Below are 140,450 nucleotides of genomic sequence, written 5' to 3'. Positions count from 1 at the left end.
GGCCAGGATGCCATTGGCCTTCTTGCCCACCTGTGCACAGTGCTGGCTCATGTTCTGCCAGTACTCCCAGGTCCCTTTCTGCCTGGCTGCTCTCCAGCCACTCTGACCCCAGCCTGTAGCACTTCATGGGGTTCTTGTGGCCAATGTGTAGAACCTGGCACTTCAATGTGTTAAATCTCATGCCATTGGACTGTGCCCATCTGTCCAGCCTGTCAAGGTCCTTCTGCAGAGCTCTCCTACCCTCTAACAGATCAGCACCTGCCCCCAGCTTGGTTCAGCCCTGCTCCAGGATGTGGTTTGTATGTGTGATATGCCCATATTGTCTTTAATAAATATCTTGGATGAGAATGTGCCACAGTTTATCTTACTCTCTCTTTCAAATGCAGAAGCTAAATTGTGTTTGCAGAAATGCCCTTATTTATTTATTCACTGGTATTCTAGCTACATGGACTTGGCCCATGAGCTTCTTCTAGTTACTGACAAGCACCATGTCTCAGAATGCTAAACCAAATTCTGAAAGTTGTGAGGTACAGATATAAATCACTGTAGAAGCGGATCCATTTCTTGTCTGTAATAATTTTTTGGCTTTTATTGCAATCAGAAAGGAAGAAAATATTTAGAAGGGATGCTGAAGCAGTTTTTGCCTCTAGTTAATGGATGTATCTTGAGAGAACATTGGGCATTTTGTGCTGGGTCCATGTGCAAAATCGCTCACCCAGAATCATTGTGCCTGGAACAAGCAGTCCTTGTCTCAGGATTTCTGATCTGATATTTTATGTGAGAGATAAACACCAATCAATAGAGTCTGATTATGTATGATTTTAGTGTTTCTAACTCACACTGACTTAGCTAGAAACTGTTCCTGAACTGGGCCCTAAGTTTTATCATTGGTATCTTTCATTTCAGTACCAGCAGTCTGGCATTCAGAACATCCCAGTTTATCTACTCAAGGTTCATGCCTAGAGATTGAGATTTATCTTTATTTCTGTGGGGCTGAATTGAAGCACATTTTCATTTCTAGCCTTCACTGATGCATTAAAATGCTTTTCAAATAGCATTTGACCCTTAAAGGACAAGAAATATCCTTTAAGAAAAGTCTGGTAGAACTGGTAGTTGCATTCCCAGAATGCCAGATAAGAGCATTGAAAAACCTATTTTGAGCCTAAGGCTTCCTTATTCACACAGATCATAGCATTAGTTCATGCCCAAAATGACTCTAATTTTAAATCTTGGGGTGTGTGTCTGGGCTTACAAAGCTGATATGAAATGTTGAAAGCAGAGGATAATTCAGAAATACTAAATACTAAAGTCTGTTTTCTCCTGTTAAGTCACACATGAGCTCCATGCCAAGCCAAAGGTAAGCTGAAAGCGTCATTCAAGTCCCTGGTTTTCAGCAGTGCCAAACCTGTCCAATCTCTCTTCCCTGTTGGCTACTTCTGTGGGATCTCAAGGGGAAAATGAAGCTTGTTCATCCTGGAAATCAGTTGTAGATAAGGCCCATTCACTCATCTGCCCTTCTTCCTATGGCTTAATTGGTAAATGCTGATCGATCATTTGAGCTGATAAGCACAATGTCTAGTACAGTAACTGCTGAATATTGCTTCTGTTACATCCTGAAATAATGCAATTGCAGGCAGTCATTATGTCTTAATTGCACATTCTAATTGCAGGTTAGATGCAATCAAAGCAGCGCTGCCTGGCAAATGCACTGCACAAACCACGAGAAGCCCTGATGGAGGGGTTTTCTTTCTTTAAATTGAATCTGGTCTCCCACAATTACATGGTTTTGCTTCAGATGTACAATTAGATGCTATTAATCTAATTCTGTAACTACATAATAATCAACAAAAAAATTACTTTGAGAGGCAAAACAAAACAAGGAAATTTGCGCGGCAAGAGGTACAATAAAGAGAACGTCAAAGGTTTTGAGGCAAACCCACAGAAGGAAACAATGGTTGTGGGAACAATTAACTGCTGCTGAATCTGATGCATGTGGACGTGCCACATGGGTGTGCTGCAGGAGTGGAGCACTGAAGCAGTACAAATGGTGGAGTCCCCAAAGAACCTGCAGATACGCTGACACTGCAGCAATCTGCCCCAACGTAGCTGGTGAGGGGTTTGGAACACAAGCCCTATGAGGAAAGACTGAGGGAGCTGGGGTTGCTCAGCCTGGAGAAGAGGAGACTCAGGGGTGACCTTATCACTCTCTACAACTACCTGAAGGGAGGTTGTAGACAGGTGGATGTGGGTCTCTTCTCCCAGGCAGCCAGTACCAGAACAAGAGGACACAGTCTCAGGCTGCGCCAGGGGAGGCTTAGGCTGGATATTAGGAAGAAGTTCTATACAGAAAGAGTGATTGTGCTATGGAATGGGCTGCCCGGGGAGGTGGTGGAGTCACCATCACTGGAGGTGTTCAGAGAGGAGACAGTCTAGAAGGTTTTTAGAATGCATGGAGGACAGCTTCTTATCTCAGGTGCTGCGAGAGCCTACCAGGGGCAAGGCTATGCTTGACCTCCTCTTCACCAACAGGGAAGGACTGGTGGGCGATGTGGTGGTTGGAGGGTGTTTGGGGTCCAGTGACCACGAGACAATTGAATTCTCGGTTTTTGGTCAAGCCAAGAGGGGCGGCAAGAAGACCTCCACTCTGGACTTCCGGAGGGCAGACTTTGGGTTACTCAAGGAACTAATTCAGAGGGTTCCTTGGGATAAAGCCCTTAAAAACAAAGGGGTCCAGGAGAGCTGGACCTACTTCAAAGAAGAATTGTTGAAGGCTCAGGGACAGGCTGTGCCAATGTGCCAGAAGATGAGCCACCGGGGCAGACGGCCAGCCTGGATGGTTCATGAACTTTTAATGGAACTGAGGGAAAAAAAGAGGGTGTATCACCTTTGGAAGCGAGGGGAGGCAACCCACAGAATGTTTAAGGATGTTGCTAGGTCTTGTAGGAAGAGAATTAGGGAGGCAAAAGCACACTTGGAGCTTAAACTGGCCTCTACTGTGAAGGACAACAAAAGTCCTTCTATAAATACATTAATAGTAAGAGGAAGGGCAAGGAAAACCTCCACTCCTTGGTGGATACGGAGGGGAACATTGTAACCAAGGATAAGGAAAAGGCAGAGATACTTAACACCTTCTTTGCCTCAATTTTTACTAGAAGGGCAGAACATCTTCCTGTCAGCTGGTCTGCAGAGCTAGCAGAAGGAGCCAGGGAGCTGCACAGTTTCCCTATGTTCCATGAGGCGGTGGTTGGAACTCTCCTTAGCAGCTTGGATCCTCACAAGTCCATGGGACCAGATGGGATTCATCCTAGGGTGCTGAGAGGGCTGGCAGATGAGCTGGCCAAGCCACTCTCCATAATTTTCCAGCAGTCCTGGCTCACTGGCGAGGTCCCAGAGGACTGGAAGCTGGCCAACGTGGTGCCCATCCATAAGAAGGGCCAGTTGGATGAGCCAGGGAATTACAGGCCTGTCAGCCTGACCTCAGTGCCAGGCAAGATCATGGAACAGGTCATCCTGAGTTCAATAACACAACACTTACAGGATGGCCAAGGGATCAGGCCTAGTCAGCATGGATTTAGGAAGGGCAGGTCCTGCCTGACCAACCTGATCTCCTTCTATGATCAGGTGACCCGCCTGGTGGATGTGGGGAGGCCTGTTGATGTAATCTACCTGGACCTCAGCAAGGCCTTTGACACTGTCCCGCATAGCAAACTGCTGGCCAAGCTGTCAGCCCATGGCTTAGACGGGAGCACACTGCGATGGGTTAGGAACTGGCTGGAGGGCCGAGCCCAGAGAGTGGTGGTGAATGGTGCCACATCCAGCTGGCAGCCAGTCACTAGTGGTGTGCCCCAAGGATCAGTGCTGGGCCCTGTGCTCTTTAACATCTTTATTGATGATCTGGATGAGGGCATTGAGTCCATCATCAGTAAATTTGCTGACGACACCAAGCTGGGGGCAAGAGTTGATCTCCTGGAGGGTAGAGAGGCTTTGCAGAGGGACCTCGATAGGCTGGACAGATGGGCAGAATCCAAAGGCATGAGATTTAACACATCCAAATGTCGGGTTCTGCACATTGGCCACAACAACCCCATGCAGTGCTACAGGCTGGGGTCAGAGTGGCTGGAGAGCAGCCAGGCAGAGAGGGACCTGGGGGTGCTGGTTGATGGTAGGCTTAACATGAGCCTGCAGTGTGCCCAGGCAGCCAAGAGGGCCAATGGCATCCTGGCCTGCATCAAGAACAGTGTGGCCAGCAGGAGCAGGGAGGTCATTCTGCCCCTGTACACTGCACTGGTTAGGCCACACCTTGAGTCCTGTGTCCAGTTCTGGGCCCCTCAGTTTAGGAAGGATGTTGACTTGCTGGAACGAGTCCAGAGAAGAGCAACAAAGCTGGTGAGGGGCTTAGAACACAAGCCCTATGAGGAGAGGCTGAGGGAGCTGGGGCTGCTTAGCCTGGAGAAGAGGAGACTCAGGGGTGACCTTATCACTCTCTACAACTACCTGAATGGAGGTTGTAGACAGGCTGATGATGGTCTCTTCTCCCAGGCACCCAGTACCAGAACAAGAGGACACAGTCTCAGGCTGCGCCAGGGGAGGTTCAGGTTGGATGTTAGGAAGAAGTTCTATACAGAGAGAGTGATTGCGCTATGGAATGGGTTGCCCGGGGAGGTGGTGGAGTCGCCGTCATTGAAGGTGTTCAGGAGGAGACTTGATGGGGTGCTTGGTGCCATGGGTTAGCTGTTTGGGTGGTGTTGGATTGGTTGATGGGTTGGACACGATGATCTTGAAGGTCTGTTCCAACCTGGTTTGGTTTATTATAAATAAGCATGGTCCATCCACTGGTCTTAGTGATGGCTCTTTCAGAAGGTGGAGGACTTTGTAGTACAGTAATATTTGTAGTACAGTAATATTATTTTTTTTTTAATAGAATTGACCAGGTTGGAAAAGATCTTAGAGATCATCAAGTCCAACCTATCACCCAACACCATCTAACCAATTAAACCATGGCACAAAGTGCCTCATCCAGGCCCCTCTTAAACACCTCCAGTGATGGTGACTCCACCACCTCCTGGGGCAGCCCTTTACAATGGCCAATCATATTTACATATGTGTGTGTATAAATATATATATATATATATATCGGGTTAAAGTTTGTTTTAAAGCAGTCTCAATAATAGAAGTGATACTGAGAGTACTGAGAGGAGGCTCAGGGGAGACCTTATTGCTCTCTACAACCACCCGAAGGGAGGTTGTAGCCAGGTAGGTGTTGGTCTCTTCTCCCAGGCAACCAGCACCAGAACAAGAAGACACAGTCTCAAGCTGTGCCAGGGGAAGTTTAGGCTCAAGGTGAGGAGAAAGTTCTTCACAGAGAACTTCACAGAGTTGTTAGCCATTGGAATGGGCTGCCCAGGGAGGTGGTGGAGACATCATCACTGGAGGTGTTCAAAAAAGGATTGGATGTGGCACTTGAAGCCATGGTTTAGTAGTCATGAGGTCTTGGGTGACAGGTTGGACTTGATGATCTCTGAGGTCTTTTCCAACCTTATTGATTCTATGATTCTATGATCGTGAAAAAAAAACTCCGGCTGGGATGACCACTTTAAGCCTTAGTAGCTCACATACAATAGAAGTACAATTGATAATTTCTTTTAAAATTAATTAAAAACCAGGCAAATCATTGAAAACGAAGGCCATAGAGCCTTAATAGGGCTGTCAAGCACAGATGTTCTGTTTTGATGAAGTCATTTCATTCTTGTAAGCAACTTAGCATTCATTTCTTCAGAACTATTTAAAAATGGGAAGTATGATGAAAGTGCTTGCCATGAAATAGCAGAGGCCCATGGCAAATAGCATCTGCTTTTGGGACTGTGCAGTCTGCATTGTTTGCTGCACAACACTCTTCCAAGAAACTTTCACCCCACTTGTCATTCTGGGAAATGACTCCTTGAATCAGGCAGGCATTGACACTGGCAGCTTTCTACATTCTTCCCCTTTTGTGGCAGGGTGTTTCCACTGTTTCTCCTTTTCTGTGCTCTCTCTCTCTCTCTCATGGCTGGACATATTTTCAGAGAGACGTTTTAAGCATTTGTCACCATAGGAGAAATGACAATAGCAGAAGAGGGGAGATTGAAAGCTGAAGCTAAAGCAGTGCTCAGGTTGATACCTTGAAGTGACAATTTCCCTTCTCTTTGTCAGCAGTGGATTTGTCTGGCTGCTCAGATGATGATCACTTGCTGTTCTGTCAGAACTATGATAACACCAAAATTAGGACTTCACTGTGCTCTGTTAAAACATGGGAGACTAGCTTGGCCTTGGGAAACTAAAGAAGAGAAAGGGTGGAAGAAAAAAAAGTCAGTTGAAATGTTTTATAGAAGAGGGATGCACAAGGAACATAAAACTCTGGATTCTGTGAAAACTTGCTCTGTGGCTTTAGAAAAATTGTTGGAGTCCATACTGGGAAACATTAATGAGTGACAATAGGACATAATGTAATACAGGCTAACTACAGAACTGTCTTTAGGGAAAAAATAGAATAGAATAGAATAGAATAGAATAGAATAGAATAGAATAGAATAGAATAGACCAGACCAGACCAGACCAGACCAGACCAGGTCGGAAAATACCTTTGAGATCATCAAGTCCAATCTCTCACCCAACACTATCTAATCAACTAAACCACGGCACCAAGAACCCCATCCAGTCTCTTCCTAAACACCTCCAGTGATGGTGACTCCACCACTTCCCTGGGCAGCCCATTCCAATGGCAAATCTCTCTTTCTGGGAAGAGCTTCTTCCTAACATCCAGCCTAAACCTCCCCTGGTGCAGCTTGAGACTGTGTCCTCTTGTTCTGTCACAGGTTGCCTGGGAGAAGAGACCAACCCCCACCTGGCTACAACCTCCCTTCAGGTAGTTGTAGACAGCAATAAGATCTCCTCTGAGCCTCCTCTTCTCCAGGCTAAGCAATGCCAGCTCCCTTAGCCCTCTCCTCACAGGGATTGTGCTCCAGCCCCCTCACCAGCTTTGTTGCCCATCTCTGGACACGCTCCAACAAGTCAAGTATTTCTCACATTGGACTCTTACAGTATTTGATGTAGAATCAGTTGGCAAAACCTACATAAGGGGTGAGGCAGGAGGGCAAATGGAAGGTGAGTAGCAGTATCTAGTGAAAGATGAAGTGATGGAGAAAGGCAGATAACCACTTAAGTCCTGGTATTGATTCAGGGCTAATGGAGCTTCCTACTATCATTATTAACCCTTTCAGAAAGATCAGATATGAAATTTGCTGATGAAACTAATTTGCTGTCTACAACTACCTGAAGGGAGGCTGTTGCCAGGAGGGGTTGGTCTCATCTCCCAGGGAACCAGCACCAGAACAAGAGGACACAGTATGAAACTGTGCCAGGGGAAGTTTAGGCTGGAGGTGAGGAGAAAGTTCTTCACAGAGAAAGTTCTTCACAGAGAACGTTGTTAGCCATTGGAATGTGCTGCCCAGGGAGGTGATGGAGTCACCATCCCTGGAGGTGTTCAAGAGGGGATTGGACATGACACTTGGTGCCATGGTTTAGTAGTCATGAGGTGTTGGGTGACAGGTTGGACTTGATGATCCTTATGGTCTTTTCCAACCTTATTGATTCTATGATTCTGTGATTCTATGAACTATGCTGGAAGTTTGAGAGTTTCACATGCTGGAAGAAGCAGGTGACTTTAAGAGCCTTGTAGCAGGGGAGATTGTTAAACTGTGCAAAATCCTTGGGGACCTGCAAAAAGCAGCAAGAACTTTTTGATTAAATGTAGGATGCACTAAACACTGGAAAACAGAAAATGGTGGGGATGATTGTAATGATGATGTAAGTATAAATGTATGAGCTAAGCCTAGATGCCATATAAATAAAAGTTAGCCAGCCATGAAATTTGGTGATAAACATGAAAGCAGATCTAGCCTCTCATCTGGGCATAGCATCAAGGAAACCCCATCTGGACTGGAGACCTGCTGGCTGTTCCAGACCTCTCTCCCCCACCTCTATTGTCTCAAGGCATGAACAGTAAGAATTGGTGTTGTAGAGACAAAAAGCAGCACTGCCTACTTGTGTGCTACATCTACTGGTGTGCCCTCTGGTTTCAGCCTCTGGGCTCAGAAGAATAGTAAAGAGGTGATTGGGAACAGTCAGCATGGCTTTGCCAAGGGCAAATCCTGCCTGACCAACCTGGTGGCCTTCTATGAGCAGGTGACAAAATTAATAGATGAGGGGCGAGCAACTGATGTCATTTACCTGGACCTGAGCAAAGCCTTCGACACTGTCCCGCACCACATCCTGGTCTCCAGGCTGGTGACACATGGGTTTGATGGGTGGACCACTAGATGGATAAGGAACTGGCTTGATGGCCGCACCCAAAGAGTGGCTGTCAAGGGCTCCATGTCCCAGTGGAGGCCAGGGACAAGCAGAGTCCCTCAGGGATCAGTCCTGGGACCTGTCTTGTTCAACATCTTTGTGGGGGACATGGACAGTGGCATTGAGTGCACCCTCAGCAAGTTTGCTGATGACACCAAGCTGTGTGGTGCAGCAGACACGCTGGAGGGAAGGGAGGCCATCCAGAGGGACCTTGACAGGCTGGAGAGGTGGGCACAAGCCAACCTCATGAAGTTCAATAAGAGCAAGGGCAGGGTCCTGCATCTGGGTCGAGGCAATCCCAGGCACAAATCCAGGCTGGGCAGTGACTGGCTGGAAAGTAGCCCTGAAGAGAGAGACTTGGGGGTGCTGGTGGACAAGAAGCTCAACATGAGCTCTCAGTGTGCACTTGCAGCCCGCAAAGCCAATCAGATCCTGGGCTGCATCAGGAGAAGTGTGGCTAGCAGGTCGAGGGAGGTGATCCTCCCCCTCTACTCAGCCCTGCTGAGACCCCACCTGGAGTACTGTGTCCAGTTCTGGAGCCCCTATTACAAGAGGGATGTGGAGGTGCTGGAACGTGTCCAGAGAAGGGCCACAAGGATGATCAGAGGGCTGGAGCACCTCTCCTATGAGGACAGACTGAAGGAGTTGGGGCTGTTCAGTCTGGAGAAGAGAAGGCTCCCAGGTGACCTCATTGTGGCCTTCCAGTATCTGAAGGGGGCTACAGGAAGGCTGGGGAAGGACTTCTCAGGATCTCAGGTAGTGATAGGACTAGGGGGAATGGAATGAAGCTGGAGGTGGGGAGATTCAGGCTAGATGTGAGGAGGAGGTTCTTCACCATGAGAGTGGTGAGACCCTGGAATGGGTTGTCCAGGGAGGTGGTCGAGGCCCCGTCCCTGGGGGTGTTTAAGAGCAGGCTGGATGAGGCTCTGTCCAGCCTGATCTAGTGTGGGGTGTCCCTGCCCATGGCAGGGGGGTTGGAACTAGATGATCCTTGTGGTCCCTTCCAACCCTGAATGAAACTATGAAACTATGAAACTATGGTAACCAGCTTGTGTTACATACAGGATGTCTCTTCCAAAGACAACTCCTGGATGTCTCACATGTGACAGAGGAGGGAACTGGAACTAATGCTTGAGACTTTCAGACAGAAAGGATACCTCAGAGAATGTTGCTTTGTTTTAGGCAGTTTCCTGTGAAAGCACAGGATTTAGGGGAGTACCTGCAGACTTGTGAGGTTCTGTCTAAACAGTGATGGGAATGTGTTTCTGTGCTGTGTAGCCCAGGAAAACAGTGGTGTGTTTGGGGCATCCAAGCTGAGTGATGGACAGCTCAGGGTGCCATGAAAAATGTACTTCCCTGATTCTGAGCCTCTCAGCTGAGCAGTGATTCCTTAACCTTGCTCTTTATCAAGGTTAAAAATGGATTCAGGAGCATGCAAAGTGCTTTTAAACTGTATGGCCTCAGAGCACTGAGTTTCCAGGCTTCATTTTATTCTGAAGCAATTTACGTGCCTGGAGTTTTCTTATCTTTTCCTTTCCATGAGCAATCTCAATGTTCTGTGGTGAATTACAAAAAAAGGACATCTTCCCTCAGTGCTCTAGCACGGTTTTGAATTTCCCATGGAACAAAATGCCCAACTCCTTGACCATTCTTAATTCACACTGTCAGAGACACAGATCAAAAGCAGAACTGCAACCTCTGTGGCAGAAAAGAATCCAAAGATGTCATTGAGATTGTATAACCTCTATCCTGAGAGATGATCAGTGATACTAGGGAACCAGTGTCTAAAGTTTGCCTGGTCTATCATTTAAATCAAAAATGCTAGGCATCCTGCAGCCTTCCCATGATGCTTCCTTGATGGATAATCTAGATTTTCCCTGCCAGGCTTGATCTGTCCACCATAATGTGTGCCAATACATTTATTATTTGTCTTTGCAATTTCTATAGGTTGAAAAGCTATCTTACTGCCCCTCAATTATCTTCTTTTCTGGTTCTGTGCTACAGTCATTCCTCAGAGGCCATGTTTGGAAGCCTTCTGCTTGTTCCACTGCCCCAAACAAGAGAGAGTTCTCTGAAACAGGGAGGTCATTGTGCCCCTGTACTCTGCTTTGGTTAGGCCGCACCTTGAGTACTGTGTCCAGTTCTGGGCCCCTCAGTTTAAGAAGGACATCGAAACACTTGAGCGTGTCCAGAGAAGGGCAACAAGGCTGGGGAGAGGCCTTGAACACAAGCCCTATGAGGAGAGGCTGAGGGAGCTGGGAATGTTTAGCCTGGAGAAGAGGAGGCTCAGGGGTGACCTCATTGCCCTCTACAACTACCTGAAGGGTGGTTACAGCCAGGAAGGGGTTGGCCTCTTCTCCCAGGCAACCAGCACCAGAACAAGAGGACACAGTCTCAAGCTGTGCCAGGGGAGGTTTAGACTCGAGGTGAGGAGGAAGTTCTTCACCAAGCGAGTCATTCCTCATTGGAACGGGTTGCCCAGGGAGGTGGTGGAGTCATCGACCCTGGAGGCGTTCAAGGGGAGATTGGACATGGACTTGGTGCCGTGGTCTAGTCATGGGGTCTGTGTTGATAGGTTGGACTCTATGATCCTCGAGGTCCTTTCCAACCTAAGTGATACTGTGATACTGTGATACTGTGAAACCTTACCAGGTTTTAAAAGGGAGTCAGGATCACTTTGGACATCTCCCAGCTACCACTGCCTTTTATACCTCACAATGTGATGGTCACTTTCTTTTGTAATGGCAAGATACTGTTGCCTCTTGTCAAGTTTGTGATCCACTTGATGTGCACTAGAGCTTCTTTGGCCAACTGCTCTTCATGGCTTTTCCCCATTAGACACCTGGACTTTGAATTGCTCCTTTGTAAGTGTTCCCATTAAAGAGGATCACGGTTTTTGAAATGTTTATTCAGTCTGTCAAGAACAATTTCAATTGTCAGACCACCCTGCAGCACACTTGCAGCCTTTCACAGCATGATACAGTTTGCAGATTTAAAAAGCACATATTGTTGTCCATTGCTAAGGCCATTATTTAAACCACTGAATAGGAGTTATTTATAGGAACTAGACTATGGTTGCTGTGGAGTTGTTCTTGGCACCTGCTAGGGATCTCTATATTACCTGTTACAGATTTCAAGTCAGCTGTGCATCCACACCATACTAGAGTTTAGAGAACACTTACCTAGTTGACCAAGAAGAGTATCACTTGAGGTGATGTCTTTCCAAGCTCCAGATGTCTGACATTTACTGTAGCTTCTCCATTTTACAAGAGCTACAGTTTTGTAGGAATAAAACCCAACCATGACATTGATGCTGACCCTTACCTTATTCTCATTATTGCCTTCAAGCAGTTTGATTCTTCCCAGCTCTTCTAATTTCCTAAGATGCAGGGAACTGAATGGGTTCCCCAATTCCTCTTGCTCCCTCTCAAATGGTAAGTACAACCTTTGTCCCTTTGGCACCAAGGGAGCAAAATCTGTGATTGCAGAAATCCTTGCTGGGGCACATTGCAGTTCTGGTCCTCATGAACTGGGTCATCTGTGGGTCTGGAGGGCACTGAAAGGTCTATTGGGGCCATATCCCAGGATACTGACACTGTGGGAAAGCAGGGTTCTGGGAAGAAGAGGGTGTGTGTGTGTTGGGGGACATGGTTTAGTTGATTAGATGGTGTTGGATAATGGGTTGGATGCGATGATCTTGAAGGTCCTTTCCAACCTGGTCTACTCTATTCTACCTCTATTATACTTCTCCTCTCTCCTCTCCTCTCCTCTCCTCTCCTCTCCTCTCCTCTCCTCTCCTCTCCTCTCCTCTCCTCTCCTCTCCTCTCCTCTCCTCTCCTCTCCTCTCCTCTCCTCTCCTCTCCTCTCCTCTCCTCTCCTCTCCTCTCCTCTCCTCTCCTCTCCTCTCCTCTCCTCTCCTCTCCTCTCCTCTCCTCTCCTCTCCTCTCCTCTCCTCTCCTCTCCTCTCCTCTCCTCTCCTCTCCTCTCCTCTCCTCTCCTCTCCTCTCCTCTCCTCTCCTCTCCTCTCCTCTCCTCTCCTCTCCTCTCCTCTCCTCTCCTCTCCTCTCCTCTCCTCTCCTCTCCTCTCCTCTCCTCTCCTCTCCTCTCCTCTCCTCTCCTCTCCTCTCCTCTCCTCTCCTCTCCTCTCCTCTCCTCTCCTCTCCTCTCCTCTCCTCTCCTCTCCTCTCCTCTCCTCTCCTCTCCTCTCCTCTCCTCTCCTCTCCCTCCCCTCCCCTCCCCTCCCCTCCCCTCCCCTCCCCTCCCCTCCCCTCCCCTCCCCTTCCCTTCCCTTCCCTTCCCTTCCCTTCCCTTCCCTTCCCTTCCCTTCCCTTCCCTTCCCTTCCCTTCCCTTCCCTTCCCTTCCCTTCCCTTCCCTTCCCTTCCATCAGTGTCTTGCCAGCCAACAATACCTTGTTCATCCCTGCTCCCACTGAGGAAGGGTCTCCCTGGCCACAGGAGTCAATTTGACGCCAAGCTGCTCATGTGGTGAAGATGGTAAGACTCTGCTGCATCACTCACTTGCTCTCAGGAGAGATTTCTTGAGGATGTTTTACACTAAGAAGTGAACCTTCTGCCAGATTTTTTTTCCTCTACAGCTAATAAAACCAAATTAGACTCTTCCCCAGATCAGGAATGAATTTTGTTTGATTGTGTGTCACGGATATAATAAACAGTTTATGCTTGGGCAAAAGCTGTGTTTAAGTATGGCTGAATCCTGTTTGGTTTACTGTGATTAACCCAAACAATTTATAACTGGATGAAGTAAGATAATTTAAATTCTTTCTTCCATTTCCTATGGCTTTGTTAAGATTAGGTTCTTAAGGATCCATTCCAGAAATTATTTCAAGACAAGCAAATTAATGTTAACACTCCAACATTAAAATGAAATTGCCTTATTTTGTTCCACTGATTTAATAAGGCTTACATGTCCATTCCAGAATTACTCAGCCTAAACAACCTGCTGTTTAATAGGAGATATCCTTCATGCCTTAAAACACAGGAGCATTTTGTTACGCCATGCAAAGCATTACAAGGGGAAATTTCAGTGTAATCCCCTGCAAGCTGCCTCTGCGAATTCTCTGTGGCGAGGCTGGAGTGTCGGTTGTGTTACCATGTTACAGAAATGTTGCTTCTGCTTCTCACCCAGGGATTAGGTGGGTAAGAGGGGGTGCAGCCAAAGCACGTAAGCAAGTCTGAGAAATTGTGCAAGGCTTAACGACTGGAAAATTAGAAGTCTTGCTATGTAATTTATGTCCAGTTCAAAACCTTTTTTAGCTAATTAAATGTCTGGCCTGCTTTCTTCTTCCTCCAGGAGCATGGGATGGCTTATGGAAAGTGAGTATCTCTGTTGAAGAGAATTGGTACCCTGGCTTTAATTTCACCAGAGAAGGAAAGCTCACCTTTGCAGAAGTAAGGCTGGATTCGAGTAGCAGCCGTTGTCGTTTTTCACTCCTTAAGTGCCACACTTATGGATGGGTTGCTCCTGGCTATGCCATCTGTTAACCCAGGTCCTGCAAGTTATACTTCTCCTTGATGGCAGCACCATGTAGCTGCTTTTTCTTGGTGGTGTGAGCAGACGGGCTTTGTGGTTTCTTTTACTGGATACCTTTAGTTCAGTTTTGTTGGGTCAAAGATGAAACACCAGTTGTGTCACTCAAGGCATTCATATACCCTGTAGAAAAGAAAGAAAAAAAAAGACAGACTTTGTTTTGCTCTTCCAAAAAATAGTGAGAAAATGACTCTCACTCTTTGCAATGATGTACTGAAAGAGACACCAATAGGCCTTGCATTTTAATCTCTGAAGCAGCAACCCTTGGCGTTTTTTCATGTGGGGAGGCATTTCTTATACCTTGCCAAATGAGGTATTCTCAACTTAATACCAGTATTTTTATACATTTCCCCCCCCTTTCCTTCCCACCCTCTCCCCCCCTTCTTTTTGCTGGGTAGTTATGGCACAGCTAGATGTGTGCAGAGATCCTCTCAGCATTCACACACATGTGCAAGGAAGTCAGTAGATAAAGACCAACTTTTAAGAGCTAAATATTTGCAGCCACAGACAGATGTTTATCTGAGGAAAAGTTCATCCTGTCTTCTCTCTGAGAACCAGAAAGGCAGTTTTTGCCCTCAGGCAAAAGCAGGAATTGGAAGCAATCAGTGTCTTCTGTAAAACATTTTCTAACCTTAAATAGTGTCCAAGCAATGCTGAAGTAGGAAGACTCTGGTATATTCTTAATAAAAGGAACTCTATCTGGACCTTTTTGTGTGATATGGGAAGTGCTGGATCTGGGCTTTGTCAAGACATGGGGTGGGAGTTGAAGAGCTCCACTTCTGTAGCTCACCATACAGCTGTAATAACTTATCCTACATCCATGTGGATTTAGCTCATCCTGAGAAAAGCACTCTCCCACCCCCCCCACCCCTCCCCCGCCCCAGCCAGCCAGTGGCTGAGGTGCTCTGCAAACCCTGCCACATTTGAAGGACCTTGTGTTACACTGGCAGGCAACTGGGGTGTGGGAGGGGTTAGTAATGTGAATGTCTCATGTGGACGACAAACCTTGTGGAAGCTTCACCCCAAAGGTGCCAGGTGGAGACTGTGTCTTGTCCTTGCCTTCAGAAAATGAAGGAGACAGCCCTGCACCAGCAAGCCCCACACAACCACTGGTGCTGGAGCTGAAAGCTGACAAGCCTGGCTAGAGACCTGTCCATCATCACCATGAAAGCTATTTTGAGACATGCTTAATGTGTATTTCTTTTGGGCTTTGCTTTCTCTGTATTGGTTCTTCCTTAAATAAGCAAAGCAGAGGAATTCTATGAATCTATGTATTAGAGAGGGGTATGTAGTGGGTTTACTCAGGTGCTGTCTCTGGTGGAGGACAGACCCTGGCAGTCAGGATGGTCCCCACTGGGGACAGGAAGAGGCTCAGGGAGGGCAGAGGGCTGTTGGGGGAAGGGCACAGCTCGGGCCTGAGCTGAAGGGATGTTGAGGTGCCCTTCAGAAAGTCATACAGGACTGACCTCAATGCATCAACCCCAGTATCTGATACAGGTGCTGTTCTGAAACATAAACACAAAACATTATTTTAATGAGAGAAAGCCTGTAGAGGCAGGAGGGAGGACAATGTGTAGCCTCTGCTCAGGTACCTGAAGGTGCCTGGAAGAAGGAGAGAGGTGGCAGTATATGGATAGTGCCTGTCTGACCTTGAAGCCATGAAAGGATGAAAAAAGGAGGGCAAGATAAATTCCTTTTTGTTTCTTCTTTCCAGGAAAGTCCTGCTGCAAGGGGAGGAAGAGGTTTCAGCTGTGAGCAGTCCCTCCTGTAATAAACACACAAGGTAGCTAACCAGGGAAGAAATGCCAGGGAGCTTTGCTCTACCTGCTTTCACACAGAGGCATGCTTGCCAAACACATTTCAGTAGTTCAAGCAGGCTGACTTTCTGCACTAAGAATTTAGCTATGTAACTGTGACTGTCTGAAGAGACTGGTTTATCACCATTAGAACTGAGCAAATAATTCACAGCAGATAATTTATGAGCTGCCTTTTGCTTTTGCCTCTTCATGAAGTGATTAGATGGTGTTCAAAGTATTCATTAGTCAAGAGTTTTAAATTATTTCCTAGGCTTGGTCCTCCCAGAAGCCTCACAATTTGGCAGTATTTCAACAAACCACTGACTTTCTCCTTAGCTTTCTGCCCATTAGCAACGCCTTGCGGCCAGAGGTCAGCAATAGGTGACAGCTGCCAATAAGTGAAGGCAGGGTGAGGAAATAGGGTCTAGACAGCTGGGCTGGGTCACCATGGACTCAAGCCAGCTGGGTCTTGTAGGGGATGCTGGGAAACCTAATCCAATAGGACACAGGTGCCTGAAAAAAGCCCACAACTAAAATCCTGTTGTGAGGCGCTTCACTTACACTGACCCAGGGTGCGAGTGGCATTTTTGGTAGCCACCCCCCAGCAGGAGTGTTCTGGACACACATGTGGTGGGCAGCCACTTGCATGAATGTTTGCCAAGTACCAAACAGCATGAATGCAGGCAACCTGTACCCAGGAGCAACAAGCAGACAGAATGCACTTCACCTCTATGGTCAGAGGGAAAAATTGCCATAGGCAGTGTTTTATTAAAAACATTGACCTCCCCCTGCCCCAAAATAATAAAGACTAAACAAACAAACAAGAGGCAAACAAGAAGAGAGAAAGAATGAGCTAAGGATCAAGAAATAATGCTCCTCTAGAAGGAAAGGAAGCCCTTGGGTCCTAGCACAGCTGGTTTGACAAAAGGACAAGATTTCAGGTGTTCTACATGTGGCCCCGTTTGTTTCCAGGAGCCTTCAGAATGACAATGTCTTAATGTCTATGTTGGTTTTTTTCCTTCCTCCCCTCAGGAACTGGGTCATTTTTTCTTCTGTAATCCATGTCTATTGCAGTAGCAGCTGGGGTATCGTAGAAGGAAGTGAAATCCCCATTTTGCTGATAATTACATGATCTGGCAACAGAGAAGCAGGCTGCACCAGCTAACACTGCCATCCAGTTTAGATAGACCCTTGCATGGTTCAGTAGTAAACCCAAAACTGCCTTCTGCCTTGCACAGCTGGAGCCTCCTTGTTATGTGCTTTGTCACAGTCACAGAATCACAGAATATAGCTGGCTGCAGTAGAATAGAATAGAATAGAACAGAACAGAACAGAATAGAATAGAATAGAATAGAATAGATCAGACCAGGTTGGAAGAGACCTTTGAGATCATGAGTCCACCCTATCACCCAACACCATCTAATCAACTAAACCATGGCTCCAAGCACCCCATCCAGTCTCTTCCTAAACACCTCCAGTCCAGTCCAACCAGTCCATCCACCTCCATCCAGTCCATCCACCTCCATCCAGTCCAACCCTTGACTCAGCACTGAAGGGTTGACACTAAACCATGTACCCCGCTGCCAGCTCCACGTGCTGCTTGAACACCCCCAGGGATGGTGACCCTACCATTGCCCTGGAATAAAATAAACAATAAATAAAATGCTGCTTGACATGAAGAGCTTCTTGTAGAAGGGTTTGAATACTGTATTTAGGATAAGAAAGTTGGGCAAAATCCTTAATTGAAGAAAACAGGTAAAGGATATCATGTACTTTATTTCAAGGGTAGTGTGTTCTTCAAAACTGAAAGGTCTGTGGAGTTTGCCTGCTACATTTTCTTAGTACACTTTATATCTGATTTTTTGCAACTGAATCACAGAATGTTATGGGCTGGAAAGGAGCTGGAGAGATCATCCAGTTCACACCCCCCTCCCCCCCCCACCCCGGCCAGAGTAGGATCACCTGTACCACCACATCACACAGGAACTCATCCAGGCAGGTCTTGAATATCTCCAGAGAGGGAGACTCCACAACCCCACTGGGCAGCCCATTCCCGTGCTCTGTCACCCTCACAGTGAAATAATTCTTCCTCCACTTGTTTGCCTTACACTAAAAGCACTTAAGAGTTTGCTCCAGTTCAGCATTTGAAGATCTTTGCCAATAGGCAGCCAGTGCTAGGAGTGGAGACTAGTGAAGGTGATGCACTGCCACCAGTGCACCAAGAAATGCAGCAGGGCCAGACTTGCCTAGGGCTCGGCAGGGCACTGCTGGGAACCACAGATGTGGGCAGCGAGGCTTTGCATGCTTGTAGGGAAGCTGATAGCTGTTTTGTACCAGGCTGTTGCTGAAGGAACAAGAGAAGGCTGAAGTGTTAATACCTGCTGGGGAGGTGGAGGATAGCCTCCTCTGTTCCTCTGTTTGGAGCAACAGGTGCCCAGAAAAGCTGTGAAATTGTTAGTGTTGAATGTACTCAAATGCAACAAGATCTAAGCTGCCTGTTTTAAACAGAAGCCTGGACTGGATGACCAGCAAGCACAGGGCTGACCAGAGGTCCCTGCCAGCCTTGGTTATCCTCCAGTTCTGTTCAGCTGATGAATGGGTGCCTGTTTAACAAATCTTCTCTTGACTGTTCAAAAGAAGACATTCGCTATAGCCAGGTAGAAGTTTTGAAACCAAAAGACAATCCCTGAAATAAACATGCATGCCATGGATTCCTACATCAGGCAGTGGTGGACCATAGCCCGTGTAAAAGCTTAGACTGAATCTAAGTAAGTCACGCTTGAGACAACTGGGGGAGACGTGGGGGTGAGGGAGGGGCAGGAGAGGGAAGTGATGTGGTGCCTATGTTCTGCATGTTATCCATGGGCAGGGTATCAACTTCAAAATATGAAAGCATTGAAATAACTGATGTTTAACTAAGGCCTTATCTGCAGTGAGAACTCAGCAACCCTGAGGCCAGTGAAGGTTTCACAGCGCAGGGGCAGCAGGTTTGGGTATCTGCTAGTGCTGTTCTGCTGCTAGGCAGGATGAAGACCATGGGAAGAAGTAATTAGAAAACCCTGCAGGACGCACACAAAAGGCATGGCCACACAGAGCATGACGTTCAGGCTGAATCACTTTAGGGTGGGGTTCATTTTAGGAAGAGCCCTCTCCCTATTCTGGATGCTCCAGAGATGAAAGACAAACTTGAGTCACTGTTATTTTATTTGCTCCAATAAACATTTGATTTATACAAAACAAAACAGACCAAGAAACAAAAACAAACCCAAAAACGAACCCCAAAACTGTTTACAAAGCAAGTTAAGTGCTTGAAACTTTTGATATACAAGAGGATATATTGTTCACATTCCTATTTCATACATGATGTACAGGTGAAATATTCCTTAAGAGAATAACTTCTGTTTTCCTTTACATGTAGCAGTAGAAAAACAACATTAAAATGTCAGTATTGTCAGGAACTACCAGACGCAATTCCTTGACTTCCAACGTTGTTGGAGGAAGAGAAACAGGCTGCAACATTCCCTCAGCCAAGGAGGCAGCGACAGGGAGAGGGTCCCACCACTGCTGCCCTTGCTCTGCAGTCCTGCACCTCTGCCCATCACCCTTGGAGTCAGATAAAACCCCACACACACAGACACCTCCCCTATACAATTTGACATAGCATCCTCTGAATTCCACTGCGGCTGTAGAGGTTTAACTCTGCTCTCTTAAGTATTTCTGAGCAGTTTGGTTAAAAATGAGATGGGGAAAAAAAAAAGGGGGGGGGGGAAGGCAAATACAAAACCAATTCAAATAAAATATTTGCCATCATAAACTCTTATTGAATCAGCATGATCTCTATCGACTTCAGTGGCAACACAAAAAGGGATTGGACGTGGCACTTGTAGCCATGGTTTAGAACTCATGAGGTTGTGGGTGACAGGTTGGGCTTGATGATCTTTGAGGTCTTTTCCAACCTTATTGATTCCATGATTCTGTGAACATCTAGAGAAATGTGGACAATTATCAGTCAAAGGGATTCAATAGCTTGCACCAGATACATCTGTACAGGCCTGTTTTGTGCTGGCTGAATTGGTAATCGGCAAAGCCTGCTCACATGCCACAGGGAAGGGAAAAAGTGGACAAATAACTGCATAACTCCAGGAGACAAAACTCTTAGCAACGATTAAACACATCATTATAATTTCTATAGGCCCAATGTGATAACTCAGTTCTCCAAGATATTTAAGACAAAGACTGTAAGCAACATCTGAGGGAACCTTTTGGAATAAATAGGGTTTTTTTGGGGGTTGGTTTTCTTTCTGTCAATTGCTGACTTGCTGAGGGCAGCCCTATACACAAGCAGTGCTGAGAGCAGGATGTGTCCTCAGTATCACAGTATCACCAAGGTTGGAAGAGACCTCAAAGATCATCAAGTCCAACCTGTCACCACAGACCTCATGACCAGACCATGGCACCTCAACCTAATGCTACAGAGCTTTCCCTTGCTTCAAAGTCCATTTGCAAAAATAAAGGCATCAGCTCTTGTCTTCTCTAGCAAGTGTGGAACAGAGTCAGACTGTGGTGTGTCAAGCAATTAGATGTGCTGTACATGGATAAAAAAGTTTGTTCTTGCAACACAAGGTAAAAGGAAGGAAACACTCCCCCCAGTCCTGCCTGCACTCAGAATGCACAGCAAATATAAAACATCTGCTCGGATTATTGCTGGCCCTGCCTTATTTTGTATGGTTTGGGGGTGGGGCTGGGAGGAGGAGAGAATGCATCCTGCTGATATTCTGCAATCTGCTTGCAAGCAGCATGAATTCCAAGCAATAAACATATAATCTTAATGACCTCTGCATAGAAACACATGTAGGAGGGACCAAACCTCCTTGCCTTCCCTTTCTGGGAGACCGTGACGATGCTGGGACTAAGGTGAGAGGGAAAAGGCATCCCTGAACCTTCCAAAATGTGCTGCAGATGGCACTGTGTAGGTACAACTGCAAAGCCAAACTGGCCTGCCTGCTGTGACACTGCTCCTGCCACTGTGAACTGCAGAGACACAGACAGGTGGCTGCAGCACATGCATTGGAACCATCTTTTTATTGCATTATTCCTATCTTTTTTGGCAGAATGCTTAGTGCACAACTGCTGGTGTCGTGCTATGCCAGTTTTCCCAGGCTCCTTCCCTCTGGGGGAGGGTCCTCTAGTGCACTGGTAATTTCCTGGAAGCACATTTTGTTTGTTTGTTTGTTTGTTTTTTTATTCTCTTTTTTTCAGAGCATGGCTGTATATAGATATATATACACACATTTTATATATACATATATATGTGTTTGTGTGTATATATATATATATATTTAAAATAGCAGTTTCATAGTTACACACAGGTATTAATAAAGTGCATACTGTTATTGGCTATTTTCAAATCTCAGTTCCTGAAGAAGTGCTAACATAACACAGCTCCTCCTAAGACACGACGCTGGCAGCCAGTATTAGGGTATGACACCTACTCCCTGGCTTTTAACTCCCATGAATACACCTCCCTGTTCAGAGGCAGAGCCTAAAGGGAGCAGTGAGAGCCTCAGTCCTCCAGGAAGCAAGTCAAGGCACTGATTAAAGACTTCTTCCTATGCTAAGGTGAACGCATCCAGGAGCCACTTCCCCGTGTTCTGGAGCCCTCAGATGCAGGCTACTTGGCGGCAGTGACAGAGCTGTCTTCGGGGATCTTCTCCTCGGAGCAGCTCCTCCCGGAGAGCTTGTCGTGGTGCTTGAGCTCGCTGAAGCGCTCTGCCACGCACTGCGCCGTGAGCCGGGCCTCGGGGTCGTGATCCCAGCACTCAATGAGAGTTTCACACACCATCTGGATGCCCTGCAGGAAGCACAGGGAAAGCAGCTGTCAGAGGTGTGGTGCCTTGAAAATTCCACCCCCCTTCTTCCCCACCCATTAAATTGCCAGACCAGCTCGGATTGGAAGCAAATGAAAGCTGTATTTACAAGCAAAACTACAGTCTACAATGAAATGCAATGAATATATACAAAATATACAATATTTACAGGTATTTACAATTTACAAACAGCACAAGAACCCCCCTGGCCAAAACCCAGGGGAGCTGTTAATAGCTCACCAGCTTTGCTCACCAGCTCACCAGGTTTGTTGCCCTCTGTTGCCCTTCCCTTAGGTTGGACTCGATGATCTTGAAGGTCTTTTCCAACCTGGTTAATTCCAATTCCCACTCCCTGCCCCCCTGCTTTACCCCCTTGGACACAAAAGGACAAGAGAAAAGAGCAGGAAGTTATTTTGTTAGAATACTCATGCAAAACAAAGACCACAACCAAGGTCAAGCAGAAGCAAGTTAGTGCCTCCCAGAGTGAGGAAACCAAAAGAGAGAGAGAGTTTTCATTACTAGCTTATGTTTGTTATACATTAGAGGATGGAAGGGACCTCCAGAGATCATCAAGTCCAACCGCCCTGCCAAAGGCAGGATAACTTAGGGTAGTCTGCACAGGAATGCATCCAGGTGGAGACTGAAAGTCCCCAGAAAAGGAGACTCCACAACCTCTCTGGGCAGCCTGTTCCAGTGCTCCATCAGCCTCACTGTAAAGAAGCTTCTCCTCATGTTGAGGTGAAATCATCCATGTTCAAGCTTGAACCTGTTGCTTCTTGTCTTATTAGTGTGCACCACTGAAAAGAGACTGGCCTCCTCCACTTGACACCTACCCCTCAGATGTTCTGGTACTTTATAACAAGACAAATCAGGTTGGAAAATACCTCAGAGATCATCAAGTCCACCCTATCACCCAACACCTCATGACTAACTAAATCATGGCTTCAAGTGCCATGTCCAATCCCTGAACACCTCCAGGGATGGTGACTCCACCACCTCCCTGGGCAGCACATTCCAATGGGCAAATGATGCTTTACTGGTGCTAATGGCCAAAATGACACTTTGGACTAGTGATATAAAATTGAGCAGGGCTTTTTGAAATAAAACCAACCAGAATTCTTGGACAAAATGACCTCCTGCTCAACCCATGCCTTTGGGTGCCTCAGTTCTGTTTGTTTTGGGTTTTCTTTTTAACAAAACTCTGATTGCCATCAATATATCACCCTACAACCAAGCCTTTATTAGAATAAACATCCTTTTATTAGAATAAACAAAACCAGGTTGGAAGAGACCTTCAAGATCATCATGTCCAACCCATCAACCAATCCAACCCACCCAAACAGCTCACCCATGGCACCAAGCACCCCATCAAGTCTCCTCCTGAACACCTTCAATGACGGCGACTCCACCACCTCCCTGGGCAGCCCATTCCAATGGGCAATCACTCTTTCTGTATAGAACTTCTTCCTAACATCCAACCTGAACCTCCCCTGGCGCAGCCTGAGACTGTGTCCTCTTGTTCTGGTACTGGGTGCCTGGGAGAAGAGACCATCATCCGCCTGTCTACAACCTCCCTTCAGGTAGTTGTAGAGAGCAATAAGGTCACCCCTGAGTCTCCTCTTCTCCAGGCTGAGCAACCCCAGCTCCCTCAGCCTCTCCTCATAGGGCTTGTGTTCCAAACCCCTCACCAGCTTTGTTGCTCTTCTCTGGACTCGTTCCAGCAAGTCAACCTCCTTCCTAAACTGAGGGGCCCAGAACTGGACACAGTAGTCGAGGTGTGGCCTAACCAGTGCAGTATACAGGGGCAGAATGACCTCCCTGCTCCTGCTGGCCACACTGCTCTTGATGCAGGCCAGGATGCCATTGGCCCTCTTGGCTGCCTGGGCACACTGCAGGCTCATGTTCAGCCTCCCATCAACCAGCACCCCCAGGTCCCTTTCTGCCTGGCTGCTCTCCAGCCACTCTGACCCCAGCCTGTAGCACTGCATGGGGTTGTTGTGGCCAATGTGTAGAACCTGGCACTTGGATGTGTTAAATGTCATGCCATTGCACTGTGCCCATCTGTCCAGCCTGTCAAGGTCCCTCTGCAGAGCCTCTCTACCCTCCAGCAGATCAACTCTTGCCCCCAGCTTGGTGCCTTTTATGAATTCCTTGCAGACTGCCTATGTGCAGTCCCACAGACACTCAAACACATCGCTCTCAGATGTAACTACTTAACCTTCATTTCAAAGCTGAGGCACATGTTTACAGGAGCAAAGACCAGATGCATCTCTGTAACACATTTGATAAACATGAAGCATGTGTCAGGAAATGGTGTGCTTTGCTTGGGGAGACTGAAAGTCCATTAAGCAGGATTTATCTTAAACTTCTTATTAGAAAAAAAACACCCCACCAAAACACTGCATTAATTGCATAATTCACCTAATTGCTGATGTTGACTGATGTCAATGTTAATAGCAGATTGTTATTGCCTATATACAAATAACATTAGTTTTCTGCTGGCATGGAAATTACAAGCAATAAATTAAATATTAAACATTAACTTGAAATCATTAGTGCCACAAATCTCATTAAGGGGGGAGGGGGGGGACACTGCAATATGTAAATCCATTCCAGAATTTTATCACAATGAATAATGAGTTCATTACAAAAACACGACTGCAGAGGAAGGAAATTAATATGGAAGAGCCATTACAGTAAGTGCAGCATCTATGGAGTTCAAAGCAGATCCTCAGCTGCTGCAAATTGTCACAGCCCCGCAGAAGCTAATGTGTCACTGCATTTTAGATAGTGCAGGGTGAAATGCTGAGGGGATTCAGATGAAGGGAATTAAATCCACCTTCATTAAATGTCCTGTGAATATGTTATGAGGCATCCATTTCCTGCCTTAGACTCCTAGCTGAACCCTGCTGGAGCTGGCTGTGCCCATCCTGGTGACACAAGTGTAGATGGCATGGTCCTGGGGTGCCCTGTACTGAGGGCAAACTGAGATCTGAGTTTGACACAGGGTAAAAGTCTCTGAAGTCAAGTGCAGGACCCCTAGGTCCAAATCTGTGATCATTTTACTTGCTACCTAAATCCAGACATCTTTTCTCTGTAAAGGTCACTTCACATATTTCATTGATAAGTGGAATGACCAAACCTCACTTCTTCTCTGGTACAATTCTCATTTTATCTCTCCTGATAAAAACACTCAGGGCATAGGTGAAGAAATGCAAGCCTTTGGCTTGTTTTTGTTCAGTTTCATCTACTGAGAAATCTAGGAAGAGTAGAATAGAATAGAATAGAATAGAATAGAATAGAATAGAATAGAATAGAATAGACCAGACCAGACCAGACCAGACCAGACGGGAAGAGACCTTCAAGATCATCGCGTCCAACCCACCACCTAAAACCATCTAATCAACTAAACCATGGCACCAAGCACCCCATCCGGTCTCTTTTCAAACACTTCCAGTGATGGTGACTCCACCACCTCCCTGGGCAGCACATTCCAATGGCCAATCACTCTTTCTATAAAGAACTTCTTCCTAACATCCAGCCTAAATGTCCCCTGGCACAGCTTGAGACTGTGTCCTCTTGTTCTGGTGCTGGTTGCCTGGAAGAAGAAACCAACCCCTACTTGGCTACAACCTCCCTTCAGGTAGTTGTAGAGAGCAATAAGGTCTCCTCTGAGCCTCCTCTTCTCCAGGCTAAGCAACCCCAGCTCCCTCAGCCTCTCCTCATAGGGCTTGTGCTCCAAACCCCTCCCCAGCTTTGTTGCCCTTCTCTGGACATGTTCCAGCAAGTCAACCTCCTTCCTAAACTGAGGGGCCCAGAACTGGACACAGGACTCAAGGTGCGGCTTAACCAATGCAGAGTACAGGGGCACAATGACTTCCCTGCTCCTGCTGGCCACACTGTTCCTGATACAGGCCAGGATGCCCTTGGCCTTCTTGGCGACCTGGGCACACTGCTGACTCATGCTCAGCCTACCATCAACCAGCACCCCCAGGTCCCTCTCTGCCTGGCTGCTCTCCAGCCACTCTGACCCCAGCCTGTAGCACTGCATGGGGTTCTTGTGGCCAATGCGTAGAACCTGGCACTTAGATGTGTTAAATCTCATGCCATTGGACTGTGCCTATCTGTCCAGCCTGTCAAGGTCCCTCTGCAGAGCTCTCCTACCCTCTACCATGATGTCCATCAGGGGGAAAGTTGACAGAGTGCCTTGCAACATGCAAGGGAAATGGTCTATTCAACCTGAATAAAACCAGTCTGGCTTGCTGAAGATTTGTTTCCTGTTTTCTTAGACCTGTCAACAGCTGGGATATAACTATGACTGTGCTCTGTGATAGTGAGATTTGTTTTCTCTGCTGAAGAGGCCCATGTGCAAAGTTGCTCCCTTTGACCTTTCAGAGCCTGCACACAGTGTGCTTTGAGGCCCTAATTATTCTGTGTCTGTCTGGATAATTGTTGGGTCTCAGGTTTCCAATATTTTTATTTTGATTGCTTTTAGATTACACTAATGGGCAGCAGAAATCCCAGGGCTTTGGGGTAAGCACGGTGCAGAGCACTACGGTGTCTGAACCACAGGTGGCACCAGTGTCTCTGCCTGACAAGAGCTCTAATCCAAAGAGTGAGGTCCAACCTCTCGGGCAGGGCACGGAGCTAAGACTCGGGTTTGGGCAGCTGCTAAATGTGCCGGAGCTAAGACTCGGGTTCGGGCAGCAGCTAAATGTGCCGGAGCTAAGACTCGGGTTTGGGCAGCAGCTAAATGTGCCGGAGCTAAGACTCGGGTTTGGGCAGCAGCTAAATGTGCCGGAGCTAAGACTCGGGTTCGGGCAGCAGCTAAATGTGCCGTTCGGCGCCCAGTTGCTCACACGTGGTGCTCTTACCTGATGGTTAAGCCACGAGCTGGGGATCTCGGGTCGCCCTCTGTCTCTCAGGACGTTGTCCTTCATGCTTTCCACACAGGGATGTTCTCGTACTTTAGAGCCAAATGGGGGCTCATAGTCTTTCACTTCTGCCAAGAGAATAAGCAAACACAAGGGTATTCAGCTGTGTTGTGCTGGTGCCAAGTGCGAAGGGAGCTGGCTGTTCTCTGGAGGAGTAGGAGCTACTGATTAGCTGCTCAGTGCCACTGTTCTGCTTGACCAGCTCCAAACAAAGCAAAGCCAGTTGACATTTTCAAAAACATTTCAAATGTGTATCTCCCACATACCCAATCCCTCTCTTTTACTTTCCTAGCCAACTACACAATTTTCATTTAAATCCTTTAATACATAATCAAATTAGCAACAGTCAGAGCAGCAGAGTAAGTGTAATGGTTTGTGAGCCTTTCAATCTGTGCTGAGGAAAAACACAGGAGCTTAAAGGTAAGTTTTGCCTGAGTCAGGCTTTCAACAACTAGTTACTTTGGCCCCCTTCAGATGACCTGAAGTTTACACATGCCTACCACCTGAACTATGAACTGAAATCTATCTAAGTCATGATAGATGTTAATGTATCAGACTGCTAGGAGTAATCGGTTGCTTGAAAAGAATAAAGATACAGTAAGGAGCAGTGCTGGAAGCTGCTATGCCACCCTTGTTTATGATTGAGCCATGCTCCCTTGTAGAATGCAATAGCCTGTTCCTTTTTTAGGCCTCTTTCCCAAAATGGGTCAGTTTTGGCTCATGACCCAGGGGGCACTGTGTCCTGAAAGGTTTGCTGTCATTCTAGTTTTTGTTTGCATGTTGCATATTTTCTTTGCTTTGGAGAGAGAAAGGAAGAGGCAGACATATGGGACCCTTGGAGAAAACTCAAGAAATCTTGGAGAGCGGAAATAGTATAGTAGATGCTGACACAGTGTAGAAAATGCTGTGGTTTCTTTGGGAACAGATGGAGACTTTACTCACAGGGCTAATGACTTGCTAGTATTAGATAAAGATTTATGAAGCTGGCTTGTTCTGCTGCCTCTTACTTATTTCTAGGAATTAATGGAAGGCAAGAAAAACTGAAGTGCAATCTACAAAGCAGTCTGAAGGATGCATGTGAGTGCCCAGAAGATGTGTAAAGAGTGGTGAACAAAGACAGGAGGCACAGTACTGTTCTGTAATGGTACAACCAAAGTTCAAATGCAGTGTCCAGTGCTGCTCACTCCTCTCAAAGGGTAAAAGGAAGCTTTGAGAAGGGTGATAACAAAGATTAAATTCTCAGAAAATATGGGAAGAACTTCTAAAGCTTGGCTTTGTTTTCTTTGGAGAGAAAGGTAAGAAGTCATATGGTAAAATACCGAGAATGAGTCATGATCAAGATAATGCAGGTTGAATCCTGATTGTCTCATGATAAAAACAAGGTAATATTCAACATAAGCAAAAGATGGACTTTCCCCCAAAATCTCAGACTGTAGATCTCAATTCTATGTGAATAGAACAGAATTAACCAGGTTGGAAAAGACCTTTGAGATCATCGAGTCCAATCTATCATCCAACACTATCTAATCAACTAAACCATGGCACCAAGCGCCCCATCCAGTCTCTTCCTAAACGCCTCCAGTGATGGTGACTCCACCACCTCCCTGGGCAGCACATTCCAATGGCCAATCACTCTTTCTGTGAAGAACTTCTTCCTAACATCCAGCCCAAACCTCCCCTGGCACAGCTTGAGACTGTGTCCTCTTGTTCTGGTGCTGATTGCCTGGGAGAAGAGACCAACCCCTACCTGGCTACAACCTCCTTTCAGGTAGCTGTAGACAGCAATAAGGTCTCCCCTGAGCCTGCTTTTCTGCAGGCTAAGCAAACCCAGCTCCCTCAGCCTCTCCTCATAGGGCTTGTGATGGCCAGGAGATGAATACTGTAGGCTACAGCAAAAGAGAGGACATTTCCAATGCTGAGAAGGAATAGCCAAGACACAATAAAGATTTTGGAAGGCATATTAAAGTTTGTGCTGCAACATTCAGAGAACTGGCTGCAAACAACTCTGTGGGCAGTGTGGCAGACCACTTCACAGATGCCCCCTGCAAAGTGCTCTCTCCTCCTCCTGAACTGTCTGGTACTGTATGTTGTCCAGACAATACTGTGGAAAGTGGTTATAGTCCCAAAACACAAATCCTAGTTTCTCATAGATAAATTACTTTCTTTAAGACTCAAGTCTGCTTTGCATTCCTTCCTCTACAAGAAGTCATACCAGTTTCACCCACATCAATCTGAATTAGAGATTACTCAGCCAAAGCAAATTTACAAGATGTCAGTTCTATAACTTAATTGGGAAGCTGCCATCTTGCTGGTCAACTTTGGACTCCTGTTCAGTGTGTGCATAATGACTACAAAGCAAGTATGTCCATCTGTCAAAGCTTACAAAGATATTGAAGTTTGCTGAGAAAATGTAAATAGCATGACCTAGATGGGTACTCCCTGCACCATCTTCCTCAGTCACAATTTGATTATGGTAGTTGTCATGAACACCAGCCAAAGCTTCAAGACTTTGCAGTATGAGGAGTCAGAGGGGTTTGAATGTCCAACAGAGGGAATCTGGTATTGTGGTGCTGACTGGTTCTGTCTCACTGAGCTTAATCCAAAGGCCATTCAAGTTCATGAAATGGTTCAAGTGGGAGAAGGGAAATCCCTCCAGAGAATCAAGGGGTTTGTAATACTTTTTTCCTGTTTGAGCAGGCTGGATGAGGCTCTGTCCAGCCTGATCTAGTGTGGGGTGTCCCTGCCCATGGCAGGGGGGTTGGAACTAGATGATCCTTGTGGTCCCTTCCAACCCTGAATGAAACTATGAAACTATGATAAATTCTTTCCATGCTATGAATACTCTTCTTCTAAATGTAAAGAAGGTTTTGATGGTTTTGGTTGGTTTTGTTTTGTTTGTTGGTTTGTTTGGGTTTTTTAATGGTAAAGAAAGAGAAATTGAAGCCAGATGCCAATTCACTGTAAGAATTTTATAGTCATATATTGGGTTTGAAAAGCATGCAACATCTTCTTCCTATTTATTATCTGCTTTTTCTTTCCCTTAGAAAGCAAAGCCTACCGAATCGAATCCTCTCACCGTAAATCATCCTCATGCTGTGGAATCTCAGGCGTCAGGCATTTTGCAGTAATAGTTGGAGTTACTCATGGATCATCTTGATGTACTACAGTAGATTTAAGATGCCATTTTAAGGCAGGTTTGTGCCTAGCTGCTTGGGCATGGCAGCATACAGATGCTGATCTTTTATGTTTCGTTTGATTGCATCCAGGCACCAAGAAATGACAAGAGGTACCATAAAATACCTCATGTACCATGAGGTACGCTACCTTTAGCATTCAGTAATGGCAGGATTCCTTCAATTTTAACCTCCAGGATTTAACCTTTATGATTGTGTGCTACCTTGCACTAGTAATTGCTGTACCTCTGGCTCCCTTTGCCAGTGGCCTGACCATAACTTTCAGAAAGGCTAGGACTGTGTTTTTAGCCCTGAACAGAGACATTATGGAAAACCTATTTGCTGTTCCTGATGAATGCTTTGGAAAATCTGGTCATGAGTTCCTCATGAAAAATATGCCTTACTTGTAATTTTTTTTTTTTTCTGCTCTAAGTTCTTTCTTTGCAGTGAAATTCTCTTCCTTTGGGTCAGAAAAGCACACCCACAAACCCTGCTGACACTCCCTCTTGTGATCCGTCTTGCTCATTTCTGAGACAACTCATGCTGGAAGGGTCATTTCCTTCTACAAAGCAGGAGTGAGGTGGAAGGAGACCACCAAAAATCAACTATGAAGTACAGTCTACAGCAGTGGGCTTGTGCTCAAGAACTTTATAGTAATTTGAAACATCTCTCCATTTAGAATTTATACATGGGGAGAGCCACAAAAGAGATAAATTGGTGGTGGCACTACTGTGACAGCCCATGCACATACGCTCACCTGTGTGCATGCATGCAGACTGTATCTGTGGAATTTGTATGGTGGATCTACTTATCCATTGCACAAAGGGATCATGCAGGGACTCAAGAGCCATTTTATCACTGAGTTTAAGGAGCTATCAAATGTTTACTTTACATTTATCCTAGGTTTCACCATTCTGCTCCTTCAGAAAACAGCTGCTAGCTGGAAAGGGTGAGGTTGTGTTGGGATGAATGAACTCACTGTGCAGCTTCCCTTGCACAGACATGCTTTAAGTGACTTCACATTTGATGATCAAAGACACAGCCAGTCCTCCAAAGGTTTGGGAGTGCTTGAGCTCTGTTATCAGTGTACAGTTACAGTCTGCTTACTCACTGTGTGCTGCATCCTGAAGTGGGAAAGTAGAGGAACAGAACGCACCAGCACTCAACACAGGAGTGTAGTGCACACAGGAGTGTAGTGCAGTGATCTTACCTACTGCTCCCATGGGCACACTTGCTGCCTTACACATACTACTGTGGTGACATACAGAATTTTTAGGACATGAGTTACTGTCATGGGGTGATGTTGTACCATGTGGATATACCAGCTCACGGTTATATGCCACCACAAGCCAGAACAGTGCAGACATGCCCAAACTGGGCTCCGCTCCACAGAGGCAGAGGCACCAGCTGCAGACACCAAAGGGCCCAATTCACAGGCACAGACCCACTAGGCTATCAAAATGATCCCTGCCACCAGGAACTGTTAACTCTTCACAACAACATGGTGAAAGCTGAGCATTTCACAAGGTACAGGATGCTCAAATGTTTAGCTACCAAAGCGTGGCTCTTTCCAAGTAAGCCTAAGATTAATCAGTATTTTTATTTACATTCAACACAGCTCTGGTAAACCAAGGCAGCCATTTCAAACAAAGCCCTGCTGCTACACCAAAGCCAGATACCACTCCAGGCAGTAAAATACTCTACGAGCATCATCACTGTTTTCTGAGGGGTTTGTGTTTTCTTCACCCTCTTCACCACCTCCATGTATCCAGAAGTTCCCTTTCCTCTCTTTCTCCCCTGCCACCCTCTACAGCTCCCCACCCGTAGCAACTCCGATACAAACCAGATGGTTTTCTTTTCTTTCTAGGAGGCTGTCAGGGAAACTACACTTGCTTCAGTCACCAAAGCTGTGTCACTGAAGGCAAGTGGTTGAGATGAAAACGGTATTTTTTGCAACGTGCAGCATCTGGTGCACAGCTGTTGCGCTGAAAGAAATACCAAGTTAATGGCAGAGTGGAGCAGTCGAAGTTGTCCCCAAAGTGGCATTGCTGAGTTTCTAAATATGCCTCTTAAATTATACTCTAGTGAAAAATCAGTCAAACTCGATCTTTACCTCTGTCTCCCTTTCCCTCGTGCCCCATTTCTGCTTCTCCATATTTAGCACAGCGCAGTAACAATGAACAGCAACGGCCTTCCTTGAAAGCCGATCTCCACCTGCTTATTTATTACGGCAGCCTCGCAGAAGGGATTTGCTGCTGGCTATTTTTGTTTAAATGTCTGCTGACTGAAAAGGCCTGGCATAGCCTGGAGACTGTGTTTCACAAAGCTCCTGTAGTGAAAGGACCTGCCACCACTGCCTCCCGCACTTAGTGAACACCTGCACACTCACAAATAAATCCTAAAAACTCCCTTTTTAAAGGAACTAAGTCACTGTACCTTTATGGGGCTGAACGGCAATTAGCCTCCCCCCCCCGCCCCCGCCATGCTCCACTCCCTAATTAAAATTGCTAATGCTGCTGCTTCAGCTTTAGACTGCCACTCCTGTCCCCTAAGCTGCTACAAGTTTCTCTAGTGACAGGAAGCTGACACCACAACCAAGCCTGCCCTGCAGATACAGTGTCTGTATCTTTCAGGCTCCTCTACAAAGGCTGGTTGCAATCAGGTCAGCTTACCCTGGCTTATACAGGGGTCATTTCCCTCAGTGCCTAACAGCTTAGGAAGAAAAGAAGGGTTTGCGTGAGTAGAGGCAGCTCCTGAGAAAGGTGGGGAGGAGACGAGGGAGTCTTACGAGTGACAGATGGAGAGAGAAAGTGGAGGGGAGCTGTAATAATGAGTCACTGTAAGGGTATTTCACCAGCTGGTTGCAAAAATAGGCAGACAACAGGAACCAGGGGAAAAATCTGCAGTTCAGTACCAATGAACAGTTAAAGGAGCTACATCCTTAGAGTTGTATTTAACTGCTCTGGATGAAGACATTCAGCCCAAGTTTCACTTCTCACAGATCTACCCAAGTACTGCTTTGATTTTGCTGGAGACTTTAGCCCCTGGAAAGATAACAGAAAGAGCAAAATGAAATTCAAGAAATGTGTTTCTGGAGGATGACTAAGGGATGAAATGAATAGGGGAAACTAGGATGTGGGTGGGAGCTAAGCTCCACCTCAGAAACAAAGGCGATGCTGGGCCAGAGAAATCTTTCCTTTTCCTGAAATGACTTCAGCTCATCTCAAGGTTATAATGGGTCAGACCCTTTTAGCTAAACACGCTGGTGATTTTCCTTCCTTATGAAACTCCCTTTACATCCTCTTTTAGGCAGCTGCCTTCTGAGAACAGCAGCCATAAGGTTTGCTCTTCCCACAATCGCCGTTTCACTGTACTCAGCAAATATGAACAGGAAGGGGCTCAGGCATCAGCAAAGATAAAAGACTCCACAGTGAGCAGCTCATATTTATATTAATAAGGTGAGTTCCTAAATGCAAGAAACAGAGAGAGCTGAAGAGAGAGGGCAAAGATCCTTTTTCTTGGGCTCTAAATCTCCTCAGCCACATTTACAAAGTGCTAATGAAAGGCTGAGGGTGTGCCAATGCGTTTAGAAACAGGCATGACCACGACAGTTGAAAGTAGATAGGTTTGCCTTGGAATATCACAGAACTGTCAGGGTTGGAAGAGAATATGCTAGACTGAGGTTCAGTTCCTGAAGCCCCAGATGCTTTTTCCATGAAATGTTTGACTAGAAAAGAAAAATGTTTCATGCCTTTATGCTAACACTAGCTATTTGCACGTACACACACTTTGTAGCTCTTTTGGCAGGGCAGAAACAGGGGCAAATCTGTGGCTCACAGACCAACCCACACAGTAAGACTAAATGCTGGTCTGACATAGGAGGAGACTGAGGTGGAGGCATTTCTCCTGCCTGCATGTGGACACTGAGATGCAGCCATGCAGATAGCGTGCAGAGTGGACACCCTTGTGGTATCCCCATGGGTGTCAGTAGAGAAACATGAAATAGCCATGCACATCTTCCCATGGGAGTCTGCTTTCCCACTATCTTTTCCATAATGTACTGCTTTAGCCAGCAAGACTCTTGTCTCTGTGCCAGCTTTTCAAAGTGCAACTGTGCCAAGTCTAATGAAAAGGAATCCTCTGTGGTTTTGGAAGAAGAGTAATAAATCAAACCATAGTAGCATACCTACTATAATATCCACATTAGTGTTACCTTTTACAGCCCTGCTCCTTCAGCTGCCTGTGGGAGCCCTGAACTGTGCAGCAGTTTTTGTTAGAATGAATGTTAGACAATACCAGCAGACTGGAGAATTTTATATGTAACTTAGTTTCACTTTAGTCCCTTAAGTAAGGTGAAAATCTTTAGACATGGCAATATGTAATGCAGACATCCCAACAGCAACTTCTGATTTCTAGCACATAACAGAGCCACATAGTAGGAATTCTGGGGAAGCTTTAGGCAAAGCCAAAATGGAGATTTTGTTTCAGTGAAATAACTGAATATGAACAAGCAGAGTGGCTCTTCCTGGAGCTGTTCTGACGGTCAGTTCCAATTATTTTTCTTCACACAACAAGCATCCCTTGATTTTTCATAGGGATGAAAAATGATGAGCAGCAGCTGGGGGCTTTTGGGAAAGCAGGAGGGTTTCTGTACCATCACCCTTACTGATTATGGCCAGTAAACACAACACTTAACTGGCCCTCAGGTGGGTTCATAATTAACATTCCATGAAAAGTAAATGGGAGGCAGTTATCACTTCTTGGTCTTAATATTTCAAAATACGTTATGTTTCCATCATTCTAAGTGAGGTTAACCAGACTGAGTAAATCCATGGCTGCTCAAGGTGTTACAAGAAAAAACAGACATTGATTATCCTTGAAAGTGGTCTACCTAACAGCATATTCACCCTCACAGCAATCAAGAACAAATTTTCTTATGCCCCCAGGTGCTCACTCATCAAGCCTGCTCATGCACATGTGCCTCTCATACTACTAAAGTTCTGATAACTTACAGCATCCAGGTGTACTAGAACGAGTGACAAGAGTTAAGAAGAATCACACCCTCTCCAGACAATCACAAGAGCATGTCTGTCCAAACATACTTTTAGAGAGAAGGTGGCACCTACCTCCAACAGCATTACAGCGAGATGTCATTTCCCAGAGGACCAAAGCCATGGAGTACACATCTGTTTGTTTGAAAGACTCCACGTTCTCCAGGTTCATCCTGGACTCCAGAACCTCAGGAGCCATGTACCTTGCTGTGCCAACCTACAGAAGAGCAGGAGAGGAGATTGGAGAGAGCTCACGAGTGGCAATTGTAATTCATGGTTTGGATTCTGCTGTGATTTAGCCTCAGCTTTCACAGAAATGGTGCCATTTGACATCTATCCAAAAATACAGGCCATACTTGGCACAAGTCATAATTTCTGCTGCCAGGAGAATCTGGCATGGTCCTGGCAACTAACTTACTTGCACCTCCCTTGGTAAATGAGGGGAAAAGAAAATAAAAAAAGGCCAAAGGAAAAAAAAAAGAGGCCTTTTTTTTAGTTCCTCAAGCAAATAATTTTGACACTAACAAGCTTTCTCACTCTTTGGCTGTTCAAAGATAAACTCTGCCCTTTGGGCCCGAAGCAATTGCTGTTCACTGACTGTCTTTCAGATAAGCAAAAACCCACATTGTATTCTTTTGCACTGCATATTACAGTGTTAGCTGTTTCTTTTCATGGTAGCCTTAGAAAAGAAAGTGGCAAATGCAGGCCTGGCAGAAGAAAGCAAATACACAAATACTGAATGGGGAAGCACACATTTGAAACAAACCACCACCCCCCACCCCCCCCCCCCCCCCCAGCCCCTTTGTTTGAAAAGCTCTCCACATAAACTTTATTCATGCTGAGCAATTTTTAGCAATGATTTTAGCAGTTTTGCTGAAATCCAGACGATGGCCTTGTGTTACAGAAGGAAATGTTTAAGTGTCTATCAGAAGGATTTAAGGAAGAATTTTTGGATCACTCAGAATTTGCTCTCAAATGACAAACTCACACAGAGTAGGTGTAAAAAACACACGTATCCCCCTTGAAAAACTGCAAATATAAGAAGTCTTTGATCAGGCAAAGACAGTTTCAAACTGGAGACCGGTTAATCACTGAGACAAACAAGGACAAATACAGTAGGACCTGCAATTCAAATGAGCTATTTGTAGACTTCACTACCACAACCACTCCAGAGCCCAGTGGTAAGCAGAACTGCAAAAGATCATTTTGGTTACTGAGTCTGCAATTGCAGGCAGCCACAGAGTAAATGTACAGTCCCTGAGAGAGCCCCATGACATCCATTTCACAAACAACACAAAGGCTCCTGTGAGCTCAGCAGAGCACTGCTAACTGACAAACTGTCCCTGAAAACGTTCTAAACCAAAATATTAGTTCTGTGTGAAGTAAAAGTCAGTGTAAACAGACAGAGCTTGGTGGCACCTACATATAAATATATAAATATTAATACACATATAAATACAGAGCTAATTAAATTATTATGAATTAATTAACAACACATGTTTTGAATTCATACCACAGTTTTCATTAGAAGAGCAAATATTTAGAGATTGACTTGAAAAAAAAACCTGATCTTCAAAGCATTCATAAACATCTCCTTGGCATCCTTGTGCAGCAGTTGGGTGTCTTCTGTGTTAGTTAGTTGAAAAAGCAACCACAGGGCAATTATATTTGTTTGAGATTTCTTGGACTTGTTTGCATTTGGAGAAAGTGCCATAATCATATGGGTTGTTTTTTTTTTTAGCCTTTTAAAGGTATTATCTATCATTCTAGCTATCTGCTCATGCCTCCAAAGGATAGAAGGCTGACTTCACATGTGCTGGGTTTCACTAGGAGCAGGTCTACTCAGACAAAACTATAATGCCATCAGTGCCAGCTGTGGCATAACATCACAGTGTGAAGCATCTCCTTGTCAAACATGTCTATGTGCCTTGCAGCAGCACCAACAAGCTCATACACACTTGCATAGTGCATAAAGAGGACCATAGGCGTATGCAGCTCTCTGATCATAACAAAGCTTCCATTGCGCGTTTCTCACTGTTGCCAAGCTGTTAAGTTTTAAGGCTTTTTTTAAGCCTCTTTGTTTATAAATACTGGGTGATAGGTTGGATGTGATGATCTTGAGGGTCTCTTCCAACCTGGTTTATTCTATAACAGTTCTATTCTATAACTCCCTGAAGAGAGGTTGCAGCCAGGTGGGGGTTGGTCTCTTCTCCCAGGCAACCAGTACCAGAACAAGAGGACACAGTCTGAAGCTGTGCCAGGGGAGGTTTAGGCTGGAGGTGAGGAAGAAAGTCTTCCCAGAGAGAGTAATTGGCCATTGGAATGTACTACCCAGGGAGGTGGTGGAGTCACCATCATTGGAGTTGTTTAGGAGACTTGATAGGGTGCTTGTTTGCATGGTTTAGTTGATTAGGTGGTGTTGGGTGATAGGTTGGACTTGATGATCTTGAAGGTCTCTTCCAACCTGGTCTATTCTATTCTATATATATAAAAGACATACTTTATATATATATATATATATATATATATATATATGGTTTATTTTTAAAAAATATATAAAAATACTGGCAACATAGAATTCTTCTTTTCATCCCAGGAACTGACACATCAATGAGTACCACACACATATGCATCCCACCTTCAAACTTTCAACTTACCTGTCCACTGTTAGCCAAGTCATCCACAGACAGAGAAGGGTCCAGCCTGAGGGACAACCCAAAGTCACAAAGACAGCAAGTTAAATCATTTTTCACCAGGATGTTGGAACTCTTTAGGTCTCTATGCACGATAGGCGTTTTGGGACGCCCACAGGGTGTGTGATCGCTGTGAAGATGGGCAATCCCTCGGGCCAATGACCCACCCAGTTTCCAGAGGTCCTCCCAGCTGATAATGTGCCTTGTGAGGTATTCCTGCAAGTTTCCTCTAGCGTGGAAGGCAGTGATCAACCAATATTGTTTCCCAAGATCGGTCTTGCGCTCCTCAGCTGTCAAGAATTGGAGGATGCTCTCATGCTTGAGGTTGACATCTGAAAAAATGTCTTTTTCAGTTTTCCAAGAGGCATATTCTTCATAGGGGAAGATCTTGACTGCCACAGTTTCATACTGCTCTGATGTGTTTTGCTTCAATTTGGCTTTATATACTTCAGCAAACCTTCCTTTGCCAACAACAATGTCCAACTCGATGGGCAGCAGTTCTGTGTTGTGGTTAATGTTGTTGGCGCAGGTAGAGCTGATGTCTGAGCGGTCATCATCCAACATAATGGCACAGACATCACTGCAGTCATTATGTTTCCTAGGCTTAACATTTTTCTCCCATGCCTTGTTGAGCTTCCTCTTCTTATGAGTGCGGTAGGCATAAAAGATAACAATCACAGCAACAGAAATCACCAGTAATGGGACAAGGCTTATGATTGTTACTTTGGAAATTTCATCTTTCTCCTCTGGCTTATGGGGGTCATCTGGAAAGAAGAACAGAAGGAGGGTATACATTAAATGATACAGGAGGCTGTCAAAACCTGTAATTTTTATCCAGCATGTGATACATAATTTCTTCCAATGACAGTCAGTAATAAAAATTAGCACAGCTATCCTGCCTCCACTTACCAAGACTTCCCTGTCTGCTTATTTCTTAAGAAGCTGGACCTGAATGAGCAAGAACCAAATGTAATTCAATAGCTTTGTTATTCTCTCAAGCTCTTATTGTATTATGGATGAAAGTTTACTTTCCTGAAGACAATAACCAGTCTCCTGCCCTTACTCTGTCAATGTATTCTTGACAGATCTGCCTATTTGACCACTAAGTACATTAGTTTTTCTAAGAACTGGATTGATAAATAAGTAGCATGCAAATTCCTACTTGCTCAGTTATCATTCCAGATCCAGTATATTTCAGTCAGATCCACGTGAACACATCCTCAGGAAGCCTGCAGGCTAATAATATTCAGGCACAGTATGTATGCCTGCATATACATCTTGAAAACCAAAACTCATTCTCATACTTCAATGGACATGAATGAGTGCTGCTAGAACAAATTCAAACACCTGCATGCACACAGGTGTTTGAATCCTGCAGGCACAATAAGGTATATATGACACATATGAGAACTGTCACCCACTTGTGCACCACTTACATGGCTTTGTGTAAATGAAAACATCCTCTGTATGTCACATGCTGGCTGTGCACTGGCTGCCCTATTGAAAAGCAGTGGATGGTTTGCTCCCAACTCCTCAGCTAGTGCAATCCACACACTGTCATATTCTTAGGTGGAACACAGAGGGGTAGGGAATAGAAGAATAGGGACATACTCTAGAATAGGGGTGTGATCTGGGAACAGTATAGAATATTATTCTAGAGGTGAGCACTGACCTGTCACATACAGAATTGACCTAGTTTGGTATATTTTAGGGAAGATAAACAGTGTCAAAGGAAGTTTAGTTCTGAAGGTAATGACAGAGGGTCAGAGTTTATCTGAACCCAATTTCATTTGGCACACAGAAATGTACTCTTCCAGCTTATTTGTTTGAGTCTGAGCAAATGTACTGTATTATTTTTCCAAGAGAGAGGGAATTCATGGAAGAAGGCCTGAATGGACTATGATACTTGAAAGCTGCAACCATAGTTAAGCAAGAGTCTTGTGTTAGTAGCATGACATACTGATGGATGCTTACAGCAACGTCGTGGACTCAGGGTCTGTGTACCAGGCCAAATGAGTCAGTATGAAAAGCAAAAGTTTAATAAAGCCCTGAAGGGAAGTTGACACTAAATACATTAGCCACAAGCCTCTGTTTCCCATGCTCTGTGCCTCTCAAAATGAAGGTGCTGAAAGCGCTGGGGGAAAAGAATTTACAGTTAGAACAAGCAATACCTCTGACCCTCCAATTTCACTCATAATCACTTTTCCATTTGAAACACAGTTAGCTGGCAAACAGCAGGAAACATCAGCTATTCAAAGGCAGGTGACAGGACAACTGAAGAGTATATTCTTCTATATTTGGAAGAAGGCCTGAGTCTTGAACCAGGATGTGCTTCCTCTGGAAGGTTTATCAATCAGAGGTAGAGCAAGTTCAATTCTGGCCTCTCTCACAGGGTTTCAAGGAAGAGGAAGTGCCTTTCTAGCACTGATGCTTTTGGCAACCACAGAACAGCAGCAACCACCAGCAGCACCTACAAAGAATTAATTTCTTTCATTTATGAAAAAGAAGATTTTTAAACCAATCCTTTCTTTGACATCTATACAAACCACAAATCCTTATTTTCAAGTGATTTCCCTTAGGGGGAAAAAAAAAAAGTAAATCTTAAACTTTTAACATTTTTAAATTGAAAAAACAAAACTTGAAAGTTCATCACAGATTACAGACACCCTTACTGCTTCTCCACGTGTTGAAGAGAGGAAAACCCACAATTTTTTAAAGGCTCTTACTGGAGGAATATATCTGAACATGAGCCTGCAGTGTGCCCAGGCAGCCAAGAAGGCCAATGGCATCCTGGCCTGCATCAGGAATAGTGTGGCCAGCAGGAGCAGGGAGGTCATTCTGCCCCTGTACACTGCACTGGTTAGGACACACCTTGAGTCCTGTGTCCAGTTCTGGGTCCCTCAGCTTAGGAAGGAGGTTGACTTGCTGGAGCGTGTCCACAGAAGGGCAACAAAGTTGGTGAGGGGTTTGAAACACAGCCCTGTGAGGAGAGACTGAGGGAGCTGGGGTTGCTTAGCCTGGAGAGGAAGAGACTCAGGGGTGACCTTCTTGCTGTCTACAACTACCTAAAGGGACATTGTAGCCAGGTGGGGGTTGGTCTCTTCTCTCAGGCAGACAGCGCCAGAACAAGAGGACACAGTCTCAGGCTGCGCCAGGGGAGGTTTAGGCTGGATGTTAGGAAGAAGTTCTACACAGAGAGAGTGATTGCCCATTGGAATGGGCTGCCCAGGGAGGTGGTGGAGTCACCATCATTGGAGGTGTTCAGGAGGAGACTTGATGGGGTGCTTGGTGCCATGGTTTAGTTGATTAGGTGGGTTGGATTGGTTGATGGGTTGGACATGATGATCTTGAAGGTCTCTTCCAACCTGGTTTATTCTATTCTATTCTAGAAGGTCCAATGTCCCTGCTTGGAAAAAAAAAATTACATTGCTTGTTCCTATGCACATTTCCTTCTCTCAGATCTGCTTTGTAAGGAACTTGGGAAACACTCCAGCAGATGAGAACTGACTATGTTGTGGGATGGCTGTTTTGAAGTTTCAGCTACAGGCTGGCCACAATGGCATGAATGCAAGGTGAAGTGTAACAATCACATAACACAGTTTTGATCAACATTTGGGGTTCTCTTGTGTTGTTTCCTTTTTTTTTTCTTGCCTACAGAAAAGCCTGCTTGAAGTTGGACTCTGCTCTTGGAACTGAGTAATATCTCATCTATATCATGTGGTATATTGTTAAACAAAGATGAACATGCCCTTTTAGGGCTCTCTGAGCCCTTTTTCTTTGCCACAGAGCTGCAATATGTAGCCTATGTAGCATATTTCAAATATGAAATACAAATGTCTTTCTAACAGAGGGAGAAAAAGTCCAAGATGTATTAGCTCTCTTTCAAATTCCTCCCCATGAATCCAGGCATTTGGAGGTAGTTGGCTGTATGTTCAGCTCTAACTGAAAAGAAACTCCCTCAAAGCCATCACTCCTTGACTGTTATGGCTATCTGTCTGAGGGCCTTCAATCATTCCTATAATGCCCTAGAGCAGGCTGTGCTATTTTGGCCTACAGCTGAGAAGCCTCCAGTAGACTTCACAGCCCTTTTGGCTCTTCCTCTTTCTGCACAGGAGAAAGCTCTGCTTGGGGTGCAGGGGGATTTCTGTGTGGAAGAGAGAAACTGTTGATGCTGCAAATGTCACTTGAAAAAGAATTTAGAAGATGTTTTAATCAAAGCAGAAGCTGAGCAGTTTGGCCACTTCCCCTGAGCACTGTATCGTTCTGCACCACTGCTGCAAAGTGACACATCCACTTTGGCACCCTCACTTGGAGGAAGTACGAAGGCAGGGGACGAAAAACATAGCTACACATCCCCACCTGAAGCAGCAGGGATGAAGGGTGTGCCCATTTTCAGGTTTTAGGATAGTAGACAAATCCCACTCAAGTCTTGGGAAATGCAAGAACAAGCACCCAACAGGGAGGAGACTGAGCTGCCTGCCAGCAGAACTAAAGGGGACAGTAGCAGCAAAGAGCTGGTGGCACTGAGGGCTGGTCTGAGCAAGGAACATCTGGAACTGCCTTGGATTTTGACTGCTGATATGAGCAGGACAAAATCAGCCCTTCCAGCACAAGTTAAGGTTGGGCTGCTACTACTCTGTTGAATCTGTGTGCAAAGTCAGGACAGCTGTAGAGCACAGCTGTAGGTTTGCATACCCAACATTTTTTGGCATGACTACAGGAATTTAAGAATAAATACATTCATTTGCTTACAAATAAGTACCTAGGACTCATACTCCATAATTTCAAAAATGGGAGTGCAGCTTCCTTTCTGAGCACTGGAAAGTGCAGAGCCTGGCCGCAGAGGCAGGCAAGGCACTGGTTAAAAGAACAGCCTTTCTGGTTTTGCAAACAGGCTCCTAAATAACTTTCCCCACTCAGAACTATTTAGGTGGATCCATCATTTCTTAAGCTTCAAAAGAGCCTATTAATATAGCACAACAATAGAGAAGTTGAGCTAAAAGAAAGCTTCCTGTATGTGGTTTAAACTTCACACAAGCCATCTGCACAACCCTTAACACTACTTAAAGCTTTAGGGAATAGGGTTCAGGTGTCAAAGAAAATGGAAACATTGTACAGTCCCTGTTCAGTCAGGAAGTTTCAACACTGCTTTGCCTGGAAATTCTTTAGGTTGGATTAGGTGCCTTTGAACTTCAATGTCATTAAACTTTGGAAACATAAATAAAACAATGGCAATAAAATTATGACCCACACTTTAATGCACAGGGCAGCACTAATGCAGCAGCTAGTGTGGACAGAACTACTTCAGCACTGCTTGCTGCTGCTGCTACAAGTTCTAAAGTTGCTGCCTTACTCAACTGCTAGTCAAAGCCACACAGCAGGGCAAAAACAGCAGGGCAGAACTCAGGCTAAACTTACTGACACTGAGGCACTGTAAGCTTCTCTAGTGGCCTTAAAACCCACAGAAACACATGGCCACAAAGTATGGGCACAGACCTGGGACTGAGATCTAGGTGTTTTGCAAGCTCCTGAGTCACAAAGCAGCCTTCTGAGCTAACTGGAGGATAATTCCATTTTGCAGCAATTCTGAGGTTTCAAAGTTTGATTTCAATTCCGCACTGGAATGAAAACTAACAGTGAAAACTAACACTTTTTGAATGCTTTTGCATAAACAGAATTCTGTTCAAATACTGCAATTTGGCAAGAGATGTGAGCGCTGAATCCTCCCCAGTGAGGGGACTAGTCTGGGGTATGTGAGTTCCAAGTTCAAATCCGGCTCTGTTTCATTCAGTGAAGAGCTTTTCATCTCTGCTTATCCTGAACTGGGCAAAAAGTGAGCTTAAATGTGACGTGAGTGCCAGTTTATGGGCAAGACTTTAGGCAATACGATATGGAAAAGTCTGCCCATCTCCTTAGCACTACTTTCTGGATGAAAATAAAATGCTTCATTTTTAGTGAAATGAAGTTTGGGACAATTTAGTTTATCCCTGCTGAAGAATCCTCAGGTGACAATGCAATTCTGTAGTTCAGAGTCTCATGTATCTTATGTATGATTTTGGTATTTTCAGAACTAAAATGGCTTGGAAATCTTGAGTAAAACATTTGTAGATGGGAAATGCTGATTTTCAAGACAGAAAGTCTGCTTCTGACATTTCCTTTCATTTTCTCTGAAATCCTTATCTTGAGGACAACAGTAGTCTGAAAGTTAACCCAACTTATATGTTTAAAAACTTCTGATAGTTTTGGCTTCATGGATGGAGGTGGAAAGCTTTTCTGCTTGGGATGGGTGTGGGGGGGGTGGGGAGGCTTTTTTCTTCGGAAGATGGTTGATCCTGACACAAAACACTTGCAAATAATCACTCTAGAATGGTGCACATCACACCAACTGGCAGTTTTTTATCCTGACAAGTTCTTGAAGATATTTTACTTTTCCACCCTCACTGGAGATGAAGATTTTTTATTTTTTTTTTAAACTCAATTTGGTTTTTTTTTGAGCAGGAAATCAGTTGTCCCCCTCCCTCAGCTCTATGCTGAACCATTTGATGGCAGAAGAAAGAAATTACTAGATTTTAAAACCACAGTGGACTCGTGTCTTGCTGGCATTCCTTGTAGATTTTCCTGGAAGTTAAACTAACTGCAGCCAATTCCTGAATTTGATAAGCATTTCTTTGGACTAGGTAATCCAAGTCTGCCAAGGCCAGTAACTTGTGTTTGATCTGCATGTCTTTATCTTTTAGTCTAAAGAGGATATTGCCAAGGTATCCAAAACATAGTATCTCCTTAAGCAGCCTCCTGGAGACACACTAGCTGTGGTAGTTGACAGGTCTGCCTGGCCTGCTATAGGGTCTCAAACAGTAGAAGTGACAAGGCAAAGTCATCCCCAAAGCCTATTTCTAAAGCTATCTTTCTAACGAACTGCCATCCACATAGCTCAGAATTTGGGCCCTAAAGGATAGTTGCTTATGCATGTGGGAACTTGAGCTTTTGGTTATTTGCCAACCTGAACGTAGCTCTCCAGTCCACATATAGCTGGCAAACCAGAACCAGCCCTCAGAGCACTTAGTGCAGGGCATTGTGCAGTGTCACCATTTTTCCTAAGCTAGTACAGCAAAGGTATGAGCAGTTTTGGAGAGCTGTGGCACACTCATTGCTGCTCTCCCTTTTGGGCCAGTGGCTTTACCCTTGCCACATGATTACCCATGACTGATCTGGTGATCAAGGCATCTCTCTTATGCCCAGGGAAAATCCCCAGTTATATGTGTTGCATGTTAGAAGAGCCATGCATATGCATCCATCAGCCGGTGGGAATGGCTGCATCTTAGACATGGGGGTGGGAGGCAGGCCTCCTTTTGGCTTACTTCAGTGAAAGGCTGGGCCAGCAATGACAGAATAGATATTTTATCTATTGTAAGCAGAATTTACTTTTCCCACTGATTGCCAAGTATGCTATTCAGCACCCAGGTGGTTTAAGACACTCTTAAGCTCTAAGACAGAACAAACATTTTGTTGCCGCTTTATTCCCTCACCATTGGCCAGAAGCCCTAATTCCCTGGTTTGCTGGCACAGCACTCGTTTGTTTAAAACCTCCCACCCTTGGATGCATTCCCTTCTTATCTCTCACATTCTAACAGGTTAATTCACTGTGTGTGCATGACATCTTTCACACATTTTGACCTTGCAGCTGAGGTTTCCTCGTTGGTGATATGAAAGCCGACATATTCTAACTTCACATGATGTGACCACGTTTCCGTAGTACATGCCTCAGCTACGCAGCACAGCGTCTGCTGCTGCTGTTTGCCGGGGGTTTTCTGGAACAAATCAATCTCTCCAGTTTCAATATGTTCCAACAGATGCCACACATTAACCACTATTTTTACTCTCAGCCCGAGTTTCACCCCTTCAACCTTTCCCAAAATATTATGTTGCCAGTGTTAGTTACAGTTTGTTTCTGTCTGTAATTATTAAAGTCTCTTTCATGACAACCTGATAAAAGGTTGGCCACATTCCCACACTTATTAAGCTCTCAAGTGATGCAAATTGTAACAAATATGCCAACCAGGATGGAAGAACACTGCCTAGTTTGTTTTTACATAAATCTGTAACTGAGCTCTGCATGGTTATTTTCCTAGGAAGTAAACAATATAAATAACACAGTGCAAAACAAAATTTTGGCTTCTTTTGCCTCTTTCCATTCTATTTCCTTTCTTTCCCACTAAGTGAATCAGATGTTCAGTATTAGACAGCCTCTCCTTTGGTTACATACAGCTGCAGGCATTGGGTGGGACTCTGTGGCTGCAAATACCTAAGAGGAAACAGAGAACAATGCCAATATACACCCGGAGAGAGGCTCTGCACAACGTTATAAAATACTACTGACCTCTTTTATGGGGCAGCTGCAAGACAGTTACCTTCTGAACATATTAGTTGGATAACAGAAAAACAAATTAATGAAAGCCTTTGTTAAAATCCACTTGGAAGCAGTCCAGCTGCAATCATCTCTTCCTGCTGTTCCTTGAGCTCTGGACAACTCATCACATGAGTATTTATGGCCTGGCAGCTGTTTGTGCACAGATCTTAAGTATGCTCTTAAGTCTCAGATCCACTTATGTAATCACTAATGATTTGACTCTAGTACAGAGAGGAAGAGGAGAGAAAGACAGGAAAAGACAAGGGCAACATGTTAGAGAGAACTGAGAGATACCAAGTTAAGGAAAGAAAAACATTATCCATATCTCCTGTGTATCTGGGTACAGAACAAGGCATCATGCAGGCATGCTTGTGGTGGTTTAGGCAGCAGAACAATACCAGGTCTCCCAGGTAACAACCACAAAGAGTGAGCAATCACAGTACTTGACACACTGCAAATCCACAGGCTGTAATTTGTTTGGGCAAATGACTCAGTCACAATTGATTAATCAAATACTCGCGTTTCTTGCACTCTCAATTAGCAAACTCAGTAAGATCATGATCAATGTGAAGATTGTTAGCAGCACAACACTCTCCCCACCTCTGACACACTAGCTTCATTATTTTCATAAGTTCTTGTTGACCCATCACTCATATCTATCACTGTAGTTTTGATATTTCAAGGGAACTGTTTGGATGATTCAGATAATCACTATAGCTTCCATTGTTAGTGCCAAAGGTTTGTCCCATGTTCTGACAGGGTGGGGTGGGAATGGAACACGAGGAATAAACAGTCTACCTGAACAATCCCACAGACATCTCAGCTGCAAGCTGCATGGAGATCTGCATAGCATGGCAAGAGAGGTGAGGATGAAACACAATCATCATGTAAGTTATCAGCGTAAAACAACTCTGAATCAATCAGAGATGTACTGCAGGTCTGAAAATCCTGTTTCCAAGTTTTGATAACTGCATTTTCGCTTGATTTGAATTTGATGCCCAAGAGAACAGCTACATACATAACACCAGTACCCTTTTGTACCGTGCTGAATGTGCCTGAATGAGCTCGCACAACAGGGAAAAGCTGGACTGCATAGCAGGTAGGGTCATGTCTCAAATAACACACAAATATCCCACAGCTTTAGCTACAGTGAGTGACTAGCCACCTCTGGTCATGGAGAATACGTCAGATGTGAGGCTAGTAAAAGCAGAGTCCTACTTGGTCGCTTTGGATAAACAAGCCTTGACCTCAGCCAAATAGCTGAGGATTGTTAATAAAGAAGAACTTTGTTAGGCATTTGTCATGCTTGCATTGGCTGATGAATAGAGGCTGGTAGATGGTCTGGGGAAGGGAAGGCTGAAGAACAAAGCTACCCAAACACCAAGGAACTGTGCAAACGGCTACAGACAGACCTAGTTCATCATAACAAGTCAAAATATAAGAAGGCAAAGCAAGATGCAGAAGATCTACCAGACACAACCAGACATTAGGGAGGATGGTAGTCCAATCTTGCACTCATCTTTTCCATGACTGGCCTCCTATCTGCTACCTAGCCAAGTTGTAGCCAGCCAGGGGCTTTTTCCCCTCGATTTTGGCTAACCTTTGCCAGTGGTTTTGCTCCCTGGCTTTGCCTTCTGGCAACACTGACGTTAGGCATTTGAATAAATAATAATTAAAAGACGTTGGCATTGAGGTTTGCTGTAAGAAGCATTTTTCCAGCACAGGGTGGTGCTTGCCAGTCACACACAGCTGCCTGCCAGTTACCCACAAGTTTGGCAAAAAATAAAGGTATTAAAAAATAAACACAGTCAGATTTGCAATGGCTACCTGTGTCCTCTGTGTTATTTCTCCTAGCACTATGGAACATTGTGTGGAGTGATTCTGCACACAGTTATTTTCCACCAGCTGCCAGTGGCCTGAAATGCCAGGGATCTGAATCAGGCTCAGAATCCCCCTGACACAGCAGAATGACAGGCATGTTTAGGCACATATCTGAATGTGTCTTGCTTATTCTGCAGATTGGCAATTTAAACATAAGTCAATACCAGAAACAGGTGTTTGATTTGGAGGTGACTAGGTGAGTCCCAACACCTTCTACTACCCAAAACCTTTAGGTATTGTGTCTAAAAATGGAGGCAGATTTATTGTTCACCATCAAGATTGATACAAACCAACAGTAATATAAACCAATTCTGTAAGCAGTTACAGCTCAGCTGTGAGTCATCTGAACAGAGTGACTAACCTCTGGTGGAAATTAGAACTTGTTGCCTTACTCACAATTTTCTTTTTTACATCAGAAAGCCCAAGAACAATCTAAATCTGGTCTGTCTTAAGTGTGCACCCCGGAGGAAGAAGAGCCAGAAGACTGATCATTTATAGCAAAAGCTTGAAAGGAAAGAATTAACAGGTGAAAAATTACTTATTTACTAGCAGAAACTGTAATGATAAAAGAGTACCATCACTTTTTTTGAGCAGGCTTTTTTAGACTAGCTTTTGTCTACCCTCTCTAAACCATAGGATGTGCAAAAAAAAAACATTGCAAAAATGCTTGCTCTGGTTTACAAGAAACCTAAAGACAAGAAAAAAGGCAAGAACAATGTACAGAACTGATCTGGATGACAGTCATTCCAAAGGCAAAATTATTACAGGCTATTATCTAGTTGTCTGGAGGAGTCGTGGACCAGCTGGCTGTGATGTTCTGCTCAAAGTTAAACACAGACAGGAAACCGCATGTCTGATACTGTAAAAATCGTTTGTCTTCCTGCCATGGCTAACCAGGCCAGCAACCCAAAGGGGCTGTTTTCATTTAAAAGAAACACTCATCCACAACAATAAAAAGAGAATGGTAAAGCCTCAATTCTGCCTCTTTCCAACTGCAGTTAATACCTGCATTTGTGAATGTGCTGGAAGTGTTACAAACTCAAGTTTTACTTTACTCCAGTTTTTATGTGTATGTATGTTCTTAATGCATGTGAATGTAGAACACTTGCTTTCATAAGTCAGGTAGACTGCTTACAGCATATGACTTACAAGGGAAAGCTCCACTCTGTAGAAGTGAATGGAATTAGGGTAAAAATGCTACTACTATAATTCCTTTTAGCCTGCCCTGGAGGTGAGAGGACTGCAGAGTTGACCAGAAGGAAGGCACTTGATGTTGAATTTATAGTACAACTTTCATAAACATACACACAGAAGATACACATTTGTCAGAGCAACTGTATTCAGCTACATGGCTCCAGGAGAAACAGCTATAAGGTGACTCACTTATAACAAATTAGCCAGAATCCACAAGGGTGTGGTTCACTTTGAACAAAAACTCTATGGACAGTAAGAATGATCAGAGAACTGGAAGATCTGTCATATGAAGGCTGACACAACTGGGTTTGTACAGCCTTGAGAAGAGCAGGGAGACCTCACAACCACGTACAAGTACATAAAGAGTGGCTATCATGAGGAGGGAGATTTTGTTTCTACAAAGAGTTACATGGTAAAGACAAAGGATAAAGGGCACAAGTTGCTACTGGAAAGATTTGGACCGGATGCCAGTAAAACATTTTTCACCATTCAAACTATTAGACATTAGAATAAACTCCTTCCAAGGGAGGTGTAGGATTCCCCTACATCAGACAGTTTAAAGGCTGTAATGGTTTAGTGCAAGGGCTAACCTGATTGCTCCCCCAACACAAAAGGGAGGGGAAGAGTAACACACAACTCAGGGTTGAGATAAAGAGATAAGATCTTAACATATCATAATCACAATGCATAATTACCTTAGCTAATAATCTAATTAATATAATCCAGTAATACAATGCATGATTATCTTATGTTAGCCTATTTGCAGAAGCAGCACAGTGAAATATAGCAAAAAAACCCAAAAGGAACCAGCACCTACCCAACTCCCACCCCTCTCAATGCCATCCCTGAAGAAAAAGCAACACCCCAAAATCTGGAAACCAGAAGCAGCAACTGGAACAGGAAGCCTCTCATATTACAATCTGAACTTCATGCCCCACAATACTTTGCTCCAGTCAGTACTTTCATTTTTGATGCTGACATGACTGCAGCATGGTAAGAACAGTAGCAGATTCAACTCAATCCATGACAAAGGCCCAACTTGACAGGATGCTGGGTCATCTCATTTAAATTATATTCTCACCCTGAAAGATTGGACTAAATAATCCTTGAGGTCCCTTCCAACCTGGTGTTTTATGAATCTTTTCACCAGGAACATGCTCACATGCAAAATCAAGGCAAACTTAGATTTAGGTCCTGGGTCTACCACCTGAACTCCCATTAGCACCAGTATTTCCTCCAACTCCTTTAAAGGCCACTCAAGTAATGGTTGATCATATAACTGTGAATCAGCAGTCAGACTGGTTTCAAATCAGCCACGGGGAGGGTATGAGAAAGAAGCATCTGATGCAGATAGTCTGGGCAAAAGAGAGGCAAAGACTTTCTAGCTTGCTTTTGGCTAATCTCGTGTGTTTAAGACCAGGCTGGATGAGGCTCTGGCCAGCCTGATCTAGTGTTGGGTGTCCCTGCCCATGGCAGGGGGGTTGGAACTAGATGATCCTTGTGGTCCCTTCCAACCCTGAATGATACAATGATACTAAACTAGTTAGCCCTCTTGGATGGCTGGGAAGCCACTCACATAGTTTATTTCCTCTGTGCACTCATGCACTGTGTTTCCTAGTAGTGGAAACAGTATTCCAACCCTTTGTTATCTCAGATAATGAGGATTTCACAATATGCCTGTCTGAGGAGCTTGGAAGTGATTAAGGATAGGTTCTGTGTGCTGTACTCATTTAGAAGTGTGTGCACACAAAGCTCCCCACAGAGGCCTCACACTTGCCTGTTACAGACCTGACTTAATAAGGGAATCACTGTGGGATCCAGCAGATAGAACACAATAAAGTGAGGTGTGTACATTGTATATGCACATGCGCACATCTGTTTGTGCAGCATGAAGTCCACTGTACACACCTGTACTGACTGCATTTACTCTATTTGCAGTAGAATATACAAGCATTTATGAAGCAGAACAGGGACAGGTGATTTGGTCTACACTTGTGATTTGTTCTATACTCAAGACTTCGCTGGTTTGACTGGACTCACATAGACATCCTTGTGCTGTAATAAGCATGAGGTAGCACATCCACCAGTAAATGAACCTTCCAGCTACTTCATGCCCACCAGAGTACAAGTGCAAGTAATCAGTTACAACAGGGAAGATGACTTTGAAGTCACATCCTACCAAGTTACTCAGTTGTATCTGTATATGGAGATGCCATACTATGGCAATGTGGCCTTTTAGAAAAGGCAAGACCTTAAATATGGCCTCTTGTTCATGCTTTATAATGTAATTAATGAGTTGCATTTTAGTGTGTCAACAGAACAGCTCTAAACATCTGGCTTTCATCTTTCTTTTCATCAACTTTTAAGTGCAGTGTCTTGAGCTGAGTAGCAGTCTTACTTCAAAAAGACATTGTGGCAGAAAGAAATACCCTCTGAACACACACACACACACACACACAAACAAAATAAAGAAGAGTTAGAGATTTTGCAAGACGAAGTTTTCCTCCACAAAATGTGATTCCAAATCCCATTGGTATGACACAATTAACATTATTTGCAGGGTTATTTACTTAACCTACCTGGTGGAAAAATGAGCATATCGTTGCATTCTTCACCTGTGCAGGAACACATGAACATCAGACCTCCATCTTCCTTCTTTTCCCTCATGAAACACTGCTCTGGGCTGGAGTCATCCAGTACATGACCATACAGTGTTTTCTGGGGATCGTGGCATATTGTTTCTAATGTCACATTTTCATCATTCTGTCTCCTAAAAATTAAAAGAAGAAAACTTGAATCAATGAAGAAATATTTTACAAAAGGAAAAGAGAGTAGAAGAAGAGAGTAGAAGAAGAGAGTAGAAGAAGAGAGTAGAAGAAGAGAGTAGAAGAAGAGAGTAGAAGAAGAGAGTAGAAGAAGAGAGTAGAAGAAGAGAGTAGAAGAAGAGAGTAGAAGAAGAGAGTAGAAGAAGAGAGTAGAAGAAGAGAGTAGAAGAAGAGAGTAGAAGAAGAGAGTAGAAGAAGAGAGTAGAAGAAGAGAGTAGAAGAAGAGAGTAGAAGAAGAGAGTAGAAGAAGAGAGTAGAAGAAGAGAGTAGAAGAAGAGAGTAGAAGAAGAGAGTAGAAGAAGAGAGTAGAAGAAGAGAGTAGAAGAGAATTAACCAGGTTGGAAGAGACCTTTAAGATCATCAAGTCCAACCTATTATCCAACACTATCTAATCAGCTAAACATGGCACCAAGCTCCCCATCCAGTCTCTTCCTAAACACCTCCAGTGATGGGGACTCCACCACCTCCCTGGGCAGCACATTCCAATGGCCAATCACTCTTTCTGGGAAGAACTTCCTCCTAACATCCAGCCTAAACCTCCCCTGGTGCAGCTTGAGACTGTGTCCTCTTATTCTGGTTGCCTGGGAGAAGACACAAACCCCTACCTGGCTACAACCTCCCTTCAGGTAGTTGTAGAGAGCAATAAGGTCTCCTCTGAGCCTCCTCTTCTCCAGGCTAAGCAACCCCAGCTCCCCTCAGCCTCTCCTCATAGGGCTTGTGCTCCAAAGCCCTCCCCAGCTTTGTTGTCCTTCTCTGGACACGTTCCAGCAACTCAACATCTTTCCTAAACTGAGGGGCCCAGAACTGGACACAGTACTCAAGGTGTGGCCTAACCAGTGCTGAGTACAAGACTATGCCTGCCCAAAATCTGCCTCTTTTGTGAACTTCTATGGGATTTAAAGAGTATCATATGTTCCTTTCCAGCTTTTCTGAATGGGGTAAATTTGGCTGTCTGGCATCCTCACACTGGGACATTAGTACAATGGCACAGCTATTCATGTATCATATTATCACTAAGGTCCAATGAGTGCCTTCAAAAAACTCTCACCCAGAATTATTCAAGCTCATGCTCAATTAACTGCTGTGAACTTCAGAACATACTTTTGGGTTTTGTGGTCACTGTGCAGTCAGTAAAAATCTGTGGGGAGTTATGATAAAACCAGAATTATTTACTCAAAATCTGAGGAATTTCTAGTGAGCTGATCTTTTTGTTTTGCTTCTCAATCCAACATTCAGTGCAATTTCTGCACAGTTACCCTAATAACAGTAACAACCAACCACAGAACAGTTGCAAGCTAGAGCTGCAGTGCTGTAAGAGCAATATTCAAAGATGACAGTCTGTATCATATTCCTGCATTTTGTCCTGGTCCACAGATTTTATTTATTTCATTGACACATGACTCAGAGGCAAATAGCACTTCAAACACAGTCCCCAACTCCCATCTGTCTAAATTGGCATGAAAGACTGTATCTTAAACTGCACCACAGCCACTTTGTATGGCAATAATGGACACTGACCACTTGCTAAAGGAGCACAGGAAAACTATGCTACAGCACAGTGGGCTGATCCTGTGTCTCAAGTGTCTATTCTCAATTATGCTGAGAAGTCTCTTCAAGTCAATGGACACAACAAATCCCTCAATAAATGAATTAATTATTTCTTTCTGTAAGTGGTTCTCATAATGTTCTTGAATCAGCAATGTTGGAAATACTAATTTCTGTTTCTTTTGCCCACTTAGGAACTCATTACTTGCCTGTGACCATTTGAGGCTGTCCCCTTAAGAAAGGGAATATGGTGGTCGGATTCATTCAGCTGTGAGTTTTTTTTTCCTTTCCCTTCAATTTTTCTTTCCCTTTACTTTACAGGGGGGAGGGAGGAGGCTTTTTGGCCTTACCCTTCCAACCCTATGACATTGCCATTTCTGGAAGTGCAAAACAGAGTTTTTAGACTAGATTGCAAGTTTAGAGTCAAAAAATCCTAACCTAAGCCTACATCAGAGTCAGTACATACACAGAACATTCACTTTTGTTACTATTAATTAAAAGTATATCTACCTACATATGCTAAATAATCCTCCTGTGATAGATTTACATAATCCAGTTCACTTTGAAATGTGAAAGAGAACAGTCTTTCTTCAGTAAGTGCTACCACAATCCTCTCTGGGTCTCCAATCTGTTTCTGCTGAGTGCAGTGGGTGGATGCATCTTAATGGTCTGAGTGAAAACACATCTCTTTTTCAGTAACAATGTAAGCTGAAGCAGAACTGCTTTGGAAGGAAAAAAAGCCCACTGAACATTTTACATCAGAATTTTTAACCTCAAGTATCTTTCAGTATGCTGAGCACAGATGTGAGTTCGATGCAAGAGAGCAATGCCTCAGCTAGGCAGGTAGCTGAGACATTCAGAATATCAGAGTGATCAAGGAAAGGACTAAATAATGATGCAAGTGTTTGTGCTCCACTTCCCACCTCTATGAGGAAATAACTTACCATATAGCCACGCAGACTTCACTGTTCTCCTCACAGATAGCAGTGATGTTGCAGTTGCTCCTGCACTGGTGTTGGTTTGAGCAGGTTGTTACTTTGACGTCACAAAATTTGCATAGCTTTGGCATTTGAATTCCACTTTCTTTATTTCTGTCTACAGGTGACATAATTTCAGCTTAAAGAAAAAAAAAGATAGAGGGAGAGAAGGAAACTCAGTAATTGTAAACTATCAATTTGTGTTACTGCTCATTCTGAAGACAAAGTTTTCAGCGGCAGCAAATATTCCCTCCCACCTTAAATTAGAAAATCTTTGATATTTCACAGTGACCCATCTTCATTACAACAGGGCAAGTGCCACAGTGTCAAGATTAAGTTAATCAAAATGAATTTGAATAGTTAAACCAACTTCTACTGACTTCAGATGGAGTAAAAGTTGCTCTGTAATTTTGCAGAACCGAACATTATGAGTCCAGTTTGCACTGAAATAACTGCTCTGCAGTCACACGTTTGCATCATTCACAGGCAGTATATTTGTCTCCAGGTACAATGCATTGCATCATGGTTGGTGTACCAAAGAAACTGTGGATACCATGGATACCATAGGGAATGCATGCTAGGTGGGTGACATCATTACAACATGGATCATGATGAATCTTGCAAGTTTGTCTTTACCAATCTGAGGCATAGCCTGGGTGTCAGCCTTAATTTGATTACTGTTCACATTGCAAAACACAGAGTTGGAACTGACTTGCAGTGTAAGGTAGATGATGTGCCAGAGGTTGTTGGTGACACTCAAGCTAGTAGAGCAATAGAACATCTGTGCTGCTCATGCAGTGTTATGGGGCCTTTCTGGGCTAACTCAAAGGGACTTAGACGAATTTGTAATGACAGCCTGTCTTGTGGAAATCTCCTTTGACCCAACAGCTACATTTCTGCACTCAAGCTTGAAGAATTACTTGCTTAATTGTTCTGAGTCTTAGTACACATCATCTGCTTTAGTGTGTCATAGAATTGTAGAACCAATAAGGTTGGAAAAGACCTCAGAGACCATCAAGTCCAACCTATCAGCCAGCACCTCATGATCAGCTAAATCATGGCTTCAAGTGCCATGTCCAATCCTTTTTTTAACACCACCAGGGACAGTGACTCCACCACCTCCCTGGGCAGCACATTACAATGGCAAATCACTCTTTTTGGGAAGAACTTTCTCCTCACCTTGAGCCTAAACCTCCCCTGGTGCAGCTTGAGATTGTGTCCTCTTGTTCTGGTGCTGGCTGCCTGGGAGAAGAGACCAACCCCCACCTGGCTACAACTTCCCTTCAGGTAGTTGTAGACAGCAATAAGGTCTCCCCTGAGCCTCCTCTTCCCCAGGCTAAAAAACGCCAGCTTGCCCAGCCTCTTCTCACAGGGCTTGTGCTTGAGGCCTCTCCCCAGCCTTGTTGCCCTTCTTTGGACATGTTCAAGTGTCTCAATATCCTTCTTAAATTGAGGGGCCCAGAACTGGACACAGTGTAGTAGCAGTATGGCAGAAGATACTTTTTTGCCCCTGTGTCTGATTTGTAGGAAATATATTTTTAGTTTAAAAACTATTTTGAAGAGACAGTGTGACTATAAGGAAGAGAAAATGCCAAGGTTGTTTTTTTTTTTCCTAAAGCTAAAATGAACATACAACTATCTGCAACAGTTTCAGTCTAACTCATTTTGTGTTATATTTAGAAAAATCAGGTTGACCCACTTTAAGGAGATACTTCACACAGACAGCTCTTCTCTCGCAGCCATCTGTGTGTTAAAACCGTGTTCATGTTGCTCTCTGTGGTCAAATGTTGCTAGTCAACCAATAACAGGCAACCAGGGATTCATAATTTCCCCTTCTCTTCTCCATTAGCTGAGAAATCAATTTTTTTTCCTTCTAGAACGTCACTACTTACTACCATTAGAATATTTTATTACAGGAATTAAATATACAAGCTTTTTCCAGGAGGAAATAAAAAGGCCTCTTGCTGGTATTTTCAATGGATTTCTGAACCATTGGGGGAGACTGAGAAAAAAAAAGCCTTCCCTCTTCAGGCAAATCACACATCCTTCTTATCACTAGTGGCTCCGGTACTGACCTAAGGTCTCTGATCTTACTGGTGTTGTAACAAGTGCCAATTATTTTAATTGTATAGAACAAGATCATACACAGGCTATGATGAGCTCACAGAGAGCACTTTCTCAGGAGAATGCTGGCACTGTGTTATGGGCCAGCTGAATTTTAAACTCCAGGCAAACATTTCTTGTTCTTAATTACTTGTGTTGCAACAACTCCCAGAAGCCATGCAAAGAACAAAGCGTCATCGAAGCAGGTGAGGTAAGAATTCAGCAAGTCTTGAATCTAGTATGCTATGAAATGTGTTAATATAACCATCATTATGGCAAACTTCTCTTCTGCATGGTACTTCTTATTTGCCACACATTGAAACACATAACAGCTTCAATGATTTATCTAGGTTCTGGTAATGATCAAAACAATCTGATAATGAGGGACTGTCCCTTTACCCAGTTAAGAGACAATCCACGGTCCTAAAAAACTGGATGAACACCACAGGGAGAGATGAAATGGCTCACCCAAGTCACACAGGAAACCTGTAGCAGGGTGGCAAGTGGCTCACAACTGAACACAGAAGACAGACATCTGCTGCCCAAACTGCAAAGGCGTTTACTGCATCTTCACTGCTTTCATCTCTGAGCTCACACGGCTCCATGTTTCACTGGGCAGCTGTGTTACGATGGTTGCCTCTGTCACAGGCCTGACTCACTCCTCTCTAATGCCTTCAGCATTGAAGCCAAAAGACACGTGAAGGGGAGTCCTTAGATAAACTGATTAAAGCACATTATTTCAATTGAGAGGAAGGGCTTGTTCCCATGCTATCCCTGGTCAAGACAGGTTCTGCCAAGACTCACCCACTGGAACAAACAGATGAAAGTATGTTTGGATCTCTTCCAAGAAGGGCCCTCCAAACTAAGCAACTTGATTAAAAACAAAGAAAACCTTAAAACCAAAACCAACCAAACAAAAAAAAGGCAAAAACCAACCCAAAAACTATCTGTAAACCACCAGTCCACTGCAAGGTCACAAATGTTAAATTTCTAGGGTTTCTTCCCTGCTTCTGCATCTGATTTAAAGTGAGACTGTAGTTTAGTTTCCCTAGTATGGTCACATTGCTCTAGCAGGTGTTGGTGCACTGTTCACTAATGTAGCTTGAACTTGCCCACTGTAATAACCTATGTAGTTCCAAACTACAGCCAAGTTTGACTTTTTCCCTATCAGGATAATGGCAAAATCAACCCCTGCAAAGGGCCCGAGATGAAATCTGGCAGCAGGAATGAACCCTAATTTCACTTGCTTCTGTTTTTAGCCTGCTACTGGACTCTGCAGGCTTAGAAATCCAGGAAGTTGGTGTCCTTCCAAGTCACATGAACTCAGACCTATCTCTAATCAACAAAATCCTGCTTGGAAAATGACAAGTTGGTGGAGTTCTTCCCTAGTGAAGTGTATTCAGTAATTCCCTAGAGGGGACCACAAGCAACAAGTTCATGACCAGGAAGATTGCTCCTCTTCCTGTAATAACTTGAATGGCTAAGTCTAAAAATGCCTGATTATCCTGGTGTGCATTTTATACCCTGTAAGCCACTTCCTAAAGGTTTTTTCTTCCCCATTTGGACAACTAAAGCCACTTGAACTGTGGACAGAAGCAACCTGTCATTTTGCTTGGAGGAAAAACTAAAAACAGGTTAACAGAGACAACACTGATTTGCACATCTGAAGGACACTATCCCAAAATGTGCACTTTGTCTTACAAAATTTCCTTTTTGCCATCTACTGTCTAAAGTTAGCTTTGTTATTTTGACTGCTACAGGAAGCCTAATTTTAGCTTTACTTGCTTCCTTGTCCATGGAGAGGACTCCAAATAAAAGACTGGTTTCTTGGCTATGAAGCTTTCCACCAACCAGTTCAGTATAAACAAGTCACTGTAGTTAAGATGCGTAGAACACTCAAGCCACCATGTGGGCTGGCTATTATGGAAGAGACACTAAAGCAGCCACATAAGGAATACAAAGTCAATGTACTCTGGTAGATCCAGGCTTTCAGAACAACCTTTATACTCTATGGCTGCCAATTCTGAGCTTAGTGATTTGGAGTATCACTCTGTGATATATACTCCCATACTTACTATATGAGCATGAACTCAAACAGTCCATTCTGTCTTGGATACTGCTTTGGATCGCAGTCTTTATCTCAACTATTATGTAGCCCAGTAAATACCCAGGATTACCACAGGCATATGACTTCTGTGACTGTTTTTATTAAGATTAACAACAATGATTATCAAGAGTGATGAGACAGTCTCTATAAAGCCAATATGAGCTATCTTTTATGTGGAACTAAAACATGTCAGAGGAAGACAGTTTCCACAAATGTTTAGCTCAATTAACTATCCTTGTGGTAGGACTCAAAAAAGCCACATTCCTATAGGCTCTTTGACACAATCTCTCCACCTCGACCTTATACAGTCAGAGATCACTGATGTCACCCTGGTCTGCCTCTAGCAACTTACTCCCTTTTTTTCTCCCCTCAGGTGTTTCACCTCTTCAGTTTCATTTTGATCTTCAGCCTTCTGGATTGGCACAACAGCTGCCTCAGTCAGTACTTAAAGATATGCCTTTAAGTGTACCAATTGCATTTTTACTTGCAAAGTGAATAAAACCTTTGTGATGCATTCATGCCTGATTAACATCACTGGGGCTCTGCAAAAGGTAAAGACCAAAATAACTTCCTTGTAATGAACACACTTCATGAAGTACTTGGAGGAGATCATGCATGTCATGGCTTCTCCCTACCTGATAACAGCTCTTGCCCATCATGAAAAAAATGCAACTCACTTCTATTAAATGACAACAATACAACTGCTGATGCAAGGAGACATAGATACATCCTTACAACCCCTCCTATCACAAAGAGCCAAAATGAGATGAGGGAAAAGAAGGGTATAGCCAGACCCACAGGCCTTCAAATGGTTTGTGTAGGCTACAACCCACTCTTCAGCCATGATTGAGAAGTCTGCTAAAAAGAAGAGGGCAAGCTAGGTAAGCTGTTCTGACAAGCCAGATCTAGCCACTAGTTTGGCCACCCCTAGCGAAAGTAAGGCCAAGGTAGAAGAATTGGTTCACAGCAGGAAGGTCACTGATGAACTGCACTGAAGTATGTGAAACTATTTCCCATCTACAGGCAGGCAAGGAGTGGGGGAAGGTATGTGCAAAGGTAGATGACACAAGGAAAAGGAGCAGGAGCTAGAAACTTCATTTAACTTGTCCCTGCAGTGGAAGTGCCTGGGTTTTAACAACAAATGGAGCTGGCAAAACTTGCTTTAGGGATTGCTGCAGGCACTGACACAGAAACAGAATCAAATCTGGCAGGAACTGCAGGGAGGGACAAAACCAGAGAAAATAAGGGAGGAACGGCATACTAAGCTGGAGATTTTGACAATAATTATCGTATTTCAAGCATTAAAATAACACTATTTTTATCCACTACTTTCAAAAGAGCTATCATTAGCAGTTTCAACCACGGGCCGGCCTCTTCTCACCGATACAAGTGCACGAGAACTGCCTCAAACATGCCTAAGAATAGAGCTTGCTGCTGTGACTCCTGCCCAAGAGTGCAGGTGTGAGGAGACCTCAGCTCCTCACTGACGGTAGAAGTGTAAACACATTCTGAAAACAGGGAATGAAACCAACATTATTGTGATGCCTCAAATAACGAGATGGATTTTTTAGCTGTGGATTTTTAACTTGCTGCTCTCTTCTGTATTTTTTGGCCACTGTTAGCACTCCATGGTAGGTGAAACAAAAGAATACTGTCTCCAGGCAAAAAGGCTGAAAAAAATAATTCTAAATGATGGCTTCCCATAGGGCACTCAAAGGGACATTTCATCTTCTTTTGACTTTTACCCCACAGCCTCCCTAACACAGCCAGTAAACAGCATACAGCACTGGAGAACTGTGTGTGACACAACACGAAGGTCAATTTATTCAACTGTGACTACAGGGTCTAGGTTTTTTTGCTGCATAATGCATTAACTTTGGAATTTACTGGAAGCTGTCTCTGGTGGTTAACTCCTTCTGTGACTTCAAATACACAGTGAAGATCAAGTACAGCAATGCTCCTCTGGTTCAAAAGATCAGGGAAAACAGCTTTCCTGCTTTGTTAGAATGAGCATCATTTCTGGTTCAGAACTGACTGCAAATTCTGACCTGTCCATTAAAAAACCTGTCTTGCAACTTCACCTGCTTTTGTATTCTTGCCTGCCCAGTGAAAGCTGCCACTACTTCACATGAAATAGAGCTGAAATATTACGAACAGTTCAGCTTTCTATAAATGTTACTTTTCCAACTTACACAGCAGTCATTCAAGCATTATACAATTATTTCTCTGATATAGGAGGAAGCAAAAGAAGTCTCTCGGTGGCAAAACTCCCAACATACAAAATATACACAACTGGGAACAATTCTGACTCAGAGAAACACAAAATTTCCTCCACTCTCAACTTCAGAGCTTCACCAGAATAAAATCATGCAGTTGAATCATCTCAGTAGGTTGAATGGAGTTTCTGAGCCCATCATATCTCTCCCTTTGGTTAGCTAAGAAAGTCTGTTTATAGGAACATGCTCCTCTTCACTGCTGCCTCCTCAACAGTCACACCACCACCAATCTTCTTCCCAATACTGTAGGGTACTTCATTCTTCATAATGGCACTGGGGAGGGTGAATAATTTGTCCTAATAGAGATATATATTTCCTTCAAAACCTTAGACTTCTTCCCTTGATATCTTACTACAAAAGAAATGAGGAATGCTGACCTTAAAGAGTCATTCAATCTTATTTTCAAGGGCCTATTTATTAAACTCCCAGTTTCCAACAGGGACATTCAGGAGTCCACCCAGTACCATCAGAACAGTACTTGAGGACATTTTTCTAATAATGTTATGGCCAAGCTATTTCTATTTGCCCTGAAGTATTCCATAGAGACACATCCTGGCTCTTTGGTTTATCTGAAAGGCTGAAAAATCCATGAGATGGTAACAAAACTAATCATATTCTTAAATAATCAGTGCTGCTTACCTAAAGGTATTCCTTCAGCAAGTGTTGTCCCCTAAGTGTCTATCTTGTGGTATCTGCTTAATGTAAAACCAAATCAGAATACAGAATACAGAATGAACCAGGTTGGAAAAGACCTTGGGGATCATCAAGTCCAACCCATCACCCAACACCATCTGATCAACTAAACCATGGTACTAAGTGCCTCATCTAGTCCCCTTTTAAACACTTCAGTGATGGTGACTCCACCACTCTCCTGGGCAGCCCATTCCAATGGCCAATCATTCTTTCTGTGAAGAATTTCTTCCTAACATCCATCCTAAACCTCCGCCTGGCATAGCTTAAGACTGTGTCCTCTTGTTCTATCACAGAAAAAAAAAAGCAGAGGTGGAGGGAATATTCCCAGATCCCATTTGTAATCAGAACTATGACACTTGTCATGCATGAATTATTTCTTCCTACTCAGTACCTGTTCATTTTAAAAGAAACTAAAGTTGACAGGAGTAATTGCAACAAGGTTACCCAAGTGCTGCTACACAGAGAACAACTGAAAGGTCCATCACAGAAACATAGAATCATAGAGGAAAAGACTTCAAAGATCAAGTCCAACCTGTCACCCAACACCCCATGACTACCAAACCATGGCACCAAATGCCACATCCAGTCCCCTTGTGAACACCTCCAGGGATGGTGACTCCACCACTTTCCTGGGCAGCATATTCCACTGGCCAATCACTCTTTCTGTCTCAATCTTGCTGCCCCCCCCTTTTTTTTTTTTTTTTTTTTTTTTTTTTTTTTTTTTTTTTTTTTTTTTAAATGCACATCCTCACTGGAGAAGGGAGAAAGACAGGGAAGCCTTGAGGTTTGTATCACAGGGCAAGTGACCTTATGTTCTACTAAGTATCTCTGCAGCAGAACACATCAGGATCTGTGGCAAGAGCAAAGAGGCTAACTTCAAAAGTGTTATGAGTTTCACAGAATTACTGAGGCTGGAAAAGAGCTCTGAGATTATTAAGACAAGCCTATGACTTAACACCACGACATCAGCTAAACCATGCCACCAAGTGCCACATCCGATCTTTTCTTACAGACTTCCAGTGACGGCAACTCCACCACCTCCCTGGGCAGTCCATTCCAGTGCCCAATCAGCCTTTCTGTGAGAAGTGCTTCTTCATATCTAACCTGAACCTCCTTTGGTGCAGCTTCATACCATGCCCTCTTGTCCTGTCACTGGGAGAAGAGCCTGACCCCCACGTGACTACAACTTCCTTTAAAGTAATTGTAGGGAGTGATAAGGTCCCCTCTAAGTCTCCTCTTCTCCAGGCTGAACACCCCCCAGCTCCCTCAGCTTTTCCTTACATGATTCTTCCCTCCAGCCCCCTCACCAGTTTCATCACTCTCCTCTAGACCCCCTCCAGAACCTCCATATCCTTCCTGAAGTGAGTGTCCCAGAAGTGCACACAGTGAGGCCTCACCAGTGCTGAGTACAGGGACAGAATCCCATCCCTAGTCCTGCTGGTCACACTGTTCCTTGTATACTGTATTGCCAAACCTTGTCATTCTTCCAAAGGGGAATTGCAGTTGTGGTACCTGTGATGGACAGAGTAACTGAACACATGGCTACAGATCTGACTTCTCCCTTACACAGACAACTGTTGTGCTGGCTCACCACTGTGACACAGGAGTGGGCAGCCACATGGTGTGCTGTGGAGATTGAGCCCTGCCCTCAGCTCCTACAGGTCACCGCACAACTAAAGCCCCATAGAAATCAAAAATAGTAACATATTTGCTTGGCCAAATGCAAATGCCACTCCTGCAGGGCTTTACTTGTATTTAATATATAGCCTTGTCACACTTCAATTTCTGAACAGCCTCAGGTAACTGCCAGCCTGGCATACACACACCACCACAAGAGTTTACCTGATTAAAGGCGTGGCAGGTTTATAGTTTTACACGTGGATCTTCAAATGCTTTTAAAGCTGATTTACTCCACTATGGGTTATACTAGGAACAAGGCCAGCCAGTGTCAGAACTGAGAATTACTGCAGACAAAGTTGCTGTGGTTTACTCAATTACCTTTAAATCAGCTATAAGCTCAAGAGCTGTGAATTCAGCCTGTGGAAAAAGCTTTCATGTTATTCGACTATCTACCTGCAGCATTTTCAACAGGAATAAGTAAGGTTAAATAAATGGCAGAAACTCAGCTCTTCCAAATGCAAAATGGTAATAATTTAAAGACTGATCTCTACGCTGGCAGCAAGCAGCAACTTGGGTGGCAAAAAGCCAAACCTTTCTCCTGCACAGTTAACTCTTGCTGAAGTTGACTCTTGCTAAATCTGCGTCCTGTGGACTCGGGAGTATTCAAAAGAGCAGACTAAGATAAATAAATTGTAGAGGAAACTCTGTAAATAATACCTAACAAGGGCTGCTGTGCCTTATTAAGGGTTAATACAGACAAGCAGATGTTTATTAATACTGCTCACTCAGGAGACTGGCAGGCACTTGCAAACCCTCTCTGGTCTCGGAGAAGAACCTCCAGAAAAGGTCATGAAATATGTTTGTTTGGGGGGACATTTTTGCTTGCTTTTTAAAGCAATGAACATGAAGAACACACCTTAACACTGTGACAGGCCATACAAACCTGAAAATTCAAAGTTACAGCTGACTCCCCTAGGTTGTGTTTGATACAGCTAGGCTGCTTGGTGAATCAGAAGTATCACTCCTGTATTCGTCATATCATGCTTTTATTTTTCAGTTTATTTGCTTTAGTAATATACCCTTAAACCCACCAACACACTATCCGTACAGGTTTTGGAAGCCACAAGGCCATACCCATCTTCCCTTTTCAAAGACTCTTAGCACATACAGCTTTCCAGAGCCCTTGGCAGATCTCTGGTGATGCCACTGCAGAGCCTCCTTCACACACATTCTCTCTTTCTACACCTAATTTTTGATGCTGTTCCTTTCTGATGCAAGAAAGCATGTATTTTGAGAACAATTGTCTGCCTCAAGCAGAAGTCCTCAGGCTCTTTTAATAAAGATAACTAATTTGTTTCTTACACACTGTGAACATAGAAGATCCTCCTTTTTCCTCTTCTCTCTAACCAAGGCCACACAGAAAATACCTACAGTTTCAGTTCTCAAAAACCTGCAGCCCTGCTCTCCTGCTCTGCTTATTTGTTCACATCATTCATTGTACTTTCTCCTCCCCCACAGAGGAATCAGACCATACCTTACCACAACCTCCTTCCCCTCCAAAAGGCCAGTATGACCCAGAACAGTTCTCCAGTCTAGACAACTATCTGTCTACACAAACACAATAAAGAATGTGGTATGAGGAGTGGAAACCCACAGCTAGGGTAATGCAAAGCTGTGAATTTCAACAGCAGAAGCACTGCTGAGATCAGGGCATACTTCTGCTCAAGTTGCCTCTGGGGCAAGATCAGGCTGTTCACTGTGCCTGGGACGTGGGAGACCTGCTGTGTGCTGCTGTCTCAAACCAGTGCAGAGCCTTCTTTCAAATGTCCCTTATTCTGAGACAGAAGATGAGACAACCCCTTCACAAGAGGAAGTAAGAGCCCTGCAGTTACTCTTTTCTGCTAGGCAAGGGTACATGGGACTGGCCTAGGACACATCTGCATGGTTTTTTACTCTTTCAGGAGCACTCCAACGCTTGATGTTTGTCCCCCAAAACACCTGCAGAGGCACTTCAGGATGAGACCCATAGATTTTAAAATCCACTGTGAAACTAGATGGGAGGCTATTCTGATGCTGAAGTGCAGAAAATAGATGTCTCCCATAAATCTTGTTAACTGACTTGAGACACCGAGAAGACAGGTATTACTCTCTGTGAATGTTTCCTCAGCAGTACACAGACCCAGCAGACGACTCCTCTTCACAGGCTGCTGAAAGAGTCAGAGAAGCCTTGTTTTCAGAATAGACTTTTTTTAATTTTCCCCATGAGAAAGGACTGTATGAAAGGAACAGATAGTACTGTGAAGCACAAATATCCTGTCTGAAGTGAAACATCTCGTTTTGCTGAAGATCTGTACCGTGGACACACAAATAAAATTTAGCCAGTCATCCCAATTCTGCTTTCTTTTAGGGGAAAAGTCTGATGGATATTTATCCAAAAGCACCATTTGCCTGTGTTTACAGAGGCTTCTCCTCGACTAAAATATTGCCCAGGTTTCACCCTCTGCTCTCAAACTTTTGCTTACCTGTAGTTCTCATCTCCTATTCAAGGGGCCTGATTCTGACTACACTTCCTTTTCTGTAAAGTGGAAGCAAGATGCTGTAGACCAAGGAACACTTTAGGCAAATGGAGGCAAATGTAAATGATGGATAGGCATTTTTTCTTAAAGGCAAATCAAAAGCAGTTGCAAAATGTAACACAGTACTTTGAATGGGCTGCATCTGTTTAAATACTGGATTTAAATGTCACATTCACAAATAGGAAATACTTCACAATTATGGAACACGAGGGACACAAACAGAATCATAGAATCAATAAGGTTGGAAAAGACTTCAGAGAGCATCAAGTCCAACCTGTCACCCAACACCTCATGACTACTAAACCATGGCTTCAAGTGCCACGTCCAATCCCTTTTTGAACACCTCCAGGGATGGTGACTCCACCACCTCCCTGGGCAGCACATTCCAATGGCTAACAACTCTTTCTGTGAAGAACTTTCTCCTCACCTCAAGCCTAAAATTCCCCAGGTGCAGCTTGAGAACAGTGTAAGACATGAAACGATTTAGGCACAATGGCATAGTTTCAAGCAGGTAAATTGCAGTCTTGCTGTGCAGTGTTTTATTTGTACCTAGATAGAGGAATTCAAACTAAAGCTCCTCCGTCTTTTTCCATGCACAACTCCATATTGCGCCTCTGTGTTGGCCTCTCACAAGCATATTCAAGTCACAAATTTGTAGCCCTGAGGAGAGAGACTTGGGGGTGCTGGTGGACAAAAAGCTCAACGTGAGCTCTCAATGTGCTCTTGCAGCCCACAAAGCCAATCAGATCCTGGGCTGCATCAGGAGAAGTGTGGCTAGCAGGTCGAGGGAGGTGATCCTCCCCCTCTACTCAGCCCTGCTGAGACCCCACCTGGAGTACTGTGTCCAGTTCTGGAGCCCCTATTACAAGAGGGATGTGGAGGTGCTGGAACGTGTCCAGAGAAGGGCCACAAGGATGATCAGAGGGCTGGAGCACCTCTCCCATGAGGACAGACTGAAGGAGTTGGGGCTGTTCAGTCTGCAGAAGAGAAGGCTCCGAGGTGACCTCATTGTGGCCTTCCAGTATCTGAAGGGGGCCTACAGGAAGGCTGGGGAGGGACTTCTCAGGATCTCAGGTAGTGATAGGACTAGGGGAAATGGAATGAAGCTGGAGGTGGGGAGATTCAGGCTAGATGTGAGGAGGAGGTTCTTCACCATGAGAGTGGTGAAAGCCTGGAATGGGTTGTCCAGGGAGGTGGTCGAGGCCCCATCCCTGGGGGTGTTTAAGAGCAGGCTGGAGGAGGCTCTGTCCAGCCTGCTCTAGTGTGGGGTGTCCCTGCCCATGGCAGGGGGGTTGGAACTAGATGATCCTTGTGGTCCCTTCCAACCCTAAATGAAACTATGAAACAAATTGGAGGTGCTTTGTGCCTCTGACCAGGACCCGCGCATCCAGTGAGCATGTTCTCAGCAACCTATGCAGTTAGGATTGGAAGTGACAGAGCAAACTGGCTTCAGCCACAGCTCTTACATCCATAGCTCTTACATCTATCTCAAGCAAAAGTGTGCTCTGCATGGGAAGAGTCTCTATACTGTACAGCAGTGAACTACCTATGTGCATGTCAGTTGCTGAACCAAACCAGAACTTCCATGGCATTTCACAACACACCAGTAAGGACGGGGAGAAGCTGTGTGCACAAAGACTCACAGCTGCCCATTCAAAATAAGCATTTAAATGGATTAACCAGACAACTGTGCTTTCAAACTTGCAATCCTTACACAGCTACATGATTCAGAGGGATGTATAAATATTTATTTTTCCAGATAAAAGGAGACTATTAGCAGGGCTTTTTTTAAAGTGCATTTACTGCCACTCTCCCTCCCATCCATAAACAAACAAACAAGGAAAAGAAACAAAACCATGGTTGTGTTTAGTCGCAATTTCAGACCTGGGGATTAATCTTACTGTAAAAAGACAATTTACTAATGTAAGAATCATAGAAGATCTCACTTTGCTTAGCTTTTTGAAGACCCATGAACCTGAAGAATATTTGAGAGATCTGGAATTTAATGTAAGGCGCAGCCCTTGGCCAAAGGCTGCTCCTACTAGGTACTTGTTTACAAATTATGGTAAACCAGAGTTCTATGTAATTTCTTCCTCTAGACCTGAATATAACTCAACCTTCCTTTGAGAGACTGCTCCCAAGTAAGCCTCATTTAACAAGTCCACATCCTTAACAAACGCAAGAGTCACTGATGGACTGATGGGCAAACATGTTTATGCAGAGGTTCTGTTCTGAGCTCCTTTTCACTGTGAGTAGCCATTTTCCTCCAGAAAAATAATGTTTGTGTACCATTCCATTCCCACTTGGCAAGTTTTGAATCACAGAGTCAGAAAGCAGTAAGAAAAAGAAATTGCTGTCTTTCATAATCCATCAGTACAGCTGAAATAGTAAATCAGAGGAAAGTTAGACTCAAATGCAAGCCCTTGGGAGCAGAATCGCTAGGGATGGATTGGGAGAAAAATACTCATCGTTCCAAAATTCAATAAGTTGGATGGTTGTATTTGTCAAGTTACATGGAAAGAAGCAGAATAACAGAATGTAATACCCTGGGGATATACATTCTCTTGATGGATGCATCTAGCTTCCACAAATGTTAATGGGTATCCTATACTGATTATTAAGCAAAGGGCACATACATAAAAATACACCCTTCTCATGACATTTAACCTTAGGGAAACTTTCTTTGGTCTATTTAGGTTGCAAAAATCCTACTGCTGTGGCATGTCATTAGAGAGTTACCAGGCTTCTTGATAAAGAAGTACCTCTACCAATAAAGTAACATCTCCTTTATCTGCCAAAGTAACTTTGCTAACGTATCTCCCAGGTATTAGGTGTCCCTTGTAATGTATTTGCAAATGACTCCCTCCAGTCACTTTTGAGACTATGAATCACTTGCTGGCAATATCACCCCACTGAAATATGGAAAAGAGTAACCAGCCCCTTCATTTGTATTTGAGGATGAAATTTTACTGGGCTTAAAAGAAAATCAAAGCCATGGGTGAAACCTGTCCATTCTGAAATAGATGTTTCACCTCTGAATACATTGCTCAGAAGTTCACTGAAAGGATCTTGTCTTTGCCATCATTTTTAATCACGTGCAAATAATTCATTCACAACACTATAAAACTGAGTACTTTACTAAGAACAGTTTCTTCTGCAAATAAGCCCTCACAATATAAAAATTAGCCTTGGACACAAAAAAAAATCTGCATGAACAGCAATTCTCACACCATCCACCACCACATAACTCACTGCTTGCAGCAGCCAGCTCCTGGCAGGGTTGGCATTCTAGCATAAGATGAGGACAATCCAACATTAGGCACAACTAGTGGGAAGGAACTTGCCAGTCTACAATGTTTAGTCTGCCTGCTTGAAGCTGTGTAAGAGACTGTAGGCTCTTACACTTTGTTTATGATGAGGCAGATTAAAATTGTACATGTGAAACATACTCATGGAGCTGAATTTCTCGGATTTTCCCCTCCCAGTTGCTCCAGATATGGTCATTATCTCAGCAAGCTCATTATTTCAGCCTGCAAGCTCCATCTTCAGTCATTCTCAAGCACTCCAAGACAATACCTACATTTACAGACTTGTTTAGAAGAAACATCACAAAGAAGAAACTAATCTAAGTGTCTACAAAACAGTTACTTCTATTGGAGAAACTGTTTCAGGGAGAAAGCTGAGAAGCTGACAGAAACATAAGTGTTTGAAGCAGCATCTCAGAAGCAAACCTTTCATTGACTCTTAATGTTTATCTGAGTATCTCAATTTTCATCCAATTACTTTTAACACTTTTTTTTCTTCTTCTGCTTTGAAAAGTGAAATATGATGACAATAAACTTTCAAACGGTTGCTGCCAGTTAATTTCTGGCAACAGCATAACATTCCTCATCCTGCTAGCAATGGATAGATGTTTACTGTCAGATGTATTAGTTAAATTTAATAAGGTAAGATATACAGCAGATGCTAATCTGTGATTTCTGACTGATGCTATGTTAAATTCCACCAGCTGATGTTTAACAGTTTAGAGTCACTGAATGCATTGGTTACAGTGCTTATTCATCTGCAGAAATCAGTAATCATCTGCAGGATATTTAAGGGCTTCCGCAGCTCGAGTAGTGCATCCAGTTCTGGGCCCCTCAGTTTAGGAAGGAGGTTGACTTGCTGGAACGAGTCCAGAGAAGGGCAACGAAGTTAGTGAGGGGTTTGGAACACAAACCCTATGAGCAGAGGCTGAGGGAGCTGGGCTTGCTTAGCCTGGAGAGGAGGAGACTCAGGGGTGACCTTATTGCTCTCTACAACTACCTGAAGGGGGGTTGTAAACAGGCAGAGGTTGGTCTCTTCTCCCAGGCAGCCAGTACCAGAACAAGAGGACACAGTCTCAGGCTGCACCAGGGGAGGTTTAGGCTGGATGTTAGGAAGAAGTTCTACACAGAGAGAGTGATTGCCCATTGGAATGGGCTGCCCGGGGAGGTGGTGGAGTCACCATCATTGGAGGTGTTCAGGAGGAGACTTGATGGGGTGCTTGGTGCCATGGTTTACTTGTTTAGGTGGGTTGGATTGGTTGATGGGTTGGACACGATGATCTTGAAGGTCTCTTCCAACCAAGTTTACAAAGCTATGGAATGCCTTGATCATCTCGATGAAATGATTAATAATTATGCAATGACAATACTATTACAGTTGTCATTGAGGAGGCTGTGCATAACACAGCCCTAAGTTGAACTACTCAGCATCCTTTTAAACATCAGGAGCCAGTTGCATGCTTTGTTATGGTTTCTGGTAGTAACTGTTCAGTGACATGGGCAGCTCATTCTCTAAAGCTGTCACACTGGCATTTTTCACAACCACTGCACTCATGTAGAATGCAGTAGGGTTTAAAGAGTGCTTTCACAAAACACAACAATCCCAAACTTTCCAAATGCAGTAATAACTAAGGTTATACCAGAGGAAAGTGGTTCATAGGAAGAGAGGCATTTTTGCAATTCCTTGGATGCAAGATTTTATGAATCATGCATACTTGAAATATCCTTCCTTGCACAGAGTCAGTTAGCAGAGCATGTTAACTCTTTGTTACTACCAGAGATGCTAGTCCTAATTCTGAGAGGAATATGAGTGATACCATCCTGGTGGTAGTAACTTGCTGCATCACAGATTCGTCGGCTAGAGGACCTCTGAGGCAGGAAGAACTGGGATGGTATTTCCAATCTGGCCATCTGCAAATCAAATCATTCTGCTCAGTTAGTTTTGAAAAGCTCTGACTTCGGTGGGTATATGTTTAACAAGCAAAACCCTGTCTATTGATTCAGAGATTCACACAGAGAAATCCCATCCCATTCCTTAGCAGGGCTGTAATTGTGGTATTATCCCATTTGTTAAAAATGCACACCTTGTTTCTGGAGTGACTGAATTAATCTACAGGTTTCATTTGTTGGAATAGATGCTTGCTCACCTTTTATAATCTCAACCCCTGCAGGGTATAAAGTATCAAGTTAACACAGCTCAACACCTTATTCTCCATCAACTAATTGTGGTGAACTTCCACATGAGCTCTCCTACCCACAGCTTTGTATGCTGGGAGAGCAGATTTAGGTCAGTCACACTACCTAACATTTGCCTTGAGGCAATTACTGGTGCTATGTAATGTGTAGTATCTTATTAAGGCATGGCAAACTGCCTGCATGTCTCACCAAATCTATACCCAGACAGGGAATAGCACCTGTAGGTACTATTCCTAATTCTTTTGTTGTTCTTCCTATGTTCAAAACCACAACAGCCCATCATTTCCAAAAGGCAGGCAATCATTAACATTAAACTCTTATCTGAAAATGCTAATAAGGCAGTATGGTTCCCTAAACAAACAATACCACATCATTCCTAACCCACTGCAGGCCTAAGGACAATCAAGTGGAAATAACTGCTCTAGTCAAAGCTATCTACACCTTCATTTCAAAAGCACAAAGCAGAAATGTAAAACAAAATCCACCTTTTAAAGGGAATAGTGATGGTTGTGTGAGTAGTCTAACTAATGCTAAGGAACAGCTTGAAAAGGCAGGAGGATGATCAGAAGGCTGGAGTACCTCTCCTATGGAGACAGACAGAGAGTTGAGGCTGTTCAGTCTAGAGAAAAGGCCCTGAGAAGACCTTATTGTGGCCTTCCAGTATCTGAAGGGGCCAGAAGAAAGCTGGTGAAGGACTTTTTAGGATGTCAGGCAGTGATAGGACTAGGAAGAATAGAATAGAATAGACCAGGTTGGAAGAGACCTTCAAGATCATCGTGTCCAACCTATCATCCAGCACCACCTAATCAACTAACCCATGTAACCAAGCACCCTGTCAAGTCTCCTCCTGAACACCTCCAGTGACGGCGACTCCACCACCTCCCCGGGCAGTCCATTCCAATGGGCAATCACTCTCTCTGTGTAAAACTCCTCCTGACCTCCAGCCTGAACTTCCCCTGGCGCAGCCTGAGACTGTGTCCTCTTGTTCTGCTGCTGGTTGCCTGGGAGAAGAGACCAACCTCTGCCTGTTTACAACCTCCCTTCAGGTAGTTGTAGAGAGCAATAAGGTCACCCCTGAGTCTCCTCTTCTCCAGGCTAAGCAACCCCAGCTCCCTCAGTCTCTCCTCATAGGGCTTGTGTTCCAAGCCCCTCACCAACTTCGTTGCCCTTCTCTGGACTCGTTCCAGCAAGTCAACCTCCTTCCTAAACTGAGGGGCCCAGAACTGGACACAGTACTCGAGGTGAATGTAGCAAAACTAGAAGTGGGTAGATTCAGATTGGATGTTAGGGCAAAGTTCTTCACCATGAGGGTGGTGAGAGACACTCTGCCCAGGGAGGTGGTAGAAGCCCCATCCCTGGAGGTTTTTAAGGCCAGGCTGGATGTGGCTCTGAGCAACCTGCTGTAGTGTGAGGTGTCCTTGCCCCTGGCAGGGGGTTGGAACTGGATAATCTTTGAGGTCCCTTCCAACCCTGACAATTCTGTGATTCTGCAAGAGCCTGTGATTCTCTGTTAGCTTTCTATTTCTAGGCATGTGGTTACAATAGTGATAACTCTGCCTTGTCATTCACTTTCAATAATTCGTGGATTGCTTCTAGCGCTTGCTAACCACCTTCACCTAGGAGAAGGCAAATGCTTTTCGGACTTCAACTCACTAGTTGGTAAGTGCTTGCCAATCTTACTGCCAGGACCCAGAACAGCCAAGTTAAGGGAGGTACCAGTTAGCAGAAGCATGAATAAAATATATGTAGATAATTGAGGGAAGAGTTAGGCCTTGATAGTCAAAATGAAGCAAGCTACCCAAGCTTCCTTGTGCCTCACCATTCCCTGTCAGCTCCGAGTACACAATCTCTTAATCTGAGTAAAACAAGGACTAAAAGTGCTAACTGTATCTTACTGAACATGGCAGGGTATTTGAGGCTGATGAGAATTTCTCAGTGCTCTGAGGGCTATAATCCAGAATTTCTGTCGAGAAATAACAGCAGTTATGACTCTCTTTGACCCTCAATTTCCCAAAAACAATAGACCTGCAATGAAACAATCTCTGTTCATTTCCCCTAAGTCCCATAATTGTCTACAGAAACTGTAATTAACACATCAGTGCATACTTTTTCTTTTTTGGCCACATGCTAAGCAGAACTACTGGAAACTGTAGAAATTCTAGTAAGTGTACTGAAGTTTAATCATGACATCAAAAATACAATGGATGAAATCGTGCGAAGCTGAAGATCTAGGTTTGGTCTCCAGAGACTGGGAAACAGGGCCCAGGCTTCTCACTTCCTTGCTGACTGCTTTAGCCACAGGTCAAGATGCAAAAGCTGTTTTTACTTAAAAGTCACCAAGTCTTGCTTCCTCCTCCCATTTAAAAGAAGGAGCCTCTAAGCCCCACCAACATGCAAAGGAGGAGTTTTCATGCCTAACACAGATACTTTGAAATCTTCTTTTTTAGGGTCAAGTGGCCATTTTTAAAACAACTCAAAATCTGCTTTGGGATATGCCTGAGTCCTCATTCTGAATCCCATGTTCCTACATATTGGTCGTTTAATTTGAATACATTTTTATCTTCCTTTATACAAATTAAAGGCAGGGGACATGTACATATGGGGGAAGCTCTATGATGCTTCTTGTTGCATTAATATTCATGGTGCCAGTGTGGCCTCAGGGGAAAGTGGAAATAGCAAAGCCCCCAGAAAGGCATAAACTCCAAGGCAAAAGTAGAAAATGTGAGAAGTAAGGAGTGTGTGAGAAAGAAAATCAAAGATTAAAAAACACTTTTTGGTTGCATTCCCTGTTCTAGAATAGCTCACCAATCTCCTCCTGCTGAATGTCTCCCTCTTTCTATTACCCAGAGGGAAAAAGAAAGCAGATATGACTTTAGTTACAACCAGACAATGTGGTACTGCTATTTACATGCAAACTTGGGCTACACCAGCTTTGTAAGCCTGATGGCCTGGCATTGTACATGCCAGACAAGAGTACTACAAATGCAATAAAAGGATCAGCTTCCCAGATTTTTAACTTAAGGCATTCCCTTCTGGTAAAGTTGGGTTAGGAAATGAAAGAACAGACGGAGGGGAAGTGGGGAAATTCAATAGGCCAGAAGCACATATCACTGACCTAGTTACTTTGTGAAAGCTTCAATAATGAGGCTTACGAAGTCATGACTCTTACATGGTCCTCTCTGATCTTTTCATGAGGATGAGAAATGGTTGTTTTCAGTTTAAAATGGTAAAAAAAAAAAAGAAAAAGAAAAAAGATTCTGTATGTAAAGTCTCTCTTTGTTGTACTGTGAACTCCCTGGAGAGAATATCAGTCACTCTGCAGGGGCTGGAATAATGAATGAATCTATCAGAGAACAGGCTTTCTTCTCCTCTGACATGCTTCAGGGGACCACCCGCACACACATCAACCCTTTCTCTGTAGAGTGCTGCCTCTAAGGCCCTGCCCAGTCTCAACCAGCAAGGATCCCTTCTCTCAGAACCCATCACTGATGAAGTTTAGATACTCTCAGGCACAGAAGTGATGTGACCGTGGGCCTCCCATTTTCTGGGCATAGGCTCTAACCTATTGTAGGAAAAGGAGGCAATGCAACTGTGAAAATCAGTAATGGGAACTGTGAGGAGGTGAAAGGTACGCAGAGGGGCAGCTGGCCAACTGCCACAGTAGAGTCAATGCAGAATCATAGATCTCCCTGTGTGCAGGAGACAAACAAGAACGGTAATTGCTGCACACTTGCAGGCAGAATCAGCCAAAGCAAATAAAAGATCAACCACCACCTGCATATGACAGCTTCTCTCTTGAAATCTTCATGGGTTCCTGAGCACAGACTGACAAATTTGTGCTGTTCAAAACCTCATTATGTTCTTCCCATTAGTGAAACACAAAAGATTTACTTCTTCATTGTGCCCTCTTTTTATGAGTTTCTCAAGAAGAATGGGACACACTGGAGTCACTACTCAGTTATTTTACAGGAAAGCATAAGATAGCTGTAGAGCTGAGGAGGGGGGGAGTATCTTGAGAGCAGGAAGAGACTGACTTGTCATGTGAACTCCGGAAACAACCCTGGTCAGAAGCTGAACTTCTTGCATGGCATTTTCTAGCCTTTCTATCTTACCACTATTGATAATATAATGAAAAAGATGCATCCTTATGTGTGTACATTTTTACAGTACAGCCCATTTTAAGGTAAGAGGTAAAAAGAAAAGCAGTTTATGTAATTTTGGGCTCGGTCTGATGAGAAATGCTACTCCATGTTAATTAGTAGGCTTACAGTGAGTTGAAGGAAAAGAAACTGTCATAGTTTGCTTCAGCAGCAGTCTGAAACTTCACAGTGGATACTATCTAATATAGGACTATTTTAAGAGACTAAAGAGTTGGAGAAAAACTGGAAAGGGCAATCTATAGTTGTATCTATCACATTTCCACAAGCATGCATTTCAATGTGCACTTGCAGCCCGCAAAGCCAATCAGATCCTGGGCTGCATCAGGAGAAGTGTGGCTAGCAGGTCGAGGGAGGTGATCCTCCCCCTCTACTCAGCCCTGCTGAGACCCCACCTGGAGTACTGTGTCCAGTTCTGGAGCCCCTATTACAAGAGGGATGTGGAGGTGCTGGAACGTGTCCAGAGAAGGGCCACAAGGATGATCAGAGGGCTGGAGCACCTCTCCTATGAGGACAGACTGAAGGAGTTGGGGTTGTTCAGACTGCAGAAGAGAAGGCTCCCAGGTGACCTAATTGTGGCCTTCCAGTATCTGAAGGGGGCCTACAGGAAGGCTGGGGAAGGACTTCTCAGGATGTCAGGTAGTGATAGGACTAGGGGAAATGGAATGAAGCTAGAGGTGGGGAGATTCAGGCTAGATGTGAGGAGGAGGTTCTTCACCATGAGAGTGGTGAAACCCTGGAATGCGTTGTCCAGGGAGGTGGTCGAGGCCCCGTCCCTGGGGGTGTTTAAGAGCAGGCTGGATGAGGCTCTGGCCAGGCTGATCTAGTGTGGGGTGTCCCTGCCCATGGCAGGGGGGTTGGAACTAGATGATCCGTGTGGTCCCTTCCAACCCTGAATGAAACTATGAAACTATTCATGTACACTAGTCTGTGGAGCACTCTTCAGTGCACAAGGTGTGCTACATCCTGATGTAACTATGACTTCATATTTGCTCTAACCACAAAGTTCCCAAAGCACATGGAAGTTGGTCAGAACAGCTAGGTAACACTGAAAAAGGAGGGGCAGTCAAAATGGTAAGAAATTGCAGCTCCCTTTGAGCATTAAGACCTTTCTTAAACCGTTGCCTCAACTGCTATCACACCCACTGATGTTCTGCAGCTTTACAAAGGAAGTTGTCAATATTATCGGAGCTACTAATTAGACCTCGAGGATCAGATCTGATCATCATCTCAAGATACACAAGAATCCTGAGTAGCTGCTTCTGTTTTTTCCCTAAAAATACCCAGAAATGACAATATATTAGTAATCATCTGTGGTCTGTTTCAAGGTTCACCCTCTTGTACAGCAAAAATCAAAAATATGCTTCTATTAGTTGGAGAGATGAAATCTACAAAATTACCACATTCTCATCCAAAAGCCCCAGGCACCACCGAACCATGCCAGAAGGTGACGTGTGCACATGATATGCTTACTCCCATTCTGGGCTGTAGAATCCACTGCAGGATTAAAACTGGAGGGAGGTGGCTCATATGCATGTCACATCTAAAATATTCACACCCAGAAGAGTTACAGGTTAACTCTTGGATGATCTAACTGAACCCCCTTTTCTTTCTACGTTAGTAAAATGAACACCAAATTCATCTTTCTAGGGGGAAACATGAAACAGAATTAAAAATCACATCCACATTCTGAAAAGTTTGCCCTTTAATCCTCACCTCTCATTCTCCACTTTGCTTCCTTATTAATGACACCAGCACTAGCAGCTTATCAGTGATGAGGACTCTGGGTTTTTTTGTTTCTTTGTTTTCATACAGCTTGGGAAATTTACAACAATGCTTCAGAAGGGAAGGCCTGGTGTCTATAAAAACCTCTCTCTTACACATTTATCCTTTTATAGGACAACTTATCCCAAATAAATTAATCTCCTTCCTCCCAAATGCTCCGCAGATGATTCTTCCTAGGCAGAAATGATACATTTATCCTTAATGATACATTACAAGAAGTTTGGAAGCATCTTCTTTCCCTTGACTGCCTGAAATTTCTCCTTCCTAATGTTCTGAGGACTTCAAAATACAGCACAATCAAATTGTTCTTTCCTTCCAGAAAGAGAACTGGATCACTGATCTGGCTCCTGTAAGAGTGATATCACAGAAATCCCTTCAAGGGAATTACAGCCTCATAACATACAGTTGCCTATTATTTATGCTGTGGCCAGATTCTCAGCTGGTATAAATCAGGGCAGGTTCCTTGCCTTCAACAGAGTAAAGCTGATTTATGCCAGCTGACAATCTGGCCCTGCACGCATTCCACTTGCACAATGCTGGGTTTTGAAGAGGGCCATTAAAGTGCCCCAGGCATGTAAGAACCACACTTGGGTCTTTACTTGGAAAATGTTGCTCCAAGGAGTAAGACTGAAACCTTCCTGCTGCTGTCCGAATATGCCTTGCTCAAATCCTCTTGCTTTTCTAACAGAAGGAAGTCTCTAAGCCCTGATAGAGCCACCATAACCTTGGGAACCTTAGATGAATTTTCTAATGTTTTCAGCATAGACCAGGGGATTTTTGTTTGCTTTTTGTTTTTGGTTTTAACTGAGTTTAAATGCTGAATTAAATGAAGCCCACACCTATACCACGGCAATGTTTTGGAGAAACTGATCAGCTGCACAGAAGGCAGAGGCTGTCTTTCAAAACTTGTAGTACTGGTGGCTATAAACAAACCAGAAATAACCAGGTGTGATTTTCAAATCACTGGCTGAGTGTATGGCTTTGGCTGCTTGGTAAGTCTTTATCTTAAAACCCCATCTGTCTACTTACAGAGCAGGGCAACAGCTCTTTTGAGGGTATGGGCCAAAGTCCTCAGATACCAACAAAAGATATGTAGGAAATAGAAGACATCTTTCTAATACCTCCAGTTCCAGACTGCTGTCTTGAAGGCACAAAGTTAGCCCTGGATGTCACTGTAGTGATGTGTCTGCTGTGTTGTAACTAGAGCATGCTTTAAGTGTGAGAAAGCAGATTCCTCTATCTTGTCCTGAAATCTATTCATATCAGTCAAATATTTGCCAAAATACTCCTCTGGGTGAGCAGAGAACTGGAATCAGACTATCAGGACTGTTAGTAATAAAATCTGTGGTTCCTGTGCCTGACAGAGATTTCTGAATACAGCTTGTTATTATAACACAAAACAAAGACTAGAAAACATCAATCATTCAGAGCACTGTCATCCCCCACCCAACAAGGAGAAAATGAATACATGGCTACAGGTCAACCTAAAAAACAGTATCAGGAAAATGTTTTTCCTACCCCATGAAAAGCTGTAACATTTAATACATTTTCATATTTGCAACCAGAGTGAAACCAAACTCATTTGAAGTGGTTGCTGTGGGGGTGTTTGTGCATGCATGCACAAGAGCACGACAGCCATCCAATATCCTGGGGAGAATGGATAGGGGGAGCTCCAGATTCAAATGTGCCTTCTGTGAGTCAGAGCAGGCACTTGATCTTTCCTGTCTTTCTTCCATCCGTGACCAGTGATTACTCTCATTATTGATTAATGATAATTTCTCTATCTTTCTATATCAGAAATTCCACTGTGAACTAGGGGGAAAAAAAAAAAAAGTTTCCTGATGAAGGCTTAATGGAAACTGGTACATTTCCACAAATTGTTTCAGTTTTGACAAATCAGCATTTTCCCATGAAAAACAGTGTCAAAACCTCTCAATCAGCTCTAACTCTAACCAGATTAACTCAGGGATAAATGCCAGCAGGAAGTTCTTGCTAAAGATGTTTGAGCAAAGGAAAAACTACTTCTTCCCCAGACAATCTTCCCAGAGGTGCAATGGCTTTAAAAATGTGTATTAAAAAAAAAAAAAGGGGGGGGGACAGCTATTTCCAGCTGTAACAAGCACAACGACATTCAGAGCAAGATAAAGAACAAGGAGATGGCATATGAAAAGAAAACGCACAAACAAACAGGCACCCAATATTTCTCCTGCCACTGCTGAGATCATTCTTTCTTAAAATCTGAAACAGTTGCTAAACTTCCCACCAAGGCAAACAAACACACATCAGTCCCTGAGTCAGGAATCCATATGGACTGCAGGGCAGAGTCCTTGATACATGCTCCAATTTAAATTCTGCCAAAAATCCCTAGAAGTTAACGAACACAAAGAAGTGATGGCCTGCTGTCACCAGCAGACATAGAATTAACCAACTCCTGGTGAAATTTGTTAGTTCTAACTAGTGTTTTGGAGGAGCTATTCATCACTTGATGGTATTTCAAATTGCTCCCCCTCTCTACATATTTTACCTTGAACATCTATACACTAATTAAATATGTGTTCTTTCAGGCAGTTGGATATAAATGGCTGTACTCAATCAATGCCAGTGCTGCTGCTCTGCCTTTAGACTACAATGGAGAAATACTATAAAGTATAACTATTGAAGACCTAGCTGGGTCACCAAGAACCCAGTCTTCTAAGTATTTAGCCTCAAGTCATTGCTCACAGTGGCATACAGATCAGCAGCATTTGCCTGAACTGCAGTGCCCTACACCAGTGTGCATGCCCGCTCCTTGCTGTAAAAGCAATCTATGCCCTGTAGTAAGAAGTTTCTCTGCTGTTTATTAATACAACTCTTACCATTTCCACCTGCTGGCGAAGTTAAACTTCAAAAGGACTTAGTTTTTGACTGATCAGTTAGAATATGTCTTATTTCTTTCTCATTTATTTTGGTCTATTTTAACCTTCCAGAATTAGAGCCCACAAAAAAGTACAAGTGTTTTGTCATGGGAAAAAAACCCAACCCAAACCAAACCAAAAAAACCCAACCCAATGAACTCTCAAACTCCAACAAAATTTAAGTCTAAAAGACCTATCACATAAAAACAATCTCAATACTAAATCTCTCAGACTAGGATTCACCCAATATTCTTTTCCACAACATTACTGGCTCTCCACTACTCCATGCTGGAAATCCTTTTTACTCTCCAACGTCTGCACAGAACTGGTTGATACCTTAGCCCATTCTTCTGAGTTTGCATAGCTGAGATATGACTGGGATGCGCCTATCCGGCTGCTTTCTCTGCGTCAAAACCCTCCTATGTGGCAAAGGTGAAAATCTCCCATGCACCTCAGGACATCCCATTGGTCCTCAGTTTGCCAGGTGCCAAACGGACCAGGATGGTAACAACTCACCTCCCTCCTTCTGGCCCCTGCCTTATAGGGCCACAAAGGTGGCTCGAAGCCCTGATTTTCCCTGGGCTCATCTGTAGCCATGCCTGTCAGTGTGGAGACTGCATGGATCATGTTCAAATCAAAATCTGTCATTGCACTACTGGTAATAATTCATACCTAGCTGATACAAGTGCACCCTGCCATGGAAAATCCAAGACAGTAACAAACTGAGCTGAACCAGCTAGTTTTGCTCATTCCTGCCGTGCCATAAATGAGGCACAGCTCTTCCGAGGTCAGAGGAGTGACACAGCGAGACACAGTGGATGCTAGCAAAATATATCTAGTACAGACACACATTACTGAGGAAAAAATAAATTAAAAAATCCCATGTCACAAATGCAAAAACATCGTCTTCAAAAATACCCTGCAGAGGAAATATAGAATAGAATAAACCAGGTTGGAAGAGATCTTCAAGATCGTCACACTCAACCCATCATCCAACACTATCTAATCAACTAAACCATGCAACCAAGGACCCCATCAAGTCTTCTCCTAAACACCTCCAATGATGGCGACTCCACCACCTCCCCAGGCAGCCCATTCCAAACATAGGCACGGGAAACTCCAGCTGGTGCTATAGTGACACTACACTCTTTCTTGTTTTGTCTCACCAAAAGAGCATCTCCTTTCTAAATAGGATAGAATAGAATTAACCAGGTTGGAAAAGACCTTTGAGATTGAGTCCAATCTATCATCCAAAACCATCTAATCAACTAAACCATGGCACCAAGTGCCCCATCAAGTCTCTTCCTAAGCACCTCCAGTGATGGTGACTCCACCACCTCCCTGGGCAGCCCATTACAATGGCAAATCACTCTCTCTGTGTAGAACTTCTTCCTAACACCCAGCCTTAACCTCCCCTGGTGCAGCTTGAGACTGTGTCCTCTTGTTCTGGTGCTGGCCACCCGGGAGAAGAGACCAACCCCTAAAAGCCTAGTCCTGAAAACAACCAAAGAAAACCCCCAAAACCCAACCAAACAAAACCCAACCAACCAATAAACAATGAAGAATTTTCCTTCTGGTAAAAGCCTGACATGATCTCTCTTCTAAATTCAGAATGAACTTCATCACAATGACAACTTTTATCAGCCACCATTATAGCACATTAGATCTTTGAAACTGTTAACAGTCTACCCCAGAAGGAAGTATTTCATTCTAATGCAGCGCTGTTTGGATAAACGTAGGCCATACAACAGTATGTGCTTATAAGTAATAAATAGAATAGAATAGACCAGACCAGGTTGGAAGAGGCCTTCAAGATCATCAAGTCCAACCTATCCAACCCACCTAATCAACTAAACCATGGCACCAAGCACCCCATCAAGTCTCCTCCTGAACACCTCCAATGATGGTGACTCCACCACCTCCCCAGGCAGCCCATTCCAATGGGCAATAACTCTCTCTGTATAGAACTTCTTCCTAAAATCCAGCCTAAACCTCCTCTGGCACAGCCTGAGACTGTGTCCTCTTGTTCTGGTGCTGTCTGCCTGAGATAAGACCCCACCTGGATACAACCTCCCTTCAGGTAGTTTTAGAGCAATAAGGTCACCCCTGAGACTCCTCCTCTCCAGGCTAAGCAGCCCCAGCTCCTTCAGCCTCTCCTCATAGGGCTTGTGTTCCAAACCCCTCCAATTTTGTTACCCTTCTCTGGACATGCTCCAGCAAGTCAACATCCTTCCTAAACTGAGGGGCCCAGAACTGGACACAATACTCAAGATGTGGCCTAACCAGTGCAGCATACAGGGGCAGAATGAATAAGTGAAGAAATATTATAAATGACTTTTTAAACAGTTTCAGGAGACTTCTGTGTAGCTCTACTGATGCTAGTGGAATGATATTCATTAGCAGCAGCTTAAGACCTGGCTCATCACTTTTTATTAGAAACCATTCTTATATGGAATTCACCACCTGAATATTACAGGAGCTCAAAATGGTATTTAAATAGAAGTGATTTTCAAAGTCTCAGAATGAAAGGGCTTGGAATTCAAGGAGAGCCCATAAAAAGAAGAAGATGCAGTAATATCTCTATTTTACTCCTATTTCCCTCCTCCAATAACTGGAAATTTGCCAGTTTTAACGGGGGACAGGAATGCATTTTAGATTCAATCACATTGCAAACATGTTCTGTCATATTACGATGTTTGTTCTCACACTTTCCTCTTGCAAATATCCAAAACTCTAAATTCCATTTTGTTACTATAAAACCAACTGACTACAACATAACTTTTAAAAACTAAGGAGACAATAATGCAAGTAGAGTTTGGCTGAACAGTTCCTGATGTTGACAGATGGAAAATTATTACACAGACTGTTCCAAGGAATAGATTTCTAGGTTTGATACCCCAAAGATAACTTACACGTTCATATTCACTTGGACACAGCAGTGTCAATTTCTTACGTGGGGCAACTGCTGCTTTCCACTGCCATTTATTGTTTAAATGCTCCAATATAGCATTCACAATCATTTTAAATAATCACAGCTCCACAGAAAAAAAATTCAATTACTTGTCTGTAGGACTGGACATAAGAGCATCTTTTTGCAAGCACATCATTCCTATTGGACCTGGTCAATGATGATGTTGTGGTTTTGTCCAGCATCTTTATGGGGATGTGCCACTCCTGTCTAATATTTTGCTGTGAAGAACATTAAAATGAAAATTTCAGGTGGTGTTTTATTAACCTCTTCACTGACCAGAGCAAGCTGGTTAGTAGGTGTATGCTTGTTGGCTTCTCCTGAGACTCATCTTTCTCCTGCTTCATCCCCACTGATCTGCTGAGCTATTGATTATTACCAAGTATGTAATTCTTTCCTCTGCTTCGTCTTCCACAAAACATTTGTCAGCTCTATGTTTTAGTTTGGTGCCAAGTAACAACCAGTCTCAAGCCAAACCTCACACTTCCTGCCTTCAAAGTTACGCATGCAACAGAATCCTACAGTGATTATTGAAACAACTTCTGGAGCTATGGGATAGATTATCTGACAACAGGTCAACTCAGTTTTAGTGTTACAGGGTATGGATGAAGTTCAGCATGAAAAATGCTGACTTGTAGGCAATCTATGTATCTTTTATCCTCACTGGACCTATGACAAGCAAGAAAAACCTCTTATGCTATGCCCATTTGAGAAATCTACCTGTGGTTTGAGACTGTCTGTACTGGCTAAGTGGGGGGGAGAGGGGGGGGAGGGAAGAAAAAGGCATAAAAATAAATAACACAAGATTAACAACAGAGCCACTTTTTCATTTAAAGATTTTATGATTGGAATCTGAAAAAAAAAAGAAAAGAAAATATGGGCCTGGGATCAAAATAAAAGCCATCACCATTTGACTGTGATCTCTATTAACCAGAAATAATAATAACAACAAATTTATCAAGATCAACAGAAACCTACACACCTCAAGTTTAAAATAATGAAAAAACCTGAACCCAAAGACACCACAGTGTCTAATTCTTCAACTGTTTTCTTTATCTGCCCTAGCCTTCCATGAGTAACTTTGCAGGTATGCCAAACCTGTTGACTTTGACAGGATTATTAACAAAACATGAAGTTACTCATACTGTACATAGCTACTGGCAGCAGCTACACAAAAGCTATCTGGTTTATGTTTTCATGTTTTAGCAACAACTTTGAGAACATTGTTGACTATGAATGGACCACAGGGGAGAATCAGAAGGCACAAAGCAAAATTTGTAGAAGCTCAGGTGTCCACACATCTTGCCTGAAAACTGCAACTGGGTATGTGATATCACAAGACATCTCAGAAACCTACTTAATTCTTCAATGAGTGTTTTAGATGTAGTTTTGCTGCAATCTGATGTCCTCTTTTTAGGTTCACCAGCTATGCTGCAACACGATTCAGCATCTAACCTTAAAAGTTAAAGATGCCAGATAATATACCTGGGTTAGTACTGGCAGGACAGAGACCGGAAAGTTCCTCAGAGCAGGGACCTGGTTTTTACAGCAACACTTTAAGCTCCTACTAAATTCCAAAATGTCCTGCAAAGAATACTGCAAGTCACAGCCTCGAAAACCTATCTAAGGATGTCTTGGTTAGAATAAAAGATGTAAACTGTCACTAACAGTGAATCAAACAACACAAGCACCAAGTGCTACGGGAAGGACTGCTACTCTCAGTCCAACTGCTTACAGTCACGGCTGAACTCCGCTGAAAGCAGAAAGTAGAACAACTTTTTGGGAAGCAACTGCTAATCCGCACGCACCGGCTCCGGCCATGAAGCAGCGGTGGCACCTTTTAGCCCATCTCCGAGTGCACAGGGAGAGCTGGCCCCCGGGCCAAGAGGGAATGGCAAAAGCCATGCGGGGGCTGGATCCTGCATCCAGGCGCACGCACCGACGAGGGCAGGAGGCACGGGCCTCGGTCGGCTGCTGGCCCCCGAGCTGGGTGCCCCCAGGGCCTAGCGCCCACGGGCACGCCGTGCGGCCCGGCTCCAGGTGCGGGAGCTGCCGTAGAAGCTGCAGGGTTGGGCAGCCGTCAACCCCGGGGCCGGCAGTCGGCTCCCAAGCAGCCCCCCAGGTCGGACCAGACCCTGATGCATTTCCTGCCAAATCTTCACTTTCTCCCCTCTCTTCCCTCCATTCTTTGCCGCGGAGCCCCAAGATTGCCCGTCCTTTCTTCCCCGCTTACTTTCCAGCAGGGCTACAAACACACACCCTTACCTCTCCCGAAATGTTTCCAGCCTCAAAACTACCGTAGCAACCGCGTCCCCCTCCCCGGCGGCGGACGCCTGCCCTCCCGCCCCACTGCCGCCTCGCTCCGCTCCTGCCTCCGGCCCCAGCAACTGTCAAGCGGGAGCGCCAGGCCGGCGCACACTTACCCCGAAGCAGAGCGGGGACCGAGCTGCCCATGAGGATCCAGAAGGAAAGGCGCAGAAGCAGCCGCCGCAGGCTCCTCGGCACATGGGGAGTCATCGCGGAGCCTGATCGGCATAGACGGCGAGCTGCGGGCGGGGCGCAGGGGCGGCCGGGCCGGGCCGGGCCGGGCCGGGCGGGCAGTGCGGGGAGGCCCCAGCGGCGGCGGGGCTGGCAGGGCGGCGCGGGGAGCGGGCTGCCTGGCTCCGCTGCTCGGGACCGCCGTGACTCACTGAAAACTTCACTTCGCGCTGCAGGGGAAACAGGAAATCTTAAACTTCGCAAACAGCTGGGCAGGACTTTCTTACTCTTACAGTAGTTCCTTCTCCCCTTCCTACAGTTACCCTGCTCCCTCCCTGCTCCCGGCGCTAGCCCTGCTTCTTTCTTTCTTTCCTCTCTCCCCTTTTTTTTTTTTTTTTTTTTTTTTTTTAAACCCTGAAACCTCACCCAGTTTGGTGTCAATCATATGCCAGAGGCCAGCCCCCCTCAGGTCTGGCTCTCCCATCACAAGAGCACCCGGGCCAGCCCCGACGTGCTGCCCGGATCCCTGCGCCTGCCTCCTGTTGGAAGAGGGGAGCAGCCACAGCTGGGACCTGGAGTGGCAGCATGCCTTGTGAGGGAACTTCAAGTCGATGGGAAACCACCAGCTCGAAGGGTTCCTTCTGTTCATTAAGTTGTCAAGGGCCCAGTCTGCTATTTGGATGCTTCCCAGAGCTCCTCATAGCATCCATATCCTTGACCTCACCGATGCTACTGTAGTCAATTTCCATTGCAGAACTGGTATTGGAGAGATAACCATAATCCCCATGTGAACTAAAGCAGGGACAGGGGAGGTTGAGAGCAAAGTAGTAACAAGAACGTTCACACAGACTAGCTGGGCACTCAGCTTGCAGGTTTTGAAGCTGTATGGGACAACTTGTCATCTGCTGCTTTTTCTGCATTTTGCTCCTAAATGGGCTAGGTGTGCGCAAGTTGGTCCCAAATGCTGCGTGTGTGACACAGATGAAGTTCTTCTCTATCTGTCTCCAAAGCAGATTTAGCTATTACCAGAGATTTTAGTCTTCCCCAGAAGGAAGAAATTGGACATAGAATTCAGGGAGCAGGGGCACAACCAGTAATACTAGCATGCATGGACCTGACAAAGATTAAAAGAATCATTAGACTGTCAACCAAATAAGTTCTGAGTTTTCTGCTAATACAAATCGAGCCACTGCACAGCAGTTGTGTTTTTTTGATTTGTTCCCCCCCCCCCCATTTTTTTGTTCAGGGAGTCTTCTTTCCTCTCCAAGTTAAATGGCTGGACATTGATTGAAAGGTAAACTAATGCACACAGGGATAAGCTGAGGGTGTTTGTTCAAAGTTTGGTTATTTGCTTTTGTCTTAGTTACAGCACTAGTTAGAGGTACAGATCTGGGCATTTCAGGAAAAGGGCTAAGCCCTCAGGGGGAATATATGCAGTCATGCTCTGAATGTCCCAGATCAACTCTGTATAAATTTTGAAATGTTTGCATAATTGATTTAATTAGCCCATAACAGACATTAAAAAAAACCTCATTGTGATTTTGTGTAAATTTCTTTTTTAAAACTCCCTAAATGCATATTTTCACAGTGCAGTTCCAGTTTATGGTGCAAATTCTCATAAACCTCTCCACAAGCATTTTTTCTCTCCCCCACACCCTTAAAATACAGTCAAGATTTTCTCAAACACAGTTCACAGATCACAGAATGGTCTGGGTTGGAAGGGACCTCCAAAGGTCATCCACTCCAACCCCCTCCAGAGTCAGCAGGGACATCCTCCACTAGATCAGGCTGCCCAGAGCCCTGCTGAGCCTCACATTGAGTAGCTGCAGGGATGGGGCCCCAATCACCTCCCTGGGCAACCTGTTCCATTACTGCACTACTAAACACTAGACACCAATTACTTTTTTGAGGCCTTGCTTGGCTAATGCTTTTTTCAAAGGGGCAGTTCAGAGTCACCATGTCAGAAGGTGAGCAGTGGGTACTGAAGACCTGACAGAAGGCTGTGTACAGCCCCTGAGCACCATCACTACAGCCTCACTTCTGACCACCTCACTGGGTGCAGCTCCCCACTAGCCATGGAGATACTTACATTTGCAGTCTCTGATGTCCCCTCTCCTCCTTTTCTTCTAGACCAACCCCTCCCCTTTCCTGCTCTGTCTTCTGCACCTTCATTACACACTGCTCTGAGCTGATGAAAATGCTTAAGAGGAGGCAAATGTTTCCTTTCTCCTTCAAAACCTTCACCTCCTGGAACTCCCTGCTGCTTCTTAAGTGCCTGAACCATTCTGGTTGAAGTGGTGATGAGACACATTCTGTCCAAGCTGTGCTTTGCACTAGCAGACCTGAACTGATGCTGTTGCATCATTCCAGCCTACAGAGATGAAAAGGATGACTCACAGTATGGCCTCTCTGCACTGCAACCAAGACAGCAGTGTCCCATTCCACACCAGGGAAGGGAGGAAGAAAAAGAGTCCATCCCCCCTCATGCCTGCCTGCAAGAAGCCCACACTCAGCTCCATTTCTGTTTGTCATACTCATACCACCTTCCAGAGGCAAGGAAGATGTTGGACTCACCTTTGAGCAAAGACTAGAGTGTTCTTATCCGTTCCTGTGCACCAGCTCTCTCCTAGAAGCTGGCTGTGCTTTTCGTAATCTATCCAAATAAAAACACTACTCAACCCCCATCAGTAAATACTATATATTGTGTACACTTCTCTCTCCTCATAGCTGTCAAGCTGCAGTTGCCAAAGAGTTGTTGTTTGCTTAGAAAGTTGGCCGTTAGATTTTGGTGACTAACTTCCAATATGGAAAGAAGCTTAAAAGCCATTAAATAGAGATTTAATGTTACTACTCAAACCTCTCACAATCCAGGCTTAACATGGCAAGCTGACCTCTGCCTTGCTTGCAATGCTTTTCCTCCTGTGAGAGCCATAGCTCTTCTCCTGCATGGGTACCTTCTGACCAGTCTGTTTCATCTGAAGTTTGGCAGTAGGAGAAAAGCTTACAGGAGATGGAGTATTCAGGTTCCCAGTATTCACTCATCCCTGCTCGGTAGCGTGGCATCACAGCCTCACTCTCTCACATGAGGTGATACAATGACTTACCCAGTAAGTGAGATATCTACTACAAATGGATTTCAGAAGCAAAATATTTCCATATAAGCAGACATGTCCACAGACACATCATGCATTGAATACTGTGCGACAGCTACGCTTTGTTCAAAGAGAGCATGAGATTTGTACCTGCAAGTACTACAAAATTTATGAGTAGAAGGAATCTATCTTACCTGGATAGTCTCAGCTTCCTCACCGAAAGTCAGCACAGAAATAACCTCTCATTTGATTCACAGGTTTGTCCCATACATGCTTACTAACAAAAGCTCATGTCCTGCCTTTTTGAGTGCTATTAGGTTCCTTCTTAGGGCTCAAATGGAGCTTAATCAGTATTTCCTGGACAACCAAAATATATAAAACAAGACTAAGCTGGTCCTTTCTTTCCATTTTCTCAGTCATAGCTCCCAGTTCCTTATTTGCAGGGACTGAAACTGTAGATATTTAACCTTGACCTGACTGAGGTGAGAGTGAGCCAGCTTTGAAGATCTGCAGGTTAAAGCTGTAAATAATTAACTCTGGCTTCACAGGGTTGGAAAGGGTCAGCTGATTTCAATTCACTACTCAGAAAGGCAAAATCCTGAAGCACTCAACATTGTGTTTTCTTTCTGAGCCTTACAAATTGATACCCAGAACACAAACAAGATAGTAGCTCTTGTATCTCAGGGCTTCCTAGCGAAGACCAGCTATGTGCTTCTTGCTGCAGTTTTAGGTACAGCTTTTTAAAACAATCCATCAAAAATGCTGAGTATGAATGCTCTCTCTTTAGTATTCCAACCATTTCTCTGTCTGCCAGAATCCCATGTGAACTACTGTGCTATTCTCATACAAAGAACATTTCCAAGCTTCCACAGAACCTGCAATGTTACTACAAACTGTCATTTCACTCTACACAACCTGAACTTTTAACCCAAAATATTTCTGCCCACAGCCAAGAACTGCTGATGTGCCCACTAAAGCCATTAATTGGATTACATTATTAGCTCCAGTATTGTTTTAAGAATCTGACAAAAGTTACTTCCCAGATCCACTAAACAAAGCCTCTACAGCCATACTAATACAACATTATGTTCACACCTATATAAAACTGACATATGTGGCTTAAGGTGAAGACATTTCACATTGCTTTAGCTGTCTGAAAAGTTAGTCTTGGAGTGAAGTTTCAGGAGGTGGCTGAGACAAACTAGCATCTTTCCTGCTGTCTAAAGCAGCTGGTGCTGGTGGACAAAAAGCTCAACATGAGCTCTCAATGTGCACTTGCAGCCCACAAAGCCAATCAGATCCTGGGCTGCAGCAGGAGAAGTGTGGCTAGCAGGTCGAGGGAGGTGATCCTCCCCCTCTACTCAGCCCTGGTGAGACCCCACCTGGAGTACTGTGTCCAGTTCTGGAGCCCCTATTACAAGAGGGATGTGGAGGTGCTGGAACATGTCCAGAGAAGGGCTACAAGGATGATCAGAGGGCTGGAGCACCTCTCCTATGAGGACAGACTGAAGGAGTTGGGGCTGTTCAGTCTGCAGAAGAGAAGGCTCCGAGGTGACCTAATTGTGGCCTTCCAGTATCTGAAGGGGGCCTACAGGAAGGCTGGGGAAGGACTTCTCAGGATCTCAGGTAGTGATAGGACTAGGGGGAATGGAATGAAGCTGGAGGTGGGGAGATTCAGGCTAGATGTGAGGAGGAGGTTCTTCACCATGAGAGTGGTGAGACCCTGGAATGGGTTGTCCAGGGAGGTGGTCGAGGCCCCGTCCCTGGGGGTGTTTAAGAACAGGCTGGATGAGGCTCTGTCCAGCCTGATCTAGTGTGGGGTGTCCCTGCCCATGGCAGGGGGGTTGGAACTAGATGATCCTTGTGGTCCCTTCCAACCCTGAATGAAACTATGAAACTATAAAGGGGCAGTCTCATTTGTGTGCCTCACATCAGGTTCAAGATCAAAGGATGGAGGACAGATAAACAGAACCGATTTTACAGGGACAGTAAGCTATTAGGTCACCTCAGTCATGAAAGGGAAGAGAAATGTCTAGATCCTGCTCTGGCAGGGGGGTTTGACTATATGATCTTTTGAGGTCTCTTTCAACCCTTACCTTCTGTGATCCTGTGATATTTTAAAAACTCCAGACACATGAGCTGACAACAGAGCGTAGTTAGCCCAGATATCTACTTTTTAGGTATCTGATGTTAGATGACATGAATCCTAATGAAAATGTCCTTTGAATTGTATACATCATATAATGTAAGCTACAAGATGCTTTACTGACTGGCAGCCATTGGAATTTACTGCTTGTGATTTTTGTTTGGAACAAAACAACACAATCTGGGACATAGAATGTTAATATTGCCATGGTAAAACTATTAAATGACAGGAGTAAGTAGTCTGACCAAAACTGAGTAAGTTTGGTTGTACCTATTTTCAAAATAAAAGTAAGGACTCTCCTTTGAAAAGTTGGCATGTCCCATTTTGGTGTGATAACAGACAATGTTCTGTTTTGAAAGAGCCAGTTGGTTTTGAATTGTTTTTTGTTCTCTCCATGTTACATACAAAAACAAAACATGGGAGCAACATGCAATACTTTGAGTGCACTGCAAAGAAGGAAGAGGTTTATTTACTAGGAAATTTTGGCATTTCAGTTCCAATCAAAGTCAAATTTTGTAACCCTGTATTGTTTTGCAACCCAAGACTTCTATTCTTTTCAATGCTCTGTTCACAAAGCTGACATTTAGCTGCTGGGGTTGTTTAGCCTGGAGAAGAGGAGGCTCAGGGGAGACTTTATTGCTCTCTACAACTGCCTGAAAGGAGGTTGTAGACAAGTGGGGGTTCATCTCTTCTCCCAGGCAACCAGCACCAGAACAAGAGGACACAGTCTCAAGCTGTGCCAGGGGAAGTTTAGGCTTGAGGTGAGGAGAAAGTTCTTCACAGAAAGAATGATTGGCCATTGGAATGTGGTGCCCAGGGAAGTGGTGGAGTCGCTGTCCCTAGAGGTGTTCAAAAACGGATCGGGTGTGGCACTTGAAGCCATGGCTTAGTTAATCATGAGGTGTTGGACGATAGGTTGGACTTAATCTCTGAGGCCTTTTCTAACCTTATTGATTCTATGATTCTATAATTGAAGGTGCATCGCATGGGGTATTGATCTTTCAGCATTCTTGATAAAAGTGCTCTCTGTCCTGCCCATCTTTCACAGAATACATTGTCCTCTTTGGAACAGTGTTAAACTATTGTGTCTTGCATCACTGCTTGCATCATATTTCTATTTTAATTTAGGTTATCATGGAACACAGAATTACAGCTACTATTAAATGCAGTTTGCACCTTATGCATAACCACTGGTTCCAGCCTATTAGTAATAATTTGCATCACTATGAGAACAAACGGAATCTCAAGCAAGGACATTCACTAAAAGTTCCTTTCATTGCAAAATATTTTGAAAGACTCATGAAAAACATTTGGACTTAACACAGCATTAGGCTTATCTCGCAGATATAATCAAATTAAAACATCTGTTGTGTGTAATCATCTGTCAGAATGTTATCAATTCCGGCATGCATCACAGGCAACAAGAATAATGTTATCTTCAAGATGCATCTTAGCAATGCTTTCTGTACAAATCTTGTGAATGACACTTAGCAAAATAAAGTTCTGAACTATTATTCAAATTAGCACTAGACTCAGGATACTGCTGTTCACCTGACCCCTGACTTTTAGCTATAATGCAAATCAACCATTTTTAAGCTTGACTGATTTGGTTCGTTCTGTGTTCACCGTGTATATCTAAATAACCCTGACAGCAAAAGCAGAAGTATGTTAGTGTCAGAAGAGATAACATCCCTGCAGTGCTTCTGGCCCTGCCACAAGCAGGAAGCACCATGAATCTCACCACACAACCCTTTACATGAAGAGTTCCAAAGGACATTTGGAGAATTTTGTGCTGTTTTCTTCAGTTTCTTGTTCTTATCACAAAGAGTATCTGAGCAGGGGGAAAAAACCTTGCACGTTTCCATAAGCATGCTCTATCTTTTGTCTTAGCTCTTTTACATGTACAAAGAAACTAGTCAAACTAAGTCTAGATGAAGTAGCATTTTAAAAGACATAAATCAAATTAGTGCAGATGTACTTGGGAGATAATTTAAATTGCTGAAAAATATGACTACTTGTAAAACCTGCCTCCATTACCGCATAATTTGTAGTATTTCTTATCATCAAAGCCTGTTATTTTAGGCTTTTCATTAGAAAGAATTTGAACATTGGATGCCAAGCCTCTGAAAATATCTGAAGCTATGAAAGGACCTAAGTAGCATAATACAGAGGCCCTTCTGTTTCATTTTCCCCACTAGAACAAAAGGGAGTTGTGAATCTATGATAGAGTATTTCCCTAAATCTAATCTGAAGGAATCCAAATACTTCAACCGCAAAGCCTCAGAACCAAGGAAAGTGTCCTCCCACCCCAACAAGCAGAAGATCACGTCTGTCTTATTCAGGAATGCAGTACACTGATGATGTTAAACTGACTCATTTGACCAGGACCTTTAAACAAATGTATTTGTGATAGCACAGCTGTTCCTCTCAGGAAGGAAATGCATGGTTCCATAGCTTTTATCTGCAAGGCAACTTTATGATCTGTGGTCACAGGAGGTGGCTACTGTACTTTAGAGGTCAAAAGCAAACAGCACAGGAGAATCAAGAATGCCTTAGAAATTGGATATTGTTCCAACAGACCTGACCCTGGAACAAACAGGCTAATTTGGCTAGAAACTCACTCAGCTAGTATAATTCAGTTTTGCTATTTTCCTCTTCTGTGACTGAGACCATCACCAAATCAGCCTGTGAGCCCTGTTTTCAGGCTGTGTGCAAGCCTTTTCCCACATCTTCCAGCTGGTATGACATCTCCCCAGTCGGAACGTGGGCTCTTGTGCAATCCCAACAGCTTGAATGTAAGGCAGGCATTTCCCTCCCCAACTCAGGTCAGACTAGCCAGGCTACTGTCAATAGTTTCAATTCTTAGCTGGAACTCTATAATGCTGGGCAGTGAAAATTACATAGTGCTCAACTGAAACTCTCAATAAGTGTGAGGGATATCAATTCCATCTAGTAGACAGGGACAAGCTTTAGGGGCATTAAAGGGTCGGGGAGAGGTTGTTAATCCACAGCCTCCGTGATACTCAAGGCTTTCTGTAACAGTGTAACAATACAGGAGCTATTAGAGAAAGCTTTCATGCAATTTATGCCCATTTTATTACCCTTTTACAATATTAAGCTCCTAATGTAACTGAGAATGAGATGCTTTGCAGTTAATAAAAGATGCATGATTGACTCAGCTGTCTATGATGAAATAACACTGTATTGTCTGTCAATTTGGTGTTTCTGTAATGTCAATTCCCCAGATTCTATGTCCAGATATTGACTGTATTGAGGGAACAAATGAGCACTGCTGGTTTAAAGTCAGCCTTCTCTGCAAAGGTACATAACATTTCTTGCTCAACTTTGTCCCATTTCTAAGACTTGTGTGCCTCTGGTGACTTATGGCTGGAGAAAATGATTTGGTAGTTCTTTAGCCTACTACAAATCAGGGTACAATTGAGACAGATGAGGGATGAGAGTGTGAGGATTTGTTGTCTCTTCACATGCTTTGAAGTATAGATAAGGACACATCTTGTCCAGTGGTACCCTGGTTTGATTTCTGAATCATGAAGCAGTTGGAAACCTTCTGTTGCCAGGGGCTGCTGCCCATCAGTGTGAGCTTCCAGGTGTGAAAGAAGTGATGGCAACTAAGAAATGGCAGGTGCTGATAGAATGTGTAAGCCACTACGCAATAAGCAGGAACTAGTGCAAACTTTGGTTTCAAAGCCTAGCACATGTTTTGCAAAGGCTGCACTTTCAGCCTTAGACAGGAATGAGAAGTTGTTTTGCAGCAGCCACAGAATAACCTTCTACTGTTATGCTACAAAGGCTGTGCACCACTTTCAGCTTTTGCAAACCGGTTTACCACAGACACTTCCTTGTCGGCTTTACCTGCTATGTTGATGCTACCGTACACAGGCAGCTAGGCTGCTCAAAGTATGCAGCTGGTGTGGGGCTTTGTGCCTCCTTTCACAGCTGGCAGCCATTTCTGGCCTTTGTCTACACCATTTTAGAAAACAGGCCTCAAGTTGTAAAGTTTGCAACTCAATCCATCCAACACAAGTTTCTTCAGCATTCACAGAAGATCTCATTCTAGGTTTGAACTTGCTCCATTCTGATCAATGTCCAGCTGCAAATCTTGTCTTCCAACCAAAGCTTCCTTAAAGCTCTGGGGTCAGGGGTCTAGTTTAGCTCCATTTCTAGATATTTTTCCAAATGTGGTAAGTAGAAAAACTAAGGCCAGACCTTTGTCCCTTTGAAGCCAGTAGAATCTTTTGTCTCTTACTGATTTAAACAAGGTCATACAGGTAAAATTAATGCCAAGTGGAATTTCCAGAAATTTTCCTACATGCCCAACATTTTGATACCACCTTAGGTCTGCATAAATTTCCACCTTGTGATCACATTTTCTTTCATTAGACACATGGCCTTCCCTATATACCTGTAAATCAACAAATGTCCAAAAAGAAGTCCTTGTTCGGTTTGACCTCATACATTCTCATACTTGCTTCTGGGATGGTGGGTTGCTTCCTCTAACAGATTTAGCACTGAGACAGGATAACAGATGGGAGTGGACTGCCAAGCCATTCCAAAGCAATGATGTTTCTGTATTGTGTAAAGCCAAGGCTCAACTCAAGCAGGTGAGAGCTGATGGTGGACATGAAGGCTCAGAACAGTTTGAAGGAGAGGACAGCTATGTACGGAGAGCACAGCACTCCCCAGGCTCTCACAGGAGTTTTTTAGAACAGTTGTTGCTCTTAGCTCTGTGTTGGAAAGGACTTTGGAAAACATCTTGCTGTAAGAAAAAGAGTCTTTCTAAAGTGCATGTTATTAGTTATATTTGTTTTGCTTGGTTGTTGGAAAATTAAAATGGAATGGGTCGTGCTCAGTGAGCAGCACAGAAACAGCAGTTGGCTTGAAATGAAATGAGCTCAGCTTGAACATGCTTAGCTTCAGATTCGTGTTAAGCAATTTCCTCATCAAAGTGTGATCAAGGTTATTTGTATAAACAGTTGCTTCTCCAGGCGTGTAGAAAGAAACACTATCAGTAGTGGCTGTGCTCACTGTTAAGCAGCCTCAGTGACCTCTGATTACTAGCTCCTCTACAATGCTCCTGGGCTGCTGTTGCCTCTGAAACACACCAGAGGTTTCTGTTTAGAGTGTCTGTGGAACTTCATTGTGCTGGAAGAAGGAAACCTTCATATATATGAATTTAATTTCAGAGGCCAAAAAGTGACAGCTGGTTTTCAAGTGCTTAGGAAAAAAGGAAGAGCAAGAATGCTCTATCAGACTTGAGAGATCAGAACAGAGCCCTGAGAAAATCTGCAGTTGCAGCAGCACCTGCCACATCAAGCTACAATTCACGCAAGGTCAGGCTGTGCAAGGAAGGAAAGGGAAATAAATTAATGTGTTTATGATCGTTTCTCAGTTCCATGACTGCTCCTAGCATGTGAGTATAGACAAGAAATTCAAGATTCAAACACACACAAAATATGGTTTTGAAAGGAACAAGCTACTAAGTGTCTATGTTGCTGGAAAATAAGACACTTAAAATACTTTCACATTTGTGAAGGGGGCAGAGAGAATTTCTTTTAAGGGGTCAGCCTCATAATACAACATGTGAGCTGTGAGGCTCACATAGATATGTGGGGTGCTTTCCAGCCATTAGGAAGTGGGCAGAGAATTACCGGGATAAAATTAAGTCCTTTGTTACCAAGGTAATATTTTTAGCTCTTTCTGCATATCATCTTTTCCATAAGCAAAAGTTCCCTAGTACTGTGCCATAGAGAAATACTTCATGCTTTTATCCAGAAAACTGCTTCATTACAGGGTGTGCACAAGTGATGCAAATATTTATCACAGTACCTGAAGACTCTCTTTGTCATTCAACGGGCTAGAGTATTTACTGTCTAGATGAAGTGGTGCTTAAGCAAGGGAATAATTTAATTCTTGGAGAAAATATGATGGTGAATTTTTCCATCAAGAGAAACAGCAGTGAATGCCTGTGCATCTCTGTCAGAGCCATCAAAATAGCGCTCTTGACAACCTCTGCAGAACAACCCCTGGCACCACAGGGTGGGGAGAGAAGTGAACACCTTCAGTCAGTGACACTTGTCTTTTTGTACCTTGTGCATTGACTTTTCTAGGAGAGTTAGTGTCTCTACATCTTCTGTGACAGAAAGACTGTTGATGGCAATACTCCAGCATGGGCATGCATGTAATTAATAGAAATATCTTTCCCTATCTTAAGACTGATAAATGAAACTCTGGATTTTAAAGTTCTGTTAGCTGCTGGGTACTTGGGAACAAGCTGATATTTACCTCATGTTCTCTTTCGCAAACAACACTTTGTCCAGCCTTTTACATCATACTTCCTACCTGTGCAACACCATCCAGACGTGCTTTAAAACTCTTAGCATGCATTCTTTCTTTCAGTAAACTAAATTCAGGCAAAATAGTCTGCAATGGGATTGTTACAATTACAGAGATTTGTTGAAGAGACTGCAAAGGGAAAAGTCCCACCCCTTTTTGACTGGGTGGAAAAATGTTCCTGGAGTTTTGTGCTGAGAATTAATTCACAGCATAGTGCCTTGGCACTGTACAACGTTTTGTTTGATTGCTGTGGCAGCAGACTTACCTACAATGGTTTCACAGGGAGATTAAAGCCAGGAAAGCATTTTTTTTTTTCTCCTGGTGAAACGAGAAAGCAATGGCTCACCAGTGACAATAAGCAGCTCTTCAAGGGCTACCATTTTACACATGCAAATTAGCAGAGTTAGCAAGAGTTTTTGCAACAGTGCCATCTGGCCTTCCTTTGGAGAAGACTGCTGTACCCATGAATTGTTCAGATGGAGCACTGCACAAATACATTGTTTAAAACTGACTCGTAGTAATGAGATTGGTGAAGAACTTTTGCAGTTTGATTAGCACAGTTAATTCCACAGAAGAGCAGCTCTCCCTCTGAATAAAGCAAAGAATAAACTACGGGCAAATTCAAAGGTGTTCAGCCTACTTTCCTGAACAAACAATGCAGTTCTCAGTGGTTTTTGAATGGTAATCAGAAGCAAATGGATTAAATCAGTGTCTTAAGAGAGAGATCTGTGGATTTATTTGTCTCTATGTCAGTCTGCATTAGACAATCAGGATTCAGTGTGAATCTTTGTGGAAATATTGAATGTATTAGTGCTCCTTTAGCTCAACTAGCAAGGTGCTGCTTTTAATACTAGAGCAAAATACTAAACCTCTTCCCAGGAACTATTTTATTGTTATTTACTCTGGATGATTTTGTAATTTCTGATGACAGTAATTAAGCCCAAATTACTGAAATCTTATTGGGTATCAAGAACACAGTTTCAGGCTGCGCCAGGGGAGGTTCAGGTTGGATGTTAGGAAGAAGTTCTATACAGAAAGAGTGATTGCCCATTGGAATGGGCTGCCCGGGGAGGTGGTGGAGTCGCCGTCATTGAAGGTGTTCAGGAGGAGACTTGATGGGGTACTTGGTGCCATGGGTTAGCTGTTTGGGTGGGTTGGATTGGTTGATGGGTTGGACACGATGATCTTGAAGGTCTCTTCCAACCTGGTTTGGTTTATTCTATTCTAATAAAGGTTTATTCTATTCTAACTCTCATGCTGGGATCAGGAATGCTGTTTTCCTTCAGCACAAGCTACGGCCATCGGATCCATACATTGATTTGTTGTGACACCCCTGGGAAATGACTCCTTTGTGTTGCTGTTCCACAAAGGAAGCAAAACAGGGAAGGAGCAAATGTAGCAGGTTTCCCTGATGTGAGGAAGTTGCAGAACAAACATTTTTTATGATTTCCCTGAGAGGATCTCTTGACTCAGTCAGCTTAGTCCTGTATTTCCCAGGAGTTTGTTTTATCCATGACATTAGGAAGAACAGAGATTGGGTGGGTTTTTTTTTTTCCATTTTTGGTGGGTTTTTTTTTTATTTATTTTAGGAAATTTTAAGGAAGATATCTCTTGTAGTTTTTTAAAGGTGAATGACATTTCATTCTCTAAGTACATCCTATTAAAGTATTTTAAAAAGATTTAGATTTTTCTCAGGGGTTTATCTCTCTGTTTAGATTCCTCTTCCCTCAGCACACCCCGTTTTGCCCCTAAAATGACTGAGCAGAGGAATAATTAGAAAACCACTACAGTTGAATTTCAAACTGCCTGAAGAATCTTCTCCAGATTTCAATTAAGAAATGACAATAAATTCAAAAGCATGCAGCTTTCCTATTAAAGAAAACATGCTATTTACTTTTATTCATTAACTTTTGATTTTTCATTAACACCAGCAGTAACTAGGGTGGCTATTAGCACTTCAAGAACTTTAAAGACTACCAGCTTTGAAGAGCAGAGTAGCTTTTGTGGCAGAGTTCAAAAGATTCATCTCAACAGATGGAGATGGAAAGAATTGCATAGGTAACTGTAAACAACTTGTGACACCTGCTTGTTTTTGTAAGTTATTTTCCTTGTTGACGTTTTCCACATCTCAAATAAAGTTCTCATATGTAAATAAAAAGCGTGGCCAGTGCTTATACTTGGAGATTTTACAAAGCATTGGAACTGTTGTATCTTTCTACTTGCAGAGTCTGAAGAAAACAGCATTTCCCTGTCCTCATCAGAGATTTCTCAACAATTGTTAGTGTTTGCTCTCACAAAGACATGCAAATGTGATCAGGCCTCTGTACAAGAAAAAAGTAAGTGCAATGAAAGTACAGCTATCATCCAAATGGATTATAATTTTACAAGGCCAGCTGAATGGTGAGGGGACAGAATGACATCTCCACAATCACACATTAGATGTATTGTGGCAGTGGTCAGGCTGGATGTTAGGAAGAAGTTCTATACAGAGAGAGTGATTGCCCATTGGAATGGGCTGCCCGGGGAGGTGGTGGAGTCGCCATCATTGGAGGTGCTCAGGAGGAGACTTGATAGGGTGCTTGGTGCCATGGTTTAGTTGTTTAGGTGGGTTGGATTGGTTGATGGGTTGGACACGATGATCTTGAAGGTCTCTTCCAACCTGGTCTGGTCTGGTCTAGTCTAGTCTAGTCTAGTCTAGTCCATTCTATGTTAAGCTCTTTAAGGAAGGGATGGGGAGGGTGTGTGTAAGAAGCTTCTGTGCTAAGAAAACTACAAAATGAAAGTTAATTATTTGAGTTAAAGCAATACTCTGTCTCCATGGACACTAATAGGTAGCATTGAGTTATGTGTTGTTATATATATATATGGGAAGTCGCGTTCACAGGTAAGAGAGGGCTACCTAGAATAAGACTGGGATGTCTTCATTAGCAGCCCTCATCTGGCGAAAATACCAGAATAAAAAAATTCCTACATAACCAATGACCAAAAGCTTAAAGGAAATACCTTTTAAAGTAGATTCTTTCTTCTTAAATGATGATGAATCGATGGGCAAAATGGTGCAGGAAACGGTGCATTCTGTATTTCTTAATCTCTTTGGATTAAGCAGATGTATCACAGTATCACAGTATAACTTAGGTTGGAAAGGACCTCGAGGATCATTGAGTCCAACCTATCAACACAGACCCCATGACTAGACCATGGCACCAAGTGCCACGTCCAATCTCCCCTTGAACGCCTCCAGGGTCGATGACTCAACCACCTCCCTGGGCAACCCGTTCCAATGACGAATGACTCGCTCGGTGAAGAACTTCCTCCTCACCTCCAGTCTAAACCTCCCCTGGCGCAGCCTGAGACTGTGTCCCCTTGTTCTGGTGCTGGTTGCCCGGGAGAAGAGGCCAACCCCTTCCTGGCCACAACCACCCTTCAGGTAGTTGTAGAGGGCAATGAGGTCACCCCTGAGCCTCCTCTTCTCCAGGCTAAACAATCCCAGCTCCCTCAGCCTCTCCTCATAGGGCTTGTGTTCAAGGCCTCTCCCCAGCCTTGTTGCCCTTCTCTGGACACACTCAAGTGTTTCGATGTCCTTCTTAAACTGAGGGGCCCAGAACTGGACACAGGACTCAAGGTGCGGCCTAACCAAAGCAGAGTACAGGGGCACTATGACCTCCCTGCTCCTGCTGGCCACACTATTCCTAATGCAGGCCAGGATGTTATTGGCCCTCCTGGCCACCTGGGCACACTGCTGGCTCATATTCAGGTGGCTGTCGATCAGTACCCCCAGGTCCATCTCTGTTTGGGAGCTCTCCAGCCACTCTGACCCCAGCCTGTAGCTCTGCATGGGATTGCCGTAGCCAAAGTGCAGCACTCGGCACTTGGACTTGTTGAATGCCATCCCATTGGACTCTGCCCATCTGTCCAGTCGGTCGAGGTCCCTCTGCAGAGTCTTTCTACCCTCTAACTGACTAACATCTGCCCCCAACTTTGTGTCATCTGCAAACTTGCTGATGACTGTGTTGCAACTGAACATGTTACTGGAATAAATTGGAATTAAAAATGTGTGTCAGATTATATTAACTAATAGTCATTTCTGGCCATGAATTCTGGGAATTTCTGAAAAAGTGTGAGATAGAAAATATGTGGGCAGCAGCAGCTCTTCTCTAATCCATAGATACTAGGAAAGTGACATTCTTTAGCTTTCCTGTTTTGGACTAATTTTTCCTTCTCTCTCATCTTCTCTGTCATTTGCACCCAGGTTTTTTCACTTGTTTAACTTTTAATTTCTTGTAGAAATCCTCCATGTATGGCTGAAAGGAATAGCCATTGAGTCTGCTTTGGACAAAAAACTTCAGTTTGGCTGGGGTGTAGAAATGTATGCTCATGTATTTGTGTGACTTTGATTAACTAACCTCACAACAAACGCTATGTATAAAGTCTCCGGGGTTGCCATTCTCTTCGGGAATAACTACTAGGAAGGGGGAGATGGCTTTCTGTTAGAATGAATAATTCATTTTACTACAGAGTCACAGAATGGAAGGAACTTCATCTGGCCCAGCTCACCGAATGCACAGAACCAAAAGGCAGGCCCTACTCCCCAAACATCAGCAGTTGTACATAAATACATATTTTCTACCAGCCTTTGCTTTGTCTACTTTCTAAACTAATTACATTCATCAGACATTCAGTGTAGGCTATGAAGTTGTCCCAAAGCAGAGCAAGTGTTTTTCTTGCCAGTGGATGTCTCTTAGCCAGAAATTAATGCAACCAGGATGGTGATGGAAAGGGAAATTGGGGGAGAGGTTTACAGACACAGAACTGTCCTCTTGCTGTATGAACAACCAAAGCAACAATCTCTGATTTCTCCAGAGAATTCTGCGTTAGACACACATTTACAGCCAGCTTTGTGTCATATGAATTCCAGTCAGGTCTATTTCTCAGTTTAATTTAAAGCAGCTCCCTGTTTCTCAGTTGGAACTTCACAACTCAAGCACATCTTCAAAATCTAAGTCTGGTCCATACAGCCAGGCTGTGGGCCTCATAGACCTACAAGATATTCTCAAATGAAAAGGAAGAAGGCTTTGCCTTCTTTGCCCATGAATTTTGCTTGTGATGGAAATACTGACTCGAGAGTGACTTATAGAATGGGTTGCCCGGGGAGGTGGCGGAGTCGCCGTCAGTGAAGGTGTTCAAAAGGAGACTTGACAGGGTGCTTGGTGCCATGGGTTAGCTGTTTGGGTGGGTTGGATTGGTTGATGGGTTGGACACGATGATCTTGAAGGTCTCTTCCAACCTGGTTTGGTTTATTCTAATAAAGGTTTATTCTAATATTTGTAAATCCAAAGGCATTTTTGCTATGCAATTTACTTACTCTCTTATGCTTTTTGAAGTCTTGCCTCAGTGCAGTAACAATCCATGTATTCTCACTTCGGTCCAAGCCTTCTGTGTCAGACATTATTGCTCTGCTCTTCCAAAGAAAAATGTGAATTTTAATGGAGAATTCCTTTAATTTTAATCTACTTTTATTCATACTCTTCACTATCATATGAAAACTACCCTCTGGACAGTGATTTGACCTGTCCATCCTTGGATTTAGTAACTTGTTGAAATAACCCAAAATATTAAACTATTCCACTGTTTTAGATGTAAGTTGTAAATACTATCTCCTTCCACACTGCTGTGTTCTTAAGGAAACAGTTGCCTTTACTTGACCAACTCCAACGTTTTTGTTATCACATCAGAAAAACAGTATCTTAACAACCTCAAATCTAGTCCAAAGAAGCAGAGACAATCTCTATAGCTTAGCATTTTGACACAAACAATATTCCACAGATAGCCATGTGAATTAATAACAAGAATTGACTTATTGCCAGCAGGAAGTCTCACTTATGTAACCTCAGAATTCAAAGCGTTCTAAAACATAAAGTACATGAAAATTTTTTATGACCTCCCTTGAAATAAAAGTAACCAAAACCCAAAAAAGCCTGAAGGTGAAAAAAAGCTCAGCTACTAAGACTTAAATCCTAAACAGAACAAAGTATTATCTGCATACCTTTCACAGAACATAAAATACCCCAAATGTAAAGTACTTGGTTGCCTGGATGGGATTCTTTACATATGCTCTGTGGGATCAACATTCATTAAGATTATTTTTTTTGGTGGGAGAAAACTAGGAGAAAGGAGGAGGGGGCTATTGAATCAAACCAGCTGTTGTGTCATATATGGTAATAAACTCCCCACCTAATCACATAGGGAAATCTACAATATTTTATGAAGATGATTAGAATGCAGCAGAGCATTCCACAGCAGAATTACCTTGGCAAGAGGTGCAGGCATAGCAAAGCTAAAACAGATTCATATTGTGAATAGTTCTCAGACACTTTCCCCCAAACCTCCTGATCTAAAGCACATCAGAGGTATGCAGCTGTCTCTGACATTTATTCAGTTGCTTTGAAAATGTTGGCCAAAACTATTAGCAGGTACTGAGAGAAAGCGGAAGCCTGCTGAGGGACTCAAGTTCAGACATGCTGTGCTAAAAGCACCTGACACTATGGAACAATTCAGCAGTCACATTCTGGATCCATTCACAGGTTTCAGATTCCACTCCCATTTGTAGGAGTTCAGGCTGGAGGTGACAACTGCAGGAATCACTGGGAAAAGATGCTCATCTACAAGAAAATGATAGTTTCCTAGTGAGGAGAAGGTGAGAGAAAGCATTTCTGGGAAGTGCTGCAAATCTGATCATCCAAGTCTAGCCAGGTGTCAGCTACAACTTTGATAAATGACAGCTGTATATTTTTAAAGAAGAGTGGTGACAATGCTTTGGTCATCTCTTAGAAGTGTTACCCCTTTCAGCCAGATGCACTTCAGTCAGGATTAAAAAACAAAACAAAACCAACCACAAAAAACAGAAAGGGAGGAGGGGGAAAAAACAACAACAACCCTAGAAGGAAGCTAACATTGGAACAGGCCTCCTAGGGACATGGTGGAGTACCTGTCCTTGGAGGTATTTAAAAGATACGTGGATGTGGTGCTCAAGGACATGCTTTAGCGATAGCTGTTTAACAGTAATTGTGGGACTGTGAGCTCTACGGTTGTACGTGATGATCTTAAAAGGTGTCTTCCAACCTCAACAGGTCTATGATTCTACTTGTCTTCACAGCCAAGCATTTGTTTTCTACCATCCTGTGATATTGCCCCACAAGATCAGACTATGGCCTAAAAATGTTGCTTCTTTTCATAGTCAGTCTTCAGGGTCACTAATGGCTGGAAAGAGGTAATCCTGTCACACACACGAGGACAAGAACAACATTATATACCTGGCTCAGCAACATTCATTATCTTCATTTTTTTGAGAGGAAATGAGGCAAAAGGACTGCTGGTAGCAGCTGCCACAGCTTTCCCAGCTTGTATTTGAGGAGGAGAGATAGAAAATTGGCAAAAGAGCTGATTTTCAGACAGCTACTTTCCCACCTCCCTTAGGAATGTCCTTAAGAATCACTATTCAACCCTCACAGAAAAATAGTGTTGCCCAGCATTTGTTTCTCATAAGAAAAGGCTCCCAAGGGTGACTGCATTTGTCTCCTTCCAGTAATATTTGTCTCCTTCCAGTAATATTTGTCCATATAAAATAATTCCTAGGTGACAGAGTCCAGACTGACACGGCACATTCCATGGTTACATTGGATTCCTTTCTTAGGAAAACATATTTTCTGTAATTTGTTTCATAATCTGCAGTTTAAGGTCACACATTTACTCTGAAAAGAGGCAGCCAAAATAATGGATGAATTACACTGAATTTGTTTGGGCTTCTTAAGATATTAGTGAATGCAGAATTAGCCTGTTACCATCATTGTCAAAGTCCTCTGTTTTTGAAGCAGTGCTGAGCTTCACAATTATTCCAGAGGATCTGTACAGAGTTAGAGACTAGGACACAACAAAAGGTATCAGAATCTGACCTGGTGGTGCTTTTTCAGACTAGCACCCAAAACTTCTCACTGTGATACAGTTTTTGCTGGAATTAATGTGGGAAAAGTAAAAAGAATCACAGAAACATTAGTGTTGGAAAAGACCTTCAGGATCACCAAGTCCAACCAATACAAGGTTCACCCCTAAACCATATCCCCAAGCACCATATCCAAATGACCTTTAAAACACCCAGGGATGATGACTCCACCACCTCCCTGGGCAGCACATTCCAATGCCTGACCACTCTTTCTGTGAATTTCTTTTTCCCTAGTGTCCAGTCTAAACCCACCCAGTTGCAGCTTGAGGCCATTCCCTCTTGTTCTATCACTAATTACCTGTGAGAAGAGACCAGCACCAGCCTCTCTACAACTTCCTTTCAGGTAGTTGTAGAGAGCAATGAGGTCACCCCTCAGCCTCCTCTTTTCCAAACTAACCATGCCCAGCTCCTTCAGTCACTCTTCATGAGATTTATTCTCCAGGCCTTTCACCAGCTTCATTGCCCTCCTCCGCACTTGCTCTAGAAACAGGGTTATCAGAGATCAGAAAGTGAAAATCAGAGAAATAAGAATTTAGTGCTACTTAGGATAAGCCCCTGCATGCATTTCCTTCTGTAAATCCTCCTACGGTACCGTAATGTAAACCAGAATGTGGATTCAAGTATGGGCAGTAGTTTGTCTGTCCTTCTCCAATATCACAGTGGTAAATGTGGTTTATCAAAGGATGAGCTATGATGTGACACAGTGACTTACTCATCTTTCTGTAATTCTTAAGCATCATAAGTTGATACTGTGCAAAAAAATGTTCAAAGGGCACAAACCCTGGAAATCTATATGCCAGAGAAGAGACATTTGACAGGCTGCCTTGTGCCTGCAGACTGTGTATTTGTTATGGAGAATAAGTTGTTTTGCCAAAGAGGAAGGGGAGCTGAAAGGAGACAACTCAGTTACAGGGGGTGCTGGTCGATGGTAGGCTGGACATGAGCCTGCAGTGTGCCCAGGCAGCCAAGAGGGCCAATGGCATCCTGCCCTGCATCAGGAGCAGGGAGGTCATTCTGCCCCTGTATACTGCACTGGTTAGGACACACCTTGAGTACTGTGTCCAGTTCTGGGCCCCTCAGTTTAGGAAGGATGTTGACTTGCTGGAACGTGTCCAGAGACAGGCAACAAAGTTGGTGAGGGGTTTGGAACACAGCCCTGTGAGGAGAGGTTGAAGGAGCTGGGGTTGCTTAGCCTGGAGAAGAGGATGCTCAGGGGAGACCTTCTTGCTGTCTACAACTACCTGAAGGGAGGTTGTAGCCAGGCAGAGGTTGGTCTCTTCTCCCAGGCAACCAGCACCAGAACAAGAGGACACAGTCTCAATCTGCACCAGGGGAGGTTTAAGCTGGATGTTAGGAAGAAGTTCTACATAGAGAGAGTGATTGGCCATTGGAATGTGCTGCCCAGGGAGGTGGTGGAGTCACCGTCCCTGGAGAGCTTCAAGAAAAGCCTGGATGAGGCACCTAGCGCCATGGTCTAATTGATTGGATGGGGGTGGGTGGTAGGTTGGACATAATGATCTCAAAGGTCTCTTCACACCTGGTTGATTCTATGATTCCATATGACAGAGGCTTTATGATGGATTTTTAAGACAGGCAACTGAAGCCCTTAGGGAATACCTAAAGGCACTGAAATGTCTTTGTCCACCTATGTTTAGGTGAGTGAATCTCACTCTCTGGTCAGATGAATCAGTGCAAGGGATTTGGTGAGCAGAGAGGCATCTGAAATGGAAAGACAAGCCCTTCAAGAGATAGCTGGCATATATCCACAACAGTCTCATCTAGAAAAGCCACAGGTTTAAACAAGTAATGGGAAAGGAAAGAGAAGACAGCAGTGGAGAAGAAGAAGAGGGAGGAAAAAAGCTAAGTATTTTGTTTGGTACATGGACAATCTAGCAGAGGGCAAAACCAGGCACTAGAGAAACATGTCCTGGAAAAGGGATCTGAAGGGTGAGGAGTAAGGGGAGAGGGTAGGTCTAATTTGGAGAAATATGTACAGTCCTCCAGGTTGAAAATACAGTAATTAATACATCTGGCTTCATAAAAGTATTTGCAAGCATGTTCTAAACAATTTCCCTTGGCAATGTTAACCCACTGGTTTCTACAGTGATGCAGTGCATGCTTTCTTTACACCTTTCCTAGTTCTTCCATAAAATTTGAGAAACCCTTCATTTCTCCTTGTCACTTCCATACCACAGCTAGCATGTTTCCCAACAATTAAATTAAAGGGCCATGAGAGAAACCAAAGAAGAAGGAAATCGACAAATAATTACAGGTTTTAACTTTCTTTTCCCTGAGCAATCCAGTGGGCAAAATTCTCTCAGGAGTTCTGAAGTGAGGACAATTGTAGTGCTTTAATTAAGGCAGAAAGATCATAGTATCATTCAGGGTTGGAAGGGACCACAAGGATCATCTAGTTCCAACCCCCCTGCCATGGGCAGGGACACCCTACACTAGATCAGACTGCCCAGAGCCTCATCCAGCCTGCTCTTAAACACCTCCAGGGACAGGGCCTCACCACCTCCCTGGACAACCCATTCCAGGGTTTCACCACTCTCATGGTGAAGAACCTCCTCCTCACATCCAGCCTGAATCTCCACACCTCCAGCTTCATTCCATTGCCCTTTGCCTCTAATTACATCTTGATTTCTATTATTTTTTCTTATGGTTTGTCTTTCTTTGAAAACAGTTATTCACTGGAATGAGCCAGAACAGCTGTTAAGTCTTTTTTTTCCCTTGGTGATGTGGGTTAGGAAATACTATCATGTCAACTGATTAAGTGTGCACATTCCACTTGTCTTTATCTCATTAAATTGCAACACAGAATGCAATGCACACCCTGGAAAACACACAGATCACACACGTATTTGTAGGAGACTAGCACTTGATCACTAGAGGCACCATGGTTGCCTATTGGTCATCTGGGAGTAATTCCCACATTGCACAATATATGTATCAGTTTCCTAGACCTCATAAAACTGGAATTAAGATTTCAACCCTGTATTAAGGTACATATTTTCAGCTATTTTAGAAGTGAAAAACAGAAAGCATGAAGAAAATTTTGTTAGGAGAAAATGTGGTCTACAATTTACCTTACAAACCCCTGCTTATCTAGGCAATATTATATTTTGCTCAGTGCTGCATGTCAGGAGGCACCAACCTATCCGAAAGGGTTGCATCAGGATGTAATTTTCACTCCCCCCAAAGAGATTAAAACCTTCCTAGTGGAAATACACTAGAATCCAGGACGTGTTGCGCCTCTAAGAGAGAAAGTTTCATCTCAGTTCTTTATGAGACAATGGCTTCCAGCTCAGTTTAGGTGTAAACACAAGTAGGGAAGTGTTTTTTACAGATCTCTCTTTTACAATGTTGCTTTTGGTTATAAACCACATAGCATGACAAAATACCAGTGTACCATCTGGGGCTTTCCTGCAAAGCAGAGATCAGCAAGAAACGCTCAATTGCAGGTCTTAGATCTATGCCTGGTAAATGCAGTGTCCCAGAATAAAGTTTTACTATGCACCATAAGTTTCCTATATGAATAACAGAAAAATTCAGACTCTTGATACATTCTGTATCCCTTATGCTACTCCTATCCTCCTATCCTTTGGCTGCACCCAAAGAGTGGCTGTCAATGGCTCCATGTCCCAGTGGAGGCCAGTGACAAGCAGAGTCCCTCAGGGATCAGTCCTGGGACCTGTCTTATTCAACATCTTTGTCATTGACATGGACAGTGGCATTGAGTGCACCCTCAGCATGTTTGCTGATGACACCAAGCTGTGTGGTGCAGCAGACACGCTGGAGGGAAGGGAGGCCATCCAGAGGGACCTTGACAGGCTGGAGAGGTGGGCACAAGCCAACCTCATGAAGTTCAATAAGAGCAAGTGCAGGGTCCTGCATCTGGGTCGAGGCAATCCCAGGCACAAATCCAGGCTGGGCAGTGACTGGCTGGAAAGTAGCCCTGAGGAGAGAGACTTGGGGGTGCTGGTGGACGAGAAGCTCAACATGAGCTCTCAATGTGCACTTGCAGCCCGCAAGGCCAATCAGATCCTGGGCTGCATCAGGAGAAGTGTGGCTAGCAGGTCGAGGGAGGTGATCCTCCCCCTCTACTCAGCCCTGGTGAGACCCCACCTGGAGTACTGTGTCCAGTTCTGGAGCCCCTATTATAAGAGGGATGTGGAGGTGCTGGAACGTATCCAGAGAAGGGCCACAAGGATGATCAGAGGGCTGGAGCACCTCTCCTATGAGGACAGACTGAAGGAGTTGGGGCTGTTCAGTCTGCAGAAGAGAAGGCTCCGAGGTGACCTAATTGTGGCCTTCCAGTATCTGAAGGGGGCCTACAGGAAGGCTGGGGAAGGACTTCTCAGGATCTCAGGTAGTGATAGGACTAGGGGGAATGGAATGAAGCTAGAGGTGGGGAGATTCAGGCTAGATGTGAGGAGGAGGTTCTTCACCATGAGAGTGGTGAAACCCTGGAATGGGTTGTCCAGGGAGGTGGTCGAGGCCCCGTCCCTGGGGGTGTTTAAGAGCAGGCTGGATGAGGCTCTGTCCAGCCTGATCTAGTGTGGGGTGTCCCTGCCCATGGCAGGGGGGTTGGAACTAGATGATCCTTGTGGTCCCTTCCAACCCTGAATGAAACTATGAAATGATAGGGACTAGTCAAATATTAATATTTGGAGCCTTTGTAAATGCTGAGGCTTTTTCCCCCCCCCACTCAGGGCAGAAATGATACAAAAATATTTTCTTAATTAAAAAATATCCCCCACTTTAAACGTCTGATTGAGTGTGACATATATGGAGGGCAGATTTTTCTCCAGTGAACTGCACTAAAAAGCTCAAAAGCCTCATTTACTAGTACCCAGCCTGCTCCCCTTAGCCTGGGTCAGTTGCCATGGCATCTGCACAGCTCTTTTAAAAAGAACCAAAAGCCAATGCAAGCTCAGTGCCTGACCTAACAAAAATACTGTTGCCTGAAACTGGGTACTCCTAGTTGCTTTTATATGAAGCATACTAATTGAAGACACTACCAAGGAAAGAGAATGCATGTAATAGTTATGAGTAATAAAATGATTCCTTGAGCCACTGAGATTGTCAGTTAGAAGGTGCCTCTGTGATGTTACACTAGCTCTTAGAGAAGCTCTTCAAACAAGTACAGAGTACCCAGAGCGAAAGAACTCCACAGATTTCTTTTTCTTATTGAGTGAGAATTAAAACTTCAGTTTTGTCTTTGCTTTGATGTTCCCAAAAATACACAGACAGGAAGTGTAAGTTCACTAGGAAGCCTAAATTTGCTAGGAAGGAAGGAGGTGACAGGGTCTGTGGTCACACAATTAGTGCTGATGTGGCACATTTACTTCTGACCACATAATGAAGATGGCCATGTTCACCACCAAAGGGATATCTGAGGTCTTCCCCTGGTGGAGTCACCATCATTGGAGGTGTTCAGGAGGAGACTTGAGGGGGTGCTTGGTGCCATGGTTTAGTTGGTTAGGTGGGTTGGATTGGTTGATAGGTTGGATGCGATGATCTTGAAGGTCTCTTCCAACCTGGTCTATTCTATTCTATTCCTCAGTGTGTGGAGGCTTTCATTCAATGCCCAGGGTTGTTATAGATGTTGTGAAGGCAGGAAAACCAGAATGAGAAACAAAGGTGAACGTTTTTCTCAACCCTCTGATTAGCTCTTGTCAAAGCTCATTTTCCTTCCAATACCAGGAAAAGGTTGAGGTTCTTGTGCTTGTGAATTCTGGCTCCCACTATTGTGCGCTCATGGAGCTACTAAGGATTTTGAACACCACGTTCATGCATCTTCTCTTCTAGTACAGCATACTCTCTCTTTGTAAAGTAATCACTGGTAAACCTTCTTTGTGGTACACAAAAGAGAAGGGGACTTTTTTTCTCATAATTGGTTTTTTCCTTTCTTTTTCCTTTAGTATCTCAAGAGTTTTGTTTGCCTGTTTTGTGGGTGTTTTGTTATGTTTATTTACCTAACTAATGCCTACTTCTTCAGTCATTCATAAATACCATGAAAATAACAAAAAGCGTATGTGGCAACTAGATAGAAGTAGCAGGGAGTGTTTGTGGGTCATTTGCCCCTACCTTAGACTCTAGTTATAAAAAACAGGTACTGCCCATGTCCTGCTGCTAATTCTGCTTTTGTTACCGTTGGGTTTGGACAGGTGGAGATGAGCGACTGCGCCTGGTACAGAACTTGCTTTTGCTCTCCAAACTTTTGGAGCCACGGAAAATGCTCCTAACCTTACAACCAGGGTTCAAGTGTGAAAAACATCTCAGATGCAGTCTGACAGGTTTGCGATCTAGGACAAAGATACACATGCTATGTGAACCAAACACTGCCCATGTGGCTCAGTGGTACCCAAGTTGTCTGCATATCTGATAAGGCAACAAGCACACAGGCAGATGCATGCAGGTTCCTTTGGAACATTCTGCCCACTGGAAGAGAAGAAATCAGCCTTTCACATGAAGTCATATTGCCAGTGTTTTGAATAGTATTTTCTGCATGTTTTTGCTATGAGATCAGCAGTCATGCCCTACTGTTCCACATTATCAGCCTTTTTTTCCACCCTGTGTTTCACATTAGCAAATCAGCCAGCTCTGAGATCACATTACATTAAGTTTCTTGGGTTTTGGTTGTTGGTATTTTTTTTTCCTCCTTTTCAGTTTCTGTGTTTCTCTAATTAATAGGAAGTGGCTCTCCATTATGGTCAGGAGATGATAAATGGCTTCCTTTCCTCACTTGTGCGTGGCTCAGCTATAAGCCCATTGTTCCTTGAGCTGATCTTTCCCAGTGCTGCCAGGGCTGTTGTGCTTCCCAGAGCAAGAACCACCCCAAGAACAGGACAACCACGTAACAAACACATTTAGCCCTCACCAACAGAGGCCCTTGTGACAAAGAGCTGTTTGCATTATGAAAATACATTTTCTGCATGTGATAAATGTTGACCCATAATTTTGGCTCTGCCTGGAAGCTAAGCCCTTCTGTAGGTAAGATTTGTCTCACCTCATATTAACCAACTAAAACATACTTGTCTGAATTGCTGAAGTCTTCCTCTGTCATCAATGTGGAGTAATATTCAATCCATCTAAGGTAGATAACTTCTGAGGAGGTGCCTGCTAGCGACTACAGTTGGCTATAGTATGAACTGAGGCTGCTACTAAATTAAACATCTCCTTTCCAGACAAATGAAGGGGTAAGACAGGAACTCCATTTTACATGGTTTGCTGCACCAGTTGGAGCCTGACCTGTGTGCACAAATATCTTCCTTGTACTGTAGCCTAAGACATTCAATGCTACTACCATTTTCTATTTTGAAGCTGTTGTGTGAATTTCATTTACTTCTCTCTCTCATTAATGGAGCTGGTAAATAATTGGCGACATACTTCAACGAATCACAGATTTTGGGGGAAAAATAAACAACCTGTGACCCATCATTTGCAGACAGCTGGGTAAAGGTGCTCAATATTTAAAATTCAAAGAGTGTGGGTTGCTGTGGTTTAGATACACAGACCACAAAGTATTTTTCCTGGTTTGTGGCAGAATAAGAACTGGTGTCTATTTGTAGTAACACATTTGACACTTCTCAGCACTGTTTCCAAAGCATGGCAATGATATGTTGCAATGAGCTGTTACAATATCTTGGCTGCATGACAATGGTTTTGAGATGAGATGGAATTATTTGAACTGCTGAAACATGATTGCTTGAGATCATCTTGTCTACAAATTAGGTTTCATGAGCTGAAAATTTGTTTTCAGCAGATGATCCCTAATGTACACTTAAAATTCATAGTTTCTAAGAATGCAATTAGTGAACTTACTTGCTACAATATGCTTACAAAAATTTGTAAAGGGGAAGAATATATTTGGAATATATTAATTACTTTTGCTCAGCAAGATAGAAGCTGAAATTAACACAGGCTTTACAAAACAAAAGGGGATGTTGTTAGAATAGAATAAAGCAGGTTGGAAGAGACCTTTGAGATCATCAAGTCCAACCTATCATCCAGCACCATGTAATCAAATAAATTATGGCACCGAGCACTCCATCCAGTCTCTTCCTAAATACCTCCAGTGATGGTGACTCCACCACCTCCCTGGGCAGCACATTCCAATGGCCAATCACTCTTTCTATAAAGAACTTCCTAACATCCAGCCTAAACCTCCCCTGGTGCAGATTGAGACTGTGTCCTCTTGTTGTGGTGCTGGTTACCTGGGAGAAGAGACCAGTCTCTGCCTGTCTACAACCTCCCTTCAGGTAGTTGTAGACAGCAAGAAGGTCTGCCCTGAGCCTCCTCTTCTCCAGGCTAAACAATCCCAGCTCCCTCAACCTCTCCTCATAGGGCTTGTACTCCAAGCCCCTCCCCAGCTTTGTTGCCCTTCTCTGGACTCGTTCCAGCAAGTCAACATCCTTCCTAAACTGAGGGGCCCAGAACTGGACACAGTACTCAAGGTGTGTCCTAACCAGTGCTAAGCACAGGGGCAGAATGACCTCCCTGCTCCTGCTGGCCGCACTGCTCTTGATACAGGCCAGGATGCCTTATAAAAATTATGTTTCCTCTCAGAGAAAATCTGAACAATCATTTGGTGTTTCTGGTATTTAAGATGCTACGAGGAAGTAGTCACTTCAACTCTAGCAATTTTTGTTTACATACAAAAATCTGAAGATAATTCCAGATTTTGCTTTAGGAAACAAGTTCTGCAGAAACTGCATTCTGCATAAACCAAGGCTGTTACAGTTAGAACCAGATGTTGCCACAGAACAAAACACAATTGTAGCAACTGTTAAAATGACAAAGCTCAGGACCCAACAGCCCATAAGAGTCTACATTACATACATGGTCTTTTTTAGCATCCTCACCAGCAATTTTTTTCCTGAGAGTCCTGCCCATAACACCCTAGCAAAGAATCCAGAATCTCTTTTGCCTTCCTAGTTCTCATATCTTGCTAAAGTGAGTTGCCTTCTGATAGGCAGTTCTAATGCAAGTTCAAGGGCAACAAAGCTGGAGAGGGGTTTGGAGCACAAGCTCTATGAGGGAGCTGGGGTTGCTTAGCCTGGAGAAGAGGAGGCTCAGGGCAGACCTTATTGCTGTCTACAACTACCTGAAGGGAGGGTGTAGCCAGGGGGGTTGGTCTCTTCTCCCAGGCAATCAGCACCAGAACAAGATGACACAGTCTCAATCTGCACCAGGGGAGGTTTAGGCTGGATGTTAGGAAGTTCTTCACAGAAAGAGTGATTGCCCATTGGAATGGGCTGCCCAGGAAGGTGGTGGAGTCACCATCACTGGAGGTGTTTAGGAAGAGACTGGATGGAGTGCTTGGTGCCATGGTTTAGTTGATTAGATAGTGTTGGATGATAGGTTGGACTCGATGATCTCGAAGGTCTCTTCCAACCTGGTCAATTCTATTCTATTCTAATGAATCTTTTCCTTCCTATGTATAAATTTTATTATGCTACATTTCTGACCTGTGTGGGCCACAATTTCCAAGTCTGTGTTCCTTGCAGTAGAACAGACTACTCAGCTGGCTGATATTCTCTGTCTCCTGCAGAAGTTGTTCACAAAATCTAAAGGGTAGAGCTCTGGACATATTTCAGATAGTGAGATGAGTAAAGGAAACGGGGCGTGTCAGAACTGACACTTGAACCTCTGGCAGCGGAATGCCACAGCAGCATATGCTGGTGAGAGATACTAGACAGAGGATCTTTTCCTCAGAGGTCTGCTGGTAAGCTAATTTAGAAGCCATGTCTAAACACAGATCTACTCAAAACAAACAGGGATCTGAAAGATGGCTCAAACTCAGCAACCTGATGACCACTCAGCTAGGCTTAGAAAGCATTTTGTTCTAAGGCTTTTACTGACTTTCTATTTTCTACACGAAAATGTCCACTGAAATATTGTTATGCACCATGCACTCAACAGAAGAAAAGATGTGGTGATATTTTTACATTCTGAACAGTTGGTTTAATACTGAGTCCTTATTGGTAATTTGGCAGTGATACTGATACGCTCCCACAAATAGAATAGAATAGGTTGGAAGAGAACTTCAAGATCATCGTGTCCAGCCTATCATCCAACACCACCCAACCAACTAAACCATGCAACCAAGCCCCCTGCCAAGTCTCCTCCTGAACACCTTCAGTGATGGTGACTCCACCACCTCCTCAGGCAGCCCATTCCAATGGGCAATCACTCTCTGTAAAACTTCCTCCTAACCTCCAGCCTAAACCTCCCCTGGCGCAGCCTGAGACTGTGTCCTCTTGTTCTGGTACTGGTTGCCTGGGAGAAGAGACCAACCTCTGCCTGTCTCCAACCACCTTTCAGCTAGTTGTAGACAGCAATAAGGTCACCCCTGTGTCTCCTCTTCTCCAGGCTAAAAATGTCAGAAGCAACTATTCAAAGGGGATGGCAGGCATTAGAATGCATGGCAAAAAAATAAAACCCAACAAACAAACAAACAAACAAACAAACCAAAACAAACCCCCCAAACCCTACACTGATTGCTCAGCACATTCTTCCCTGTTTTCTTTGTCAGGTTCCCTGGGGGAACCACGGTGTAACCACACTCACAGAAATTCCGTTTTGGTTGCAATACCTTTGCCCACTCTAGGGAAAGCTACATCCACACTGGAGTAAAGTTACATTCAGAGCTGTAAGGGAAGTAAAACATTCCTCTTTCAAAAAAAGAAATACCTTTAAGAATGGCTGTCAGTGTCTTCTAAGGTTTGAAAAACCTCTGAAATGCCTTCTTCCAAAATTTCTGCTTCAGTTTCCTAAGCTGCCTCTCCAAGGCCCCACATGACTAATGCAAACCTATGAAATCACACATGTTTAAAGATTTTCCTTCAGAAAAACTGCACCAGTAATGCACTCAGCCCAACAGGAGCGCTTCCTAGCTCAAAGAAGCTTCTCCAGAAGTAACAGTTTTCAGGAAACCCTGGAAATGAAAGGCAATCTGGTTTAAAACTTATGCCTATTTCAAAATATTAAGGAACAGGAATGTCCATCAGCCTGGCCACTGCCTAAGAAGGTCCATCATCTGGTTGAGGAATGCAGAGATTTACAAGATGAATAAAGTAATTCTGAGGGTTTTAGGTCTTTAGCTCCTTTATCTGGCCTACTTTGACAATGACTAGAAAGCATGATCATCACTGATTGTATTCATGCTGATGCCCCTGGTAGGTTTATGCAACTTGAAAGGAATAAGTTGGGGGCTTTTTTAATGGAAAAGGAGAAAGTTCTTCACTGAGAGACTCGTTAGCCATTGGAATGGGCTGCCCAGGGAGGTGGTGGAGTCACCATCCCTGGAGGTGTTCAAGAGGGGATTGGATGTGCCACTCGGAGCCATGGTTTAGTCATGAGGTCTGTGGTGACAGGTTGGACTCGATGATCTTTGAGGTCACTTCCAACCTTGGTGATTCTGTGATTCTGTGTGATTTGATTGTCCTACTATGTTATCTGGAGAAGTTAGACATAAAGAAACAAAGAAATCAAGTCAAACAAGAAATATGCTCATAGGTTGGAGCAGAAAAGCCCAAACATCAGGAGCATATATGATCTGTGGCAAGATGAATGAGTATTGTCTAGGCTTGTCAGGCTAGTGTCTTTCACAACTATACAAAAAGCCAAAGCAAAAAAGAGAAGGAGGCTGGGAAAATTTCCATCCTTACTATTGTCAAGCATGCACAACACCTGGAAATGCTTAGGATTCCAATAACCACTCAGAATATAGCTATTATTATTTTTTTTTTTTTTTAAACAAACAGTACTAGTGTTCTTCACTCTATTGTTAAACTGAGCAACATGTGCTGGCAAAATACTGTAAATATTTCTGGAGACAGTCACTCAAATTTCACTTCACCCAGACTTGAAGCTTTTCTAATTATTTTCTTGGATGACTTACTTCCCTGGGGACAAAGCCAATATCAGAGCAGATTTCACCCTTTGATAATATTAATGAACTAGGCTCTGTCTACCAAGCAAGAGAAGAGGACACTCAACAGAGGCAGCTATAATACCCCAGTAATACTTAAGTATCTGTGTGCACCACTGAAAAGTGGTTTTCTAAGTCAAACACCAAAACTAGGAGCACAAGCCTTGGAACACAAGCTGTATGAGAAGAGGCTGAGTGAGCTGGGGCTGCTTAGCCTGGAGAAGAGGAGACTCAGGGCAGACCTTCTTGCTGTCTACAACTAGCTGAAGGGAGGTTGTAGCCAGGTGGGGGTTGGTCTCTTCTCCCAGGCAATCAGCACCAGTCTCAAGCTGCATCAGGGGAGGTTTAGGCTGGATGTTAGGAAGAAGTTCTTCATAGAAAGAGTGATTGGCCATTGGAATGTGCTGCCCAGGGAGGTGGCGGAGTCCCCATCACTGGAGGTGTTTAGGAAAAGACTGGATGGAGTGCCTGGTGCCATGGTTTAGTTGATTAGATAGTGTTGGATGATAGGTTGGACATAATGATCTCGAATGTCTCTTCCAACCTGGTTTATTCTATTCCATTCTAGGAACTGAATATCTGCTGCCCCTGGATCTGTTGCACATTTTATCTTTCATGTTTCTTTGTTTGCTTCTTTAAAACAGTTATTACATAAAGTAATATTAAAAAAAAAGATGCATGAAGGACTTACTACAGTAACTCACACTGTAGACCTTCCCCACAAATAACAGTATATTATCTGGTCTAAGCACCTCTGAAATGGTAATTCATGCTTTAATTCTAAAGTGTGTTGAGAACTTTTATTTACTGCTATACCCATAATGGCACAAAACAAGACATAACCATGCCACCCTGTAGTATTTAGCTGTGTCCTGGTACTCTCCTGCTCAACTACTCTTTACATCTTGACAAGATGATGTCTGATGCTGGGCTGCCTTTTGTTTCTGTTGTGTTCTCACAGTGCTTAGTCCCACAGCATCCATATTTATATACACATGCCTAGGCTCTCTGCCTTACATAAGGTACAGAAATAGAAACAAGCTCCCCCTTTAATTACACATAAAAGGCAAAGAAAAGTAATGAAGTCACCCAGAAAACAATCAAAATGAGAGAACTCTGAAGCTAGTTTTGAAGAAAATTGAAATCACAAGTCCCTGGAGGTGCCTAGACCCAAGAGCCTGCTGCTACCCTTGACCATGGAGAATTTTGGGTAGAAAACAGGACAGGCTCAGTGAAACAGGAAGGTTGGCAGTTACAAGGACAAGGGATGGTCTTTGCCAGTCCTCACATTCAGCCGCCAGACCAGCTGGGTTTGATGGTAAGCCTGCTCTGGAAACCTGCACATTCTGTGCTAGAAAGTGTCAACAGAGAAATGGAGATTTCTACAAAATGAAAGAGAAAGAAGTCACCATCCACACTTTCTGCAGTATTTGCCATACACATTGTTATTTTTTACTTACAGAGTACTAGAGATTTCTGCCCCTGTGCCTACTTGAGAAATCACAAATGAGAAAGATGAAGGTATTGGTCTCTCACTGTAGCCATTGGGGCAGGTGAGTGAAGGGGGTGAGTAAAGGCTTGAACAAGGAAGAAGTAGAGTTTGTGTCACATGCAGGATAAAAGCTCAAGTGAAGTAACTGGCTGTACCTACATGTAATAAAACAGATATTTTTATGTATTTTCTATTTAATATTTCCTGGCAGTGGTATCTTCAAACACCACAGTAACTGACTTACAAAGTACATTTACAGGTTCTGTTATTTGGTTGTGAGTGATACATTTCACATATGATGACAGTTGAGCAATTTAAGCACAGATCTAAGAATTTCCCACACAGTGATTCAAATTGGAAATAAAGGCACTGCAATCTGTGCTTTCCCACAAATGGCATTCTGTGCCAAATTAGCCAGGTACTCACCACTTGCTCCTCTGTCCAGTGTCTTTCCAGATTCTGTGGCTATAATTTGAGTTGCCCTCAGCTTGGAGAGGACTAAGGAGCCTCTCTCCTCTCATGCCCATTTCATGGTCTGGAGCTTGCCCTTGACTCTGGGAGGGTTAGGGGTCCTCTCTCTCTTGTGCATTCCGTCTCTGGGATGTAGCCTTTCTGTGGCTCTTCTGGGATTCAGTTCTCTTAGAGCTTTTCCCCTTTCTGCCTTGGTCCAGGTGCAAGGCCTGGGTGTAATTGTTGCCTATTAGAACAAGCTCTTCAGGTGCTACTTGGGCAGCATTTGGCACTTCTCTCTTTCATGGTAAGAATGAGGCCCAGGTGTAGTTGGTCTGCTAGAACAGGCTCTTCAGCTGCTCCTCCAGCAGCATTTGGCTCTTGTTGCTGTCTGGGTGAGAAAAAGACAAAAGGCTTACCTTCTCATCTGATTTAAATACTGTGCCAGGACAATTAATGCCCATTGGTAACAGAGAAATCTGATAACTGAAACTGTAGGATGGGACATATCCAAACATGGCCATGGGCACACACAATTCACAGCTGTGTTACAAAGTAAATTACACTGCTACATGTTTATCTGGACCCCACAAACTGTCCAGGTTAGCACATTCACAGGTGCTTAGTCCAGTGTCTGGGCTAGAGCATGTTTTGAGGTTTGACCCTTCAGGACACTACATTCACTTAAATGGGGAAAGGTTCTGAGGTGGTTGGAATAGATCACACCTGAAACTTTTGAATTAGCCTGTCTAGACACTCAGGAAAATGCAAGTGCTTTGGCTTGACCCAGGTCTTTTTCTTCACAACCAAGAGCTAGAACTGCTCTCTACAACTACCTGAAGGGTGGTAGTAGCCAGGAAGGGGTTGGTCTCTTCTCCCAGGCAACCAGCACCAGAACAAGGGGACACAGTCTCAAGCTGCACCAGGGGAAGTTTAGGCTCAAGGTGAGGAGAAAGTTCTTCACCGAGAGAGACATTCATCACTGGAATGTGCTGTCCAGGGAGGTGGTGGAGTCGCTGTCCCTGGAGGTGTTCAAGAGGGGATTGGATGTGGCACTTGGTGCCACGGTCTAGCCATGAGGTCTGTGGTGACAGGTTGGACTCGATGATCTTTGAGGTCTCTTCCAACCTTAGTGATACTGTGATTCTGTAACTGGATTTTAGATGAAAGCTGTTGCTTTGGAAACTAATTTCGTGCCCTAGAGCACTCTTCATAACCTGTGCCAAGGCTGCATGAGCCCAGGTCACCTGCAGCTGCAGCTATCGTATTAGTCTGCTAAGTACTCAATTAACAACCAAACATGCTGTGACCATGTCTTTGAAAAGGGCTTATTTCAGCATAGCATTAACATTTACATTTCAGAGCAGCCTATCTCTCAGTTAATGTTTCCTCTAGCCTTCGAGGTTTGTTTATTGTTCCACATACCTGTTTCTATTTTAGGTCAGGATCTTTTTCATGTATCTAAGAGCATACATATCTAAAAGACTATTTCTGCATGGATAATGCAGAGGGTAATTTTAGGTCTAGAACACATACTGAGAAGTGGATAGGCTGCCAGAAGGATTACAAAACCAGCCATGTGTTTTTTAAATCTAGAGGATGGGTTTCTATTAAGCAAAGCTAGGTTCAACTGTAACAGAAATCAGTGCCAGGTATACAAGGCATCTCTGATCCCTCTTCCACCTCACCCATTCCTCTCATCTTGTTCTTTTGGCCAGCTGTAAAATGAAAATTTGTTCTAAACTCACAGAAACCCTTTCAGGGTGACAGTCTGTGGTAAGGAGTTCTAAGGTGAAACATTTCTATACAGATAAAAGATTCGATCAGTGCGAGAGGCATGCCAGAGGCTGGCCTGCTGCCAGGAAGATAACCTACCAGTTGGTATTCTGGAACTCATTTGCATTAAACAGGCAGGAAGATGCTGTGTATTTTACCATTGTATAGCCTCGGACCCTGTGCCAAAATAAGCTCCTGGAATGGATGCACAGCACAGCATCTAAAACACTGCGCTGTCCCAACTGTGGCAAAAGGAAAACACTTTTTCCCCTGTTGCTATGTACTTTGGCAGATATCCCATCCAAAGAATTGTGCTCAAAGTACTCTGGAAACACCTGCCAGGAGACTACTTGGGAATGTTGTTTAAACAAGCGTACCTGCCAACTTTCCAGTACTGTTGACTTTGCAGTACCAAAAACGTGTCCTGTATTAAAACAAACTTGACGGATAACAGGAACTGGGCCATACAGACGAAGCACAGAATGTGCTTAAAAATTTCCTCATAATTTTTTGAAGCTACTCAAAGTGAGTAACTGTCTAATGTGCAGACATTTCAATATGCAGCAGTGCACGTGGTTGGACTTCAGACAGGAACAAATACGTCATGATGGTATGTGTTGATGTTGTGTGAGGAGAGGAAGGATATATATTTCCTACAGTAATTTGCACTAAAAGGGCTTCCACAGTACTTTGTGCTGATAAGATATCCTTTTTTATGTGTGTGTGTGTGCAATATTTTTAGTAGAGGTGTAAACATTTGGAGAAGAAAGCTTTCACATACCTTGTTTGGTCTCAGGAGAAGTCATGCAGAAGCAGAGGTAAAGGCAGCAACCACCTTCCAGATGTGTCCACTGAAGGGAAGAGAAGCTGAAGAATGATAGAGAAATATGTTGGTTTTATGCACACAGACTTAGGATGCAGCAGTATGCTGGCAGGGTCAGGTTACTGGACAATAATGAAAATACAGTCTATTTCACAGTATCACAGTATCACTTAGGTTGGAAAGGACCTCAAGGATCATCGAGTCCAACCTATCAACACAGACTCCATGACTAGACCATGGCACCAAGTGCCACATCCAATCTCCCCTTGAACACCTCCAGGGTCGATGACTCAGCCACCTCCCTGGGCAACCCGTTCCAATGAAGAATGACTCGCTTGGTGAAGAACTTCCTCCTCACCTCGAGTCTAAACCTCCCCTGGCGCAGCTTGAGACTGTGTCCCCTTGTTCCGGTGCTGGTTGCCTGGGAGAAGAGGCCAACCCCTTCCTGGCTACAACCACCCCTCAGGTAGTTGTAGAGGGCAATGAGGTCACATGAACATTAGTCAGTGGATGACACATGGCACATCTTCCAATGGGGAAATGGAATTTTCTGCCATCCTCACCATACACATACTTCTATTCCCCCATAGTGTATGTGTATTTCCAGACATCAGTAGCTCTATGCTCATTTACTTAAATCCCTTCTAGTCCTTTTGAGGATTTCAGAGATCTGTTCACATCTTTGTTCTTCACTCACTCCTAACATGTCTGTGTGCTGGAGAACTTGAAAGTCATAGCAAACATTTTTTGTGTGTGTGTGTGTGTGTGTGTGAAGATCTGTGAAGATCTCCCATTCCCTTCACTAGTTCTAGTAATAACTTCACTCCACAGATTTATTCTCTGCAGGAATCTTGACCAAACATGGAAAATGTCTCTCTAAAGAATCCTCTCAGTTACAGAGAAGAGGCTTAGTCTCTCCGAATCAACCATTTGCACTACTCAAGTCCAGTCATGCAACAACTCAAGAAAAGCTGCATTACAGTTCTGCTGACCCACAGATGTGCCAAAATGCTCAAATCTGAAGTTGCAGTTACCCCTCAGGAACATGAAGCCCTTCAATGAATGCTCATCAACACGACAAATTCTCTCAGGGTGTTTTACTTATTCTTTCACATTGACCTACAGCAGTGAGGAATACATCTGCCACTTGTAATGCAGTGTTTTGTGAATTTTAAAACTGCTCTAACCAGCAGCTGGCTAAAATGTCCTTTATGTCCAGATAAAGAGAAAATGTCATGTCAGTACAAGTATATAGAATAGAATAAATCAGGTTAGAAAAGACCTTCAAGATCATCATGTCCAACCTATCATCCAACCCACCTAATCCACTAAACCATACAACCAAGCACCCCATCAAGTCTCCTCCTGAACACCTCCAACGATGGTGACTCCACTACCTCCCCGGGCAGCCCATTCCAATGGACAATCACTCTCTCTGTGTAGAACTTCTTCCTAACCTCCAGCCCAAACCTCCCTGGCACAGCCTGAGACTGTGTCCTCTTGTTCTGGTGCTGGCTGCCTGGGAGAAGAGACCAACCCCCACCTGGCTACAACCTCCCTTCAGGTAGTTGTAGACAGCAATAAGGTTTCCTCTGAGTCTTCTCCAGGCAAGCAACCCCAGCTCCCTCAGCCTCTCCTCATAGGGCTCCTCACCAACTTTGTTGCCCTTCTCTGGACACATTCCAGCAAGTCAACCTCCTTCCTAACCTGAGGGGCCCAGAACTGGACACAGTACTCAAGGTGTGTCCTAACCAGTGCAATTTACAGGGACAGAATGACCTCCCTGCTCCTGCTGGCCACACTGTTCCTGATGCAGGCCAGGATGCCATTGGCCCTCTTGGCTGCCTGGGCACACTGCAGGCTCATGTTCAGCTTACCAGCAACCACTACTCCCAGGTCCCTCTCTGCCTGGCCGCTCTGCAGCCACTCTGACCCCAGCCTGTAGCACTGCATGGGGTGGTTGTGGCCAATGTGCAGAACCCGGCACTTGGATGTGTTCACTCTCATGCTGTTGGATTCTGTCCATCTGTCCAGCCTGTCGAGGTCCCTCTGCAAAGCCTCTCTACCCTCCAGCAGATCAACTCCTGCCCCCAGCTTGGTGTCATTCACAGATTTACTGATGATGGACTCAATGCCCTCATCCAGATCATCAATAAAGATGTTGAAGAGCATGGAGCACATCACTAGTGACTGGCTGCCAGCTGGATTTGGCACCGTTCACCACTATTCTCTGGGCTCGGCCCTCCAGGACACAGAAGGACACAGTCTCAAGCTGCACCAGGGGAAGTTTAGGCTCGAGGTGAAGAGAAAGTTCTTCACAGAATGAGTTGTTAGCCATTGGAATGGGCTGCCCAGGGAGTTGGTGGAGTCACCATCCCTGGAGGTGTTCAAGAGGGGACTGGACATGGCACTTGGTGCCATGGTTTAGTAGTCATGAGGTCTTGGGTGACAGGTTGGACTTGATGATCTTTGAGGTATTTTCCAACCTTATAGATTCTATGATTCTATGATGAGATCAGGGTTAGTATTTTGCAGCCAGCTCCATGACTTAAGGATCTTGTTTAGCCTGGAGAAAAGGAGGCTCAGGGGTGACCTCATTGCCCTCTACAACTACCTGAAGGGTGGTTGTAGCCAGGAAGGGGTTGGCCTCTTCTCCCAGGCAACCAGCACCAGAACAAGAGGACACAGTCTCAAGCTGTGCCAGGGGAGGTTTAGACTCGAGGTGAGGAGGAAGTTCTTCACCAAGCGAGTCATTCGTCATTGGAATGGGTTGCCCAGGGAGGTGGTTGAGTCATCGACCCTGGAGGCGTTCAAGGGGAGATTGGACGTGGCACTTGGTGCCATGGTCTAGTCATGGGGTCTGTGTTGATAGGTTGGACTCGATGATGCTCGAGGTCCTTTCCAACCTAAGTGATACTGTGATACTCTGATCTTTGGCATTTCTTCTTTGCTAGCTTCCATCTTTCATATGCAGCATACTGTCAAGGAGAGAGTTTTTATGGCCAAGAAATAGAGGCCCTACAAATACGTGAAAACTTCCCAAACCCTTAACAAACTTCTGAAATCCATAGATGTGTGGCAGGGACAAGTAATGCTAACAGAATACATATGTATGCTTAGGATATCTTTTTTTTCACCCTGTGTAGTGGGATTGACTCAGCTTTACATCTGTTTCCCTTTCCTAATGTAGCACATGCAATTCCCTTCATGTCATTACAATCTGGCCCCGGATAGCTCAGTACATCACCCTTATACTGCTTTTATTTGTTTACTTCTTTAATTGTCTACAGCATTTTTAGGCTTCCACTTCATCAGATTTTCTTTTCTTCTTTTGAACAATATAGAAACCAAAACCACAATTGTGTTTCTTAAAAATATTTTTTTAAAGAGGACTAGGTATTTATTTTTAAAGCCTCTATGGTATTTTAAAATATTTAGCTTAGTGCACAGAAAACATATGCAGCACACTGCTATTCCTGCAAGGTTCACAAGAGGAAATGCTGGTTTAGTTGTGATGAAGTCTTTTATCCATTGTCTAATTGTCCAGTTCTGGGCCCCTCAGTTTAGGAAGGATGTTGACTTGCTGGAACGAGTCCAGAGAAGAGCAACAAAGTTGGTGAGGGGTTTGGAACACAGCCCTGTGAGGAGAGACTGAGGGAGCTGGGGTTGCTCAGCCTGGAGAAGAGGAGACTCAGGGGTGACCTTATCACTCTCTACAACTACCTGAAGGGAGGTTGTAGACAGATGGATGATGGTCTCTTCTCCCAGGCAGCCAGTACCAGAACAAGAGGACACAGTCTTAGGCTGTGCCAGGGGAGGTTCAGGTTGGATATTAGGAAAAAGTTCTACACAGAGAGAGTGATTGCCCATTGGAATGGGCTGCCCAGGGAGGTGGTGGAGTCGCCATCATTGGAGGTGTTCAGAAGGAGACTTGGTGGGGTGCTTGGTGCCATGGGTTAGCTGTTTGGGTGGGTTGGATTGGTTGATGGGTTGGACGCGATGATCTTGAAGGTCTCTTCCAACCTTGTTTGGTTTATTCTCATCCTAAATAAACTTTTCTGCAGCTTATTCTTATTCTAATTCTTGTTTCCTGTATTTTTTAAGTATAGGTGACTGAATAATTTAGCTGATTTAAATCAGAAAAATTCTGGGGTAAACTGTCCTATACATAACATGTTTAAGCATGAGATTTTTGCAGCACTCTGACACCAAAATGCTTTCTATTATAAGTACTGTGCTTGCAAACTATGAAAGATGCTTAAGATACTTGGCTCTTATTTGTCTTCTATGTGTAATAAAACCTTTTAGGCAGCATGATAACAGATATTGAATTACTTCAGCAAATATGGCTAAGAGGTGGCGGCTGTATTCAGTGCTGTTGGTGATGAATATCAGAAACTCACCTTTTGTGTTGTGCCTCTCAAGAACTCAAATAGCTATTATGCTTCTCATATTAAATTTAAAATTATCTTTTCCATGTCTGAATATACAGTATAGCAGTTGTATGCAAAATGCTGTCCTAAAAACGAGGCACTTCTTCCTCTGAGGAACAAGATTTTGTAAGCAGTCATTGAAGGCAGTTGTAATCTTTCTTGGTATTTAGAAAACTGTAATTTTTCACATAACAGTACACTGAACTGTCTGAGGGCAGCCTTAAAGAAGCAGAGCTGGGGAATTAAAGACATCTAATAGAATAGAATAGAATAGAATAGAATAGACCAGACCAGACCAGATCAGGTTGGAAAGATCTTTGAGATCATTATGTCCAACCTATCATCCAGCACCATCTAATCAACTAAACCATGGCACCAAGCACCCCATCAAGTCTCCTCCTAAACACCTCCAGTGATGGTGAGTCCACCACCTCCCTGGGCATCACATTCCAATGGGCAATCACTCTTTCTGTGAAGAACTTCTTCCTAACATCCAGCCTAAATCTCCCCTGGTGCAGCTTGAGACTGTGTCCTCTTGTTCTGGTGCTGGTTGCATGTGAGAAGAGACCAACCCCCACCTGGCCACAACCTCCCTTCAGGTCAAGTTTTTTTAAACATACCAGAAGTCTGGGGAGTCCAGTTTAAGAATTATGAAAGGTTCCTTTACTTTATTTCTGGGTTTGCACCACCAACCTATCAAAATCACTTTTGTTTTCCTTCCCTCTCTACCTTTAATAGCTGAGATGCAGCTACTAAAGATCCACTCACTTTATTCAAGCACCGACTAGACTCTAGTTGCTTTCAACTAGACTTTAGCTACAAGCCATAAGTATGAAATGCTGGCTAAGCTTAGCAACTTAAAAAACATAATGAAGGGGGGGGGGGGGGAAGCCCAGATTCAGCTAGGAATTACAGAGCAATTGCTGAAACTTCATAAAAAAAACCCACACCAAACAATACACAAACCAAACCACAAAACCCCCCCAAACCACCCACAAATAAAAAAAAACAAACCCCCAAACCAAAACAAGAGAGACCTGTCTCTCTTGCAACTGTCAGTCTTTCAACTGTCACTGCAAGAGACTGTAGAGCCCTTTGGGGTAAATGGACCAGAGCAGGGTTTCTGGTAGTCTAGGGAGAACTAATGGCTCTCTGACAACTTGCTCAGTGTGGCAAGAAAGAGAAAATACAGGGAGTAGCATGAGGAAGGGTGACATATTGCTGATACACAGGCTTTTCTAATCCTAAACCAAAACTTTGGAGCGGCTCTAGTGTACAATAGTGGTTGGTGTCACAGTATCACAGTATCACTTAGGTTGGAAAGGACCTCGAGGATCATCGAGTCCAACCTATCAACACAGACCCCATGACTAGACCATGGCACCAAGTGCCACGTCCAATCTCCCCTTGAATGCCTCCAGGGTCGATGACTCAACCACCTCCCTGGGCAACCCGTTCCAATGAGGAATGACTCGCTCGGTGAAGAACTTCCTCCTCACCTCGAGTCTAAACCTCCCCTGGTGTAGCTTGAGACTGTGTCCTCTTTTTCTGGTGCTGGTTGCCTGGGAGAAGAGGCCAACCCCTTCCTGGCTGCAACCACCTTTCAGGTAGTTGTAGAGGGCAATGAGGTCACCCCTGAGCCTCCTCTTCTCCAGGCTAAACAATCCCAGCTCCCTCAGCCTCTCCTCACAGGGCTTGTGCTCAAGGCCTCTCCCCAGCCTTGTTGCCCTTCTCTGGACACGTTCAAGTGTTTCGATGTCCTTCTTAAACTGAGGGGCCCAGAACTGGACACAGTACTCAAGGTGCGGCCTAACCAGAGCAGAGTACAGGGGCACTATGACCTCCCTGCTTCTGCTGGCCACACTATTCCTAATGCAGACCAGGATGCCATTGGCCCTCCTGGCCACCTGGGCACACTGCTGGCTCATATTCAGGTGGCTGTCGATCAGCACCCCCAGGTCCCTCTCTGTTTGGGAGCTCTCCAGCCACTCCGACCCCAGCCTGTAGCTCTGCATGTCTACTGTTCTCCCTGCATCATTTGACACATCTTTGAAGAACAGGAAAAATCTGCACTGGACTTTGTATCTCCACAGCAAAGGATTAAAATGGATGGGTCTAAGATCCAGCTGTCTTAGTCTTACACCATCTGAGGACTTATGGATATTATATGAACTTTTGGCTGGACAGTTTGAGCCAGTTCCAGCTGCCTCAACAGTAAAAAAGAAAAAAGAGCAGTGGAAAGGTTAGTGTTTTTTACTAGAAAGAATAATAATGAATAGTAATAAAAGGTATGTAATACAGCTCATAGAAATACAGTAATAAACATCAGAGAACTGTATGTACAAGTCAAAAGTCTCTCCTCCACTAATACTGACTTAGTGTTTTTCAATGGAGGCCAGGATGCAAAGAAGCAAAGCATCAGGCTGAAACCCAAGTAGGTATCTAAGAAGTATTCTGGGGCTAGAACAATATTCCTGGTCAGCAAAATCAGGTGAGAAAACCATACATGGCCAGGGACCAGCTCTCACTCCTCACATGTACTCTCCTCCTCTCCATCACCTGCTTCTGCTGCTAGTTGTGCTCATGGTAGCGTGGCTGGGGCAACTCTAAATGGCAGAAGAAGAAAAGCAAGGAGACAGAGGGAGAAGACAAGCATGTGGCAGTACCAGCACCAGATCCCCTTGGGTACAGGACTCCCTGGTTGGTATCCAGATACGGCACTAGTGTGTCTCCAACTGGGGCATGCAGCCCCGGTGACATTTTGGTGACTCCTTACATGCTTGAGAAAGGCATTTTTGCTGGGCTCACAACAACTTGTTCTTCTATTGAAAAAATACTGATTAGGTTATTTTCCAGCAGCTAGTTCCAATAACGCTGATGTTCACCTTTTCATGTATGGCAGCTAAACTGCCTTCTTCAAGTACACTTTACTTAGCAGCCTGCTGTTTTGTAGTGTTGTCTGTTCCGTTCTGATACAGGTGCAGATGTAAAATTGAACACACTTATTCACAGATTTTAGATTTTTACCACTTCCCCTATTTGCCCTCACTCTGACAGGCCACATAGTCACCTTTTACTGGGCACAAAATACCAGCCTTTTTGTTAATGAAGATACTAATGAATGTAGAAAACATCTCAAGTGGATTGGTTCTTCTCAGAGGGACTGGACTGGGAAAAGGAAATGACAGAGGAAATAAGTATTAAAAATAAACCCTTTTTTGTGCTCGAAATTTCCTGATCTCCTGAGATTTTTGGTAAGCTGAAGTAAAGGAAAAAACTTCACAGCTGGTGCATTGAGGCATTGTAGATGCAAACAAGCAAAAATATTCACTCCCTAAAATATCAAAATAGTCTTAAGCCACCATTTTCTAATTGCAGCTTCATGTACATCCTTCATGTACTTCTTGGCTGCTTCATTTGGAAAAGATGCAGGGACCTCGTAAAGTGTAGGATTTCATTAAAAAAAGTAGAAATAAATCACAGGCTGCTATGTGCATTGAGCAGCTTGCCAAGGCTATGGGAAATCAGTGGAATGGATAGAGCAGCCTCCTTTCCCCAGGCTCCATCCCTATGAACTAAACCCAGGAACATTTGCTGCCTGGGACAGGACTATTGAAGAAAGCTGTTATGTGCCTAGGTAAAAAAGAACAGTATGTGCTTAGGCTAAACCAGTTGCCCAAACTAATTTTCCATAAACAAGGCTCTGCTACGGAGACATAACTCTGTTTAATCCTGTCTGGATGACTTCATTTGCTAAGCACTCCCAAGTTTGCCATAGACCATGTGATCCACCCAGCTCCATTCACTCCGGAGAGTGGTTCTCCGTTTCATTCTGAAACAGTAAAAAATGTCATTTCTCAAAGCAGTAGAGGAGGTATTTGTCTCACTGCATCATGAAACACCCTGTGTTTCTTCCAGGAAAAGTCCCTCTAAACCATTGTATTTCCCTGACTGCTACTGTTCACTGTTTGTTTTAACATGATCTCAAACCCACTTCCAACATGAATGCAGTTACTTAGAGATTCTGGTTACTGGATATTGTAGTGAAGTTTCATTCTGAATAGACAAGAAATCTGATTTCTCATGAATGTTCTATTTTAGGTGCATATTGCACAACTGTTTCGTGCAGCAAATAATTTTTAACTAACTTCTCTGCATTTTGTTTTGTCCCTTTTCAGCACCTCATTACTCACTGCACTGCCTTACTCACTGCCCTTCTCCCCAGGTGACTGTACTTATCACCCTCTCACTCACCAGATGTGCAACAGCAAAGCAGAACAAGCTGGATTTTGAGTGTCTTCATGCCTTATGTCCTTACTTTCTGTAAGCTAACTCTAGCATGCAAATAACATCTCAACTGAGGGGTCATGACTGGCTCCAGGGCAGTACAGGTTTTGAAGCTTGAGGTGAGGCTTCCAAAGATGCCAGCAAATGTGAAGTGCCACATGGGTTTCTCCAGCTGAACTTCTTTCCACTACATCCCTAAGCTAGAAAAGCATGCCAGGGAATAACAACCCCTTGAGTTTAGTTACAAGATCCCAGCTTATAATGTGGGAAATGCCTCAGTGATATTCCATCACAAACAGCGCTTCACTGCACTAAACAATCTGTTCTTAAAATACAAAATGGATGTGCTGATTGCATAGTGTAGATCTGGTTTTATTTTGTTTTCACTCAGCTAAGGAATTTAGCTACGTGATTGCTAGTAGGGACTAGGCAAACCACTAAAATGATTCAACAGTGGCCTCCAGCAGTCATGAAAGGGCAGTGACAGTTAATGTGAAAAGAAATCTGATCTGGAAAATATTTGATGTGAAACTCAGCAAACTCTTCAAAGCCTGAATTTGTCATCTCTTTGCTGTGCAACGCAGTGCAGTGCAGGGAGCCCAGAGCTGGAACAGAGCAAGGTAACTCACAAACATGCGCCATGGTGCTGCATCAAATATTGCTGGGGATGGACTGACTCTGTTTTGCTAAGAAGCTCACTCATGGTCAGAGTTTACACCAGGAGGCCTAGAGCACGTTTTCAGTTTGTTCAAATCCATTGTCAGGTTAATTTAACAGATCAGGAAACTAAAATGATGCCATGCCTTAAATGTGGAAAAAACTGTGATCTATTCCAAACTGAGATATTAAAACCTAGACTGAAAGGCTTTATCACAGTATCGCCAAGGTTGGAAGAGACCTCGAGGATCATTGAGTCCAACCTGTCACCACAGACCTCATGACTACACCATGGCACCAAGTGCCATGTCCAATCTCCTCTTGAACACCTTCAGGGGTTGTGACTCCACCACCTCCCTGGGCAGCACATTCCAATGACTCTCTCAGTGAAGAACTTTCTCCTCACCTCCAGCCTAAACTTCCCCTGGCACAGCTTGAGACTGTGTCCCCTTGTTCTGGTGCTGGTTGCCTGGGAGAAGAGACCAAGCCCTTCCTGGCTACAACCACCTTTCAGGTAGTTGTAGAGGGCAATTGTAACTCTCTCACTTACACCACAAAATCCTGGAAATGAAAAAAAGAATTTACACTTAAAAGTTTTTTCGTAAGTGATACATTATGCTTAAAAAAAGGCTTCAGTATTTTTTTAACCATATATATACACACACACACATATTAAAAAAAAGAGAAAGAGTTAGTGGAAGATTCCAAACCACCGTCCAAGAGCTGACTGGAGTGTGTTTGAGAGCCAAGTTTATCTGGAAGGGATGAGGATAGAAAGCAAATACAGGCATTGACTATTAGAAATAGCTAATCAGAAGCAAAGCCCAGCATGGAAGGTGCTTTGCAAAACACTAAGATATGGTCAGCCCGTTCTGAGAAGGCCTTGTAGCATAAGGTACATTAGATATTGTGGGGGGAGTCTGGGGGGTGTGTGACAATTTCCTTTCCACATGCAGTAGGTTGCTCAGAAGTTTTAGTTTTCCTCCTCCTGGCTTTGTACTGACATGGCTTTCAGAACAGTTTCAAGTTTTTTTATGATGCCAACTATTGTAAGCCTTGTCGGCTTTTGTTTGTTTGTTTATAGCTGCTCAGTTGAGCTGATCCAAAATTCTGGGACAGTGTCTCTTGCAGAGAGATCAGTATCTCATTTCTGCACTGTCTCCTTTGGTAGGCTTGGCTTTTATTTCATTTACTAGTCTCCATGAGATTGCCTGTAAATCATTCCCATCGGGGCTGTTTTTCTCATTTTCTTCCTTTGTTTCTAGGGTATTTTGCTGGCTGCCTCCCTCTAAGAAACAATTTCTGCAGCTAGGCCAAAGAGCTTCTTCAAAAGGGACATGTTTAAATGCTTCTAAAAACCAAAAGGCAGAAGACACAATATTCAAACTTGCAATTGGAAATAAGAGAAGGGAATGGGAGGTGGAGATGCCTTAGGAATTAAGCAGCAAGCCCTAAGATGGTGTTCCAGACAGTGGCATTCTTTACAGGATATGTCTCTAGCCAGCCTCTGCCATGGTAAGGATGCAGTGCTTGCCCTGGCGTGTTTGTGGCAGTGGTCCAAGATAGTCAATCTGCCAGGCCGTACCATAGTGAAAACCCAGACACCACCCTTTGCTCCAAGGAAACTTTAGTGGCTCAGTTGATTGCAGCATGTTTCACAATTATGCATGACCTGCGTGATGGCTTCCATGGTCAGGTCCACCCCTTGATCATGAGCATGTTGCATCTCTTCCTAGATGTCCTGATGTTTCATGGGACCATCAATCTACAAACAGCTCACCTTTATGCTCTTAGTCTAGATCTACCTGATCTACATCAATTCTGGCAGTCTCCTGTCACTCCAGGAATCTAGATGGATCCAGTGTTTCTATGCCCTGATGGACTCAACGTGCATTGTGCACCCATGTCTACCAACGCCCTATACTTCTGTGGCTTCGATGTGCCACGCCATTGAATCCACACAATCCAGTATTCTCTGCCATCCCTTTCCTCCTCCTGGTCGAAGGCAGGGACCCTCTACTCCTGGTCTTCATCAGAGTATTCACTGTCTCACCTTGGTGGTGCCAGACCAGAGGTCCCCCACCAGGATCAAGGGATGTAACCTACCTGACTTCTTCTCCACGTAGAATATTGTTGATTACCTTCTTGATTCTCTACAGCAGCTGCCTTTGCTGCCTTCTTAGATGCTCCCTTCCTAACCACCATCTTCATTTTCCGTTCACTTATGTGAGCTTCCCGTTTAGAAGTAGGTTCACCATCCCACTTCCTCATGTTCTCCCTGGGGTCATACAGGGAAAACCAGAGTGCTCCATGTGGCCTGTGCCCGGGGCTCCTCTTCCCTCAAAAATTTGGTTTCACTCTCATGGTTAATTCTGCCTTATTTCCCCCTCACACAGGAGTTATACAACCATCACTAGCATAGTTAAGGCTTATAGAAGATATGGTTTCATACTGTTCATAGAGCAGCATTCCTTACCAGAACTTTACTACTCAGAATGTTACAAATTAAAGCAAGATAAGATAGAAAGAGCCAGGTAAATGCTACAGAGCCAGAGAACCAAGCTGGGAGGACTTTTTTTCCTGGGGCACTGTGCAGATGGAGGACAGGCAACGTGCTTGGCAGAAATGAAGTGGACACATTTTTCAAAGTGTGGGAGGAAGCTTATGTGAAGGTGCGCAGCCAAAAGAAGAAGATGGATAGCATTGTCCTGGGGAACAAACATGCCTGAAAACGTTTAGTAGCAGTGCCTGACTTGCAAGCTCAGCAGCCCACTGCAAAGCTCATCTATACTGCATCCTCTAGCCCTGATGTATACATCAGTGACAGCCCCTGGAATACAACCCTTTCCCAGCTCAGCTATCTTGTTAATCCACCAGATGGACATGTTTGCATAAAACCATTGAAACATAGCATTGAAAACATGCAGTATTTACCAGGGACTGTCAGCTCTCTATCTCCCACAGCCATTTTGCTTCCTCACATATACGTATATTTACATCATTTTCACAATGTGTATTATTAAGCTGCCTGTTATGGTTCCTCTGGAGTGGTTACAGTCTATTATGTAAACACATCACTGCTACAATTTGTAACACTCCTGTTATTTACCCAATAGAATGTGTAACTGTTCCAAGTGAGCCATTACTGCCTGCCACGTAAAGTAAATCCATCTTCAGCTGTGTTGCAAGCCTGAGTTATAATGACACTTAACGTTTCAACAGTGCCGTATACGTTGGAAGATCTCAGTGTGCCTTATAAACGTTAACGAATTCATTTAGGTTTTAAAAGCAGTCCCATGTGGCAAGAATTAGAACTAAGCCAATAATTCACGAGTGGGTCCCACCGCAGGAAGAGGCTTAATCATGGGCACCAACTTCAAGATGGCTGCTTTACACATCGAGAGCTTCACGTGGGCCCAAGTTCCCAAGCGACTGCAAATTTGCAGGGCCCAAGGCATTCATTTTTCATCTCCTTCTGTTTGCAAAACATGATCAGCTTACAATCTTAACACAGGAGGTCTCTCTGCAAACCACTCTTAATTTTGCAAGACGCTTGGTTTGAATTTCCTGCACACACAGACAGACACACTATGCCCTCCCCCCACCACCCCCAACCGCACAGTGAGTCCATTCTTTTCGGGTTCCTTGCATTTTGTGCTAACTCTTCCCAGAAGAGTGCTTCACCCTTTAGTCACCCCACTGCACGGTCTTCCTAGAAGTGCTGGAGGGAAGCAAACGGTAAAATCAAATTGAGCTGTCCTTGGCTAGGCAGCAAGAACACAGCTCTGCAATCGGTCTTGAAAGCTGTTAACAGAGAGAGGAGCTGCAGTTCCAAATGCTAAATGTGTCTGCTGCAGGACAGTGCCATGGTAGGGAATAGTAAACAATAATCACCTCTAGTTACTGATTTTTTCTGTTTTTCCACTTGAAATCCAAGCTTTTTTGATTTCTTAGATATGACATGACCAAATGAGATTGCCCTGAAGTTATTTTCTCATGACAGTTCACCTGGGAATAAAGAAAATAGAAATTAAATGTATAATTAACTTCATTATGAACAAAAATAAAAGTCAGGTGGTCCTCTAAATTGCACTGGCTGCTGGAACACTAAAAGCAATGGATTTACAGCAGCACAAATAAGAAGAAAATAATATCTTTTAATGTAACTTTAAACCCCCAAATTCTTGACAAAATGCCATAATAAATATAGTCTCTCTAATAGATAGTAATAAATCAATTTAAAAGGGCTCATAAGAGACATAGATTCTTTAAGGACAGTGTTGTATATCTGTGTATTCTCCTATAACTGTGAGATGAGGTAGTATGACCTAAGTATGATAGCATTTTTCCATGCTAGAATAGAATAGACCAGACCAGACCAGGTTGGAAGAGACCTTCAAGATCATCGTGTCCAACCTATCATGCAACACTACCCAACCAACTAAACCATGCAACCAAGCACCCTATCAAGTCTCCTCCTGAACACCTCCAGTGATGGTGACTCCACCACCTCCTTGGGCAGCCCATTCCAATGACCAATCATTCTCTCTGTGTAGAACTTCCTCCTAACCTCCAGCCTAAACCTCCTCTGGCACAGACTGAGACTGTGTCCTCTTGTTCTGGTACTGGCTGCCTGGGAGACAAGACCAACCTCTGCCTGTCTACAACCTCCCTTCAGGTAGTTGTAGACAGCAATAAGGTCACCCCTCAGTCTCCTCTTCTCCAGGCTAAGCAGCCCCAGCTCCCTCAGTCTCTCCTCATAGGGCTTGTGTTCCAAGCCCCTCACCAACTTTGTTGCCCTCCTCTGGACACGCTCCAGCAAGTCAACCTCCTTCCTAAACTGACTTGAGGTGTGGCCTAACCAGTGCAGTGTACAGGGGCAGAATGACGTCCCCGTTCCTGCTGGCCACACTATTCCTGATGCAGGCCAGGAAGGCATAGTGAGGCAAATCTTTGCACTTTACAAAATGGAAGGAGTATTTAAGCTCTAAACATCATCCAAGTTGCAAGTGATGAGTTATACTGACTTATATTTTGTCCTGACAATCTGTTTCTGAACTGCACCAAAAGCACATAAATGTACTTTACATAACATATTCTGTGCAACTACTCTGAGCAGTAGATGCTGTGCAAGCTTACTTCTGACCACAGGCAGATTTTACAACTGAAATTCTGGTACCAAAAACCTTGCCCAGGCTGGAATTCATGCAGGGTTTGGTGCACAGGTATCAGCTGATTTACTGTGTTTCCATAGGTGCCAGACCACCGAGAGTTGCCATGAACAGTATTTGAAGTTCATACATATATGTGGCACATGGAAGCCAGGTTGCACTTGTACAGTGCATCAAGTGACACTGGTTGTAGAATTGACAGGTCTGATAAAACACCATGTCTTGCTACAGCTCGACTGGCAAAGCAGCTGCAAAGCAAAGCAATGTGTAGCAGGAAAACATCTTGCAGGAAGGTTACAGTTAACCCTCCCCTCCCTACTTTAATGTATTCCCCCTCTGTTATTTACCGCTGCTTATATCTTCACCCTGCAATGATATGGGGAAATGCAACATCTGGAAAATTTGTGAAGTAACTCCCTTACCACTTAATTAACCTGGTTCTTGTTTAGCAGCTGACTGACCTTGCTGCACCTCCTTTCAAATCCATGGAGCTTAGTTTTCACTAGCAGTCGTACAACTAAGATGAGCATCATTTCTGTAGTCACTCAAACTTGATACTTAATTTTCTGCAGCAACTATGCAGAGTTGTTTATTTAAGCAGCATTCTTTGCATCAAAGACTGAATTCTGAGCTCTGTGAAGTTGATCACAAAATTCTCACTGATTTTGATTATTTTGCTTTCTCCTGGCTTTTTAAAGATATCTGAGCAATTTAGAATGGACAAGTGCATAGTCTTACAGTACATAAAGACACCGACGTGACAGATGAAGATGAATGATACACTCACAAAAAGAGAGGGCTTTGAATACCCCTCATTCAATAGATTTAATTTAAGTCAGATCCTTCAATATTGTGTGGATGTGTTTTATATTAGAGAGTTTGAGAACAATCCCTAAGCAGTGAATTGAATGCTGTGTCATTCGAAAAGTTAATACTAAAGTGAGTTTAAAAACACAGGATATGAAAGACTTGGGAAAAATTAATGGTCATGCTCTCATAGCTCCTAATGATAAATGATGTCTTATATGCAGATTGAAAATTGCTTGCTTTTTGCTCAGGATGTGTTTTTCCATTTTAGGTTACTAAAATAGAAAAAGAGGACTTGAAATATTTCTAATTACAGGGAAATTCTGAACTGGAAATTGTATCTCATTTCTTTCCGTGGCTCTTACTGGTTTTCTAAGAGATACACAAAATGGCAATTTGAAATCCAGTAGATGCAGGTGGGTTCCAGCTCTCTCCATCCAGAAAAGGTTTGTATGTGGCTGAGCCCTGCTTGTTAGCAAACATGGTTACTTGAAACCTAACTGTATGGGTTCTTTGTGCTATCTTTTTGAGTACATCAAAAGATGTAAGGAAGGTTTACATTTGATCTTTCAGCATAAAAGATGCTGTGGGACTAGGCAAAGGAGCCTACCCTATTAGCACAGGTTGTGGGAATGACCCTATTCCAGCTTTTCTGTCGGCTTCCCCGTAATGACACTCTTCTAGAATGGGAACAAAAGATACAGGCAGAGTAAGGAATGATAAAACTGCATTTTCTTTCTCATGGCCCATTAACAAGACATACTTTAGAGTGGTCTCAGTTTACCTGGGGAGCCAGACAGACTTTAAGAGCACAAGAGTAGAGGAAAATCAAACAGGTGGTTTAAATTATCTCTCTCTCTTTTCCCAGTCTCTAACTAACCACAGTGACTAAAATCACTAGTGATGGTTTATGACACTTCCAGGAAAGAGGTTGAAGTTACATATTCTGAATTAGCTTTCTTTGAGCAGTAATCAACTGGCTTCCAAAGGTCTCTTCCCAATTAATCTTTTCTATGTTCATATGATGATTGTGTGGCAACAGATCTACTAGTGAAAAGAACCAAGTGACATCAGCTTTTTGCAGCTTTTACTCCATAGTCTATTTAGGGAACTACATGTTAGTTTCATTCCAGGAAGCAAGGGGAAATTAAAGTTCAGCTGAGAAGATGAAGATCTCAGTATGACTTTCAAATGATCACCTTCCAGAAAACTGACCTCTTACGTGTGTTTCTGTCATAGTGAAGAGTTTTACAGTCTGTATTATTGTCTTTTGCAATTATAAAACTTCAAGCTTATCACTAAGGCATCCCTAAGTGGTGTCTTCCCATGCCATTCCTTCTCAAAAGCCTCTCAGGCCACACAGCAGTTTAACTGCTCCTTTTAGCCATGCAGTTTTGCTGCCTTGCTTCCCAGCACTATTCCTCTTCTCAGAAACAGATTATTTTTCTGGATGAGAAATTTCCAGGGCATGTCACAGACACTGATGACATCTCATTGTGCTTTCACAGCCGTGTTAGGCACCATGAGATTTGTCTTGACCACATGTAATTGGCTTTTGATATCCTGTGGAAAAGACCATGATTGGCATTTACATTCAAATCCAGGCATTTAAGTAAGGATCTGGGACTAAGACCACATTCACCACCTCTATTCACTGAAAGTTCTGAAAGTCCTTAACCATCTTCACAGACAGAGGCACACAGAACCTTAGGCACAAAGTAGCTGCCAGTTAAGAAGCTGCAAGTTTAGACTTGATTACCTATTTGAAGGAAATGCAATGGAGCTAATAAAACCATGTGATTATTCAGGTGATGGCAACTACATTTATTTGCATGTTTCACAGGATCAGAGTGCTTGAATTTTAACAAGGCTAATATTGACCATCTCAGGGGATAGCATCTTTCTTCCTTTTCTGTTGCTTCACAGCTACTGTGTGCAACAAACATTAGCGTTTACTTAGCAGAATTTTTTGCTCACATAAGCACACTGTTGAATTTTTCTGCCAAGACATTGGCTTTATCAGCATACATTGGTGTGGTTTGAATTTGTTGCCTGTAGTCTTGGCTTGACAGCATAGGCTGCGTTTCTATTGGCTCCAATTCTCTTCACATAAAATCCGTTAGAGTGAATAGGGTGGCATAAGGTAATCACTAAAGATGAAATTTGGCCCCAAACTCATAAATGGTGCAATGACTCTATCCAGCTGCACAGTATTTATAGATGACATCCAAGAAAGAAAATCCAAGATAGGAATATCCATCCTCTCTTAGGAGAGTTGGGTTGAATTACTCTTCAGAACTGCCTGCCTCTGTTACTCTCTCTCAAGACAGAACTCAAATAATTCATGCAGATTTAGGAACAAGCCTTAAGATGGCTGAAGGTGAGATGTAATTAATATGAACCATGTCTTGCATGAGAGGGAAAAAATGCCAAGTGCAGTGAGTACGTGGCTCTATTTTGCTTTTCATGCAGGCTACAATATCAAGCAGCTTTTCCAGTGTGTCTAATCTGGGATTTAAATGCTGATTCTTGCTTCCTTGCTTGCCTAATAGGTTTTTCCTCTTATTTACAAACTGAAAAGTCTTGAGCTTCATCCTAATATTCTGTAAACATAAAGACATTATTATGCATATGAAAAGACACCAGAAAACAAGCCTTCAGGCTGGAAGAAAAATGAAGCTGAGGGAATATTGCCTGGCAAATGAATAAAGGCAAAAGTCAGGAAAGCAATCTTAAAGATGCATGCTGATAAATACTTTTGTGACCCTGTTAAGCAATCATATTTGCTCTGGAGTCTGTTTTTTTGCAAGTACAAATCTAGGAAAAATGCCAACAAAATTATTTCATTTTGGGGAACTGTTTGTTGTGCAGAAGAGTATAAATTTAAGTACCCCTCTCCAGCTTTCTATTTTCTATTTCTCTGGCATTTTTGGGGAAGTTTAGGCTGGATGTTAGAAGAAGTTCTTCACAGAAGGAGTGATTGGCCATTGGAATGGGCTGCCCAGGGAGGTGGTGGAGTCACCATCACTGGAGGTGTTTAGGAAGAGACTGGATGGGCTGCTTTGTGCCACGGTTTAGTTGATTAGTGTTGGATGATAGGTTGGATCCGATGATCTCAAAGGTCTCCTCCAACCTGGTTAATTCTACTCTATTCTATAATACAATAGCAGTGGTGTAGCCATGAAGGCTGAACACTAATAGTGCTTCTCAGTCAGACCAGAAGAAAGGTTTACACGCATGAAGACTTGTCTCTGTTCTACTAGTGTTTCAGCTAGTCTTAATGCAAACTATGGCCTCTCACTTCCGACTTCTGGATACTTCAAAAAGAACAAGGAGACACCTTTAGTACCAGAGGTTATTGAAAAAGATCAGAATCAATGCTTCCCTGCAACACAAGCCTAGCAAAAATTGAATATGTTTCAATCTAGAAAGTGAAAAGCAGGAGCAGTGCTGGGGGAACACAACTGCAGTCATAGATTGTGAAGAGGACTTTGGGAATAACACCTGACACCTGCAGCCTCACTAGCAGGCAGATACTCGGCTCGCTGCAAAAATGACTCATGCTAATTTGAAAGTGTAGAGGAAAGAATT

General features: G+C 43.8%; 1 protein-coding gene across 1 annotated transcript; it reads right to left on the bottom strand.

Annotated features, from left to right (window-relative positions):
- Window positions 1–18,915: 18,915 nt before the first annotated feature.
- TGFBR2 (transforming growth factor beta receptor 2) lies at window positions 18,916–85,775 on the bottom strand. The gene is made up of 8 exons (XM_068152907.1): window positions 85,758–85,775; window positions 85,380–85,664; window positions 54,244–54,415; window positions 51,509–51,699; window positions 37,412–38,211; window positions 34,830–34,971; window positions 26,471–26,598; window positions 18,916–21,580 (listed from the first exon to the last, which is right to left on the bottom strand). The coding sequence occupies exons 2-8, from the start codon at window positions 85,471–85,473 to the stop codon at window positions 21,401–21,403; spliced, it is 1,707 nt and encodes a 568-aa protein (XP_068009008.1). The 5' UTR covers window positions 85,474–85,664; window positions 85,758–85,775; the 3' UTR covers window positions 18,916–21,400.
- Window positions 85,776–140,450: the final 54,675 nt, after the last annotated feature.

This window comes from Melanerpes formicivorus, unplaced genomic scaffold (genome assembly GCF_026170545.1).
Source record: "Melanerpes formicivorus ecotype bairdi unplaced genomic scaffold, bMelFor1.0.p_v2 SCAF_24, whole genome shotgun sequence".
Taxonomy (NCBI): domain Eukaryota; kingdom Metazoa; phylum Chordata; class Aves; order Piciformes; family Picidae; genus Melanerpes; species Melanerpes formicivorus.
Note: the sequence above shows the minus strand (reverse complement) of the source record. Positions and strands in the feature narration are given on the sequence as shown.

Coding starts and splice junctions, on each gene's coding strand:
- TGFBR2 (XM_068152907.1), bottom strand. CDS start 85,473: ATGACTCCCCATGTGCCGAGGAGCCTGCGGCGGCTGCTTCTGCGCCTT. Junction 38,212..51,508: donor TATGCTCATTTTTCCACCAG/GTAGGTTAAGTA, acceptor TCTTCTTTCCAG/ATGACCCCCATAAGCCAGAG. Junction 34,972..37,411: donor ACTTGGCTAACAGTGGACAG/GTAAGTTGAAAG, acceptor GCTCTTCTGTAG/GTTGGCACAGCAAGGTACAT.